The sequence below is a fragment of the Cupressus sempervirens genome, chromosome 7, assembly GCF_028749045.1.
Source record: "Cupressus sempervirens isolate cs-2001-9-10 chromosome 7, ASM2874904v1, whole genome shotgun sequence".
Lineage (NCBI taxonomy): Eukaryota > Viridiplantae > Streptophyta > Pinopsida > Cupressales > Cupressaceae > Cupressus > Cupressus sempervirens.
In genome coordinates, this window is record NC_143124.1 from 495,084,201 (window position 1) to 495,228,379 (window position 144,179).

Below are 144,179 nucleotides of genomic sequence, written 5' to 3' on the forward strand. Positions count from 1 at the left end.
AAACACTAATGACCTCCTAGATATGGACTTACAGGGCAATCCTTTTACTTGGTCCAACAATAAGAAGGGTCGGGACTTGATTTAGGTTAGGCTGGACTGGCTACTTATCTTGGGAGATTGGCCCCACATCATCCCCTCGTCCCCAGTGAATCTCTCAAGGACTATTTCAGACCACTCCCCGATCTTATTCAATTGGGTGAATAATATGGTGAGTGGACCTAAACCCTTTAGGTATGAAATTATGTGGAAATCTCACCTGGACTTCAAAAATAAAGTGGAATAATGGTGGAATATAAGAGTGGATGGGATGGCTATGTTTCGTCTGATGCAAAAATTAGATAATGTAAGAAAGAATGTCATGGAATGGGCTAAAAGATCCTTTGGAGATGTGTTTAAAATAAAGTGGGTTGTTGAGGAGGAGCTCAAAAGGTTGCAAACTGCAATGGCAGTAGGGGATGATATTGAAGCTACCATGCTGGAAGAGGAGATCTATAGGAGGAAGTGGAAGGAAACTAATCTCAAGGAGGATATTTTTTGGAAATAAAGGTCTTGAATTGCTTGGTTGACTAAAGGCAATAGAAAAACCTCTTTTTTCCATATATAAGCTTTGAAACATAAAAATACAACACTATCACCTCCCTAATAGAGGATGGTAGAAGGAATTTGTCTAAGCAGGAGGAAATGGGTAGGTATGCTATGGACTTCTTCACAAATGCTTATAAAAAAGAGGACAGAAGGTGCAACAATATAATAATGAGAAGTATGCTTAATAATATCCCAACAGTGTTCAAGATGGAGGAAAATGATAAGTTAAAGGAGAAAGCATTGGAAGAGGAAGTGAAGAATGTTGTTTTCTCTATGAAAGCCTTCAAGGCCCTAGGCCCAGATGGATTCTTGCCAGCCTTCTTCTAGCATTTTTGGAAGTGATAAAAAATGAGCAAATTTGGGCCACTAGAGACATCATTAGAACTAGGAAATTGCTAAGAAGGATCAATAAAACCTTCTTAGTTCTTGTGCCTAAAATTCAATCTCGCAAAACTTTAATTGATTTTAGGTTGATTAGCCTATGTAGCAACATTTATAAAGTTTTTTCAAAGGTGTTGGTCAATAGGATTAAACTGTTCCTAGATAAGGTTATTGGCAACCCCTAGAATGTGTTTGTTCTGGGTCAACAAAATATGGATGTTGTGATTTCCACCCATGAGATCATCCACTCCATAGAGAAAAGTAAAATGTTGGGCATGGCTCTAAAATTGGACATATCTAAAGCATATAACAAAGTCATTTGGACCTTCCTTTATGAAGTTCTGGAACAAGTTGGGTTCAGAAGGGATATTGTGAACCTAATAAAAACTATATTCGAAACCACTCAATTTGAGGTTCTTCTCATTGGGACCCCCTAGGGAAACTTTGAGGTGGGTAGAGGTTTAAGATAGGGGGACCCTCTTTCCCCCTACCTCTTAATCATGGTGGTTGAAGTGTTGAGGAGAGAGGTCTACATATTAGCTATATTGGGTGACTTTAAAGGTATTCAACATGCTACCACACTAATTCTTGAGGTTATCCAACAATTTGTGGATGATACCTTTCTCTTTGGTGAGTCCTCTGTATAGGAAGCTAAAGCATGGATGAACCTCCTCTCCAACTATGAGAATTGCTCAGGTCAACAAACTAATCTAGCTAAAAGAAATTATGTTTTTTTAACACCCCTGAGGTTTTATAGGTGAAGATAAAAAATATATGTGGTTGTCAATTAGAGAACCTCCCAAGCACATATCTCAGACTCCCTCTAACCATGAAAGAGGTCTCAACTAACTATTGGAAAAATGTCCTGGAGACAATGCAAAAGAAGCTTGTTGGGTGGAATGGCAAGTTGCTTAGCAATGTTGAAAAAATGCAACTTCTAAGTGCGACACTGCAAGGAATTCCCATCTACTTTCTCTCAATTTTCAAGATCATCCAACACATGGAGGACAAACTAGAAAGAGTGCAAAGGAACTTCCTTTGGTCTGGTATGGAGGAGAAGAATAAATGGAGTTTGGTGAATTAGGAGACGCTGTGCAAACCAAAGGATAAAGGGGGGTTGGGTATAAGAAGAATGGCTAATATGAATAAGACTCTACTCACAAAAGTGGGGTGGAGACTGGTGGAAAATAAAACTGGTTAAGGGAGAATTATGAAGGCAAAGTACCTTGTCAACACTCACTTTAGATATAACCTCCTTAATAACGATCTACCTAGTGGGTCTAAGATCTGGAATAGCATCCTCAAAAACAAGACCCTTTTGGGAAAAGGTGTAAGATGGTTGGTTGGGAATGGGAAAAGAATTAGATTTTGGGAGGATAATTGGATAGGGGGGAAACCTCTCAATTACAACAAATTCAGTGGCCTTCAAGAACCTTTAAAAATAATGTTGGGGACAAGGGTGGTGGACTATATTAATGATCATGGGAAATGGAAGGAACTATCCAATTTGGATATACCTAATAGTGAGGAATTCCTAATAAAAGAGTTGGAGGATCTAATCTACCACTATGCACTTCCTATGCATGAACAAAAGGATGAGGTGGTTTGGGACATGTAGATGAATGATCAGTTCTCTATCAAGTTTGCCTACCATCTCATCTTTGAAAATGATTAGACCATGATAAGTTGGAGAAAGATTTGGATAAGTCAGTTACTGGCAAAAGTTGAATTGAATGTTAGGGGAAGAATGCATGGTAAAATACTCACAATGGTAACCTTCAAAGGCAAGGCTTACCAATCACCAATAGATGTTACCTATACAAGAAGGTAGAGGAATGCATAACCCACCTCATTTTGGAATGCCCCTATACCCTTAAGATTTGGTCCTACATTTGGAAAAATTTCTTGATTGTTTGGGTAATGAATTAAGGAATGGAACAATTCATGGAGAACTAGAGCTGCCCATTCTACCATCGTCACCTCATAATCCTTTGGTTTCTCCTCCCCCCACATGTTTGCTGGGGCATTTGGAAGGAGAGAAACAACAAGGTCTTTCGGGAGGAGGAGAGGGGTGTGGAGATAGTGGGAGAGATTATGGGCAAGATCATAACAAAGAATGTTATGGTAGCTAAAGTCAAATTGCCACAAGAACCCCCAAGGAGGAAAGAGGAGGATATTGCTAAGAGATGGAATATTCTTCCCAATTTCCATAATTTTGACAACTCGAAGTTGCTTGCCAAAAGAAATATGTGTTGGAACCCCTCCACTAGTCCCATTGTCAAATTGGATTTCGATGGGGTAGCACATAAGGGGCTTCTGACAGCAGGAGATGTGTCACAAGACAAGAAATGCAATGTGCTAGTTGCCTGCTTGAGAAATTTGGGTCAAGGAACCAACAATGTGGCAAAAGCCACCACATTACTATGGGGCCCAGAAATTGTGGTGGAAATGAAAGTCAGAAGACTTTCTATTGAGGGGGACTCCAAACTCATAATTGATTCGATTTAGGGTCAGGCTCAACTTGGATGGACACTGAGGCACATCTTGGGGGATATATGGCATTATCTTACAAAATTTGATCATTGTGATTTACAACACACTTACAGGGAAGGTAATCTAGTGGTAGATGCCTTAGATGGGTGTGGTTTTGATTTCATGAACATTAAAAGCTGGAGGGGTACGGATTCGCTACCCAAGAATGTGCATTCCCTAGTTTGCAAGGAAAAGACCTCACTAAATCAGGTTGGATGACTCTCCAACTTTGGAGAATGGACAATTTTGGCAGGATTGCTACTATTATGATAACTAAGGTTGCCATAATGTTGACAAGATGGCTTGCAAAGGGAAATAATATCGATTGCATCATGAAAAGGCATGGAAAAGGTGAATTAATAAACAGTACGAGCTTTAAAATTAATGACATTATTGTGTGGTGTTATGGCACGATTAAAGGAAAATTTCACGTTAATACCAGGACTAGATCATTATGGTATTATGTGCAAAATCATCACACTCCCTATAATGATACCACTAACTGGCCTACACATTATTTTCACAAGCTCATGAAGAAAAATAAAATGAAAGCTTTTATCCACTGGTTGTTCTATTTTTAGGCCTGCCTTGGCGATTTTCTAGGTGCAAATGAGAATGACTAAGATTGTGGAAGGAGATTTAGTTGAGGAGAAAGATACCATGGGTGGCGACCTAAGCAGGTTGGAGCCCACAAAGTTGGAGGACTTCTCAAAGAGGTAGGGCACTTGGATTATGCTTAAGGAAGGAGGGTTTATCCCCTACATGCAGGCCATGGCAAGGTACAATGACAATTGTTTACAACATTTTATGGCTACCTAGAAGGGTAGGTAGGTGACCATTAATGGTATTTCATTTTAGGTGAACAAAGAATCTATTGCTATGGTGACAGGCTTAGAGATGAAGGAAAGGAAATGGCAGAAAATTATGAAGGTGTTGAATGAGGTGAACTTGTCTAGTTTGTTCAGAGAGAATGAGGTGCCTGACTAGTACTGAGGTGGGTTTAGGAGATACAAACTTCTGGAGCCGTAGGATGACATCTTTTTGATGATAATGAAGTATTTGACAGTGGAGGGTAGGTACGGTGTGTATTAATTTTATCATTTCCCCCCTCTTCACCATTTTTGCAATAGGGAATTTGTTAGTATTCCTTTCTTCCCATTGCATGCCCTTGAGGACACTATCATTGATGTTAGAGAAAAGAAGAAAAAAAGGGAAAATTTCACCATTCTCCACGAAGGGCTCATGTTCTGCCTCTTCCAATTTCACTGGCCCTCTACCCTACTCGTGTGATTGCCATCAATAACATCCTCCCCTCTAGGGGCCCCCTACATTTGGAATTTACTAATGGTAACCAAGGCCCCACTCCTCAGCCCTCGCCTAGTCAAACCTCTACTAAGGGAAGGAAAAACAAAATTCTGACCCTTGAGTTGGAGCCCAATAAAAGAATTAAAATGGACAAGAGGGTGGAGGTTGAAATTGGTGACTCTGATGAGGAAACTTGTGGGGGTAGAAGGTCTAGAAGAATTGCGAAGACTGAGGGTCGGTACAAACAAATGACTAATTGCTCTGAAGAAGAGGAGGATACCAACTCTGAGGAGAGTGACAAGAATTTGGGGGACGGTATGGATAAGGGGAAAGAGGAGATGGATAAAGATGTTGAGAAATGGGATGATATCCTTGATGGTACCTAGGACTTTGAGGTAGACAACACTACTAAGGACCCCTCCCTTGACCCCACACATGTCTCTGCCACCATCACCCTGCCTTTTGCTGACAACTAGGAGCACCCTAGTATTACCAATGCCTCCCTCAACACTATTTCCTCCCTAGTTGGTAAAGAGGGCCAGAAGAACCTTAAGGGTCATGCTAATATTTTTGATGTGTAGGTTAAGCGAAACCCCCTAGAGAATTGTAGCAGGACCCTAAAGCTGGAAACCAAGAAGAGTGAACCTGTCATCCATAAGGAACACAAGGAGCTAATGGACAGGTGCATGGTGGTGGAAGAGGGATTCAATATTTTCTCCAAGTTCACTCTCAAAGTGATGCACTTGGCTACTACCACTCTTCAACTGTTGGCTAATAACTTAGAGGAGGAGCACAAAGCTCCTTTACAGCTTCCTTGTTGATGATTGGGCCAAGGTCCTCATGGCTAGGAAGGGAAAGAAAAATGAGGCTAGTTAATGGCTTTTTGTTTTTTGTTTCTTTTGGTACTCTTCTAGTCTCTCCTCATCTATTGTTGATGGTTTTGTTTATTTACGTTGAACCTATTTATGGGTTGTAGGTGGTACGATGCAATGACCACCTACATGCGATTTGTTAACTTAAACTCTGCTAGTTCTAAAAGTAGGAATACTAGTAACTCTATTTTCTAGTATATTGTTATGATGTTTTTGATATGAACCATTAGGGGGACTATTTGGTTATGTGCTAGTTGCCAACTGGTTTTGTGCTAGTTGCCAGCAATTTTTTGATGTTTGTTCCACCACTATTGTAAAGGGCCAACCCTCTAGTTTTTTATTGCTTTTTTATCAAAAACAGGGACTAATAAGTTAACATTAGTTGATTTCATTTTTAGAAATGAGAGGTGTATTTTGTTAATGAATATATCTTATTTTTTTACAATGCACTATTTATAGTAAAAGATTAAACAAAATATAATATATAGCATGTTATTTAATCAACAAACAAATTATGAATATGTTGAAAGTTCATTAAAAATAAATTTGAAATAGTAATGTCTTATATATAATTTTGAAATGACAGAAAGTAAGTATTTTAAACCAACTAATAAAAAGGTACTTAACTATATATAGTAATAGATAAAATTAATTATCAACTAGCACTTGCGCCATAGGAGGTGCAAGGGAATAACCAATAGGAAATTTCAAACATGTTTTAACTTAACTACCTATATGTCCAACTATGTAAAATTGAACATATTATCTAGATAATTCCTACTGCATACATCATTTGCCTCAATCAAAGAGATTTCTTGGCTCCTACAGTCATGGCATGAAAACAAAGTTTCCCAATAGATAGGTTACTCTGCCACAAATTCTTGTCATGGAAGATACCCAGTTACTCAAGAAACAAGAAACAAGAAGGGTATCTCAACCTGCTTAACTAGTGAAAAATCCAGGGAAAACCACCATGCACTATATTGCTTCTCAAATTTATAGGGAGTATCAAGTCCATTCTCCTTCATTGTGACATTGAAGAATACCTTTAAGACAAAGCCTTCTTATCTCCCTTGCCCTTGGTCATGGTTGTATTGAGGCAAGGGTTATTTTCCTTTTAAAACTTCAACACTCCTTTGTTCATCAAAAACTTGATGATTGGAAGTGACAAACTATTGGATTAAAAAAATGATTTAAAGCATAACCTCAAGCATCCTTTCATGTTTTGTGGTTTTCCACTTGATGGTTTAATATTTTGAGAACGGTCGAGTGAACCCTTCCCACATGTTGCTATCTAATATTGGACATATAACTCCCCTTCATCCCAAAAGAGGTATGAAAAACATTTTGATGACCAAGTGTCATAATCTCTCAACATAATTGCAAACCTATAGATGTAATAAGAAGAGAAAATTAGAGTAACACTGCTTAAAGACTCTCATTTGTAGGAAAATAATTCTTATCAAAGTTAGCTCAAATAAACCAAGTGTCTATCACAATCTACTTGTGATATCAATCATAGAGATGCTAATCAAACGTTCTCCATACAAAGTCATTAAATCCTAATCAAAAGGTTTAAAAAGCATGGTAAGTAAAGGTTAGTGCACACAAAAAAACCAACCATCCATGTAATAATTTCTTACTAAAATTGAATTCAAACAATTGTAAGATTTTGCAGATGACTAATTTGAACCTAACATCATACCACAGAGTAAACCAACAAATTATTATAATCTAATACATGGGTAGATATTATCGATGACAAGTTGTATTTGAAAAAATATCTTGGGTCTATTCAAAGGGCCTTGAAAGACAAACTCACAAATCATGAATATCAGTGCTTGCAACAGTTGTTCCATTTTAGCAGTAATCAATATATTGAATGGACAATTGATACTCAACACTATACAAAATAGAAAACTACCAAAATATTGATAATTAGAAATTTAATTTGAATGTCATTTAAATGATTATGTCAAGTACCTAAGTTTTGTATGCGTGTTCTCAAATTTGTGGTTATTTGAAATACTTTGACCCTATATTTATAAGCAGAAGTTCAACACATGATAATATTAATGCATTAGTTTTAGGAAAATTTAAAATAATAAAAAATTAGATCATTTTTTGTTTTATTTGTCATTTTAGATATTTACGAGTCTTACATTATATATTATAAATTTTATATTTTTATTTAATAAAGTAGATAATTTATATTAATTATTTTAATTATTAAAAAAAATTATTTTTTTAGTTTTATTGACAAAATCAAAATTAATATTTTTTTCCAATTAATACAAATCTATTTTATGTAGTATTCTAGAGATTTAGATATCTTATTATTATTATTTTTTATTTTAATATTTTTATTTAATAAAAAAGATACTTTATTTTGATTTTTTTTTTTGGATTGGTAAATAGCTAAAGCCTAGATTAATTATTATTATTTGTTAGAATTAATTATTATTATATGTTAATCAAAGGTAAATTTGAACCCAAGACCTCCCACATGAGAGGCTCGCAAGTTACTGTTGCGTTGTAGGCTTTTGCCTCTTTATTTTGATTATTTTATTTATTTAATAAATAGAGAAAAAAAATTGTACATTAAGAAAATATTCATTCAAATTTTAATATAAAAAAATCTTAAATTTAAGTTTGTTTAAATTAATTAAATAGATAATAGTTTCTTTTTTATGAAAATAAAAAAATGAAATACTATTTATTTATTTTTTCTAAATATAATTATAAATTATATAAAGTTTTTCAAATATTATTATAATTTTTTTTTAAATGTGAAGATATTATCATTGTATTTAGAATTTTTCTATTTTATTCATTCAAGGATATTATTTTAATTAGAATGATTTATTTTTAACAATTATACTATTTTGCAATTTTAAAACTTTATTTGATTAATACATATCTTTTTAATCCAAAAAATAAAATAAAATAAAATAAGTTTTATACAATTAATTTTTATCTATTCTCTATTATTTCATACAATATTATTATTTATTTTAATTTTAAAAATGATTAATAAAAAAGATAAAGTTAAAAACAACAACATACATTTTCTATTAATGATTTTTTTGTGAAAGTTTTTTTAATTAATTAAATACATGACATTAATTTTTTATGATAATAAAAATATTGAAAAAATATTTATTTAATTTTTGATAAAAAAAGTAATCTTTATTTTACTTTTTTTTTAAAAAATTGATAAACGGTCGAAGCCTAGATTAATTATTATTATTATTTGTCAAAGGTAGATTTGAACCCATGACCTCCCACATGAGAGGCTCACAAGTTACCATTGCATTGTAGGTTTTTGCCTATGATCTTTACTTTACTATACTAAGTTTGTTTAAATTAATAAAATAGGTGATAGTTATTTTTTATGAGAATTAAAATTTAGAGAATGTATTTATTTAATTCTTAATATAAAAAGTAATCTTAAATTTACTATTTAAAGTTTTGAAGATATAAGTAGTAAAAAATATCTTACTCATTAAACAAGGCCCACAAAGCAGCAAACTTCCTATCTAAATTATGGTAAGGTTGCTTGAACTTTGAAAATGAATTTGAATTTTTTTAATAAAGCATTATAATACATTGTAGATTAAAGTTTTTTTTTTTCTATGTTTATTTGTTTAAATAGTACATGATACTCAATCATTGTAAGGTTGTATAAAAGATTGTTATGGATGGGGAAAAAACTAAAACAATGTATTACAAAGGTTCTATGTATATTACTACTAGTATATTAATTGATTTAGAATACAAGAATTATTTAAAAATACACATAGAAAAATCTAATATTAATTGATAAGACTAGTATATCAAGATTCCAACAACTTTTTACATAGGTATACAATGAATACTAGCCAATTCAAATAGATTTTTTTACAATATTGAATAGAATTCTTTTCTACTTTAATTATAATCAACTTTATTTATTCTAAATAATTTTAATTTTGATTTTAGAAAAATCTAAATTATTGTTATATTTAAAAAAATAATTATTTGATTCTTTTTTAAAATTATTCGTACACCAAACTTTTTCTCTTAAAAACATCCACATAAAACTTATAGAAAATAGTGCATAACATTTAACAAGGATGCATAGCATCTAGTTCTTGCCGATAGAAGAAAATAATATGAATAAAATGTATAAAGTCTCTAAAATAATTTGTTACATTTTGTGTACGAAGAATTAAAAACTCTACCGTAGCACAAAACAACCAGTCAAATTGTCAATAATTTTTTTTTATATGAATTATTCCAAATATCATATATATTAAAACTTTATAGTTGCACAAAGTAAGTGAATATACGAGTAAAATGTATAAAGTCTCTAAAATGATTTGTTGCATTTTGTGTAAAAAAATTAAAAGCCAAAGCACAAAACAACCAGTCAAATTGTCAGTAAATATATTTTTATAAATTATTTCAAATATAATATATATTAAAAGTTTAAAGTTGCAAAAAGTAATCGAATAATAAATTATTCTGATTAGACAAACAAATGAAAAAGTTGCACTCCCTATTGTAGCACAAAACAACTAATCAAATTGTCAATAAATATATTGTGTTGAATTATTTTAAATACAATAAATATGAAAATTTTATAGCTCAAAAAGTACTTGAATAATAAATTGTTCTAATTGGGCAAACAAATTAAAAAGTTGAAGTGCATTGAATGCTACAATTTACTAATAAATAAATAAATAAAGATAATATGACACAAGTTGAAATAAACACTCTTGCAAATAGATATAATTAACCAGTCAAAAATAAGATTAAAACTAGCAGTTGCACGCTTTTGTGCTTGCAATGATAAGTCGACAGGTACATGATAATAAAATTATTTTTAAAAATATAATCTTATGTAAACAAATTAGATTATTAATAATTTTTAATTTAAATAACATAATATTTACTAAAATCTTTTAAATACATTAATAAATATTATTTATTTAATTTCAATATATCAAATATGAACAAAAAATAATCATTTAAAAAAACAACATCAACAAATCTATTACGAAAAACAATAAGAGAAATACAAAAAAAAAAAGAAAAAAGAAAAAATAACAACCTCTATAACAATATTTTATTGCCTAAATACATCATAGAAACTTAAAAATAATATTTAAAGAAAAATTAAACAAATATAGAAAATAATTTAAAAATAAAACCTAAATCAATTTTAAAAATCAAAAGTTAAATAAATAGAGATCACAAGATGAGCTAATGTGGAGATCGCAAGTAATTATTTTTTAAATAAATAAGAAAAGAAAAATAATAGTTAAAAGTGGAGATATAAAATATTGAACAAATTGGATTATTAATAATTTTCAATTTAAATAACATAATATTTACACCTATGCTATATAACTTCATTGGGAAAACTCGGATGCCAAATTCTTGATGTTGCCATAACAACCCATGAAGTCTTGCACTATATGGAGAAGAGTGGTAATCTAGGTATGGCTTTGAAACTTGACATCTCTAAAGCCTATGATATGATTAATTAGATTTTCCTATATTAAGTTATGGGTAAAATTAGTTTTAGTCAAAAAATTATAAAGATGGTTAAGTCAATGGTTGAAACTGTCAATTACTTAGTGATGGTGAATGGTTCATCTTGGGGGAATTTTGGTGGGGAAAGGGGACTAAGATAGGGTGACCCTATCTTCCTCTATTTGTTTATCATGGTCTCTAAAGTTCTACGAAGGGCATTCTTGAGAAAAATGGAAGGGGGGGTGATTAAAGGTGTAAAGCCGACATCCACACTTCCACTCAAGGTGATCCAACAGTTTGTGGATGACACCTTCCTAAGTGGGGAATCCTTGGTGGGCGAAGCCAAAGCTTGGAAGTTTGTGTTGGATATATATGCAGCCAATGCGAGACAAAAAAATAATTTGGACAAAAGTAAAGTGTTCTTCTTCAACACCCCCACCGCAACATACATAAAAGGATTGTTAATATTTTGGGGTGTAATATTGTTGTGTTGCCAGACACGTATCTGGGCTCCCCTTAACAGTGAAAGAGGTAACAACTTTTGGAATAACATCTTAGAGAGGATGGAAAAGAAGTTGATTGGGTGGAAAGGCAAAACCTTGAGTAGTGAGGGTAAGCTTCAACTTCTTGTTTCCTCCCTCCAAGGATTACCTGTGTATTTCCTTTCATTGTTCAAAATTACTCAAAGTATGGCAGAGAAATTGGAAAAAATACAACGTAACTTCCTTTGGTCAGGAGGAAGTGAGAAGAATAGGTTGAACTTAGTAAATTGGGATATAGTCTATAAACCTAAAAGAAGAGGTGGCTTGGGGGTAAGGAAGATATTTGATTTGAATAATGTGTTGCTCACCAAGGTGGGGTGGAACTTGATGGAGGAAGCCAACTAGTGTAATATTCTAAAAGCCAAGTATTTGGGGGACTTGAAATTTGCTCATTACACCTAGAGAAATGATCTCCTTGTGAGATCTAAAATATGGGGAAATATTGTGAGAAACAAAAGCTTGTTGAAGGATGGTGTAAGGTGGCTAGTGGATAATGGTAATCAGATTAACTTCTGGGAGGACCTATGGCTAACTGACACACTATTGGCAAGAATGAAGTATGGGTCCCTTTAGAACCACATCCAAGAGGATGGAAGTATGGTTGTTGATTTTATTGGCCCAGGGAGGAAGTGGAGAAAGGTGGAGTTGCAACAAAATGCTCTGGTTGGAGGGTACTTAATAGAAGAGCTAAATGCTCTGCTAGAAGGGCATAGAATCTCACAGATGGATCAAAATGATGAGTTCATTTCAAAGGCCACTTTGTCAGAGGAGTTCTTTGTTAAATCAGCTTACAAACTAATGTTTGATAAAACTTTGGAACCTAATGACTAAGGGAATTTATGGTTCAATCATTTAATCCCAAAGATTAATATATTTTGGTGGATCACCATCCATGGGAAAATTCTCACTATTGATAACCTAATGAAACGAGGTTTCCAACTATCCAATAGATGCTACTTGTGTAAGAAGGTGGAGGAGAATATTAATCACTTGTTCCTTCATTGTAACTATGCTTCCATTGTTTGGGGGAAGCTTTTATAGAAGCTAGAGGTCAACTAGGTGTTTAACAAGGATCTGATGCAATTTGTGGAGAATTGGCAAGGCCCTTTTGCCCACCCCCTCCTTATTAGATTGTGGAAGGTTGTCCCCACCATGTCTGTTGGGGTATTTGGAAGGAGAGAAATAATAGAGTGTATAGGAATGAAGAAAGAAGTGAGGAGGTTGTGGTGGACAAGATCAACAAACTTATGGTTAAGAATATGAGTTGTAGCAAGTGGAGAAAATTTATGCTCCCCCCTAGTGTGTTGGATGTCAAAGTGGCCAAGGGCTAGAACTTGGAGGAGGGGATTATGGAAACTGATAATTCCAATATGTTGGCTAGGAAAAGGACACGATGGAAACCCCCACCTACGAATTGGGTTAAGCTCAATTTTGATGGTGCCGCCATAAAGGAGGGTTCAATGAGAGGTGGTATGGTCAAGGATAGTAAGAGAAGGATGTTATTGGCGTATTCCAGACAACTAGGGAAAGTGTCTAATAATAATACGGAAGTGAGGGCTCTTTATTGGGGTTTAAAATTGGTGATAAGTGTGGGATGGAGAAATGTGGAGATTGAAGGCGATTCAAAAAGCATAATTGAAACTGTTAAAGGGAACATGAGGGAAGGATGGGTCATTAAACGTGTTATAGAAGACATTAGACACTTATTAAATTTTTTTAAACATGATCGATTTGAATCATATCTTTCAGGAGGGAAACAGTGTGGTAGATGGGATGGCGACATTAGGCCTAAAGGTGATAGGGCTAAGATGTTGGAGGGAATAAAATGCCTTGCTAAATTGGGTAAGTGATTTAGTGACTCAAGAAATTAAGCATGACGAGTCTTAGTTGGAGAATTATTTTAAATTTGTGTGACCTGAGCTGCTAAATTGGCGGATAGGAGAAAGTTATGAAGCACAGATGGCAAGGAGTGATGGAAAGGGTGTGGGTAATAATAAATTCACATGGCCCAACAAAATAAAGATTTTTGAAGTTTGAGATGAAAGGCTTTTTAATGATTTTCTTATGTGTGTTCTCATATGCTAGGATGAGAAAATATTCAAATATTAAATGGTTAGTGTGTATTGGGAATGATGGAAATTATTGGGAGAAAGATAGTGGTAGTTGATGTGTGACTTTAATTTCTACAAGGGATGCTACTATAATTACTAACAATTATGGTCATTATGTTTGCTTAAGGGATATTATTTTTTGGCATAAGTGTGAAGTCATTCTTAGCAAGTGTTTTTGGGTTTGGAAGGAGACTGGAAACCTTATGGGAATTGAGTCGTCCATGATAGAGGAGAATTCTAGGAAGTTGTTGGCATGGTATATGCTGAAGGAAGGTGGTTTCATTCCATTTATGGAGGTGCTAAATGTGCATGATGAAAACTACTCTTTGCAATTTGTTAATTCCTGGGAGGACCGAAGAGTTACAATAAATGGAATCTCATTCCACATCTCTGAAGAAGTAATCTCCATGGTGACAGGTTTGGCAATGAAGGGAAGGAAATGGCAAAAGGTGACTAGGGTGGCCAACAAAGCGAGTCTACAATGCTTCTTTTTGCAGGGTAGAGGAGGGTTTATGCAGAGAAGCTCCTTGAGCCATGGAACAAGGTCTATTTGACGCTAATGAAGTACTTAACTTTGGAAGGGAGGTATGATGTTTGTTATTACTACCACTTTCATCTCCTAAACCATTTTCACCATCAGGGTATTATTTCCATTCTAGTTTTTTCTTTTCTTTTTTTGTTGCATGATTTAATAGATTCGGTGACTAATGTCAAGGAAAAAATGAGGAAGGGTGTTAATTTTACCATTTTGCACCAAGGGTTAATGTTTCATTTGTATTAATTTCATCTCACTCTCGTCCCCCCTAGGATTGTGAAAATTGATATTCCTACCCATCCTAATCCTCAGCCCTAACTTGTCCCCCTTAGAATCATGGGCCCCAATGCCCCTACCCCATAGCCTTCATCGAGCAGGTACGCTATTGAATTGAAGCCCACCCCTTCAAGTAAGAAAGGGAGATAGAATGTAGGGAAAGATAGGGAACCAGAGGAGTTAGAGGAGGAAGGGAGAGGGGGTAGGAGGAGGTTAGGGAGGTTAGCTAAGTCCACTGCTAAGAAGAAGCTAAAAGTGGGGGCCTCGCAAGAGGAGGATTAGGATTCATAGGACACTGGTTGTCCCAAACGAAGGATGAAGGAGAAGGCTACGAATTTTGGTGGGGGGGGGGGGGTGGTTGGAGAATGGAGGAGGAGGAAGAGGAGGTGTCAGAATCCTCTCAGTTTGGCTCAGGGGGGAGGGATGAAGGAGAAGAAAGAGGTGTCACATGTTTTGACCACCATTGGGTTGGGGTGTGTGGATTTAACTTGGGACCAATTGCCTAATACAATGGATAGTGCACCCTCTCCCATTACGATTTCCTCCCCTGTTAAGGTTCCTCCCAAGGATAATGCTAACCCCTTGAATGTGTAGGATGTCATTTTGGTGCTAGGAAGGTCAATGTGGACATCAAGAAGACAACCAACGATGAGGTGTGGCAAAGAATTCATGCGCTGGAAGAAAGGATGCATCTCTTGAAAAAATTCACTGTCAAAGTGACACATGCTGCTGCCACCACACTTCACCTGCTCAAAGATATGGAGGGAAATTTTCCAAAGGAGGACTCCAAACTATTGTTAACTTCCTCATGGAAGATTGGGAAAACATCCTCCTCGGGAGGAAAGAGGTTAAGAAGCCTTAATGACTTTCTCTTTCTAGTTTTTTATGTTGTTTATCAGTTGGTTGTCGAACTTGGCTAGGTTTAAGGCTATTATACCTTTGTTTATATGTTTATGTAGCTTTTATAGTTTTAATATAGGCAATTTGTATGTTGGGCATGCTGATACTATTTTAGTTATGCTTTTGAACTATATGTTTTTGTTTTCTAAGTGGTAGGGGGTAGTTCTGGTTGTTGGTATTCTACTGGTTGTTGACCAATTTGACTGTTTAAGGGTTGACCCCCTACTTTTGGTTGCTTTCAATTCAAAAACATAATATTTACAAAAATATTTTAAATAGATTAATAAATATTATTGATTTAAATATAATTTATCAAATAAAAAATAATAATCATTTAAAAACCTCATCAAAAAATCTACTATGAAAATTAATAAGAGAAATACAACAAAATAAGACGAAAAAATAAAGTCTCTAACCAATATTCTATTGACTAAATAAATTATAGAAACTAAAAACTAATATTTAAAGAAAAAAGTAAACTAATTAAAATAATAAATTAAAATAATTTAAAAACTAAAACTTAAATCAATTTAAAAAATCAAACGTTAAATAAATAGAGATCACAACACGAGCTAGTGTGGAGATCACAAGTTTATTTTTTAAATAAATAGGAAAATAAAAACAATATTTAAAAGGGGAGATTTAAGATATAATCGAATGTGAACAAATTAGATTATTAATAATTTTTAATTTAAATAACATAATATTTACTAAAATCTTTTGATTAGATTAATAAATATTATTTATTTAAATTCAATTTATCAAATATTAAAAAAAAGTATTTAAAAATTTCATAAAACAATTTATTATGAAAAATTAATAAGAAAAATACAAAAAAGTAATATGAAAAAATAGCAATGTTTGTAACAAATATACTATTGACTAAATAAATTATAGAAACTAAAAAACAATATTTAAAGAAAAATAAACTAATAATAAAAAAAAAAAATTTAAAAACTAAAATCTAAATCAATTTTAAAAATCAAAAGTTAAAATAGAGATTGAGCTAATGTGGAGATAACGAGTAATTATTATTTTTAAATAAATAGAAAAAGAAAAACAACAGTTAAAAGTGGAGATAACAACTAACAAATATCAAAACAAGAGTTAAATGTGGAGTGAGATAAAAATTGACTAGTAAATAATTAACATGAAGGATTTATAATTTGCTGGTGACAACTTTTCCGTCAAAAATTCAATTTCCAAGAACAAAGTTTCCACAAATAGCCTATCGACTTAAAAATGTTTACCACCATCAAGAATGATTTTGCAATCATTTGAGTTTATTAAAATGTTATTCTATTAAAAATGGAGAAATCTTAATTGAAGACTTTCTTGTTTTAGTTTTTTAGATGATCAAATAATGCACCTACGAAACAGGTTTTTTATAAGAATATATGTTAAAAAAATGACTATTTATGTATATATTTTTTTAAAATTAAATAATCGAGAGAACAAAAAGAGGTACAGTATCAAAAGAGGGGGGGAGGTGAGCCTCAACCACCAAGATCAAAGTCCAATAATCAGCCAGAATCAGCCAACTAACACATTAAGTAGCAATGGTAACAAGATTACAAAAAGAGGAGACAAATAAGCTATTCCAAAACATCATCATGATCATCAAACCAAGCTGTCCATCCTAGCTCTCCTTCCATCCACATGACTTTCTTCCGCTCGAGAAGTTGAGCAAAGGAGTCATGTCTATCAGAAAAGGAGCCTCTGTTCGCATGTATTTCCTTGAGCAACTCCTTAAGAGCTTTTCCAAAAGCAGTCTGGTTATCAAGAATGCTAGCCAATTCCAACCCATGCCTCATCTCATAAATGAACATAGTAGTGAGCCCATCATGGAGGAATCTTTTTAGCTTGTCCATCTCGAGCTTCATAATGCAGCAAATCTACGAGACAATCTTAAAACAGATGAATTTCAAATGAAACAAAGTAAGGGATCTACCAATATCTTGAAATTTTTCCTCATTTCTACATTTCCAAATAAACCAAAGAATGTGAGAGGATAGAATATTCCAGAAAAAATTAGCATCCTTTTTAAGACCAAATAAGTTGCCAAGAATGGTGCCTAAAACAGGAACATGATCAGCTATAGAAATTCCAAAAAACTTCCATATAATCCTAGCAAATTGACAAGTAAAAAATATATGCCTTAAATTTTCAGGAACCCTACAAATAGTACAAAGTTCAGCATCACCAACATGATTTTTAATAGGAAGTCTATCGAGAAGAAGCTGCCATTTAAAATGTAAGATTTTGGGGGGAATATGTGATTTCCAAAATTTGTCAAGAATTTTTTGCCATTCAAGAGAGTTCAAGTTCATATACCAAGTAGTATTAAGGTGAGAAATAACAGAGTTGCCATTATTGAGAACCTTATATATATCTTTAGCTTTAGTTTTATGTAGGAGAGATCCATCATCCCAACACAAATTTAGAAATCTATGAGAGTCCACATCACACCTGCAAGGAAGATTAAGAGTGCGGCAGGCATTGGCAACCATATTATATGTACGTTTATGGGAGATAGGAAGATCGAACTTGATTCTAATATCCTGCCAACTAACAAGGTTATCATTCTCCAAAATGTCAATAAAGCTCTGGATGCCAAGGTTGTTCCAAAATTTTGCAGAACAACCTTGAGTCATGGCAAGAGGCTTACCATTATGATGCAGATTCCACCATATAGAACGCTCACCATGAATAGAGTTATTACTAGCAAAGTTGGAATTATAGATGAAACCCCTCACAAGTTCCCAAGCTTTCCAGATAGACTTGAAAACCAAGGAACCTTGGACAGAGACAGGGAAGGACCCAGCAACCAGATCAGTAAAAGGAAGGTTTTTCCAATGTTTGGCCTGCTTAGGATAACCGGATTGAATGTTGTTTCTAAGAAGAATCTTCCAGGGTTCTTGACCATCAAGAGCCTGAAAAATCCACTTAGCAGCAAGGGATATTCCTTGTATCCTAAGGTCAATTAGGCCTAAGCCACCAGAGTTCTTGTCAACATGACACCAACTCCATTTAACAGCATGTTTCTTCTTGTGACCTTTGCCATCAGACCATAAGAATCTCCTTATGGCTTTCTGAATCTCAAACACTTGGTAGTTACTAAACATCCAGACAGATGAGTAGTATATACTATAGGATGACAAGATTTTCTGACACACCTGCACCCTACCAGCAAGTGACAACTCCCTATTATCCCACTTGTAGAGCTTCTTAACAATTTTATCCTTAATCCAAATCCACATGTCTTTGAGAGACAGGGAAATGGAAAAGGGGACCCCCAAATACCTGACAATTTATGTATATTGACTTAACTTGTTTAATTATTTAAAAAATTAAGATTGATTTAATGAAAATTCAATAAATATGTTTTTTAGATTATGTTAGAGAAAAAATTTAAAATATGATTTTATTATTAATTGTATATTATTAAAATAAATATTCAAATATTTAAAAGTTATTTAATCAAAATATTTTAATATCTTTAATAGCTTCAACCTAAATAAATAAATATATACTTAATTAAAAATATATTATTAAATATTTAAACTAAAACTTAAATAATAATGATTGACATTTACTTAAACTTACTATTTAGAATTTAAAAATATTAAAAATTAATCTTAAGATAACTATATTTTCACATATTATTATTTAAAATCTCCAAAGGTTAAAATTTAAAGGCAAGAAAAGATACTTCAAGCAATTTTTTTTTAGATTTTTAGGCTTATCTTTTTAATCTTGAAATTTTATTATTCATATTTTTTGCATAGCAATAGACTCGTAGTTGCAATGATGATAAGTGCTCGATAATAAAATTATTTTTTAAAATATAATCTTATGTGAACAAATTAGATTATTAATAATTTGCATTTTAAATAACATAATATTTACTAAAATCTTTTAAATAGATTAATAAATATTATTTATTTAAATTTAATTTATCAAATATGAAAAAATAAATCATTTAAAAAAATTTCAATGAAAAACCTATTATGAAAAATTAATAAGAGAAATACAAAAAAAAACATATTCTATTGACTAAATAAATTATAGAAACTAAAAAACAATATTTAAAGAATAAAATAAACTAAAATAAAAAATAATTTAAAAATTAAAACCTAAATCAATTTGAAAAATCAAAAGTTAAATTAATAGAGATCACTACATGCGCTATAGATCATAGGAAAAAAAAGAAGAAGAAGTTAAAAGTGGAGATTTAAAACATAATCATATGCGAACAAATTAGATTATTAATAATTTTCAATTTATATAAAATAATATTTACTAAAATCTTTTAAAACATTATTTATTTAAATTTAATTTATCAAATGTGAGAAAAATATTCATTTAAAAAATCTTATCAAAAAATCTATTATGAAAAAATAATAATAGAAATACAAAAAATGCAAAAATAACAACGTCTAAATTATAAAAACCAATTTAAAGAAAAAAATAATAATATAAAAATCAATAAAAATAATTTAAAAACTAACATCTAAATGAATTTTAAAAATAAAAAGTTAAATAAGTAAGATCACAACATGAGCTAATGTGGAGATCACAAGTAATTTTTTTAAAATAAATAAAAAAAGAAAAATAATAGTTAAAAGTGGAGATAACAACTAATAAATATTAAAATAGTTGTTTAAAGTGGAGTGAGATAAAAATTGGTCAAAAAATAATTAACAGGAATGATTTACAATTTTCTGGCCAAATTGACAACTTTTCTATCAAAAATTCAATTTTCAGGAACAAAGTTCCCACAAATAGCCTATCGGTTAAATTAATGTTAGATAATAGTTGAAATATTTGCATAATAGTTAACTCTTGAAAATCCACTCTTATCGCTCAATTTTTTTAAGCCAATATAATGGACGATAAATGATTTTACAAATTAAAAAAGTTAACTATTTTGCAACTTACCTTATGAACTACAAAAATATAATACATTCTCAAAATGATAGATTTTGATTGGTTGAAGTTGTTTAGTTTAATTAGCCGATAGACTTTTGATGTGAGATTGCTTTTTACTTTTCATCTGTAAAAATTGTCTCACATTGTGAAACTACTTTAAAAGCCACAAAACAACCTTTAGAAATATGTAAAACTCATAGTTACACCACCCTTGGAGACGAGGGTACGATGGGATGGGGGGACAAGTTTCTAAGATGGGGGGACAAAGGGGCCTTGATTTGGAGACGACAGGGGGATGGCGGTGGGGGTGATAGGGGAAGCAGGGGTGTATATATTATACATATGGTACTTAAAATCTAGTTATGAAAATATGTACTACAATTATACAATATAACTTGATATAATCATATAAAGATGTAAAAAATAGTAAACTTAAACAATAAAAAAATTAAAATTGAATATTGCATTGAAGTTTTGAACTGAAACATCATGACTCATGATCAAATGACAAACAAACAATGGACATTACATTGAACATCAACACATATTAGTCTATATATCAGTCTTCAGATCAATAGTATGAGTATCTAGATTCTACTATCTAAAAGTAATTAATGATCATATGAGTCATGACATAAAGATGATTACAATAAGTATCATGTCCCATGAATCATGATATCAAAATAAGTATATAATATTATCATGCAAACAAAAACTACAAGTCTCCTCGCACCCGCAATAAAGGAGACTTCATCACGTCTCCCCACAATAAAGGAGACTTCGTCGTGTCCCTCCACACCCACACAAAGGAGACGTCTCCCCATCTCGGAACGTCTCACCATCTTTGACAGTGGTGGCGATCTTAGTGGCGCCGACCTGAAACGCTGAGATGCCATCCCCCCATCTCGGGGACTTCCCCATCTTCGAGACGACCCATTTTTGGGGGGGGGGAAGCGTCCCCATGTTAGACTGGTAAAACCATTTTGCGACAGTCGAAAAATGTCCATGTTAAGAAAACATTAAATTAAAAAATATATAATGTTGGACATCATTTTCTTAACGTGGACATTTTCCATAGATAAGAATAATTTTTTCAAATAAAATAAAAATATATAATGTTGGACATCGATTTCTTAACGTGGACATTTTCTGACCGTCGCAAAATGGTTTTAAGATTTCTAAAGGTTGTTTTGTGGCTTTTAAAGTAATTTCACAACATGAGACAAATTTTACGGACATAAAGTACAAAGACAATCTCACATTAAAAGCCTATCTGCTAATTAGTTATGATGAGTGATATTTAAAGATTTTTTTTTAAATTTAAGGAAAAAATGAATATTTAAAAAGTTTAAAAAGTAATTGGTGTAAGAATCTTCTTAAGAGTTATACATATAAATATTAATAGTATAGATAATCAAATATTATTTTATATTTTATATTATTATAAATATATTATATTATTTTTTATATTATGAAAAAATTTGATGCATGTGAAGATTTGTAAAATGTAATATTAATTTAATATTATTAATTTTTTAAAATATCATAACTGCTAGTAATAATAGTGCAAAAATAGTACTCGAGGAAAGATCTTTGCTCCTGAAATGAAAACCTAAATTTGCAATTAAAAACTTCGACTTAACAATTCACGCTTGATCAGTTACACATTTGTTCGAGGATATTTTCATTTTAGTTTGGATTCGCTGCGATAAAGGCGAAGCACACGCGCTGTAAGTTTGTCGCTACGATACCATTTACCAATTGTAGTGTTTTTCAAAAGTGATTAGAGCTGTGAGTACAAGATCGAATAGCAGCTCAACAAAACAGGACTGCAAACTGAAAACATCCACAACAGTAGTTACATAGAAGGATAAGAAGACATTGTTTATTGAAGCAAAAAGGTTTTGTTTTGTGTTGCAGGAGCTTACAATGGCTAAGAAGAAAAAACAAAACAAAAAGAATGGTCCTGTTTCCATGGACATGGATGCCTCCGTACACAATTCACCGTCAAACGAAATCCTCGAAGGTATTTTAGCCCTTTATAGTTGAGATGCTATATATTTTCTGTGCATATGGTTTCATTGCAAAATTTAGCTTGCTTTCGATCCAAATAAGCCCGTACACTAGCTCAGACATATACACAAAATCTCAATTCAAGCGTAAAAGTTCAATCAGAGATTAAAAACACTACCTGGCACATATTCATTTAGTTTGTGGAACTCTGGCGTATATAGGCCCAATAAGAATTAATAGCAACGGGCCTATTTATAAATTGTAACAGTTTTGTAATGTGCTCTTTCAGTAAAGGTATCAGACAAGTTAGGGAGTAGGGAGTAATTGTGCTTATTTGGGAAGAATCCTTCATGCACCTTTCCTTCTTTTACCACTTGGAGATCATATACGCTGCATTCAAACTAACATGTATTGACCTGCTATTACAAGTGGTTAAATGTGGAGTTACCTGTGTTCCTGCGAGGGGTTTCACACACACGAGTAGTGCTGGCTAGGAAGTGACTCAAAAGTTTACCCTACCATGGGGGTTCCTATTTTGGGTGTGTGCGGGCGCACGTCTGTGGTTACACCCTTGAGTTTGAAGGGCAGAAACTGTGATAGTGTGAATGCAGAATTTACATACTGTTCTATTTAAATAAGGCGATTTCTGGAGATATAAAAGAGAGACGTTGCTTAGATTCATATGGGAGATGTTTTCACTTTATAAATTCCTTCATTCTACTATTCTCATGGGAAAGAGTCAGGCAGTAGTTCATTCACTCCATTGAGAACCCATGCGCAGGGTCTTATGATCACCGTCGGGAAGATGTAACTGTAACTTTTGAAGGGCAGAAACTGTGATAGAATAATTCAGAATTTACATGTATTGCCATTGAAACTAGGCGGCTTCTCGAGTTTAAAAAGAGAGAAAGAGTGCTATTATACTATAATAATAAAGCAGCAGCAGTTTTTCATTTACATGCATAGGGTAGTTTTAGAGCATCTTTGATATCTTATTTACAGTACAGACGAATGGGTGTTGCTTAGATTCATATGAGGGATGTTTTCATTTTATAAATTGCTTCATTCTTCTAGTCTCATGGGAAAGAATCAGGCACGAGTTCATCACTCCATTGAAAACCTGCGTGCAGCGTTTTATGATCACAATTGGGAAGGTTTAAGATGCCTTTCTGCTATGTTTTTTTATAGGTTTCACCAACTTGCAGCCATTGGCCAAGATTCTGAAATTGGTAATAAGGGAAAATAATAGGGTTCGTACAATAGACCTACTCTTTACCTGTTACATGAAGGAATGCATTGAAAAATTGACCTTCTGGGTCTAAAAAGCTCTTTATTCTTTTCATTAGGATTGATTTCAATTTTTTTTGTGATGGGGGTATTCGTGTTGTAATCTGTGGAAGTATCATCGCTGAAATTTAGGGATATAAGATGGTACATAGGCCACATATATCCAGAATAATCCACACAAAAGAAAGAACGAGACAAATACATACCTCCAATATGTAAGTTCCATCTCAAGCTAAGGGATACTAATCCCAAATCTAAAATTCTAGTCACTCTTGTTAGTAAAAAGCACTTAGTTTACAGGTTGTCAAGTCCTCCAAATCAACTCAAACCATTATTTTTCTAGTTTGCATGAAATCCTATGTTCCACAAGGACATCTACTCCATTCCTGTTCCTTTGTTCCTCTGCCCCTGTTTCTGTTCAAATGTTTTTTTTTTCTCTATTATTTTTCTTAGACTGTTGATTGTTTCTTGTGAAAATGGTACTAACAATGATGTGACCTTCTAAATAAATTTCTTGAGAAATGACTTTGGAACGAACCCAAGGCACATGCAAAATTAGAGATGGGTTTAACTGCTTTACAGACAGAGCTTTGATTGCAAGGAACATTAATACTCCTGTGTCATATTTGAATAAAAAACGCCAATCAACAGATGCAGGAGAACTTATGCTAACTTTTCATATTTGAACCAAAGACGCCAATAAACAGATGCTACCGTTATGTTGAAATTCAGCAGGAGAAAACAACAACGGCTTGCTGACAATATACACAGGAGATTTTAAAATGGGACACCTTTTCTAGAAAAAATCGTACAAAGCAACACTATTATTTTATTACCTTGACTGTTAAAGATACAATAAGGTATTGCACGGCAGTACATAAACAGTGATCCATGTTTTAGTATTTACAGGCACATTTGTACAGAAAACCAGTGTAACCCGGGCACTGGGGGATGTTAGGACAAGTTTCTGGGATTTGGTAAAAAGAGTTTTAATTTAGGGGCGGAGGGATGGTGGGGGGATGACAGCGTGGGGTGGGGGGTACATATAGGACCTTGAAATGCTAGTTATAAAATGATGAATAATAGTATAAGAACTGATAAATTATAACACCAAATACTTGAACATAGCAAAATTGCAACATGAATATCAAAAATATTATAAAGATGATTACAGTGAGTAGCATGATATCAAAACAAGTACGAGTCCCTGTGTTACACTACAGAAAACTACTAAGCAATATAATACTTTTGTAAGTATAAGTTTTAAACTGTGGGTTGAGAAACCACCCATAAAGAATCCTTTTCTGATTTCTTAGAGTTGCTTGCCTTCGAATGTTATGATCCCAATCAGGATCTGTCTTCTCTTGAAGTCTAGATAAGGCAGATATTTAGTTCGTGAAAGGCATCAAATGTGATAAGAGAATCAAATCATAAGAAGGCAGACATACTTGCAATACAAACTATATATTGTAGACATACTATGCTAATTATATATTGTGGTATGGGTTTTCATACATAACAGGGAGCAGTGATGGGGTCAACTTCTAGGCACACCACCTTGGTATATGACTAGGGAGTCCCATGGTTCCAAAGGGGTACAAAGGGGCCTTTGTGCTTAGGAAGGTAGGACTTTCTAGGCACCCTATTCTGAATACTCCCTATAACCTCTATAATTGTAAACAAATGCATTAAGAGTGTTCAATTATTGGACATAGGATAGAATTGGCAAGATTGAGGTGAACAGGTATAGAACACCTCACTAGTTACTCCAGTTACTCCACCTCGTATGGATCGGATGGACCATGAGACCAAGAGAGATGGTATATCTGCTCTTGGGCTTAGGGTAGAGGGTGTCTAGGGTACCCTATCTCTTCTATGGTTGGGTCTTCTTAAATTAATTTAAGCAATGTAGCAATTAGATATACACTTCTAATACATGCTTATTTAACTAAAAAGATCCATCTTATGAATTATGATTACAAATGTTTCTTAACTTGTTTGCTGTGTTTCAATCAAAGTGAAAGATCTCCTACTTTTCAATTGAAGAGCTTAAGGGGTGATGCAGAGTGCACCACAAAAGTGTGCATTATGGGCCTTCCACAAAATTTCAAAGTTATAGAACCAACTCTACTCAAGTACTCTTTAATCCTTACTATGTTCACAGATGTAATAGGCCAAATTAGGCTTGGATTACAAAGAAAGTACCAAGTAATGGGTACATAGAATCAATCCATAACTTAAAATATATTATTCCACTCTCTTAGGTAGGGATTTACATTTATAATCTTTTCCAACCATTCAAATGAATGCACAAGAATGTTGCCACTTTTAAGAACAAGTTCTCAAAAAAGAGGGCATAATTTAAAACCCTTAATTAGTCATTAATAACTTCCATAAATAAAAGAATTAAACCAATCCTTTTGTGAGATTCAATAACAGCGAGTTAACAACATTTTCTCCAAGTTATAGCCAAATCCAAGAAAGGAAATAAAAGTTATTGCAATTTCCTCAAAGTTGTTCATATTATGAAAGAATCTGAGTAGTCTTCACCAAAATGGCCATAACTTCTTCCAAACGTAATGAAAATAATCCAAACCAAAACCAAATGAAAGCTAATTCATATAACTTTTCGAAAATATAAGTTTCAGGTCTGTATTATTCAAAATGAGTTCGCATCAACTAAAATATCAGATAAATTGCAAGAAAAAAAAACCAGAAAACTGAAATATACAACATCAAAATGAATTTTCTTCCATTCCAAATCCTTCCTCCAACTTCTATTTCGTATTTTGGAGACCAAATATATATTATTTGGAATCACATTAAACTCTCCAACTAACCTACAACTACCCATTAATATCTTTAAACCAACTTTTAAAAAGTTGTCACCAAGTTGTAAAAGTTGTCATTACAATTTTGGCAACTTTTACAATTATTATCCAAATGACTTTAAACTTTCTATAAACCCTTAAAATATGATAGAGATGACATTAATACTCCAATTAAAATATTTCCACTCTATTTTGATATATTTGAGTGGTTTTATCACACTTGACATTTTTCAGTACCTTGTAAGTCACTATGCTTTTAATGGATTTTATAGCCTTACAAAATAATTTGAATGAACTCTAAATGCTATTTAGGTCCTTACATAACATTGAAACCATATTAGAAAAAAAGGTAAAATATGAATTTATCCATGAGACATCTAATGAATAAGTGCTCTTGCACCAAAGGGCTTTCTAATGAATGGTTCATAAGGCACAACACTTGCTAAAGGTTTTGCAAATGTGGTTGCACTTGGAATGGGCTTAACCATGGAGGAAACTTTGTAATTAAGCATGCTCGAGCTGGAGGAGTCTTGGGATGGGTGACCTAGGAAGCCTTGATATTTCACCTCTGTGAGCATTACCTAGATGCAATGAGTGCAACTGTTCTATTCTTTCTCATGAGAGATGGGTTCTTATGCCTATTACTAATGAAACATGGATGAATGAGTTTGACTCAAATAACTACATGATATAATTTTGATAGCAATTTCACAATTTGACTTACTATGGAAAATGTCTTCTACTTATCAATTGGTGAACTTAAGGAGCTTTCTAATGAATGGTTCATAAGATAGATTACTTGTTGAAGGTTTTGCAAATGGGGTTGCAAGTAGAGAGGGCTTAACAATGGAGGAAACTTTGTAGTTAAGCACGTTCAAGTTGGAGTAGCATTGGGATGCGTGACCTATTAATGTGTGTTTATGACTCAAACAATAGAACAAAATACCAAAGTATCTTATCCTCTCTTGATCAAAATTGTTTGTGTGCTAAGATTGCGAAAGATCACACAACAGACTCCGAGGTTCCTTTTGTGTCAGTTCTTGATTTTGGATAAGCTCAATGGTTGATGTGATTTGTTGATGATCACAAGAGACCTTACGTTTGTATCACTTGTGTTGATTTTAAATCATGCTGGATGCACAAGAGCTATCAAAAGATTTTGCAATAAAGTGCTTTTTTGGATTTTCATAGAATATGCAAAAATAAAAGGGGATTAGGGTTCAAAGATTCTAATCTACTCCTAAGGGTAATGCCAACAACAAATATTACTTTGGTGGACAATTTCCTCAATAAGTTCAACATCACCAAGTTATACTACAACTACACGTGGTGTAACCTCTAAGGGTTTGTGCAAATGATTTTTGTACCACCATGAACACCATCAAAATGAACAATGCTTGTGAATGACATAAGTCATACAATCAGTAAATTGTCAAAAGTATGAACCAAAGGAATTCATCAAAAACACCTTCATATTTTTTTATTATAGTAACAACACTTCATCTAACAATCTATTCCAAATGACGAAATTATGAAACTGAGGAAGCACCAAGACACATCAAATAATCACCAAATTTCAATGAAAATTCTATTGTCTCAATAGCTCTTAGCAACAATCTCTAAGTTTCATTGCTTTACAAATGAGAACTGAGGTCTTTATAGAGGTTCTTGATTACAACAATCGACCTAGATTAAAATAATAGCTAAATGCCTAGATTTTTCAACCTCAATCTATAATAAGGGTTAGCATAAGAGAAAAGAAATCTAAATTAATGCAAGGTTCCATATTGATTGGTCAAAAGGGATCCACCATTCTAGTAGATAATAAATGCCCACTACACATGCAACTTTAGGAAGAGAGTGGAACGAAATAAACATCCACTATGCATTAAGTGCATTGTTTGCCTTGAATTGATTTTTCTTGATTTTCTTCTTTAAATGCATTGATTTTGACTTGAAGATGGAGATGATTGGATGCCATGCTAGAATGCTAGGTGCCCGACAGTATCTTTGATTGCATCCTTTTGTAACTTGGTTCCAACTTTGATTACATCGTCTTAAATTATCTCCGTTTGATCATTTTTTGCCTTCCATGCACCTTCTTGAGACTTCATCTTCTAAAAATTGAATGAGGTCGCTTTTTCTCATGTTGTGAAGCATTTTTCATAGAAGGTTGTCCTCTTTCTCCTTGCGGATTAGCAGACTGTTGATACAAAGACGAGTCTATAAGGGGACTTGGAGTATTGCACACATTGGGATGTAGAGGAGTTGTAAAATTGTTAAAGGGAGTTGATGTTGTCAACAACTCATGATTCCTATAGTTCATTTGATATGTCTTTATCAGAGCATTACCAAATGTCTGATGAAAGGCTTGAACTTCGCTCATTCCCTCCACTAGGACACTGTTGTAGAGACGAGGGAAGAAAAACCCACCCCTTTGTAGTGATTCATTTGGGGAAATAGGTGGAGTTTGATTCTTCGGCAGAAGTTGATGTCGTAGTGTTTCCAGAGGACCATTCAATGAATCAAGAGGGAACTTTTGATTTGTTTTTATTGACATATAATCTTGAGAATCAGGATGAGGAAACTTAAAATCATCAAAAACCAACATTGGTCATATCTAGGTGCAGGTACTAGCTCATACCGTGTAGGCGGGGGGTTCTCAGGTGCGGTAGTGTTTCTCACTTCTTCCTTGAAAATATCAGCAGCTCTCTAAAATTTTTGTCATTGTAACTCAAAATTTTGATTCGTCTCATGTAAGTTACACCAATGATAGAATGCTGCTTTTACTGAGGAAACTTTATTAGCTGGTCGATTATCAAAAGCTGGTGGATAATCCAATGGCGAAGTTACACCAACATTATTCGGATTTTGTTCCATATATCCTTTGATGCCCTTGATTGTTGTTACGATATCCAAAAATATTCTCTTGATGACCTTGGTTGTTATTTCAATATCCAAGATTATTGTCTTGATATCCTTGAACATGACCTTGATGATTTTCATTATGCACTGGAGTTCCATGATAACCTCGGCTGTTACCTTGATTTGACTAATAACTCCTTTGTGAGTTCTATAACTGAATAATTTTATTCTTGAAGTAAGTAATCTTAGTGAACAACTTCTTCACTTGTTCTATCAAATCTTTTATCTCATTGCATTCTTCTTGAGTCCTTGTTGAAGTAGTGTTCAGAAGATAGATAGGCTATGTAGGCATCGACTGAGATATAGGAGCTCCTAGATGTGGTACCAATTGATGAGAAGCAACAAGAACGGGATTGAAAGCATGTTTGTAGTTCAACATTCCTTGATTCAATGTGCTAGCATTCCCAAAGTAACTGGGTGCTCAAGTAGTAGTCGCAGGTGATTGTAAACCAGTTTTATCTAGGGATGCGTCTGCAGTATATTTTCAGCCATCCCCGTCCCGAAAACATCTCGAAGACTTGGGGACACCTAGGGGACCTTGACTTTGACTCTCAAAGTAAAACAAATTTGGCATTTGAATTCAGTTGATTCTTATATTTTAAGGTTCTATTATGTATAAGTACATGCTTTATCCATGTTTTCATATAAATATTTTAAATTTCTCTATATATTTTAATTTTCCCTGTTGTTATATAGCCGTCTCCATTTGCTGTCTTCCCCATCCTAGGAATCGACAAATTTCTTTGCTGTCCCAAAACCCGTTTGTTGTCACAATCCTAGAAACTCAGGGAAACAAAATTGTGAACTAATTCTATCGGCTTCAGCATATGCTTGAATCAAGTTGGTAGGAGTTGGATGGGTTTTCTGAATGGTTGGGACTCAAATTTGAGTCTCCAATTTGAGTACCATTTAAAGTTTTTGAGCTCTATGAGCACATTTAAGGCATTTGTACCCGATTGTCCTTTTGAGGCCTAAGAGGTGTTTTATGTTTCTAACACCTTGCGTTTCGCTTGTCCATGCGTCCCATGAAGATAAATTGCCATTCCGAGTCATTCCGTGAAGTTTTATTTTGTGCAATATTCAAATCTTCATTTTTGCTCGAGTGTCAAACAGTAATAGGAAGCTTTGTTTGCAATTGAATATCTTGCACCTAGTAATGTTTCATGACTCGCCGCTTTGGGAGTGTTTAATAAGCATATTAGAGAACCTATGTTTCTGTTTTCAAATCGTTTCAATATGTTTTGAGTAGGTTTTGAATCCCTCAAAGTCGGTTGTTTACTGTTGTCATGTTGATGTAAATTGTGTAGAATTCTAGGAGGCCTTGTTTGACCAGTTGTAACTTTGACCCAGATGACTGAAATGAGAAAATTCCTTTTGCATTGCATTCTAGAGGTTAGAGACGTTACGTTTCAGATTTGAGCCTATGACGAATCCGTTTGTTCAGTAAATGTAGTTTGTAAAGTTTTGCTAGTGTCAAGAAATGTAGATTGATCAGTACCCTTGATTAGGATGTCATAACTCTGAATCCGTGATAGTTGAGATCAAATGGATTGTACCACTTTATTCTACTTAGAAAATTCTTTAAGCGCTAGTTTGCAATTCTTGATGAATCTGTTTGCACACTTTTCCAGGTCCATTCTGTTTGAGAAAATCACAGTTTTGCCATTGTTTCCAGTTTTGCAATTTTGAGTAGCCCACTTTGACTGCTCGCCAAATTCGCCCAGTTATTCGTCATGAGCCCGAATCACAGAATTATATTCCCCGCGTGACAGTGAACTAATGCCCTAGTTTCCATGCCCCCAAGTGTCAGTTTGACTTGTTTTCGAAGCCAAAATTGAATGCATTTTATGGTTTTTTGACATGTTTGCTTGCAGACAGTTCTGAGAAGGCAACTTTGACAGTCAATATCTTTTGAAACCGAAGTCGTCATGAGACGAAATTTGACAGGGTACAAGAATGTGGAACAAAGAAGCAGTATGTCAACTCTGAGGGCTCAGTCATATGTCTTGGTCAGTTTTTAAGGCCAGTCAGAGGACCTCTTGGCACGAAACTCATAGTTTGCAGAAAGTGTTAAAATGAGTGTTAAATGATTAATGGATGGTTGATTTTGATCCAGTTTGAATCTAGTTAGTTCAGGAGGGCAAATTAGTGGATTCCAGAAGTTAGGCATTTCAATTTGAATTTTTTTAGCCGGAACCGCCTTGGGGCCCGATTGACTTCAGGAAATCTTTTAAACTATGGGGATTCAAGATGTTATAAAATCTACATTGGGCAATTTGTTTTCATTTTGATCATTGAAGTATGAGGAGGGTGTTTTGAAAGAGGGATTATAATGGTATCACTCACTAAAGTGTTATAATACACATATATCATCCTTTTTCTTTTTCAAATGGATGAAGAGGGTTAGATGATAAAATGTGCACTTGCTGAAGACAATGAAGAAAAAATAATCAGTGTAGGAGAACAAGGAAACTTCCTTGAGTCTTAGTTCTAGCACCCATAAGAGAATTGGCAAAACATGTAGAGAAAGATTGCAAGGATTCCACACTTTTCCTCTCAACTATTTGCACATATGGTGGCATTTCATGTATTGCTCAATAAAATGCACTTCCCCTTGGCGTTGATTAACTGGGCAAAAGACGGTGACTAGCAATTGGCCCTCTCCGTGAAGCTTTGGCTTGATGAAATAACTAAATACGCCATTTTGACAAAGAGGAAGCAGACAAACCAAAGATCGATTTGCAACGCTTTGGAAAGGGATGCCGTGCAAGTTTCTCAGACCACGTGGATGAAGGATTTCTCACTTCTTTTCCTTCCCATATTTCAAGATGCAGTGCAGATGAAGGCAAAGGTTCCCACGCAAGAGAAGACTGAAATGCAACAAAATACCCCATGTTTTGGAGGTTCACGTGGCCCTACACTTCCCTGAGCAATTCTGTTAGAAATGTGGGAGGGGAATGCCCAAGCGGGTCCATACCAGACCTCATGCGTTTAAAGGAGAAGCTTGTGTGGAGGCCTTGCTGCCAGAAGTTTGTGATGGGAGAAGATTCGTATTTGATTTGCCTATGAACATGGTTCCTGCCAGTGCCTCACCTTTTCTTGAGCAGAAGGGAACGTATGGGGAGTAGCGTGATTTTGGAAGCTTTTTCTTGTTGCTCATATTGAATGACGAAATATGGGAAGCTTGTGTGCACAGAAATAACGGATAATATGCATGAATAGGCCTATGAGGTAGCTTTTTGAAGTTTTTCTTCCATTCCCATTATCCCACATGCATTGTGTGGAGGGCATTTCAAACGTTTTTATATCCAAGTGCTCTACTACTTAAATGTCTTAAGAGACGACTTTGTAAGCAACAAGCTTGTGTGGGGCCCACTTTGTCGGTTGGAGGAAAGGTAAGAAAGTTTGAACGTGTGCAATGACGTGGCAGTGACATGACATCGAGTTTGACCAACGAAATGATGAAACATGGCAGTTGGTGGGTGATTCATACAGCGACACGTGTTGGATGTGATCAAAGCTTGGCATGGTTATCAAGGTGATGACGTGGCAAAGAATGACACATGGCGCAATGTCGCTATGTTGCTAGTGATGTGGTGGGCCTCATGGTGTTAGTGACATAGTGACAAGCCGCTACGTGGCGAGGGACGGTGACTTGGATTTGATGATGTGGTGGTGGATGACAAGGCGGTGATGTGGACGGAGGTGCCACGTGTCGCGATGTCACTATGTTGCGATGACATGGCAACCATGTTGACGAGGATAGCAACATGGTGACACAATCAGGAAGCGACACCCAACGCTCGGGTGGAAGACTTGTCTAGAGGATGCTGACAAGGTGGTACGGACTAGTAGCAGCGTGTCATGTGGCAATCAAGGATGAGGTGGTAGTTGCAGGACATACGCGCTAGATTGTGCCACGTGGCACAGGATCAACGACTCTTGCTACGTCGCCAAGGAAAGATGCTCTCCAATTAAGCATAGCGACACAATTAGAGGGCGCCACGTGGCAGAGGGCCCAGTTAGACGTGGCAGAATGAGGACCAATCCAGTGGTGCCATGTGGCGTTCGGGTGGCAGAGGTATTGACAGATCAGATGATGGTGCAAGAACTGGCCAATCAGAGTGTGACACGTGTCACAGCTCGGTCAAACAATTTTGATTTGGATGCATAAATGGAGGGAAAATTCAAAGTGCAAAAAAATAAAATTAATATTTTATTATTGCTCCTTTTGAAAGCATTTTAAATCAGAAAAGTTATATGCTATAGTTTTGACTTTGGAAAATGATTAAATTTTTGCATAAAGTATTTGAAAACAAATGCAGTCTCGAGGGTCATGCCAGTTGTTGATTTTCAAATGAAGATTCTAGGCATCCCTGATAAGCAGATATGGGACTATCATATACTGTTGGAACCGGGAGAGAACGAACTTTCAGTATTTGAAGTTTGTTTTTGCACAGGAAGCCATTGTTTTGAGTTATTCAGGGTTTTGTACCAGGTGCTTATTTTCAGCCTCATTCAATTAAGGCAGTTCATATCTAATTTTTGCCACAGTGGTGAGCTGGGTGAATGATAGAGGCAATAAAGATTCAGTTAGGGACGAATTTTCTCACCTCCAAATCAATTTAATGAATGATTTATCAGCATTTCAAATGCATATTTGATATTTTAGTAGAACAAGTCTTTTTCATTATTAAGGAAGAGATATATCAAGTTTGTTACACTCAATGATGAGATTCTTTTCTGATTTCAGTTGTAGAAAGATGAGAGATGCTTTGCAACAATAGGGAATGGAGATTCAAGTGGACACATGTCATTTCCAAATTAGATCCAACTTCTTCTTCCTTTCCTATATCTCTCTTTCTCTCTCATTGTAAGGGTTCTAGTTTCTTAGACTTTTTCACTGTTGCGATACCACAAGGATGGTTCCAGTTAGGTTGAAGTTTCTGTTATGACTATGATCCAACCATTCTTCAACATTCTATCTTGTATGAACAATAGTGATAAAGTGAATATAGATAGTTCTGATCTATATAGTGGTTTTAGTAGTTATTTACATGCATCTTGAATGTATAGTTTCAAAGAAATAAATACAATGAGCAACAAACTTCTTAGTTTCATTTTGATTCTCTTCTCCTATCTCTATAATTTGCAATGTTTTGTTGGTTTAGGGACAAAGAATTTAAACCCTTTTGCATCCCCTTAAGGTTGTATGTCTTGTTTGTTTCGCTGTTGGAACAAAGAGCCAAGTAAATGCTTGATATATTTGACAGGGTTGCTGGTTATTTGGGAAGGATATTTCATGAGAATGAGGTCTTTATGAACACTGATATTTGATTCACAAAGTGATAGGATAGATCTGATATCTTGATGTATGGGATATGTCACTGGTATCATAGATGTATGTGTGTGATTAATGGAACTGCCCAATAGATAAGGCACTGATCAGCTACAGGATCAATTTGTTCTTAGTGTTGATATTTGGGGATTTGCTGAATTTAAATTCATAATCATCTATTTCCCTTTCAATTTAAGAGCTGAAAGGATGCCCTCACTCAGCTTGTGGATTTCATAGAATTGCAATTTGCTATTGCACATCTTTGTTATTGCATAGTATAGGAGAAATAAGAGTTTTATCTTCTTTGTTTAGATTCAGTTGTATGCTTTCAATACTGGTACCATATGAAGAATCTATAGGTACACCTGCCTAGGTTTTGCAGAGCTTGAAGTAGATGGGGGGTCTAGCCTTATAGTTGGCCCGGTGTTTGAAAGGGTATGTCGTAGATGGTAAGTAGCTGCCCCTAGATGTATTTTGTTCTCATCAGGATAATTTGAAGTGTAACGTTTTAAAACACCAACATGAACAAACATGGAAGTGAAACAGTCCAAGGCTTCATAGTAAATAGGCCTTGTAGCACCATCACCTATGCGGAAAGGATAACACAATCTTGAATGAGCCCTTTGGAATTTGCTGTTGAAGCGCTGATTGGACTCACGTTCTTGCCTCCTTATCTCAATGAATTGCGTATACAATTTAGTAGAGGTAATGGGCAATCTAAACATCCCAAGAAATGTATCCTTTAATTTTTGCCAAGTTTGTATTGAATATGCAAGGAAATTGATACAGTAGTAAAATGTGTTCTTTCCCATTGAATAGGGGAAATGTCCACAAGCAACATCATCTTCTTGAGCATTTTTTTTTTGAAGGGCGTCCTTGAAAATCTTAATGTGTTCATCTATAGTTTGGTTGACATCATTCACAAAGAACTTGGAACAATAGCGTTTTGGATTCTTTAACATTATGGTAAGCAACAAATGTTGCAAGGGGTGATGCATTCTACGAATGCCATTGTTGCTATTGGACCATTGCTGGAACTTGTTGTTGAATGGCTGCAGGTGCAACAACTTGCATAGGTATTTGCACTATTAGCTGTTGAATTTGCGTGGTTCCTTTTTGAAATCCTCCTTGGATTGATCCTTGTCGCGCATGAGCGGTTCCTTATGCCTGACATTGTGTAGGTTGAGATTGGAATAATCTCGTAAGATCAGCTACACTTGTTGAATTCTGACTTGTAGATACTTCTTTCTTGCCTCGCCTAGGCGTTGGATTGAAATTTAGCTCTTGTAATTCCTTGCTCCCAGGGTGGATCTCAAGATCCTTTAATGTAGCTCAAGAGAGAATGAATTAATATGCTCAAGTGTGTGAACTACTTCCAGATCTTAATTTCTTTTCACAGGTGCCGGAGGGTGTCAATTCCTCTAAGTGATCATGCTCTTTGAATAACAACTTCCTTTGAGTCATCTGTTCTTCTTCTTGTAACACAAAGCTCACTCACATATACTCAACTTCACTTCTCGACAACTCAATCCCGTGATGATGTCTTCTTGGCCGTCTTCAAATTCAAGATTGGGCTGTAGGAAACATCGCTATGCGGTAGCACCATCTTGATTAATGATGTAAAACATTTCTCAAATACTTGGGTGTTGAGACCCTCCTAGTGCCAATTTCTTTTGATGGCGCGATGATGGAGGGTTTAAATACCACCAATGATCTGATTTTCATAATTGCTCTATCATTGTAGTTTAGTTCAGCCCTCCTAGTGCTAGTTTTTGTTGATGTGTGTTTTATGACTTACCAAACAATAGAACAAAATATCAGAGTATCTTATCTTCTCGATCAAAATCGTTGTGTGCTAAGATTGCAAAAGATCACACAATAGACTCCAAGGTTCCTTTTTTGTTAGTTCTTGACCATGGATAAGCTCAATGCTTGATGTGATTTTATGATGATCACGAGGGGCCTTCCATTTGTATTGCCGGAGTTGATTTTAGATAATGCAGGATGTATGGGGGCTATCAATTTATTTTGCAAAAAAGTACTTTAATGGATTTTCACAGAATATGCAGAAATAAAAGGGGATTAGGGTTCAAAGATTCTAATCTACTCTTGAAAGTAATGACAACAACATATAGTATTTTGGTGGACACATTCCTCAATAATCGAGTTCCACTTTGCTAAGTTATACTGCAACTGTGCATGAACTGGTGCAATCTTCAAGGTTTTGTGCAAATGATTTTCATACCACCACGAACACCATTAGAATGAACAATGCTTGTGAATGACAAGCTAAACATACATAAATGCGGGGTTCAAGTTAACTTTGCACAATGACTTACAATTGCTGAACTGTCAGAAGTATGAAACAAAGGAATTCATCAAAACACCATCATATTTTTTATTGCAATCTCAACACTTCATCTAACAATCTAATCTAAATGAGGGAATTATGAAACCAAGTAAGCACCAAGAGACGTCAAATAATCACCAAACTTCAATGAAATTTCTATTGTCTCAATAGCTCTTAGTAACAATCTCTAAGTTTCATTGCTTTACAAATGAGAAGTGAGACTTTTATATAGGTCCTTGATTACAACAGGTGGCCTAGATCAACATGATAACCGATGGCCTTCATTTTTCCACCTCAACCCTAATGAGGGTTAGGGCAAGAGAAAAGAAATCCAAATTAATGCAAGCGTCCATATTGACTAGTTAAAAGGGATCCACCATTCTAGTAGGTAATAAATGCCCACTACACATGTAACTTTAGGAAGAGAGAGGAGTGAAATAAACATTCACTACGCATCTAATACTTTATTTGCCTTGAATGGATTATTCTTAATTCTCTTCTTCAAATGCATTGATTTTGACTTGAAGATGGAGATGATTGGATGCCATGCTAGAATGCTAGGTGCCGGACAATTTCTCTGATTGTATCCTTTTGTAAGCTTGTTCCAACTTTGATTACTTCTTTTCAAATTATCTCCCTTTGATTATTTTTTGCCCTCAATGCTCTTGCTTGAGACTTCATCTTTTGAAAATGAAATAACTCCCTCCTTGATGATTTGATCATTCTAGAGTATCTTCACTCAAAATTGCTTGATTATGGTCTTAAATTGCAGGAGAGAATTCAAGATGTTATATCCTTCCATCTATATATCAACGCTTGAACTTGACATTCAAAATTTGAACTCCTAGAACCTTGGACGTCTCTAACATTGGAATTGGAACTCTCAGACTTAAATTTCCTCAAACATTTCAAACTGAAATTCCTGATGCAAAATGAAATAACAAACATAAGAATCATGCAAGGGGTTGAAATAGAAGTAATTTCTACATCTTATTTTAGACTCAGGATAGAATCAAAGCTCTTGGAATCTAAAAACTACTACTTCTCTCCAACATCCCCTCTCTTTGAAATTTGCATGTCCTTTTCCTCTTATGCTTCAAATCCACTAACACATTTTTTCTTCAAAATTTCACACTTCTTGAATCCAAAATCTTTCATAATTAAGTTCTGTCTATTGGTGCTTTCTCAAATAGGTTGGAACAATTTATGTTCCATCGTGCCATTTTCCATGTTTTGGGATCAATTTTTTCTTTTTCAGAAAAAAAAAAAAAAACATATTAATTAAATATGAAATCAATTAAAAAATAAATGAATATTGCTTTAAATGCTAAAGTATTGTTATTTCACCTTTTCAAGCTTCACAAGTTTGTTAATTAAATATTTAACAAAAAAATCTAATATTTTATTAATCCAATTCAATTCCAAAATATTAGTTTTAATAATTTCCCCATCTCAATTTCCAGTCAAGCTTCGAAAACCAAAAATGAACTTCATCATTGTAATAAAAAATCTTTCCAATTCCACACTATGTTGTTTTTTTCTCAATTTTATAAAAAAATTGATTAATTTCTTTGCTTTCCGTTTTCTCAAATTGATTAAATAAATATATATATATATATATATATATATATATATATATATATATATATATATATATATATATTAAATTCAATAATTAATTAATTCACAATTTAATTGTCAAAACCAACTTTCTCATCTTTTTACTCAGATTTACCCTCTATAATTGATCTTTTAAAAACATCTATTAAAGGAGAAATTGACTTATAATATTTCTCCAAAATTTTGATACTTCACCAAAATTTTATTTCTTCTCCCTCTGTCACTATTTCTCACCAATTTGCCCTCATCAGGAGTGCATCCTTAAGTGCCTTGATGAAAACATTTCTAACGCCTCCAATATGTTTTGGTAAAACATTTCAATTTTCTCAACTTTATTAAATTTCTCCATTTTGTAAAGAAAAACTTCATTGATAATAATGTTGGGCATGCACTCAAGTGCATATAGGCTTCCATTTTGTAACTTTCCCTTACCATAGCTTAGGGCACATTTTTAAATTTGTTGTGGACATTTATTTATTTTTAGTTTCCCTAATTCATCCCAATATGTGCTTGGGTGCATTCTGGGTTCATTGTGCATTTTTTGCACATGCACTGTCCTTGTGATTCACTCTTTCGTGATACCTTTGACCCTAACCATATGCACTCGAGTGTGTTTTGCCTCCCATGGCAGATTTTTTCGTAGTTTTCAGATTTTCTTTGATTAGCACGAATATGCGTTTGAGTGCATTTCAGCCTCTCATGTGGACTTTTGTGTTTGCCCAATTTCCTTCACCTTAGAGAGATTGCACAAGCATGTTTGTGCATGCATTGCAGATATTTTGCTTCAAGATTCTCCTTAGTCGTTAACAAAACCATTATGAGCACATTTTATATCTCCACGACAATTCTTTGACTCGGCAATACTTTTGTTCATACTTGACCATTGATTCTTTTGCTTGCGAATGTGCCTTCAACACCAAAGTTTCATCTGCAATTTTCAACATTTAAACATCACAAATATGTGCCATTGGGATTCTTTGATGACGTAGCTCTTAGATTGTCATTAGAGTGATCAACCTCTTTCTTGCATCTTCTTTCAACCAGCCATGCCCTCCATTTTGAAATCTCATGGATTATTTCCTTTATACAGTCGTCCTTGCATCAATGCTCAAGTTGTATTCAAACATCGATGATAGATTTAATCTCTTTTCCTTACACGACAAGTTGGATAAGTGTTGGGCATGCTTTGAAGATGCATTGTAGGTGTATTCCTTATTTGCTGTTATGATCAATGTAATTATGCAGGCTTTGTTTTGTATTAGATGAGCTTTCATCTCTTCCCGACTTGGCTGCAGCGAAGATTGGAACATGCCTTTGAGTTTTAACATGGACTACTCGCTCGAAGACATTCCTCCATTAGATAAGAATTGAGGTCGAGGCACTTTTAGCAACATATGGTAGACATTTGAAAGACCTTTGTTTCACATTACTTTCTTAGTCAAGTGGGTTTTATTCTTATTAAAGGGGAATTGTTCTTTGTCGTTTGAAGATTCTTTGTTAGTCATGTACTTGTGCTGATGGCGAGCAAATTTATTTCTCAACAATCCATAAGTATGTGACATTGTTGTCAAAGTGTGTTTTGGCCTTCACAAGGGAACTCTCAATTTCACCATATTTCCTCAATTGCAATTGGCAACAGACCAGGATTATGATTCAACATGTTGTGTCAACTTTGATTTTCTCCAAACCTTCCTCCATTACATTGGCATTGTTTTGGGCATGTTCAAGTGCCTCCTGCCGACATCCCCTTTTCCCCATGTTGACCAATAGACATGAATATGTGCTAGGGTTGAGTGGAGTGTCTTGTTGATTATATAGTGAACTTCATTGTTTCCTTCATGAGGTCAGTTTGGTGCAAAACGAGCCTTCCAACAAATGCTTCAAACTAAACAATGTAATTTTGTGGATGATTTTGCGTGATTAGAACTTGATGGTGAAGACTTTATTTCATTCTATATGCCTTGCAGTTGAATAGGTCAGTAGGCGATTATCTGAGATTTCGTTTATTTTCAACATCTTTAGTTCCATAGAAAATGGGCCAAGTGCTTTTTGGTCCTTACCTATGTCCTGTAAGCACCATTCTATTCGCTTTGTAGGTTTTTCTCATGTTGAATGACATAGATTGAGTCAAGAGGATACGAGTTTGAAGTGTACTTTTCCCTTTGTAGAGGAAATGCACTTCGCCGTTGTCCAGTAGTATTGACAAACTTTTTCCTCATTTTGCACTTTACTTGACATGGTCCTCTATGTGCTTGGGTGTGATTTGGGCTCACTAGAGGATTTTGTCTTACTTCAACTTCCCTCCATGCTATTGGGTGTGAATTAGTGCTTTTTGAGGTTTAATCTTTTGAAAGAATCCCTCATTCATCTATTTTAGCATTTTTGGCATGAGGTGTTTCCATGGTTCATATACATCAGGCATTTGTTGAGGTCTTTGTCATGACTTTCCTTCATCTGTTAGAATTCCTTCAATGCATGCAAATGTCTAATGAGATTCTGTTTCTTTTATGTGGGTTTTACGTATTATATAGAAGTGGGGCATTAAAAGCTCATTTCAATCATAGTCATGAGGGTATTACTTCTCCAAGATATCACCATGGTTGTGTGTAAAAGGGAGTTCATTAGCAGGTTCCTTGTTAAAATCTTTGTTGACCATCTTTGACTCATATTGGGCTCATTAAGGCCTCCCTCATGGATTTTCTATTTGTCAAATTTCCTTGACCGAGTCCATTTCAATGGTTTCAAGCTATTTAAATCAATAGTTAGCTCCTTTGATGGATTCTCAAAATTTCTTTCCTCCTTTCTAGATGCTCTCCAAGCGTACAACACTTCAGGAAAAAAAGAAAAAGAAAAACAATAAGGGGCAGGCGAGGCCACTCTTCAACCAAAATTAAATCAAGACCACCACTTCTCTCAAAACAAGAGGGACTTCAAGGGACTAGAGCTAGAGCTACCGAGAATAGAAATGTAAAAGAGGCCAGGCATGATAAGAGATAGGGGTCCCATGTTTGATGGGAGATGTGTGAAAAGGTTACAACATGACCTTTTGGAAGTCTTGAAAATGAATTCTCAAAATATCTTGCCTCCTTTTTGGATATTCTCTAAGGGTGAAACACTTAAAAAAAAAAACAATTATGGGCAAGTGAGACCGCTCTTCACTCAAGATTTAATCAAGATCACCAGTTGTGACAAAACAAGAGGGACTTAGGGACAAGATCTAGAGCTATCAGGAACAAAACCCCAAAAGAGACCAAACAAGTGAAAAGATAGGGGTGCCATGTTCGATGGGTGATGTGTGAAAAGAAAAGTTGCATGGATACGGATACAGATATAAATACAGATACGGTATTGGGTACGCATACCACCATTTTTTAAGACCCCCAATTTGGATATGGCTGGACAGGACATTAATAAATAATACATATACATATATTTAACACAGTTTGCTAAGTTATTATAGGAGAATTTCATTACATAAAAAGCAATATTCACACGTAAATGCTAGATAAATATTTATAAGTTAATTTAACACTTTATAATTTGTGAACATAGTAGAGTTGCATTAGAAGATAACCCAAAAAACGGGTTACTGAAATAGAAAATCATTTTATGTGCCTTTATCATTTGGTGCAGGTTTTGTTTATACTACTTAAAAAAAAAATTGCTTTAATAAATTTTAAAAAAATTAAATTTGGGAAGATTTACGTCAAATCTTCAAATAAATCAAATCCTATGGTATTTGGCACGGTTGGAAAATCAAGTTTTTATAGGCAGACATGGGTACAATATTCGACATGTATCCAGGTAGTATTGGATACGAGGATACGTGTGCCCAAAGAGGGACATAGGAGTTTCCGGCAACTCTGGTGAAAAGGTGACAACATGATATTCTAGGAAGTCCCAATGCTTCACCTCTATGAGCATCATCTAGATGCAATGAGTGCGAAGTGTTCCAATCATTCACATGAGAGATGGGTTCTTGTGGAACACCACTCATGAAACATGGGTCAACTAGTTTGACTCAAAAAAGTTACGAAGTTGAATCTTATCATAGTAATACCACTATTTGACTTACTATGAAAAAGGTCTCCTACTAAACAATTGATGAGCTTAAGAAGCTTTTCAATGAATGGTTCTTAAAGGACAACACTTTTTGAAGGTTTTGCAAATGGGGTAGTCTAGGATGGGTGACCTCCCGAGAAGTCTCGGTGCTATACCTCTAAGAGCATCACCTAGAGGCAATGAGTGCTCAGTGTTCCATTCATTCACATGATAGCGAGGTTGTTGTGGACCACTACTAATAAAACATGGGTCATTGAGTTTGACTTAAAAAATTACATAGTCGGATGTTGTTAGCAATATCACAATTTGACTTACTATGGAAAATGTCTCCTAATTATCATTTGATGAGTTTAAGGTGATTTCTAATGAGTGGTTCATAAGGCAAAACACTTGCTGAAGGTTTTGCAAATGAGGTTGCAAGCATAGTGGGCTTAACCATGGAGGAAACTCTATAGTTAAGCGCTTTCAAGCTGGAGCAGTATTGGGATGGGTGACCTCTCTGGAAGTCCCAGTGCTTTCTCTCTATGAGCATCACCTAGATGCAATGAGTGCTAAGTGTTCCATTCATTCAAATGAGAGATGGGTTCTTGTGGACCACTACTCATGAAACATGGGCCAATGAGTTTGACTAAATAAAATACATATTGAAACTTGATAGCAATATAAAATTTTGACTTACCATGTAAAATGCCTCCTACTTATCAATTAATGAGCATAAGGAGCTTTCCTATGAATGATTGATAAGGCACAACACTTGCCAAAGGTTTTGCAAATGAGATTGCATGTAGAGTGGGCTTAACCATGGAGGAAACTCCATAGTTAAGCACTCTTAAGCTAGAATATACTAGGATGGGCGACCTCGCGGAAAGTCTCGATGCTTCATCTTTGTGAGCATCACTTGGATTCCATGAGTGCTTAGTGTTCCATTCGTTTTTATGAGAGATGGGTTCGTGTGGATCACTACTCATGAAACATGGGCCAAAGAGTTTGACTCAAAATATTACAAAGTTGAATCCTGATAGCAATTTCGCAATTTGACTTACTATGGAAAGTGTTTCCCACTTATCATTATGAGCTTAAGGAGCTTTCTGATGAATGGCTCATAAGGCACAACACTTGCTGAAGGTTTTGCAAATGGGGTTCCAAGTAGAGTAGGCTTAGCTATGGATGAAACTTTGTAGTTAAGTGCACTCAAGTTGGAGTAGTACTAGTATAGGTGACCTCCCAATGCTCCACCTTTGTGAGCATCTCCTAGATGCAATGAGTGCTAAGTGTTCCATTCATTCGCACGAGAGATCGGTTCATGTGGACCACTTCTCATGAAACTTGGGTTAGTGAGTTTGACTCTAAAAATTACATAGTTGAATCTTGATAGCAATATCACAATTTGACTTACTATGGAAAATGTCTTCTACTTATTTACTAATGTAATGTCCCCTTACCAATTTACCCCAAATGCAGAAGTGCATAAGACTAGGGTTAGGGTTTGCCATGTATAGGACCTGTTGTGACCTAATCACACATTGCCCATCCGGGATGGGACCCCTATCTTTTTTCTCATTTGGCCCTCTTTGTTTGGCATTGTCTCAGTAGCTTTCAGTTTTGTCTCCAGCAGTTCCTTGTGATTCATTCAAGAAATGATACATTTCACTAGGTCTTGAGTTGTCCTTCAAGATAATGAGTGCTGCTCTAATAATGTTGCTAGTCTTCTATAAAGACCCAGGTATGCCCAGGAGAGGAATGGTGAGATTGACCACGTTTTGGGTAAAATTTTGTTCCTTGCATTTTAGATCTCAATCTTTTGTGGATTTCCATTATTTTGGATGAAGTTTGAGTTAAAATACCTTCTAGGTTTATCTAATTGAAAGAGTTGCTACTGAATTAGTTGCAAGAAGAAAAAATAGACGAGGGAGTAGTGTGGTAAATATAAAGAACACCTCCAAAGTGCCAAAATCCACAATAATATAAAAAATCCACCTACACTTTCAAGGTGTTTTATGGAGTATGGTTTAATGATGCCACTTTGTTTGGGCCTAGGATGAAAAATCCATTATGGACCAATTATACTTTCTTTAGAAGATTTATAAAATTGTTTGGAAGCCAAAAAGATTTACCTCTAGTGCAATGCCCTGATCATGATATTCATAAAATTCTTCAACTAGTTGAGAATCCTCTCTCATTTCCCTTATGAAAGAGAAAAGAAAGAAAGTTTGGCACTCCCTTACATGCATGGTAATTATGTGACTAAATCCCTCAAAGAGATGTCATGCATCAAAAAAGAAGATATGTTTGCAGAACAAAGTACATAATGGATTTGAAGTGGCTTATTTTAGAAAGGTTACAGGCCCACATCAAAACATAGATCACACAAGGATCAATGGTAGATTTGATGCATTTGTGGTTTGATGTATGCAAAACTTGAGGCATCAACATCATATACAAATTGTTTGACGTAATGCCCAAATGGGGGAGTATAAACACAAAATGTGGAGTTTTCAAAGAAATATTGTTCTTTGGCTTTAAAACTTTCAATCTAAGAAAAATAGCACGTGTAGAACCCGACTCTCCTTGTTTGTGGCAAAATGGGATTTTAAGGGTAGGTAAGAGATGCATGGTAAATGTGTCATGACGACTTGTAGACAAAATAAAGAAGCATGGTTTCATACATATTGCATATGGGCTGTTAAATTAAATACCTCAAAGGAATGCCGTTTCGTGAAAGGCATAATTGTGAGACGTGTAAAATGGATTTTTTGAAAAAGCTTGGGAAACTTTCAAATCAACATTATTGGAATATACCCTGGGAGATATTCTGTTAAACATGCAAAGCACATGTGGAGGAATATGAGATGTCATTTGGCGAGAGGATTTAAAGAAATGTGATCTTATCACATGTAATGATTGTAGATTTCCAACATGAATTTGGCACAATATATGATGACAGATGCTACATTAATGATGCACACAAAATGTGGAGTAGAGGCATAGCAATGAACTATTTGCTAGAGTATCCCATAGATTAGTCATCAAATAGAATGCAATTTCAGGTTTAATCAAGCACTCTGATATATGTTCAAACTTTGCCAACTTTCCATTTACATGTGCAGTGAGTGTATCTGTGTATCTTCTTGTACATGGATATGCATAAAAAGCACAAATTGAAGGTCAATGTGAAATTTAAATATCTATGTCATGATCCTCAACACACTTGGAAGTGTCCTATCATAACATTAGAGTTTAAGAAGATCATGCTCGACACAAGACATACCCAAGCCCACAATGCTCAAATAAGGGATTAAAAAATGACACACAAAATACATCAAAGCCAAAACATGAAATCCCACTGGAAATCTTAGATTTCATTGACCATGATTTCTCGAGCATTTTGATGCTGAAGACGGAACAAACTTATCACTTAAATTGCATCCCCCTTGTGTTTGGGGAATGTAAAACAAGAACAAGTCAAGGAACACACATGATTCCATCCGCATAGAAATAATGTGCCTAAGTAGGATGAAGAAGCATGAAAGGTTGGAAAAAGGGTTTGAAATCCTCAAGGAAAGCTTCAAGAACATTAATTTTGTTTGCAATAGTGAAGATATAAATCAGTGTCATATACAAATACTACATATAACTTTCTCAAATCACGCTCACCCAATAAGATTTTGTGGAGAAATAATTCCCCTTTGCAAGCTGATATAGTGCAAGTTTGGCACAAAGAGCAATCTCAAGGCACAAAATCGAAGGGATGAAGGAAACTTTGAAGATAAGTGCTAAACTTGAAGTCTGTTCATCAATAATAATATCTTCTGTATTAGGAAGAGGCTCTTAGGAAATCAAACACAACAAAGGACTTTGCTTTGGGAATGTTTGATTACGGAGCTCCATGTCTCTTGAAATGTGAACATTATAGGAACGAGAAAGAGTCTATTTGCGATTTTTATGGCTTTGCATCCATTGGCATGATTGAGGGATGCATTTGATAAATAGTCTCTCCATGATGTAGGGAAAATGGATTGCATGTTGATAGAGAAGTGTCCATGAAGAAAACTTGACAAAAACACCTAGCACAAATCAAATGAATGAAAGAAAATCCACGAAGAAGCTCAAAATATTCAGTGTGTAATTCAATGTGAGTAGAGGAGAAGTCAATGAAAAGAAGTAATTTGAGGGGGGGCTAGAAATGCACTCTAGTGCGAAACAACAATAGTCACGAAAAATCCTAAAACAAGGAATACTCCTTCACCTGACCCAAACCACACTTGAGTGTGGGTCAACGAGGTCAAAGAAGAATTCAAAAAAATAAAAAAATGGATGAGTTCAAAGGTGCTTGAGTGTATTTTGACATGAATAAGAGAAACTTGAAACAAAGTAATCCTTATGCTCCCCAAAAATGCGTATTCCTTGATGTTAAGGAATGATGAAAAGGAATAATTCAGGATGAAAGGGAAGCGCGCCCAAGGTGCTCACTCAACATAGTTAAGTTATTTCTACTTGTAGTACAATTGTGCATTTAGTGAAGAAAAAATTAATTATTTCCCAAAATTGCATTTTTTTTCTTTTCTTTTAAAAGAGAGGGAATCCTCTTAGGAGAGCCCACGAGAGGTCTAACGTGCAAAGTATAAAAGGAAATGCCTTCCCAATATGAGTTTGCGAATTATTCATTAGGGTCGGGAAATTAATTTTTCGAATGGTGGAAATGATGATGTTAACTTTTATTTAATATTTAATTTTGAAAAAGCATCACAATTAGAAAAAATGACATTTTGGAAGTATATCAATCTTTTTGGAATTGGATGTTAAATAAATATTAAATTTTATGTTTAATATTTAATTAATAAACTTGTGAAGATTGAAAAAGGTGAAATAAAACGATTTTGATTTGAATACAAAAATTAATTAAATATTATTTTTTATTGATATTTAATTAATTAATTCTTGAAAAACCCGTAAAAAAAAAATTGATCGAATCAGTTTTTTGGCAAAAGAGTTGAAAATTCTTGAGGAATTATTTATGGAAATTCAGATTTGGGAAAAAATTAATTTTGGATTTAAATCTAAAAAATAATTAAATATTGATGTACATTGATATTTGAAAAACAAAAGAAATAAAAAGACGTGAAGAGTGGAATTTTTGTGTAAGAGAATCTTTGTCCAAATTAGAAGCCCAGAGAAAAAACAAAGCACTTTCCTAAAATTAGCCTGTAGGTATTATAGTAGTTTCATTCTCACACACAAATCGAGAAGAACAAAGTTGAGAAAGTTGAGGAATCAAGAGAGTTCTTGAGAAGGTTTTGCCTAGTATTTCTTGAGGAGAGAGATAAAGACTTTTAGAGAGAAGTGTGTCTTGAAAAGTGTGAAATTATTTTCCAGTTGGGAAAATTCGATAGTTACATCGGCTTGGGGGACGTAGGGAAGGGGTGACAAGTTTCCAGGATGGGGGGACAAAGGGACCTCAATTCGGGGACAGTTAGGGGACGGCGGCGGGGGGACGATGCAAAGGATGGGAGGGGGGTGCAAGGGGTATATAGTATATACTATACATATGATACTTAAAATGGTAATTATAAAAAGATGTATAATTGTATATGACATAAGGATGCAAAATACTAATTTACTAAAATTTAAATACTTGAGTATTGAACATTGAACATGAAAGTAGAAATTTGAACAATAAAAATCAAAATTTTAAATACTCTAATGAGCAAATGAAAGAGTTCTAACTTCTATTATATAAATATAACAAAATAAAAGTCATAGATATCATTTTTATGAGTATCTCATCATCAAGATGATTACATTGAGCAACATGATAAGATATTCAATACGTCCAATAGAATATTAAAACATGTTTACTTTTTTTTTTTTTGGTTGGGTAGGGCACACTCAACCATCCCCTCGTCCCCATAGGGGACCTGTTCCCATCCCTCCATCCCCACAGGGGACGTAGGGACGTTTCCCATGTCCCCAACGAGACGATAGCCAACCGCCAGGGACGCAGGAACATTGTCCCCCTATAGGTGCGTCCCCGTCTCGAGTGCATCAGGGAAACAAGGCGAGGATGTGTCCCTGTGTTACTATGAAAAATTCAAAAGTTGTAAATTAAGAGGAAATTGTGAAATTTAGGATGTTTCTTTCTGCAATAATTTGGAAAACTTGTGAAAATGCATAAATTCCTGGAGGAAAAAAGAAAGTTCTACTGTTTTTGATAAATTTCCAAATTTGGAGAAATTGTTTTCTTGTTTCTTTTTCTTCCACATTCTTATGTATGCTTATTTTATGTTTTGTAGGAAGCTGGGATGGCAGAGTCAAGGGGGGTGAGTGTGACTAGGAAACCCTCAATAAAAAATGAGCAAAGGGGATTTTATCTAGAATCTAAAATTATTTTAAAGTGGGGAGAAGTTGGAGACACCAATCTCGGCTACTTAGATATGAATGAATTCCACAGAAGAATGTTTGGGTACAAGGATCACCAATGCATTTGGTCACCTAGATTGTCAATAGTGGGATTGTAGCTGCAATTGGCTTCCCCCTAACTATTTAACATGTTGAGTTTATCATAGAATGTGCAAAGCATTACAATCCCAAAGACAAAACAATCAGGGATTCAGAGGGAAATATCATAGTGGATTTTTCCATCAACTATTTCAGAGGCATTTGGAATCCCTTCATCCTAGAAATTGGTATCACATACAAAAGAACAAGCACACTGAGTTTACACCATTGGGATTCAATATTGTGAGACCATCATAAACCATAAATGGTTAAAGAAGAATAGATCCCATTACACCAAATTGCCTAAGGAGTTAGTGTGGCTTGATTTTCATTGGGAATATAGCTGCTTAGAAATGAAGTTGAGCAGGATTTTTGGCATGCCACAATCCTATCTATTTGAGACATGGATGTGGTACTTCGTCAAATAGGTAGTTGAGGAGTACAACCATGTAGATTGGGGTGGACTAATTAGTGACAACCTGAAGGAGTAGTTGGTAAATCTGAAGCAATCAAGGAAATTTTATATGAGCTCTTGTGACATCTACATGCTGGCAGGAAGTACAAGGTATGATGGATTGAGGTGCTTTTAACCTTGAAATTGACATTCTAGGGAAATTTGCCATAGAATTTGATGGAGAAATGTTTTGTTGCAGCATTACTGTCTTGGGTAATTTGAATGCACATCCCATTGTAAGAGGGATGGTCACAATCGAAGAGATTTCCTTTTGCTTTAAAAGAAACATGGAAATGAATCTTTTAATATTGTATAAAATAATGTTTCTAACCCACCCCACCTAACAATAACATTGCTCAGAAGGTTAATTATGTGGCAACCATTGAAATTCTGAATCTAAATAACCATGGTAAAGATTCAAATTCGTATGAGGAGGATGTTATTAGTAATTGTAAAATTTATCTTGTCAACCCCCCTATTTGATGAAGATAATGATATGATTCCTAAGAGGGGTTCTCTAGCTAACCAAGTGATGGCTACTAAGGAGATCCCCAGTGGAGGTGATGCTCAATTAAGGTACAATGTAGAACAATTGGCATTGACCACTAATAATGAAGCAATTGAGCAGGCCCGAAATAATAATTTGAAACAAAGTTATTTTAATGGACCTACTAGTATGAATGTTAGCTCTTGTAAAGAGATTGTGGGAAATGAGCATACTGTGGAAGAGGTTACTACGGAGGGTGGCTCCCCACCTCATGTAAAAGTCAAAAAGAAAAACCTTAGATAGATCATCGCTCTCACAAAACAATTATGAAGATCAAATGGAAAAGTGGATGACAAGATGTCAAAAGTCTTTAGTAGACTTTATAAGAATCATAAAAATCCCCCTTACAAAACTAAATGATGATAAACATCGGAATGGAGCCCTAATTTTTTAGGGTCTCCATTTGCACATTGTCCTTAATTTTTTCACCCTATGATTGTATTGTTGTTCTATTTTACATAGTTTATGCAAAAACTTAGTGATCTCTACAAATTGCCAATTATGATTTGTCTTCTCTATATTTCTGAAAAATATTATTCTTACCAACACATTCCAGTATTTACCTCATGAAACCACATTTCATTTGAGGGAAATTTTGCAAAATAGTGCACATGCCTTACAAATATTTTATTGAAAAGCCTTAGGACCTTTTCCCCAAAATCCATCATGCAAATCCGAAGACTATGCCATGAGATCACAATTTGAGCTTCAAATTGCATCTACGAATTCCTTTGTGATTGAGTTGAGTGTTCATTTTGTGCTTAATTCTTCAACAAACAATTTTACCCTCCTGCGCGTGCCTTCTCAGCATGGAAACATATTAACCAAGCAATTAAAATTTGCAAACGCACCAATCCACATTCATTAGTTTGAAATTCCAATTTGGTGTGAGCTTTCAATGTGGTTGCTATGATAAGTTTGTGTTCTCCAATCTTGGTGAAGACAAAGACTGACATTGGAATTTGCTCTTTATATCGAACATACATTGTGCTTATCTTGGAGGTAGCAGAGGCGTATTGAAGGAGCCGTGGATTTTTGTTGAATCATAACAGAGCGCCTCAGTTGTTTGGCAATTTTCCTCAAGCCTTAAGGAAATGCCATTGATGGAATGTAATAATTGTAGAATGTGCTTGAATTGATATGCAAGGAAGCTATCAAAATATTGAATTCAATGGACAACCGTGTAGGAAGAAATCTTTATAGAACCAATGGGCCGTGGAAGAAAGTGAATATTTAGATGGAAGATTATTGAAATTGAACGTGGTTTGAAGAAAGAAAATTAATGGTGGCAAAGTGAACGGATTGAAGGGAAAATAAAATCAAATAGATATACGATTTGGCCTGTGAGCAAAATATCAAGCAAATGTAATTAGTGATGGAGAGGAATGCTACGAGTTAAGTAGAAACAAGGTAAAAAAGGCTTGGCAAATAGAATGCAGCATCAGTAGAATTTATAGAAGCAACACGGTCTGGGAAGAATTGGAATATTGGCTGGAGGAAGTTGTGTTGTAATTATCGAAGACATGGATCAATCAGTCATCTTGTGCATTCGCGACGCCAAGAGGTTTATGTGTGGGTTCGCCTATGTTAAGTTAATGAAGATATTATCATACTTGATGATAAAGCAAGCAATATAAAAGGCTAGAGTTTATATTTGCTCGAGGATGGATGAATGTCTCCTAATCATGCCAAAGCGCAACATTTAGAAAGCCATTAGTGGAATTTACTTCGTAAACGCCAGCTTAATTTTGTTTTAATAAGTCACATCGGTTGGAAACAATTGGGTGACTCTTTGGCATCATATAAATATAAGTATCTCAGTCAATAGAGACATCAAGTTTTTATAAACAAAGAATTATGAAGAAATATTCAGATTTTGAAAGGAGGACAGTGGATTAGAATGCACATCTTGTAACATGAACCAATATATTTTATTTTAATGATCAATAAAAGATTTCTGTTTATGTTCATTTGAGGCAAAGAAATAAATTGCAATTTGGATTTGTCCTTTGTGGTCAATCAATAAGACGATTATTGAATTATTCCTGGCAATGCTTATGTATTAGAGCCTTCATAGCATTCTTTGTTTGATAATTAGGGATAGTGTAAAATATATTTATGTGTTTCTTCATCCGTGTCTAATTGGACTTCCCTCCAAGGAAGTTAGAATCCTTTTAGATTAACATTGAATTGCATAGGTGATTTATCTTTTGCATTTAGAGCATAGGAACAAGTAATGATATTTTGATGTATGTTGTCCCATAAAGTTGTACACGATAATCCTTGTGGTATATTTTATTGCTCGAATAAACAAGGCATTGGTCTTTGTAATCATTAAAAGACAGTCATCTGATTCGTAGTTGAAGTTAGCAATTCTTTTTTGTATTGCCTTCTTGCAAGCATTAACTCAATTATTGGTAAAATCTTATATAAACATTTAATTATTTTAAGCATTCATATAACTTTATTTTGATCGAGTTTATGGATTTTGCCAACCTAAGAATTCACAAAGTTTAAATTTGCAATAGAAAAGCTTTGAACCAAATAATCAAGGTTTAAGGTAAACATTTACCCCCTAGGTTTAGCAAAGCCTAAAGTGCAAGGGAATTGAGGTTATTCCCGTTCATTGGCTAAAACTGATTAAGTAATCTTATTGGAAAATTGACAAAGCTCTTGGATTTCTAATCTGTGGTTTTGGGAGCCAACAAATTGGAGACTATACTAGTGAGAGTTGCTCACAATATATGTTAGGTTACCCATAACTTCAGATTTCGCAGATCAGAATCAAAAGCAGTTGTATCAATTTGTTTGGATTGTTCTTTGTTGGAAGCAAGAACCCAAAAGATCAACAAATCAATACTTTTCTCGAAAGAGGTGGCGACTGTGTTCAATAAGATTTTAGTTGGTAGCTTTATTGAGGGAGAAGACTCACAAGGAAATGGTGGATAGTTTTATTGCAAATGTATCAATCATTTCAAAGAAAACCTTTTTTTCTAGATGGCATCAGGTTGTTGGATCTCAAAAGATTTGATTGTAAACCTAACAAGTTGTTCCCAAAGCTTTCACAACTTATACCAGAGTTCCATCGAGAATGTGATGAATCAACACTTCAACATTTGGATACGTTTTATACATTTGTATAAGTTTATGAGATTTGTGCAGAAGATCAGGTGATGAAGCTATTTGCTAGGACATTAAAAGACAATGCGAGACAAGCATATTACCTATACAAAGTATCTCATCTTAGAATGAATTTGAACAACGGTTCTTATAGGAATTTCACGATGCAAGTGAGGAAGATAACACGTGTTATGAACAAGATGAAAATCAAAATTGCAGCATGGATCTACAACACATTTGTTCATGAGGATGGCAAGCATTTATCACAAGATACCATCAAACATCATGCCTCCATGCAAGGAATTTCTAATTTTTTTCTGAGGTAGGAATTTTGCCAGATGACCCTAATTTGAAGCTTCTTTTTTCAGATATTAGAAGAAGATGATGAAGATAGGGGAAAATATACTGAACTGAGACGAAAGCACAATGATGTCTCAGATTTGAATGGAGAAGAAATTTTTGGATAGTTTAAGGAGGAATCCAACCATGATGATACTCGTATGACAACAAACATCAGGTAATGTAAAAATGAAGAGGATTCTCTCGGCATGGAAGAAATCTCAGCTTTATTAGACATTGAGTATCAAAAACATGTTGAGAAAAACAATTCAATTTTTTTCTCAAATTACCACAATAAACAAAGTAATGGATCAGTGTATATTCAAGGGGTACTAGATGAAGGAGATGATAACTCCTAGGAGTCAAATAGTGGGGATGAAATAGAATTGCATATGATATATGAATAGGAGGAAATTTCAAGAGATAATGTGAATGAAGACATTAGTCTTGTTGATCAAGCAGACGGTGATTCTCAAAAGGATGAATTTAGTAAAGGTATACAATTTGCTGTTATCTTGTGTAATGGAACACCTGATGGTCTAGATGAAAGCTCTCAAGAAGATATGTCTTAATTCTCTATGTTCTTGAACCCATTGTTTGAAGAGGAAGCAGAAGAAGATATGTCCGAGTTCTCTATGTTCTTGAATCCATTATTTGAAAAGGATTTTCTATGCAATCAAGTCCATCAGCATAATGATAAATATAGCAGGCCTAATGATTAATTTTGAAGATGATGAAACTCAAGATATGAGTGGGGAAGTGTATTATGAAAGTGAGACATTCCTCAATTCATCCTATGAGTAAGAATTATATCAAACATGTGAAGATGAGATAAAACTAGACACACAATGAGGAGAATGTGTTGAAGAATATTTCTGAGATTTTTCCAAATATCCTATTTGATCATATTCTTGATAAAGGAGAAGTAATATTTCCTGAATATGAGCTATCTTCAGAACCTTTTTGTGAGGAGAAACAACATCTAGAGAATGGAGATGGAGTGAATTGTGTGCAAAAAGATATCCAAACCTCAAAGGCTAAACACAAAGACTGCATTGATGAAGCGAAACCAAGTATTGTCACACAAGGATGATGCACCTAATATAGATTTGAAATATGAGCAACAAATCGAGGGGATGAAGGAAAAGCACATGTTATGTAATGGTCGTTCTCTGAAATTTGCTAATTGTTTAAGGAACGACATAATACCATGACTAGAAGGAATGAGTTATTGCCTGATCAGAAAATCGGGTGTTCGATAGAGGAAAGGATTAAGGTTCACTTTTGGGGGGCCTAGGGTCACCCAATTTCACTTTGCATCAGGTCAAGTATGTTTTGCTCCTCCAAAGATAGCTGGAATCTTATTATGCCCACAAGAGGCATATGTCACCAACAAGAGCCACTGATGAGGCCCTAATTTTTGGGGTCTCCATTTACACATTGTCCTTAATCTTTTCACCCAATGATTGTGTTGTTCTAGTTGCATATCGTAGGGGAAAACTTTGTGATCTATACAAATTGCCAATCATGATTAGCCTTCTTCATATTCTACAAAATACTATTATTACCAACACATTCCAACATTTATCTCATGAAGCCGCATTTCATTTGAGGAATTTTTTGTAGAATGGTGCACGTACCTTACAAATATATTTACACAAAAGCCTTAAGAGCCTTTTCCCCAAATTGCATCATGTGCAAATCTGAAGATTATGCAATGAGATCACAATCTGAGCTTCCATTGCATCCACAAATTCCTCTGTGATTGAATCGAGTGTTGTGATTAAATTTTGTAGAATGGTGCAGGCGCCTTACAATTTTACCCTCCTGTTTGCACCTTCTCAGTATGGAAACATTTTAATTTGGCCATTAAAATTTGCAAAGGCACCAAACCACATTCATTTGTTTGAAACAACAATTTGGTGCAAGGTTTCAATGTCGTTGCTATGATAAATTTGTGTTCCCCAATCTGGGTGAAGATAAAGAGTGACATTGAAGTTTGCTCTTTATATCGAACATACATTGTGCTTATCTTAGGGGTAGTAGATGCATATTGAAGGAGCCGTGGACTTGTATGGAATCACAACAGCGTGCCTAGGCTGTTTGGCAATTTGCCTCAAGGGAATGTCATTTGACGGAAGATAATGATTGCATAATATGCTTTAATTGATAAGCAAGGAAGGTATCAAAATATTGAATTCATGGACAACTGCATAGGAAGAAATCTAGATAGAACAAACAGGTAGTGGAAGAAAGTGAATTATCAAATGGAAGACGGTTGCAATTGAACATGGTCTAAGGAAAGAAAATCAATGGTGGCAAAGTTAATTGATTGAAGGGAAAATAAAATCAGATAGAGCTCACTGACGATTTGGCCTGTAATCAAAATATCAAGCAAATGTAAATATGAGTAGAATTTATAGAAGCAACGTAGTTTGGGAAGAATCGAAATATTGGCAGGAGGAAGCTGTATCGTAATTATTGAAGACATGGATCAGTCAGTCATCCTGTGCATTCTCAATGCCAAGAGGTTTACGTGTTGGTTTTCTTATGTTAAGTAAATGAAGATATTATCATACTTGATGATCAAGCAAGCGATATAAAAGGCCAGGGCTTATGTTTGCTTGAGGATGGATTAACTTCTCCTAATCATGCCAAAGTGCAACATTAGAAATTAGTGAAATTTACTTTGTAAATGTTAGGTCATTTTTGTTTTAATAAGTCACATCGGTCAGAAACAACCGGGTGACTCTTTGGCATCATATAAATAAAGTACTTGAGTCAAAGAGACATCAATTTTTTTTTGAACAAAGAATTACGAAGAAAATTCAGAGTTTAAAAGGAGGGCAGTGGATTAGAAGGCACAACTTGTAACATGAACCAATATATTATATTTTAATGATCAATAAAATATTTTTGTTTGTGTGCATTTGACGCAAAGAAGTAAATTGCAATTTGTATTTGTCCTTTGTGGTCAATAAGGCGATTATCAAATAATTCCTGGCAATGCTTATGTATTAGATCCCTCATAGCATTCTTTGTTCGATAATCATGAATAGTGTGAAATATATACATGTTTCCTGATCGGTGTCTAATTGGACTTCCTTCTAAGGAAGTTAGAATCCTTTTGGATTAACATTGAATTGCATAGGTGATTTATCTTTTACATTTAGAGCATAGGAACAATTGATGGTCTTTTGATGTACGTTGTCGTATAAAGTTGTACATAATAATCCTTGTGGTAGACTTTATTGCCCGGATAAACAAGGCATTGGTCTTTGGAATCATTAAAAAACAATCTTTAGATTCATAGTTGAAGTTAGCAATTCTTTTCTATATTTCCTTCTTGCAAGCATCAACTCAATTATTGATAAAATCTTATATAAACATTTAATTATTTCAAGCATTCATATAACTTTGTTTTGATTAAGTTCAAGGATTTTGCCAACCTAAGAATTCACAGAGTTCAAAATCACTATAGAAAAGCTTTGAACCAAATAATCAAGATTTAAGGTAAAGGTTTACCCCCTTAGGTTTAGCAAAGCCTAAAGTGCAGGGGAATTGAAGTTATTCCCATTTGTTGGCCAAAACTGATTGAGTAATCCTATTGGAGAATTGACAAAGCTCTTGGATTTCCAATCTGTGGTTTTGGGAAAAAACAATTTCTAGTTGGAATCTACGAGGTCTTGAGGTAAGAAAATTGACAGCTAGGGAATGGTGCAACAAAATCAAGGAGAAGGATGTGATATCTCCAAGAGGTCATGGCTGTCATTTGCCAAGCTCACAATATGCTAAAGTTTATCTAGAATCAAGCTAGAGGGTTTTGTACCAATCATGAAAAAGGAAAAGGAGGGTCTACAATTTTGGTTGGTTCCAGATGGGCTGGCAAGATTTTTCAGAATGGTATTTCACCTAGTAATAGGTTGTTGAATTATCTTGAAGCATCAGGAGGTTAAGGTGGCTATATGCAATATTTATGCCCCCAATGATTATAAAGGCCGGGCAACATTGTGGGATTGGTTAGCTACATCGTTACCTAGTTGCTCATTGGATGTTTTTGGGGGACTTTAATATGGTTAAACATAGAAAAGACAAATGTGGACTGAAACATGAACGGAAAGGTAATTAGCAATACTTTGGGCCAAATGTAAGAGGAGACTCAATCTGACTGACCCCCTAGAAAGGAAAAAAAAAAAAAAGACTCTGAAGGGGTTTGGTTCACATGGTGCAACAATTAAGCTTCTAAGCAGCGAATATAGTGTAGATTGGACAGGATATATGTGGAATCTTCAACTTTCTCTTTTGTTTGTGGCAGAGCCGTTAATGCTTTCAAAATTACTCCTGCCACTATATCCTATCACTCTCCTATTACTACTGCTATTGAGATTGATGGATCCAAGGATACTTCAAGCCATAGAAAGTAGAATGTGTTTAACTTAATACTTCCTTGCTCAATGATGAAGATTCTAATGTAGCTATTAAAATGGCTCCTTGTTTGTCTAAATTTTGCAATAGTGGCTTGCAACCTATTGAGAGATGGGAGGTCCTTAGTTAATCTATGGAACAAATTGTTCCAATTTGTTGAAGAAGAGAAGGCTAAGGACAGATATAAACTAGAAGAACCATAGCAGAATAAAGTTAACACAATGGAAGAGTGTCTCCAACTCAAGGGGCATGCTGCTGTTTTAGAAGGGGAACTGATGAAAACCAAAATGGATTTGAGTAAAATTATGCATATGCATTAGAGCCAGATTTAAATAGCTGAAAGAACGTGATTGAGGGTCCAGTTACTTGTTTAACATCATTAGACAAAAATCGAAGAGATTATCCTAGATGGCGATTTTACAGATAACCCAAAAGCAATAGGTAAGGTCTTCTATGATTTGTGCAGAGTTCTTTTTTCTTCAGATTAGAAACAAGATAACATTGTTTACATTGGAACAAATTATAAAGTTGATTCCTAGGACAAATCTTTGAAGAAGATGTTTGTATGGTATCTAGGGACCTGTCTATTGAGGAAATTGAAATGAGTGATAAATCCATAGCTAATGCTAAGTCCCCGAGCCTGGATGGCTTACTTGCAGAATTTTACAAGGAAAATATAGACTGAATTGTCAGGAATTAATGAATGAATGCTCTTGGGCCATACATAAATCAGGGGGGTGATCAAACTCATTCTTAAAGTGGGAGACAAATATTTAGTAAAAAACTGGAGACCAATTACATTTCTTAACTTGTTCTACAAGATCATTGCTAAGACTCTTGCTAGGAGAATTGCACGAGTTTTGGGGAAAATTATCTTTGTTACCCAAGCTGGTTTTATTAAAGGAAGGTGCATTTTAGAAAACTTGATTATGAGTTGAGAAGCTATGCACCAGGCTATAAGGACAATGGGTAGGATGTTGCAATGACACTTTTAGATTTTGAAAAGGCTTATGATAGAATTGAGTGGCCCCTTGTGATCGGTATGCTGATCGCATTTGGCTTTCCCCTTTTGTAAATGGATTGAAATGTTGTTTCAGGATTCCTCTATTGTTGAACATTATTTGAACCCATTTAGCTTCAGAGTCTACTACACAGGGACGTCTTCTTGCTCCCTCATTATTATTGTGGAAGATGCATTATTTTATATTCTTAGAGCCTCTGAATTGGGTCAGCCAGCTAAAGGGATTAGATTACTTGATAGTAATACATTGCCCAATGCTCAATTAGCTGATGATAGTGCTCTTTTTCCTGTTCTTGGTGACGTCAATTTGAGCATATTAGAATTTTTTGGTCTTGCATTTGGTGCAACGGTGGCTCCTCAAATGTCTAATGTGATTGGGTGGTCAAAGAACCCTCCATCTTGGCTTGTTAAGAAAGGGCGGGGTTGGACTGGCCCTTCAAATGTTGTTAGGTACCTTGGGGTTCCCTTTGCTATTGACCTTTCTCTGAAAGATATGTGGGATTGGATCTTTGCTAAGTTTGAAAAGAAGCACCACAAATAATAGACTCATCTCCTTTCCTTAGCTAGGAGGGTCCAGGTCATACAAAAAGTCTCACCGTCTCATACCATCTACTATACCCCCACATGGCTTTTCTCTATTATCAGATGAATAAATTGGAACAGATACTTAGAGATATTTTATGGTCAGATGGGCAGGGGAATAAAAAGGGACATGATGTCTTGGGATTGTTATGATAAATCGATGTTGTTGTAGTTGTATTAAATAAAGGAGATGAAAGCTCCTTATATAGGTTTACAAAGACAATGTTTCTAAAAGAAACAATTGTGAACTAAAGACTAAAATAGAAACTACCTAATAATCTAAAGACTAAGATATGCATTGAAGAAACATTACAATATTCTAATACCCTCCCTTAGTGGTTATTGTCTAACTATTGTCTTTTGGTCTCAATTTCTTTAAAACATTTTGCTGCTGTTGAGATGCTCCCTGGATCTGCAGAATGCTAATGATCAAGAAGCCACAATCTGTCCAAAAAATAACAAAGAAGGGTGCCCTCTTCTTCAGAATGCTCTACAAAAAGAGACAAGAGCCTGCTACTGACTTTGCCACTGAGATGAGTCTACCACTAACCCTCCCAAAATCAGCAAAACATCTGACCAAAAATCATAAAAAAAAAATCCAACTTGATGTTAGATAACGAAGCTACTCTTCCTTGAAGACAAAGACAAACACTGAGAACATCTAGCATGATTTTGAGGAAAAAGTCGTTAAGTAGGAGATCATGATGCCCCAAACAGATAGCAAGAAGCCATGCTTTTTAAGGAGAAAAATCAGAAAAATTAAACATTGAGGTGAAAAATCGATCAAAACCAGCATGATTTTTGAGGTGAAAAGTCAATCAAAACCAAACAAAATCTGAGACAAAGATAATAGAATACAAAACTTCTTTTTTAATGAAAAACAATAAAACCCTCTAGATAATTTTTGAGCAAAAAATTATAAACCCAGAAAGGAACCCCACGCAACTTTGGGAATTACAGAATCAAAAAATTTAAAGGGAAAAATTAAAGAAACCCATAAGAAATTTATGAAAACCTAACAATTGTTTTTTATGGGATAAAACAATGAAAACCCATTAAAAAATTCTTCAAGCAGCTAAATACGAGACTTCACATGGTAAAACAACACATGCAAGCAACATGCAAGAACATGCAAATACATGCAACCTTTGAAAATCAAAGACTTTTGCCCGAATCAAGAAATCATGCAGTCAAAACCCTCAACTAGGCTTGCGCTTTTCAGCATAAATCTTCGAAGACAAACCAAAAATTTCTTAAAATACCTCTAACAATTTTTATTTAAACAAGTCAAAAAAACAAATTTCTGGAAAAAATTCCAGATCAAAAGAGTCTTAAATTCTTCTTAAAAGATTTACCAAATTTTATGAAATCCCATCGACCCACTCTAATACCATGTTATGGTAAATTGATGTTGTAGTTGTATTAAACAAAGAAGATGGAAGCTCCTATATAGGTTCACAAAGATGATGTTCTAAAAGAAACAATCGTGAATAGAAGAATAAAATAGAAACTACCTAATAAACTAAAGACTAACTAAGATGACCACTCAAGAAACATTACAATATTCTAATAGGGATTGGTGTTGTACACGTAAGGAATGTGGTGGTTTGGGTCTTCAGGACCTAAAAACTCATGGTATTTCTCTTGTTGCCAAGTGGATTTTTAAATCCATCCAAGGTAATGAGCCACTAAAGGTGTCGATCAGATTTAACATCTATCGATACAAATTCTGGTCTAAAGTGGGGTTCTGTGACATTTTATTGTGAGGGTTTGATGTTAAGCCTTTTGGTTCTGTTGTTTTCTCCTCATTATGGAAAACCTGGTCTCAGATGAGGGAATTTTTAATTGGTAGACGTGTGTGGGCAATCTCCTTATACAGTTATTGACAGATCAATATGGTGGGAGGTTGTACTCAAGCAAAGACCACTTCCTCTTACACAACGCTCTTCTGCTAAAATATGGCAATCACTGGGCTTCTCTTCAATTGGTGATCTCCTTATCAGTAGCCAGTTTTGTTCCTGGGAGGAACTCTGTTTTAAATTTCTCACAAGAAAACATATACTCTGATTTGTAAAGCTACTGGCATGTTCTTTCTTGACAAGATTATGACCCCTGAGCAGTTGAAGTGGGTTGATGAAAATTCTTTTCTTTATATTAAGGCTAAGCAGATTTATTTTATTCTCAAAGAAGGTTCTAAGACTATTCAGTTGATTAATGAGACCCAGTATTGCGGTTGGTCAGAGTCTAAGTGGTCCTTTGTTAATCATTTTTGGAAATGCCCCTGTGAACCTAAAAATAAGTGTCTTGTGTGGCAAATTGTGCTTAATAGGGGTGCAGTTGGTGATGCTTTCTCTTCATTGGGTATGTCTCCCCTTGTGTGTTTTGTATGGTCTGCTTCTGAGTCTGTTTCCCATGTTTTCTATGAATGTACTTTTGCCTCTCTGACGCAGTCTTTGTTTGTGGGGTCCACTATTAAATAGAACGCTAGACCTGGCCTTTCCTGGTTTGAAATCCTTGCTGGTTTTATAGATTGCTTTGATGATCAGCTCAATACATTCTGGTCTGTGTTCTGTTGTGAGGTTTTATGGTTTTATGTTTCAAGAAGAATGAGGATGTCTTTCACGTATCAAGGAGGGTCCTTACTAAGTTTAATTCTAAACTCATCTTCTTATACGTTACACTACATGTTTCTGCAGTTCAGGAGATCCTGAAGAGAAGGTTTATGACCCTGGTTTGCGAAGGTATTTTGCCTGTTATGTAAGGCAAAATATTATCTGCTCAAATTTTAGGCACTTATAAAGATATTCTAGATCAGGATGCAGTTGAACAATTAATGAGAGAAAACAACATTTATCAAAGAGGAGGTCAATGCAATCAATAAAGAACCTAATGTCTCAGACGAACCAAAATGGGATCACTTTGCTGTGCCTTAAATAGAATCCGCACTGGGGAGATTCAAGACTGACAGGGAAGATGTGAGCAACAAAATTGTTGGCTCATACTATGCACATTTAAATTTGTTGATAGTTTGATAGTTTACACAGAACTCTCTCGATCTGTTTATTATGTATTGTAATATGGGTCACACTTAGCAGTTGATACATGGTTGATGGTTCTCTCTGTAGACAATTGTTTTTTGAGATTAGGATACAATGATGTATATAAGATACAATGATGTATATCTTCGTGAACTATCTTCAATACAATAAAAACCCTCCCATAAGGGAGTTATACTTAGACCGGCTCTCACTCTGATAACATGAAATTAATAAAAATGGAATTAGTTGCATTAACAATACACTCTCATAAATAGAGTTTATAGATGCTATAAAAATTGTTAAGTAAAAAGCAAACTTGTCTAAATAAAAACATCTAAAATAGATCAGATTAAGAAAACTAATAGTAAATCCTAAATGACCGTTAACTAAGCTTCTAGACTAACGAGCTAGATATGATAAGAATCTAGGATACTAAAAATATTCTAACAAATATGATCACCATTCAGCAGAGAACTATGACAAGATTGTATTGGAACTGAAAAAGCATTGTTATCTTGTATCAGGAAAAGCTTAGATGTGAAATCAGAAGGTAGTTCGATAAAAAAGAAAATAACATCACAGATGCTGGCCTGAAGACTATACATGGACTTGGAAGGAACGAGTAGTGAGTAAATAAACACCTCAGCAAATGACAATTGTAAGTGAATGAGATATCTCAAACACACAAGATGAGTAAGATGAGTAAAAAAATAAACTGAAAGCAACAACATAAATGCTTGGAATGCTAACCTCATATCCAGGGTTGTGAAATTGTTGCATCGTCAGCTTCAAAGTTCCTTCTCTCATATTTGCAACTGTTGCAGGATCAAATGAAGACAAAGGAGACAATGATTGCACATACTGGACAAAGGTGATGTAGACATGCAATGAATGTGCTGTCTGAAATGGTTTTGATGGTCCACAGCCAGTAATGATGAATAGGACAAAACCTATTATCTTCCATTATTCAAGACTGATAGCAATAGACAGCTTTGAGATGGAAGGGAAGGCCTTTTTATTTCTGGGACCTTCCATTGAGGTTGGATATAGGGGAGACTTGGTGAAATGCAAGGAGTTGGGGTAGAGCTCTCTTTTTCCCTTAAATACAGACAACATTAAGGAGAAAAATAAAATATTTTCTGGAATCAAGATGTTAACATCATGTCATCAGGCAATGCCGCGAAACTCGAATATGTCAACAGTCATATTACTACCCTGCAATAGATGTAAACAAGGCAGGGGTGATGTATGAAAGTGATCATAGGAAGTTTGGCTGGGGGTAACAGTCGGTATGGCCAGACCAGCAGAGCTGATGGGCATAGAGGGCAGAACTAGCAGGCAATAAGTTATGGCTCCAAAGCAGCAGGAAGTAATGAAAACCTGTCATTGTTATGGCTTAAATACAATAATATTGAGAACTGAAGATAATACAGTACTTACTTGCTACAGCATTGGCATTAATTGTTATTGTGATGTTCTTCCATAGCTTTGGGTGTTAATGTTTTGCTCGGCAATAAAGATAAACAGCAATAAATAGAAACTAGGAAAAGAAAAGGCACATAAAGATGCAACAATTTATCCTGGGAAACCCTCCAACTTGAGGGGAAAAACCCAGCCACATCAGAAAAATATCTATTTTATTAAAATAATAAATGTCCAAGTACAATGCTTTTAACTGAAAAATACGATCCATATCACACAAAGCAATCGTGTGTGTGTGTGTGTGTGTGTGTGTGTGTATCATAGTAACCAAAATCGCCATGAAATCACCTAAATCGCCGGTTTGGCGATTTCATGGCATGAATCGCCAATTCATGCGATTAATGCAAAAATCCCATGAACCACCTGCAGGAATCATGAAAAATCAGCTGTGCGGGTAGGGAAAAAGTCAAGTCAAAGATTAATAAAAACACATTTCTTTAATATTTTTTTAGCCTTTGTTCTTTGTCTTTTTAGAGATACGTTTCATAGATCTTTATCATAGATTCTTACATACATTTATGATTTGATGACATATGGCTCTTCATCTTACATACATTCTATGATTTGAATCATTATGATCCTATGATTTCTATTTACTTCAGCTACAGCCAACAATTTACATTTTACATGTAACATAGTTACGTATGTGATGGATTTATCATTTATGTTCCATGTTTATGTATGTTAACTTCTATTTGATGACGTTATAATGTGTTTAAGTTCAATAAAGGGTGCACAAAATAAGTTTTAAATTGTTAAAATCTCTAAATTTCAAGGGTTTTTAAATTTGCCGATTCATGGCCGATTCGATTCCGATTCATGGCTGATCTGCGATTCAATTTGGCCTTGCTGATTCCAATCTGATTCTGATTCTCATTACTTTGATATATATATATATATATATATATATATATATATATATATATATATATATATATATATATATTGAATTGAGAGTCTCTTCATATCATAACTGAAGGTCTCTTCATACTTCCAAATGTGAGTCTCTTCATATTTCCAAATGAATGTCTCTTCACATAATAAAATGTTAGGTATCTAGGGTGAGACACTTAGCACATGTTGGATGACACATTGTGCTCACTTGATTATAAGAAAGATATAAATGTATATGACTGAAACATCATCACAAGTCTCTTCTCCAGTTGTTGACGCAATGCAAAGTCATTATCTCAATTTCGACATATAACAATATTAGAAGTAAAGATCTCTATCGCAGCTATAATCTAGCTCCTTATTAAGTGAGATTTGTTTTAGTATGGAAAACACACATACACATAGCTGTAACCAAAACCATTAGTAACAAATTCTTGTTACAGATTTTCTCAATAAGACATCATAACACTATTCAATGTTCCCCATAGTTACTTCTAGAGGGTGAACCATAAAAGCATAAAATTTAAGTCATGGAGTCATACACATGCCTTCTGCCATGCTTACTCGCAGAGGGTGGATCAACCATACCTACTTGCTGAGGGTGGAACAAGTGCTTTCACCTCAGACTTCTCCCAGATTAGAATGCATTTCCACCATGCCTACTCACAGAGGGTGGAAAGAGAGCTTTCACCTTCCCAGAGTAGAATGCATTTCCTCCATGCCTACTTGCAGAGGGTGTTTCGAGGGCTTTCACCTCAGACTTCTCCCAGAGAAGAATGCATTTCCAACATGTATAAGAAAACTTCAGATTCTCTCTTAACAGGGACTCCCTTTGAGCAAAAGCAACATTTAACACAAAAAAAACTGATTCCAAGTTGACCAAAACAGAGAGCTTTAGCGATCACACTGTCTCACAAGCTTGCAAAGAATTAACATTCTCTCTCTGTTATGCTGACTTCCTTTGAAGCTGAATGGTCTCCCTCTAAATATCATTTCTTCTTCTAATCATAATAACAACCTGTATGATCTTCCTCTCTAATATGGGTATGTATCATCAATTCAGTCCCATGACTGCAAGCAGCTTCCCCATGTTCATTTCTACACTCCGCATGATTTTGCAAATAATTCTCATCATCCCATTGCTTCTTGTTCTGTCCTGTAACCAAGAGAGATTAATAATAACTCATAAACTCAACCCATCATGAAGAGAAATATAGAGATCAATGCTAAAAGCATACTCTTTTCCAAGGCATTGATCTATACTTAATGGTATAATCATAGAATACTTTTCTAAATGCTACCAGTGTTTTAGAACAATGATTGAAGCTAGCAAATATTCATGGGGACTCCGAATTTGCAGATATTTTAACATCCATCACATAACTAGCAGCATGTGAATTGCTATATGGCTTTAGCTTCCTCCATTGGCACTAGAACTGAAACAAGATCAATCCCTCCAATTCCTTTGAAAAACTAGACGCCCAATCAATTTTTGAGAAGGGTTAAAGCTATGGGTTGTAATAAATCTGCAGAGATCCTAAAATTGACTGTGGTTCATGTGATAGATACTTTTAATGCTATCTGTAACTCCTGGAGGGTATGTGTAGCTTTTATAAGATGATGTCCTCAACATTTATCTGTGCTTTTTCCAATCTCTTGACAAAATCTGAGGTGTGCCTCCTCCTTTTCACCTAAATCCTCGTTTACAGAAGCTATCTCATTTGTCAATCGACAACGTTGAATATCAATTGGAAGCACAAGATCCTCGTAGCCACCCCAAAGTTTGTCAAAAAATTAGAGCAATCTTTGGGGAAAGGTTTGAACTTCATTAGATGCACAGCGAGTCTCAGATATGCTATTAAAGAAATTGATCATACAAAATGTTTATAAAATAAAATAGCTGCTCAAAAATGATAATATTTTTGGCTTCAATTGATGAAACTCATACACATTCGCTCTACTATAATTGTTACTTGCCTTCTATAAAACATACTGCCATTTGAAAATGGTTAAACACTGGAATACAAAAATTGTAAGACAATGGACCACGGAGAGGTACTTTGCTGTAACTGACTATGCCTTGAAAATTTTCACCGATGACTGCACAATAAAAACGGTAGAAAGATTGCCAGCATGGAGGAATCATGAGGATGCCAAGAGGATTAATTGCGAGCCGGTTGAGATGAAAAAAACACTAAACATAATGAGACAGTGGTAGATGACAATGAATACTACACATAAGATGAGTACCATAGAAAATGCAAACACACAGATGCATTTGAGTATTGCAGATAACTCAACCACCATAGATGATACTAACTCGGCAGAAGCATACAAATATCATAGAAATGTGATGGCACATTCTGAAAGTCTTTAAGCCTTTGAACACGATGCCATGACACATGAGGAATAATATATGATCATGAACGAGTCACAACAAAGGATATGAACATGATGCCATGGCTTTGAAGAAGAATAAAATCAGAATCCTCAGACTCTAGTAATAAGGAAGATTTAAGTGATATCAGAATTGCTGATAACTAGTCATGCTGGAGACATAATTTGCTGCTATAAAAACTTAACACTCATAGATAGTTTGCATAGAATATAGAGAAACTGCAGTATATAATATAACTATGCTACAATAAGACTCATCACTTCCAAATCCAAGACTCTATCATCTGCTGATAAAGAAAATGACTATCTTCAGGAGTAAAATCATCAAAGAGAGTTGAAGATGAAAAGATTAAGAACAACAAACCAAAGGTCTTTTACGAAACTGACATGTTCAAAACATCCACCACCAATAATATAAAATGACCATTTTAAAAAACTGTAATCAGCTTACTTAGATGTCAAGAAGGATGAAGACCACAAACCATAAAATAACTACATATAATAATGAACGATGACAAAAGAAAACCAAACATCCTAGATAAAATACCGACACACTAAGAAAGTTCTTGGCGGCAAAAGGAGAAAGTATTATGGTAAAATAATGAATGTGTTATCAAATAGAGATCATAAATGATCTATATATACAAGCATACAGAAGAATGTTTCTGTAATGAACAAAGAGAGAAATAGAAACATTCTGAAGAGAGATAGAGAAAGTTTACATATTGAATAGAGAGAGAATATGGAAACATAGAAGAGGAGTGACTGTTAGAAATAGAAGTAAATCTATGGATGAGAGAGAAACAACAATAGAGATTTAACTCTAATACCCTCCCTTAATGGTCAATCTAACTTCAAATGAAAAAAAATTTGCAAGGGAATCCACTTTGTATGTTCTACAATATTGGTTTGTGGTAGCATTAACTGTGGTAGGACAAGTATCAGTACCCAGAACAAGCGCCTCAAGGTGACGATACTCAATGATCGTCATCATTCTCTGCTTCCAGGTGTTGTAGTTTTTTCTATTGAATCGCTGACTGCCTTCTAAGATTGGTGAGAGATGCCATGACATGTTTTGATGCAAAAAAACATGAATATTTGAAAAGGCATGAACTTTGAGGTAGATTGAGGGAAGGCCAAAAAAATGAAAGGACACCTAGAAGAAAGCTCAAAAAGCTTAGAAATAATCTAAAATTAGATTCTGAATCTGCTGGCTCAAAAATTGAGGCACGGAAAACAATGCACTCAAAAAAAGGAGACGGACCCAATTGAGTTCTGCAATAATCCAGCAAGAATGTGTCAAATGTTTTTCAAAATGACAAATAAATTGAGAGTTTCACGAAACACACTAGCCATTTTTGAACAACCCAAAAAAAAAGTCAGATTTGGCTGTAAAAGAAAAGTGGGGGAAAACGAACTGCTGGATGAAAATTAGAGACAAGGTTTAAAACACCCTAGATGCCACCCTTTGCAAAAGATGTGCAAAAAAAGATAGGTCGAAAATGCCCAAAACGAAGGCCACAGAATTTGCAGAAAAACAGGTTCACAAAAAAAAGTCAAATGTAGGTCCCAAAACACCAAAAAGCCAGTCTTTCAGAGGAAGCTGGTTGCACGGGCAAGGGAAAGGCAAAGGACACGAGTTGTAGAAGAAAATCCGCCTAGAGGAAAAAAAAAATAGAGAAACCCTAGACGGATTTTAGAAAATATCCTTGCAAACAAAATTTTGAACACACCTAGGCAAATGATGTTGAAAATCTTGGGTCTAAAACTTCATGAAGAAATTAAAGATTATTAAAACCTATTTCAAAAAATTACTTAGAAAATTTCAATAATGAAATTATTATTTTTTGGAAAAAATTAGCTCTGATACCATATTATGGTAATATAATGAATGTGTTATTAAATAGAGATCATAAATGATCTATACCAGCTAGTACAAGTACACACAAGAGATCTCAATTGCTGCTACATCTTTAACACTTATATTGCCTTTAAAGATACTTAATGCAATCTGCAATAGATAATATCAAGAACAACCAAAACTTCCTTATATGCTGTTATTTAACCTAGCTTTGGTACCATGTTAATGTTTTGCTTAGACATAAAGATAAACAACAATAAACATAAAGAAGAACAAAAAAGGGCACATAAAAGCACCACAAATTTTCCTGGGAAATCCCTCCAACTTGAGGGGAAAAACCTAACCACACCAGAAAAATGTCTCTTTTATTAAAATAATAAATGTCCAAGTACAATGCTTTCCACTGAAAAATACAGTCTATATCACACAAAACAATCAAAATATATATTGAAATGAGAGACTCTTCATATCATAGCCGAAGGTCTCTTCAATTTCCAAATGTGAATCTCTTCATGTTTCCAAATGGATGCCTTTTTGCATGACACGTCTCTTCACATAATAAAATGTCAGATATTTAGGGTGAGACAATTAGCACACATTGGATGCCACATTGTGCTCGCTTGATTCTAAGAAAGATACAAATGTATATGATGGAAACATCATCATAAGTCTTTTCTCCAGTTGCTGATGCAATGGACAGTCATTATCTCAATTTCAACATAAGCAATACCAGAGGTAAAGATCTCTATTGCAGCTATAATCTTCAACACTGGGTAGATTCGAACAATAGCTGGTGTGCATTGGATGAAATATAGGTCAACATTGCCAAATGGGATATGAGGAATGCTGACTTCATCCAGCCCCAGGTTTATGATGAACTCAATGAAATTGTAAGTCTCAAATTGTAGTGAGTAGGAGCAATCCATGTGGTACAGATGTTGTGGATCATCTAATTTATCTTGATTGATTCTTTTCAGAAAGAGCAGATATTCGAAAGTTCTTACCTATGTTGGTGGCTGTACATATATTATAACACTGTACTCATGTATTACATACATTATTGAATACAGAGTTGAGAACACAGGTCATAATTGATGACCTACTGTTAATTTTAAGCTTATAAATGCTTAAGATAAACCAAAATTGTTTTATATCATACTAGCGTTATTCAGAACCAGATTGACTTGGTAAACCAGTAGTATAAAGTTATAAATAAAAGTCAATTATTTAGGACATAACCAGAAATAGCCAGGGAAAGGTGCTACTTTTCATCTGGCATAGCCAAAATCAATTTTTATTTCATGCTTTTAATAAAAAGCAGGGGTCTGGGTGACTTTGAGGTTACTGAGACCTCCAGTGTTAGATTTTGCAATAAGTAAAGAAAAACCTAGACCCGTTGCCTAAGAATTAGCCACAGACATAATCACTAAACCAAGATTCAAAAATGAAATAGGAAGAATAATGATATTCCATTAAGCAAGTGAAATACAAAGACAATGAGTGCATTTATAAGAAATGCGAGGTGAGGGGAGGCAAACACATCATGACACCTCTCATCCTATGACTCATACTTTGACTAGCCTAAGCAAATTAAACAAGCTGTAGGAAAAGTACATAATAAACTAATAAAATGAAATGAAGTCTACACTGACAAATGCCGTGTACTGTTTTTCATTATTTTACCTGGTCTAATTAAACTTCAAATCCTTAAAAAAGTGTGGTTAATTTATTTTTCTAGAATGTAATTTATTTAGTAACTTCACAGGTTCCTCGCAAATATGACCGTGGTGTGGTCCAGTTTTGGTCATTTAACTCATGTGTGTCCCATTAATGGGCGGGGATTGTACCCTGCCTGAACCCATGTCAAACCCATGCTGACATTAGAACTTGGCCTGGACTGTTTTAGGTTCATTGAAGGTTCCTGGCAACCCAGTAACAGAGATCTTTTTTTGTCCTGTTATGCTTGGGGTACCCCCTGACCCAGCCCAATGCCCAACCTCCCTTACCTTGATCTTACACACTAACAGAGATATTTAATAATAACTGCTTACCTGGTAACAGAGGGATCTAATGACAATCTTTACATGACTGCATGGGGAAGTTCGAAAGAAAATAGATTGAATTTTTGAAAAAATATATGATTGCAATTTTGATGGATGGGCAGGACTGGCAATCTCTCAAAGGCAGGAAAGGGTTAACTAAGAACAGTTCTCTTCAATGCAATGGATCATTTGTGAGTGGTCTACCAAAGAAATGCATTATAAATTTTGTAAAAGTCAAAAACTTGTAACTTCATAGATTTTCAATACTCTGGAAAAAATCATTTAGATATTAAGAAAAATATCGGTGTTGTTCTTGCCCCCAAGGTTCAAGCCCCTACAAGGATGCTGTTCTCGAGTGTTCATGTTGGGGATGAGGTTCCCATCTATGGCCTCACTAGTTCATAGCTCTAATCAAAAGGTTTATTCTTAATATTAATAACAAAGATGCCTCTAGCATAAGAAGTTTCCCCTCATTCATTATAGGGTGGGTTAGCTCAATAGTTGTCAATGGGGTACATTTAGTTTTCTCACTTGTGATTAATTTTCTGTTTGCTTCAGTTATAGCCTATGGGTGCGAGAATCTGGTTAGTGGATTCATGATTTTTTTTTTCTATTATGATTTGTATGGGTGCATGTATGTGTTTGTGTGTCTATATATATATGCATTATATTTATAAAAAGTAAGAGATTTACATAATTCTAAAACTAAATGATCTCATAGTATGAATCTATGATGGTTGATCATTGATCAATGCCAAATCTCAAAGATTTAAAGACTTGATCATAATAAGAAAAAATCAATAAAAAAACAATTTCAAATGACTTTGGCCTCACATTTTCTTAGTTTAGCCCGTGTGTCCCTAAGGGTCTGCATGGGACTCCCCCGGGTCCGCACGGGGTCCTCCTAGGTCTATGATGGATCTGTTTAGGGTCCATGTTTGACTTTGTGGGTCCATCGGGATTTGTGGATCCGGATGGTCCCATAGGGTAAAACATTGACCTTGCTTGGATCCATCACCGACCGATTTGCGTTTCCGAATTTGGTTTGCATCAGAGTCTAGTTTGAGGGTACAAGGTGCGAATCCGGTAACATAGGTTATAGCTCACTAGATCATATTTTATATATCAACTTAGTCCTCACTAAGAGTCCTCATTTACCCTAGTTACAGGATTTGTGCCCGAGACGCTAGATTCCGATCCGAATCCGGATTTGTGCCAGGATTCTTCTGGATCCGGGCAGAATCCTTGTTTTGGACTGTGGATCCATCCGTAGCTATGGACTGCGAATCCGGACGAATCCACAGGGTCAAATCCAGACCCTGCATGAATCCGTCATGAATCCACGCGGATCCTCATGAATCCAACACAAATCCACACGAATCCGTCATGAATCCCCTAGGACCCACAAGCCAAACATGGAATAGATATATATAATGCATATATATATTTATCTATTTATATACGTGTGCGTGTGTGTTTACTCACAAATCCTCACGAATCATAATGGGAATTATAAAAAATCATGAATCCACAAATCCGATTCACATGCTTGAATCAGATTGCTATCCCAAATTGGTAACTAAATTCACTTAGTTGTGCATATTTTCTTCTTTAGGAACCCTGCATACTATGTTTCATTCTTAGTATGATCTACATGGACATGCCTTTGGTTTTGCTATTGGTCCAACCCTGTGGATCTGACTGGCTTGACTACTTTTCAGATCATTTTTGTTCACTGCAAGTCCTTTCCTATACTTTTCTACATTTCTTCTCTTTTTATGGCTTTTCACATTCTTCTGAAATTTTGTTGAGACTTGATAGAGCAGTTTGTAACATGCAATACATTTTATGCAGCAATGGACACATCAGAAGTTGTTGCTTCAAATCACAAGTTAAGTGTGGTAAACAGGTTAGTCCTTTTGTCTATCTGAACACGATCCAGTTTGCAATCATAATTTTCTGTTGGATTAATGAATTTGAATGGGCTTCTAACTCCCACTACTATAAGTGAAAGTCTGTGCAAGTTGCTTTAGCAATATTTGTTGATTTTATGCAGAAATATTGGGAAGAAGTCAGCACCGAAAAGGAGAGGTCAAACAGTAAGAAAAGTCAAAGCTCTTGAGAAGGCTTTGTCAAATAATGAGAAAATACAGGAGAAAATTGTCAAGAATCAGAACAAGACACAGCGAACTAATACATTAAAGTCTCTTTACTAGTTTGCAATTGAAATAGAGGCTTCTGTGACCACATTCGGGTGCAATGCCATTTTTTTGGTTGTATCGTAACAGCATTGAAATTGGGATGTTAAAGGCCTTGTGGAAGACATCCTTGACGCTTTTTGAAGTTCATAGTCTCAAACTATTCTGGGTTTTCTCATCCAATTGAATGTTAATCTTACTGTAAAAGGAAATTTCATATCACAATTGAGCTTGCCTATAAAAGAAAAGGTCTTATTTGTCTTATTGAACAAGTTGCTAGTGTTACTTGTATCTATATTCAATTATTAGTGAAAATTGTAGGGTGTTGAGCTAGCCGTTTCTCCCAAAAGATGCATCTATTGAGGAAATCGCTACCATTCCAGTTAAGGATCCTACAGGAGGCTGTTAATCCATGTCACAAGTCATGGGGCTATATGCTAGACACTTATGAACAATATTGAACCCCGACCCTGCTCTAATACCAGATGCATCTATTTAGGAAACCACAACTAGGCTAGTGAAGTGTCTTACAGGAAAGCTGTTAGTGTTAAGCCATGCCATGAAACCCGAGGTGATATATTGACCATTTACCAACAAAAATCTGGTCTGAATTCTAGATCTTAACTTGCTCTGTAATGACCTCATGAATGCAATTTGAAGCTGGTCTTATATAAGAGGTTTATGAACTACTAAGGTAAATCAATCACTGGTATATAGGTTGGTTTCAATGCACAAAAATGGAAGCAGTTTAAAAGGGTTGAAACAAGTGCTATTAGTTAAGTTTATGACAAGTGAAAAAATTAGAGTTCTGATCATTGGAAGAAGAGGTGCCTTGGATTGGATGTGGCTGGTTTTGGTATTGTTTGTAGTTTTTCCTGTTAATGGGCTTAGATAAGAGTTTTGTTTCCATGGATTCTTTAGCCATGCTATTTTAGTTCAATCATGAAAGATTTGATATTTCTAATGATGGTTCCTGCGTTTTTGTTGGTGGTTGGGATGTGTTCAATGGCAAATACATGTTTAACTACAACAGATTTAGTGCAACTTAATTTAGGTCAAATTTGCTATGTGCATATCTGGTTATTCCCATCACAGATATTGTGCATTTGATGGCAGATATAATTTTCCATTGGTAAATTGAAGCATTCGTTTTGCTTGTAATACTTATTGTTGATTCTTAGCTAGTTACCTCTTTATCATTGATCCCAGAATCAATGTTTTTGGTGGTGAAATCAATATTTTAGTATTTGCTAATAGACCTCATGGGTTCAATGGCAAATGTCTGTTTCCTACAACAGATTTAGCGCATCTCAATGTTTCCCGTTGCATATTTGGTATTCCAACTGCCATATTTAGTGTTTTTTCGTTAGATATACTGGTATCAGCGGTATAGCTAATGCCTTTTGACTGTAGATCTGTTGTTTCCAGTGGTGGATTTGGATGTTGTGTTTCATACTGGCTGAATTTAATGTGTATTTTGTTAAATATGTTAGCCTTGTGAGAAATTGAAACTAAATAAATTGTGCCTATAGATCTATTATGTGGATCTATACATTATTAGAATATTATTGGCCCATTGATAGTATATATATATATATATATATATATATAATATTATACATATATATTTGTCAGGCATTCTATAATACTTTGTAATAACTCCTTATCGTTACCAATTTGCATCAGGCTCCATTCATATTATTGGTTAACAGAGCTATTGGTTCATTGACGGCATATTACTGTCGGCCCCACAGCATATTCACCCTTTGTCTATTGTCGTTACCGACATGACAGCGGTGCCTTTGTTGGGTTGTGTCTTTTCCTCATAACCCCTTCCAATAATATATAGATGCGATGGAAGACTATGATCAATAATTGTGGCAATCAAAAGTCTTTTTCTCATCGCATTTCAAGTACAAGACACTATCAATACTTAAAACAAGATATTATCATAAACCATTTTCTTATATTAAATTATTTGAATTTTAAATTCTATAATATTAAATTGTTATAGAATAATTATATCCATCCTAAGTATCTAAAGTCCTTCAGTTCAATATAAATAGAAATTGAGATTTACACCAAAGAAGAAGAGATATATATATAAAACTTTACATGGTATCCGAGCCAAATTGGTATAGAAATCTCGAATTTCATTTCAATTTACAAAAGGAAGACATAATGACAAACAATGTCAAAGTGGAAGATAGACTTGGAGGTGCATCAAACTTTTTTTTCTCTTGGAAAACTCTTATTATTACAATTCTTGAAGAACTGGAACTAGAAACATTCATTGAAAAAGATATTCCAATACCTCAAAGTGAGTCAGAAGGACTCACCTGGAAAAGGTGGAATAATAAAGAAAGCAAAATTATTGTCGATTTAGTAAAGGATCACATTCTTCCTTCTATATCAGATATCAGAAGTGCATATGAGGTATTTAAGACCATAAAAAATACATTTGAGATAAATAACTCAAGTAGACTGATCACCTTAAAAACTCAACTACTGAATACTAAAATGGAAAAATGAGATTCTGTTCAATCTTATTTCGAGAAAATTTCTGAAACCAAGAAACACTTAGTCTATTGGAAACAAAATAGAAGATGAAGAGCTTTCATTAATAGCTCTTAGAGGACTACTGATGTCTTGGAATACAATCATCCAAGTGGTAAGTAGACCTTCAATTCGTACTTTTGATTAGCTAAAAAATGAATGCATATCAGAAGGGTCAAGGTTAATCTCCAGAGAAATCACATCAAATCAAGAAGGAGAAAATTCAAGCTCTTCACACTATCTCAAATAAACGAAAGAGAAAATTCAATAATAAGAAAAAGAATTTTAGAAATAGTGATTACTCCAAATCTAAGTGTTACAAGTGTGAGAAGATGGGACACACCTTCAAAAACTGTTTAGAGAGAAAAAATACTAGCCTTCCTAGTTGAAACAAAGGAAGATGATAATCAACTATACTATTCTGCACTTTCAAGTGAAGTAAATTCAAATAAGGAAGCATTGATCATAGACAGTGGTGCATCTCGTTACATCTCTGGATTTAGAGATATGTTTGATACATTTGGAACTTATATTACTGAAGGAGCTCACAATTGGAGACAACTCCACCTATCCTGTCAAAGGCATTGCGACTTGTTCTATCAAATTAAAAGATGGAGCTACACTTAATCTCAAAGATGTCTTATTTGTACCAGGTATAAAGAGAAATCTAATTTCAATCTCGAGTCTAACTGATGATGGATATCAAGTCACCTTCAACAAAGACAAAGTACTATACTGGCCTAATAACTCAAATCTGAAAAGTGCTATTATCATAGGGTCTAGATTTGGAACATTATATAGATTAAGCAATATTCAAAAGCAAGCCCTTAGTCATGAAACATCAAATGTTAATGAATTATGCCATAGACGACTTGGGCACATTGGGTTTGGCTTACTTCCTAATTTAGAAAAGATCACTTCTGGAACACCTAAACTAGACTCAACCCATATAGGAACTTGCAGAGGGTATGCTCTAGGGAAAATCATAAAAAGACCATTTCCCTCTAGTGAACACAAGTCAAAATCAGTTTTTGAACTAGTCTACTTAGACCTATGTGGACCCATGCCTACACCATCTCTAGGGGGATTCCTTTATTATATATCTTTCATTGACGACTTCTCTAGGAAGACTTGGATTTATTTTTTGAAAGTCAAAGAATCTAATGAAGTACTATCAAAATTCAAAACTTGGAGAGCCTTAGTAGAAAATCAGACTGGTAAAAGGATTAAAACATTAAGATCATACAATGGAGGTGAATATACATTTGAAATCTTCAAAAGTTTTTGCAATTCTATTGGGATTAAGAGGGAGTGTACAGTAGCTTATAATCCTCAACAAAATGGAGTCACATAAAGAAAAAATAGAACCATCATTGAAGCCACAAAAGCTATGTTATATGATCAAAATATGCATGCTTCATTTTGGGCAGAAGCCTCTTAAGACTGTAGTATACATTCAAAACATATGTCCACATTCAATTCTAAAAAATACCACACCAGAAGTTAGTTTTCTCAGGGACTAAACTAGAATTAAGTCATCTCAGAATATTTAGATGTCCAATCTACATGCACATACCCAAAGAAAAAATGACTAAACTTGAACCTTCTAGACAGAGAGGTATATTTATAGGATATAGTGAAAATTCCAAGGGTTATAGAATTTACATTCCTAGACAAAGATCAGTTGAAATAAGTAGAGATGTAATTTTTGAAGAACACTTTGCTTCAAAACTTTCAACCGGCATAGAAGATGAACCAAACTCAAACAATGAAGAATCTAGACAAACTGAGACTCAAAGGGAGAACACATCTGAAGGAAGAGAATCAGATATAGCTAATGAGGAAATTACTAATAGGAAGAAAAGACCATTATGGGTGAGGAAGGTGATTGAAGAAAACAATGTAGAACTAGATGAGATCTCAAAAGAAAGCAAGAAAACTCGAAATCAATCATGTTACATTGCTTTGATAACTGAGCTAAATAAAATTGAACCATCAACAACTGAAGAAGCTCTAAATTCACAAGAGTGGAAAGATGTTATGGTGGAAGAATACAATTCCATACTCCAAAATGATGTCTGGGATATTGTGCCTAGACCTAAAGACAAATCAGTTGTATCTTCAAAATGGTTATATAAAATTAAATATGCCGCAGATGGAAGTATTGAAAAACACAAAGCTAGATTTGTTGCTCGAGGGTTTTCTTAGAAAGCTGGCATTGACTATGAAGAAACTTTTGCTCTAGTAGCCCGTTGCACTTCTGTAAGAACAATCATTGCAATTACAACATCCAAAGGATGGAAGATTCATCAGATGGATGTGAAAATTGCATTCCTAAATGGGATCATTAGTGAAGAAGTCTTCATAGAACAACTTGAAGGGTTCATTGTGAAAGATAAAAAGTTGTATGTATGTAAACTCAAGAAAGCACTCTATGGTCTCAAACAAGCCCCTCAGGCTTGGTATGAAAGGATAGACAACTATCTATCCAAATTTGATTACTCAAAGAATGAAGCCGACTCAAACATATACTTCAAAACCTCAAAGGATGAGTTGTTAATACTTGTTCTATATGTTGATGATTTACTAATAATAGGAGATGATAAATTGATTGAAAAATGCAAACAAGACCTCATAGCCGAATTTGAGATGAAAGATCTAGGGTTACTACACTACTTCTTGGGACTAGAAGTTAATAAGAAAAAGGACTACATCTTCTTACATCAAGGAAAGTATACTCAAGATATTCTGACCAATTTTAGAATGATGGATAGTAAGCCCTTATCTACTCCGATCGAAACAAACTTGCACAAGCTAAAAGAAGAAGCTATAAACTCCGAGGACATTGATCCTACTCTCTTTAGACATATAATTGGATCACTTATGTATCTTGTAAATACCAGACTAGACATATGCTATGTTACCAATGTCCTAAGCCATTTCATGTGCAAACCAAAGAAGATTCACTTAATGAATGCCAAACACATCTTGAGATACTTATGAGGAACTATTGGTTTTTGTTTAAAGTATAAAAATGTTGAGATAAATCTTGAAGGGTATATTGACTCATATTGGGTAGGTTGCTCCTCAAATCATAAAAGCACTACAGGTTGTTTCAATCTTGGGTCAGCAATGAAATCTTGGTTCAATAGAATACAACCTGTTGTTGCCTTAAGTTCTACTCAAGCTAAGTATATAGCTGCCTCCATGGGAGCACGTGAAGCAGTTTGGCTAAGGAAACTCTTATTTGGGTTACCTGGAAAACCTCTAAATCCTACAGTGATTCATTGCGATAATCAAAGTTGTATCAAACTTTCTGCAAATCCAGTTTCCATAATCAATCAAAGCATATTGAGACTTCTTATCACTATATAAGAGATATGGTTGGCAAAGATATTATTAAATTAAGTTATATCAGTACAAATGAGCAAAATGTTGATATTTTTACTAAGCCTCTTGCGAAGTTGAAAATTGTGTACTTCAGAGGTAAACTTGGTATGACATTGTCGTAAATGCATTTATTAAACTATCATATTCATGAATATATATATTCTCTTGCAAGCTTGTGTTGTGAAAGGTGACGACCTTTTCTTGTGTTCTAATCCTACTATAAAGTGACGACTTTATTTATAGTTGATCTATCTTCAAACATAAATGTTTGAAGTTAAGGTTATCCTTGTTCTTTGGGCCGGATCTTGTCGGACACATTGATAACCTTCATGGTTCTTCGGGCCAGATTTTGCCGGACACCATGAAAATCCATTTGTGTTTTGATTCTTGGGTTAAACCTTACCAAACACTATGATGATAACACTTTATTGTGTAAGTTGTTTTATTTTCTTTCAATTTCCCTCTTGCTAAAGAGGGAGTGTTAAATACGTTAGCCTTGTGAGAAATTGAAACTAAATAAATTGTGCCTATAGATCTATTATGTGGATCTATACATTATTAGAATATTATTTGCCCATTGATAGTATATATATATATTATACATATATATTTTACTAACTTAAGTCGGGCATTCTATAATACTTTGTAATAACTCCTTATCATTACCAGTTTGCATCAGGTTCCATTCATATTATTGGTTAATGGAGCTATTGGTTCGTTGACGACATATTATTGTTGGCCCCATAGCATATTCACCCTTTGTCTATTGTCGTTACTGACATGACAACGATCCCTTTGTTGGGTTGTGTCTTTTCCTCATAACCCCTTCCAATAATATATAGATGTGATGGAAGACTATGATCAATAACTGTGGCAATCAAAAGTCTTTTTCTCATCGCATTTCAGTGCAAAACACTTTCAATACTTACAAGATATTATCATAAACCATTTTCTTATATTAATTATTTGAATTTTAAATTCTATAATATTAAATTATTATAGAAGAGTTATATCCATTAAGTATCTAAAGTCCTTCAATTCAATATAAATAGAAATTGAGAAAGAAAAAGAAATATATAAAACTTTACATATTTGATATTTCCTATTGCTTGAGAGACTTTTGTCATTGAGAATGCGATTCAATTTCTGTTGACCTCGTGGAAGAGCTCATTCATTCTTCTACTCTTGTCTTTTTTATTTAGTTTCCTGCCATATGAGGTGTTTCTGATTCTCCTCTTCTTCAACTATTAAGGTTTTGAAAGGGGATACTTTTGGTCTTGTGATATTTTTCTAGTGGTCTTTTTTGTTTAAATGGATTAAGTGGAATGTCAGGTTCTTGTTTTGATGAAATGTTGTTTTCAATAAAAAATTAAATTGTTGCCTTATTTAAATGGAAAGATTTGCTAAAGAAATAAGAATTTTGTAATCTAGAAGTATTGCAGCCAAAAATTATAATGGTGGAATTTGCTCATGTATGTTATTCTCTATTTAGTTTATTACCCATTTTGAGGAAATGACTTGATGAATGTATTTAGTGACAAATTACAGTTTTGTATGGGCTCATTCACCTCCGCTTTATTGACATAAATTTCACATTTATCTTAGGCACACTTATGTACATCAGTTCTATTCATACACATCACATCCACTTCTTCACCTACCTCCATATAGGTGGTAGCAACTTCGTTCTAAGTATTTGTACATCTTGGAACATTCTTCTTGTAGATTTGTTTTTTTTTTGTTCCTTTTATCCAAAATTCAAATCTTTCCTTCAGGATTGACCCACATTCACCTCCTTGCCTTCAGCCAGTTAACACACATTTGACATAAATTGATATTATGTACTAGCATTTGAAAGTTTTCAATTCATTGGCTCTAAGATCATTGCCTAGCATTCGGTAGCAAAACAATAGGATTGGATACATACAAAAGAGTAATGCTTTTGCTTACATCGTTTTAGATGGCTTCCATAGAATTTGTGAATCTTTGTACACATTTAATGAGGTTGATCTAAATGAGCTTTGTCTCCTTGTGATGCATTTGTAGTTCTATTAGGATATTTCAAATACTTGGAGCCTCGCAAATATAAAAAGGCAGAGAACACAAAAGCATGCCTTTTGAAGAAAAATGTAGAGTTGTGCATGGAAATAAATATAGATTTCGAGGTTTTGTGTCTAACTTGTGAACTTTTCCTTTGATAGAGCACTTTAAGGAAACATGTTTTTCTTCCCATCATTTTACTTGATTTATCTACTCAATTTCCTTTCAAAATGTCTAAACATTTCTTAGATTGTATTTTTTGATATTTAATGTCTCTTCAATTATGAAACTCTTTAATACTTATTTTCTTTATTTCTTTTAAATCACATTATCCCTTTGATTAAGGTTTTGAGCTTTGTTGCGAAATTTCATTTATGTAACCTTGACTGATATGTTAGAGTTTTACTTTCAAATTTGATATGTTGGTGATGATTTTTATTTAGCAATATGGGAGAATACTTGTGATGTTATAATCTTCCATCAAGTAATGTCACCTAAACTATGTCATGGTACAAACCAACAAAACTAAGATTTATTTTGATGGTTATAATGAGACCAATGAAGAGAATGACTATGAACCTCATTTGGACAAACACGATTTTGCAATCAAACTTATTGGTTTGGCTATTGTAGATTAAAAACTAGTTGATATGATTAGCAATTTACTCATTAAGAAGCTCTAATTTAGATAACATCAAATTTCTTATTGCTAAAAATTGCTTCAACTATTGAGAAGAGTGTAGCTACTTCTACCCATGCCATTGTTGTAGACCCATCCCATTCTAGGGCTATCTTTACTACAATTAGTTTTCCATTTTTTAGTACTTATTCTTTCTTTATTTTACATTCTTAAAATGACTTACCCCTTGCTTACAACCCTCTTGACAACTCCATAATCCTAATGGTGTACTACATCTCCATGTTTTATGCCTCCACTAGAATTGAACCCACTATTATTCCACTTACCAAAGCCACTTTGAAACCCATCTCCATATCCCATAGCTTGAATTTTATTGAGAACTAGTAATTTTGTATGCCTTTATTTGAAGCAATTAACTTACCCAACCATCACCATCCATGCTTATACATGAGTGATTCTTGACCCTTATGCCACTCTTCTTTTATCCATGCAAGATGAATTAGTTCACACTTGATGTAACATCCACTTTTCTCGGGTCTAATTTAACAACCAACATATCCAAGAATTATAGATATTACTTTATTTTCATAGGAAGACAATTAAATAAGTTTTGTTCATATGAAAGAGATTGACTGTTAAAATTAGTTAAACAAAATTTCTTAACTCGGAACTTAAAACACCATCAAATAATTTACTATAGAAAATAAAATCCACATACCATGGACTTGAATCAAGAAATCATTTTAGGGATGCTTCTGCAATCACCCAGATTGGTCCACAAATACTACTATAACAATATCATATAATGACTTCCATCCAATACCGCTATATCAAAAATCAAATGACGATTACCATTAAATACAACTGTATAAAATTAGGCCATCACATACCACTGTATTAATTAGGGCATCGATTACCATTGGATCATTTAGGGTATCAGATACCACTGTATCACTTAGGGCTTCATATACTACTGAATCAATTAGGGCTTCAGATACCATTGTATCATTTAGGGCTCTATATACCACCGAATCAATTAGGGCTTTAGATACCACTGTATCATTTAGGGCTCCAGATACCACTGAATCAATAAGGGCTTCAGATACCACTATATCATTCCTTTCCTTTTGATTTCATAACTGTGGCAATAACTTAAGATTAGAAGATATGCTCATATTCAATATTCATATAAATGAAATATTGAAATAACAATCTATCAGATAAATATATCTCTCACAACTAAGTGTAAAATAACTACAATGATAATATAACTCAATTAATCTTACCTTCTTGCATATACTTCATAAAAGTAAAAATACCTGTTTCCGATAAATAATTGAATGCATAGCTTATCGTTGTCTATTGTACGTTCGACAACTTGGGGAGAGGTGAAACATTGTCAGGGGCTTAACCACCCAACCTTGGATCAAAACTTATCCCCACACAATCTCTAACAAGAAAGGCCCTCCCTACCTAGAATAGACAGGTAATATCTTGTCATCCACTGAGCATCCTAGAATTTAATCATACCGCTCAACTTGACAGCAGGGAAATACAATAAACAGGATCATGCATGAGCTATTAAATGTTTTCTTTTAAAAATGATAAACATTGTTATGTCATAACTGATACTGTTTCGTGTTACTGCAGATTCCTTACTCTCACTTCTTCACCCTTTTCCTTGGCTATATAGTCGGGTGAGTCCCAGGTGTTTGAAATTCTCAGAACAACTGATTCTTTTTGTTGATTCTCAACTGTTTCATAATTAACATATATTCCAACTTGTCACAATCTATGATTTGAGAGATTATATTCTTTAAAGATTGCAAAATTGATTGTTTAATTCTAATATCCATTGGCATAATGATTTATGGATCGATACTATGGTTACTTGGCTATCACTTGCCATGAACAAGGTTAAATTAAAAAAAGTTCAATCTGTAAATTCAAACAAGATATCATCATGATAAATGCTGAGAATTGCTGCTATGAAATTTGATGTTATCGTACCTTTTATTTTAGGTTTTATTGCATTTGGAAAACTCTCCCATAAGAGATACTATTCAACAAGATACAATGAAAGATAAAAAGAAAAGGTCATTATAATTCTTAGAGTACAATCATCAAATTGCATAATATAATCACAATCTTAAAGAAAGAGACTCCTAAGTGTAGCCAACTATAGGAGAATATGCATTCAAAAATATAGAAGGGTAACTCATGACTTGATATGTATCCTTTGGGGAACTTGTAATATGATTGGCTCCCTCTTGATTTCTTCAGTGCTTGACGTCAATATCCTAGCCGAAAATTACTTGAAGTTGAAGTCACACAATCTAAACAAGGTTTTTAACAATGGTAAATAGTAGATGTATCGATGGTAGATAGTAAGATGTATCAATGGCAATTGTAGACATTTCAACGACAGAATGTAAGACGTTTCAATGGCAGATTGTAAGATGTTTCAATGGTAGGTTTTAAGATGTTTCAATGGCAGATGCAGTTGTAACAATGCAGGGATGAGTTGGTAAATGAAACAAGGGAAATCTGGAATGTAGCAAGGTAGGAAGAAATTCGAGCACCAAGGTAAAAGGTGATCCCGTCTCTCCCTCACAACTTCCTTAAATGGAGAGCGAACATGACTCCTTGACTCCCACCAGTTACAAAAGATTATATTCAATTCAAATTCCAAATGTTTTAATTCGATTAAAACAAAGAAGAGGAAAAGAAAATTTAAATGGTTGGAAGATAAAGTTGGAAAGATTATTGTCAATTTATCATGCCAAGTGTTAATCGGTTAAAAGCAAAGAATATTAAAATGGAAGAATAGAGTTGGAAGATTATAATTTGAAAATGTTAATATATTTTGAACATTATCATTATAATATATACTTGCATACGTTCATGTAAGCATATCAATGGGGTGACATCATTTTATTGAGTTATTATAATATAATGGTGTCATTTTATTTTTATATTTATATATACGTATATAAATATTTATTATAATAATATGGTGAAAGATCATTAAAAATCCTTTTTAGTTACGTTTTATATTTTAACTCAATTATATGTGTTTATCAAATTATTTATTTAAATAGCTCATGGGGGTCCCACAAATGTATTTTTTTTCAAGTCACTAGATCCTCAACCCTTTTCTAACAATGCTTCCACCCCTTCGACATGCTTCCACCCCTTCGAAATTCTCCATAGTTAAATCATATTACCATAACAAGTTATTTAATCATAAATAATCATAACGGCTAACCGTCTATTCAATTCCATAAATTCGTGATAAATAATTATAACGACTAATCATCTTACCATTTCGCAGGATTATAACAAATTTAACCGTCAACTGACTTCATGTGAACCTCAACAACTATATTTTAAATTAGGTCAAAAATTGGGATGTAACATATCGTTCCCCTTGTGTTTCATTGTCCTTGATGAAATTGAAATTGTAACGAACATTATAAAGGAGCATTTAAAATTGGAACGTATTGTACCATTCCCCTTTGTGTGTCATCATCCTCAATGATCACTACAAATTAGACACAAAGAATATTCCAAATACAAGATGTATATATAGCATCGTGATATCTTTTCTTTTCAAATTGGATCAAAATCTAAATCATGATCAAAACTTAAGGTCCATTTTTACTTCAACGTTTCCAGAAAGATATTTGCATGATATCATAAAATTAAACACATACTCACTTGTGTTCACTTCACTGTACTTGTGGTCATCTTAGCATCAACTAAGTTGATTCTATTTCATATTCCTGTCATACTCATGTAGACACTCACCATATCATTAGTTTGATTCCATATTGATATCTTCATTTAAGAGAATTTTCAGGGTTCAATAACTGAGAGTAAGATAAGTATTCAAAATTGGAATTCTTCAACTAGCAAGTTCTAGATCTTGATCATAATTTAAATCATTTATACATTCCATTTGGCATAAGGCAGTTATTAATGGGTAGATCATCCTTGCAAACTTATAGATCACCTGAAAAAAGGTTAATAGATTCATGTTTTCAATTTATGTAACCTCGACCTTCATGCCCATCTTATCACAATAACATTTCATTAGAATAATCATCTTATGATAGAATATACACTTCATCTCCAAAACAATATACAACAGTTCAGTATGTAAAGTCAAATCGCATGTGTATTATACATGTATAGCAGTGTGTCAAAGGGTAAAAACATGATAGACTATGCAAGATAATCATACATCTAATCAAGATCATAAGCATTTGAAAAAATTCATTAAGATTCTTATCGAGTAGCTCATCATTCATCTATAAATATTTGGAAGTTTATCTTTTCCATTTGTATGACCTAAGCTTTCAGGCCCATCTCATTAGTGTAATGTTTCAAGGAAAAACTCAAGTCAAACAAATTTTTTACATCTATAAACAAGCATTGATAGTTTCAATTATGCGAGTGTGTTTACTCCATATTGGAGCACAAAATGATCTTGTCATTTAATCAACATAAAAAAGGATCATGGTTCACAATTTTGTTTTCCTTCAGTTAAAGTTCAAGAATAGATAACAAAATATTACTACCATTTCATATGAACATGAATATAATTGCATAAAGTAAATGCTAGGAACAGTTAACTGAAAAGAAATATTTAGCTATCATCAAGGTTTAGATAACATGTCATCAAGGTTATAGGAGCTATTTTTGGATTGCGCAAGCCTTAGCATTGGTGAGAGGAGAAGCATTAACACAGGCTTAACCTTCCAACCTTGGACCATACTTATCCCCACACATTCTATCAAATTAGAATGGCCCTTCCTACCTCGGGATTGGACTTGGGATGTTCTTTAGTCCATCCACCTAAGCATACTAGTGTTTAGAATGTCCGCTCCATGTCTTGCCTTACTAACTGATGCCACTAACAATCTTGTGATCAAAAGATGGCACATATGCCTATAGACTACCTTGGCCAAGGATTTTCTATAGGCTCAACGACCTGATCACCATCGCTTGACTTGCCAATCATGTCATTTTTTATTTTGATTCATCTTTATGATATTGAAATTTATACATTTGTCCATTTCATATCCTCTTAGCCTTTCCTGGCTATTTTGAATAATTTCTCGGTGTGATTTTCCAGTTTGATTGTAAAATATCCAGTTACATAAAATAAATCTTTTTCAACATTGCATTATTAGTTTTTCTCAAAAAAAGTGTTGGGCCCAAGGTTTCAGCGTTGAACCCAACGCTTTGATACCACATGTAACCTCCACTTTGCCCAGGTCTAATTTAACAATCAACATATCCAAGAATTACAAATATTACTTCATTTTCATAAGAAGATAGTTAAATTAGTTTCGTTCATATGAAAGAGACTGACAGTTAAAATGAGTTAAATATAATTTCTTAAATAAGGACTTAAAACACCATCAAGGAATTTACTATAGAAAATAAAATGCACATAATGGAATTTGAATTGAGAAATCCTTGTAGGAATGCTTTTGCAATCACCCAGATTAGTCCACAAATACTACTATAACAATGTCATATAATGACTTCCATCCAATACCGCTATATCATTAATCAAATGACAATTACCATTAAATACCACTATATAAAATTAGGCCATCACATACCACTGTATCAATCAGGGCATCGATTACTATTGGATCATTTAGGGCATCAAATACCACTGTATCAATTAGGGCTTCATATACCACTGAATCAATTAGGGCTTTAGATACCACTGTATCATGTAGGGCTCCAGATACCACTGAATAAATTAGGGCTTCAGATTCCATTGTATCATTAAGGGCTCCAGATACCACTGAATCAATTAGGGCTTTAGATACCACTGCACCATTCCTTTCCTTTTGATTTATTAACCGTGGCAATAACTTAAGATTAGAAGATATGCTCATATTCAATATTCATATAAATGAAAGCTTGAAGTAACAATCCATCAGATAGATATATCTTTCGCAACTAAGTGTAAAATAATTGCAAGAATAATATAACTCAACTAATCTTTACCTTTTTCTTGCATATTCTTCATAAAAGTAAAAACACCTGTTTCCAACAAATAATTGAATGCATAGCTTATCTTTGTCTGTTGTACGTTTGACAACTTGGGGAGAGGTGAAACATTGTCAGTGGCACCCAACCTTAGACCAAAACTTATCCCCACAAAATCTCTAACAAGAAAGGCCCTCCCTATCTGATATAGATAGGGAACATCTTGTCATCTACTGAACATCTTGGTTTCTAATCACACCACTCAAATTGACAATAGGAAAATGCAATAAATAGGATCATGCATGAGCTATTAAATGTTTCTTTTAAAAAATGATAAACATTGTTATGTCATAACTGATATTGTTTCATGTTATTGTAGATTCCTTACTTTCACCTCTTCACCCTTTTCCTTGGCTATACAGCCGGGTGAGTCCTAGGTGTTCGAAATTCTCAGAACAACCGGTTCTTTCTATTGATTCTCAACTGTTTCATAATTAACATATATTTTAGCTTGTCACAATCTGTGATTTGAGAGATTATATTCTTTAAAGATCGTAGAACTGATTGTTTAATTCTAATATCCATTGGCATAATGATTTATGGATCCATACTATGGTTACTTGGCTATCACTTGACATGAACAAGGTTAAATTTAATGAAGTTCAATCTGTAAATTCAAACAAGATATCATCATGATAAATGATGAGAATTGTTGCTATGAAATTCAATGTTATTGTACCTTTTATTTTAAGTTTTATTGCATTTGGAAAACTCTCCCATAAGAGATACTCTTCAACAGGATACAATGAAAGATAAAAAGAAAAGCTCATTATAATTCTTAGGGTATAGTTAGAAAATTGCATAATATAATTATAGTCTTAAAGAAAGAGACACCTAAGCTTAGCCAGTTGCAGGAGAATATGCATTCAAAAATATAGAAGAGTAACTCATGACTTGATAAAAGTTAATAGTTATTTTGGATTGGCCTACACCTGAAAATGTTGGAGAGATAAGATCATTTGATGGATTGTAAAGTTTTTATAGAAAATTCATAAGAAATTTTAGTTTTATTTGTAATGCTATCACTGAGACTATGAGAGGGGATACATTTTTTTTTAAAATGGACACATGGAGCATAAAAGAGTTTTGAAACATTGAAACAAAATATTGTAGAATTGCCTACACTTGCTTTGCTTGATTTTAGTAAAGTTTTTCAAGTTGAATGTGATGCTAGTGGAAGTTCTATTGGAGTTGGTTTAGGTCACAAAGGAAGACCTGTAGCTTTCTTTATTAAGTAAGGAAGAACATCTTGAACATGTTAGACAAGTATTATAGAGATTGAAAGAGGAGAAATTGTTGATTAACCTGAAGAAATATTCATTTAGGAAGCAAGAGATTGTGTATCTTTGTTTTGTTACTCATATGATGGTTTGAAGACGAGTCTTGAAAAGATGAAAGTTACTCTCGATTTTCCTACACCTAAGAATTTTGGAGAGGAAAGATCATTTGATGGATTGGCAAGTTCTTCTAGAAAGTTCATAGGAAAATTCAGTTCTATTTGTAATGCCATGATTGTGATTATGAGAGGAGATAAAAAGGATATCAAATGGACACATGGAGCACAAAATAGTTTTGAAACATTAAAACAAAAAATTGCAAAATTACCTACACTTGCTTTGCTTGATTTTAGTAAAGTTTTTCAAGTTGAATGTGATGCTAGTGAAAGTGCTATTGGAGCTATTTTAACTCACAAAGGAAAACTTGCAGCTTTCTTTAGTGAGAAATTGAATGATTCTATGAGAAAATATTTAGTTTATGGTCAAGAATTATATGTTATTATTCAAGCCTTGAAGCAATAAATACACTATTTAACACCTAAGGATTTTGTGTTGTATGCTGACCATAAATCTTTGCAATATTTGGGAAGTCAAAATAAGTTGAATCAAAGACAGATGAAGTGGGCTGAGTTTTTGTTCCTTTTCTTTGAAACATAAGAGTGGATAGTCAAACAAGATTCCTGATGCTTTTAGCCGAAGAAGGAATTTGCTACCAAAAATAAGAATTGAGGTACTTGGTTTTAATGATTTGAAGTATTTGTACAAAATTGATCATAGTTTTGTAGAACCTTGGAAAAATTATAAGGAACAAATGGCAAGGGACAAGTGGACCGATTATTTTATTCAAGAAGACATGTTTAAGGGAATTTGATTGTACATACCTAGAGGATCTATGCGAGGTAACATCATAAAAGTGAAATATAGTGGTGGATTTGCTAGACATTTTGGGATTGATAAAATAGTGAAATTAATTTTGGATAGGTATTTTTTGCCATAGATATACAAAGATGTGCATAAATTGGTAAGAAGTTGTAGAATTTGTCAAACAAAAAAAGGACTAGTTAGAATTTGGGATTATATTCACCACTTGCTATACCTAATAAGCCATGAGAAGATATTAGTACCTATTTTTTTCTTGATTTTCCTAGAATTCAGAGAGGTAATAATTCTATTCTGGTAGTAATTGATAGATTTTCAAAGATGACCCATTTCATACCTTGTAAGAAGAAATCTGATGCTACACATGTAGTTGAACTATTTTTTAAAGAAGTTGTGAGATTGCACCTAAAACTATTATTTCAAATAGAGATAATAAATTCATTGGTTATTTATGGAAGACACTTTGGAAGAAGCTAAATACAAAATTAAAGTTTAGTTCTACATTTCATCAGCAAATAGATGGAAAAATTGAAGTTGTGAATAGAAGTTTGGGTAACTTGTTGAGATGCTTGGTTGGAGACAATCCTACTAATTGGGACTTGATTTCGGCACAAGCAAAATTCACATACAATAATTATATGAGTAGTAGTACTAAGAAGACACCTTTTGAGATTGTTGCTATAATGAATCCTAAAGGAACTACATAATTTATAAATGTGAATCTTGAGACAAAGAGAAGTGCTGAGGCTGAAGAATTTTCAAATTTCATGAAATTTTTGAATGAGGAAGTTAAAGGGAACTTGGAGGATAGTAATCTAAAATAAAAACAGAGAGAATATAAAAGGAGACATAAATATTTTAAATTTGGTGATGAGTTAATGGTTCACTTGAAGAAAAACATATTTCCAATTGGTACCTATAGTAAGTTGAAGATGAAGAAGTGATGTAGGAGCATCTTGGGTCTTGGAGAAATATTTCATCAACTAAAAATATTTATTATTTTTTGTACCAATTTGTTGTTTGTGAGGTAGTCGCTACTTTTGGTTTCATGTTATGCATAATCGTCATCATGTTGATGACCTATCCTAGATCCCTATCCTAAGTGCGCAAATTCGTATGATAGATGATTCTCAAGTTAAGTATATTATTTTTACTTCTATTTTCCTTCTATTTTCACCTTGTATAATGTGTTGATATGGTTGGAATAGTTTTTATTACTTGCATGACATCTTGTGTTGTTAGGAGCCAACTCCTAACTCATGTTTGAACCTACCACTAAGTGCGTGATATTTCATATGACTATTGGCATGGGTTTTTATTTATTCCTCCAAGGTTGGACCTATAATTTAATCAAATTCTTGACTAGGCAACTTGTGGCTTAGGTGACTATATAATAAGCTTGGTTAGACGTGGAAAAGGGGAACAATTTGATAACAGAGGAATAGGAGAAGCTTGGAGAAAAGATAGAATGTGAGTTTTTACTCTAATTTCATAATTTCATTGTATATGACTGTAACCCAGAAGGTCTCATATCTGGGCACGTTTTCTGATCTTTAATAATTACACCAGTGTGGTTTCCAATGATCTAGCCGTGTCTACACTATATTTCTCAGATTTGAATGTTGCTTTCATGTGTAACTCTAAGTAGGGGATGTTTATAGATTTAAGTTGAGTTATTCTTCTTGAATCTCATAGCTCCATGTGTCAGGTGCTATCAAAGAAGAGTTGTTTCTTGTGGATTGGATTTTGGAGAACCTTAGTGGACTGGTTGTAGGGTGATAGATTTGGAGTCTGACCTATAACTTGTAGAAGGTCATGATCTTGCAGGAACTATTGTCAAGATGGTTAGTGGTAGAGGAAATGTTGACAATTCTATAATGGACATGTTGAGGTAGATTGAAACCAAGATTGAAGTTGTGGAGATAGCTTAGAGAAGAGGTGTACATCTTGAAGAGGTTAGTGATGGCGAAGAGGTAACACTCAATCCTAATCCTGAACATGAAGTTAAAGAAGATGAAGAAAAGCTTTTGAGAGTTTTTTCTAGGGTAAATGCTAGACCTATTGTTGAATTTTCTTTCTATGATGGAAGACTTGAAACTGATGTGGTATTGGATTGGATCTCTGAGATGGAAAAATACTTTGAGTATGATGGTACTTCGAATAAGAAAGTTAAGATAGTAGTCACAAAGTTGAAAGGTCATGCTTCTCTTTGGTGGGATCATTTAAAAAATGAAAGATAGAAAAGAGAAAAATAAAAGATTAAAATGTGGATGAAGATGCTTGGAAAGATGAAGAAAAAGTTCCTACAAATAGACTACCAAGTTAGTCTTTGAGGAAGATGCAAAATGTAAGGCAAAGATACATGAATGTGAAGGAATATACTGAGCAATATTAGATCTGGATGTATGGATGATGAAGTGGAGAAGGTGGCTAGATATCTAATTGGCATCAATTCAAGATGGGATTAGCTATGTTAAGAGGGATTTTGTGGAGGAAGCATATCAATTCTCTTTCAAGGCTAGAGAAAGAGTGGCAAAGAAACATGATCAAAGACAAAGAGGAAGAGGTGATAGATTTCAATGAAGTAGAGGTAGAACATATGGAGAAGGTAGAAGATCAAATAGTGCAATTCAAGATAAGGGAAAGTCAGGACGAACCTATTGGCAGAAGAGGTGACTACACTAGGGGTAGCTATACTAGTTACACTAAGAATAATAATGGTGGAAAAAGGGAAGAAAGATCTTGGTCTAAAGGCACATGTTATAAGTGTGGAGAAGAAGCACATAGAGATTTGAATGCACTAACTCTAGAAAGAAGATTGGAGGTAGTAGCAGAAATACTTTAGCTAGTGAAGAAGTTGATGTAACACCTAATGAACTAGAAAATGGTGAGAACCTAATGTTGAAAACAATCTTGTGGAGTGAGGAAATTGATGAAGAACCTATTTAAAGGAGAAGTATATTCAAAACCAGATGTAAGATAGCTAGAAAATGTTGCAAGGTAGTGGAAGTTTAGAAATTTGGAATATAAGGAATTGGTTAGCAAATTGCAGTTGTAGAGATTGATGCATCTTGAGCCTTATCATAATGCTTGGATCCAGAAGGAGCATAAATTACTTGTAAGTGAGCAATGCCTTGTTAAATTCAAAATTGGAAATTATCATGATAAAGTCTTGTTAGATATTATGCCTATTGATTTTTGTCATATTCTTTTGAGTAGACCTTGGTAGTATGATAGACAAGCTTTGCATGATGGTAGATTGAACCAATACACTATTTGGGTTAATGAGAAAAAAATATTGTTGCCTTTGGTGAAAAAGTTTGGTCAAAGTTACTGTACCATAGTTAGAGTGTGTGTGGTTGAGGGTAATAATTTTGCAAGGGAAATGAAAGAACAAAATATTTTTTATTCTTTGATTCCAAGAAAAACTAAGAAATAATATGAATTAGAACATGCAACTCAGATTGAACCTTTGTTGATTGAGTTTCATGTCATCATTTCTAATAATGTACTTGATGGTTTTCCCCATATGAGAAGTATAAGTCATTGTATGAATTTGATACTTGGAGCAAGTTTTCCTAATAAAGAACCATATAGATTAACACTTGATGAAAAGATTGATTTGAATAGACAAGTGCAAGCATTGCTTGGGAAAGACTTGATTAGAGAAAGTTTGAGCCCTTGCATGATGGTAGATTGAACCAATACACTATTTGGGTTAATGAGAAAAAAAACATTGTTGCCTTCGGTGGAAAAGTTTGATCAAAGTTACTTTACCATAGTTAGAGTGTGTGTGGTTGAGGGTAATAATTTTGTAAGGGAAATGAACGAAAAAAATTATTTTTTATTCTTTGATTCCAAGAAAAACTAAGAAATAATATGAATTAGAACATGCAACTGGGATTGAACATTTGTTGATTGAGTTTCATGTCATCATTTCTAATAATGTACTTGATGGTTTTCCCTATATGAGAAGTATAAGTCATTCTATGAATTTGATACCTGGAGCTAGTTTTCCTAATAAAGAACCATATAGATTAACACCCAATGAAAAGATTGAGTTGAATAGACAAGTGCAAGCACTTCTCGGAAAAGACTTGATTAGAGAAAGTTTGAGCCCTTGTGTAGTACCAACTGTGTTAGCACCTAAGAAGAATAGATAACGAAGAACACACATTGACTGTAGAACCATAAATGAGATAAATGTGAAGTACATATTTCCTTTTCATAGGATGGATGACATAATGGAAAATTTAAGTGGATCAATACATTTTACTAAGATTGATTTAAAGAGTGGTTATTATGAAATTAGAATCAGAGAAGAAGATGAATGTAAAACTTATTTTAAGACTAATGAAGATTTGTATGAGTGGTTAGTTATGCCCTTTGCTCTAACTAATGCACTTAGTACTTTCATGAGGTTGATGAATAAAGTTTTGAAGGAATTCTTAGGTAGATTTGTGATTGTATATCTTGATGAAATTTTGATATTTAGTTAGAGTAAGAAAGAGCATCTTGAACACATCATACAAGTATTGCATAAGTTGAAAGAAGAAAAGTTTCTAATTAATTTGAAGAAATGCTCATTCATGAAAGAAGAGATTGGGTATCTTGGTTTTGTTATTTTAGCTAATGGTTTGAAGATGGATCCTAAAATGTGGAGAGTCATTCTTTATTGGCCTACACTAGAGAATGTGGGAGAGGTAAGATCATTTCATGGATTGGCAAGTTTTTATAGGAAGTTTATCATTAATTTTAGTTTAATTTGTAATTCTATTAATTAAACTATGAGAGGAGATAAAAAGGATTTCAAATGGACACATGGAGCACGAAAGAGTTTTGAAACATTAAAAAAAAAAGATTGCAGAATTGACCTCTTTTTTTTGCCTAATTTCAGTAAACATTTTGAAGTTGAATGTGATGCTAGGATAAGTGAAATAGGATATATTTTTAGTCAAGAAGACCTCTAGCTTCCTTTAGTGATAATTTTAATGATGCTAAGATAAAATATTTAGTTTATGATCAAGAATTTTATGCTATTGTTCAAGCTTTGAAGAAATGGAGACATTATGTGATGCCTAAAGATTTTGTGTTGTGTACTCACCATGAAGCTTTGTAGTATTTGGGAGGTTAGAATAAATTGAATTAGAGACATATGAAGTGGGTTGAGTTCTTGCATACTCTTTCATTTACCTTGAAACATAAAAGTTGATAGTTGAACAAAGTTGTTGATGCCTTGAGCTGACGAAGAAATTTTCTAACATAGATGAGAGTTGAGGTACTTGGTTTTGATGAAGTGAAATTTTTTTATGAGACTAATCTTGATTTTATAGAGCCTTGGAGAACTTGTAAGAAAGAAATAATGACTGATAAGTGAACTAATTATTTCATTCAAGAAGATATGTTGTTCAAGGGAATTCAATTGTGCATACCTTTATGATCTATGAGAGAGAATATAATGAAGGAGAAGCATAGTGGTGCACTTTTTGGAAATTTTGGAATGGATAAGACCATGAAATTGATTTTAGATAGAAACTTTTGGCCACAAATTTGTAAGAATATTTAGAGAATGGTTAAAGGTTGTAGAATTTGTCAAACAACAAAGGAACTAGTTAGAATTTGGGATTATAGTCACCTTTTCTTGTATCTACTAAGCCTTGGGAAGATATTAGTATGGATTTTGTTCTTGGATTACCTAGAATTTAGAGAAGTAATGATTTTATTATGGTTGTAGTTGATAGATTTTTAAAAATGGCTCATTTCATACCTTGTAAGAAGACATATGATGCCTTACATATAGCTGAGTTATTTTTCAAGGAATTGGTATTATTGCATGGCTTGCCTAAGAATAATATAAATCAGATGGGGATACTAAGTTTACTAGTTATTTTTGGAAGACAATTTGGAAGAATGTGAATATAGAATTTAAGTTTAGTTCTACATTTCACCCTTACACATATGAAGAAATTAAAGTTGTGAATATAAGCTTGTGAAACTTGCTAAGATGTTTGATTGGAGATAAGCTTGCTAATTGGGATTTAGTGTTGGCACAAGAAGAGTTAGCATACAAAAAATTCCATGGATATAAGCACAAAGAAGATACCATTTGAGATTGTTACTAAATTTCACCTTAAGGGAAGCACAAAGTTGTGAGATTTTCTTACAGAGACATGGAGAAGTGTTGAAGCTGGGGATTTTGGGATTCTCATGAGAACTTTATAGGATGAAGTTAAAAGGAAATTAGAGGATAGGAATATGAAATATAAACAAAGAGATGATAAGAGAAAGAAAAATAAATATTTTGAAGTTGGAGATGAGGTTATGATTTATTTGAAGAGGAATATATTTCCAATTGGTACCCACAACAAGATAAAAATGAAGAAGTTTGGTCCTCATAAGATCCTGAAGAAATTTGATAGTGGAAATGCTTATGAAGTGGAGTTACTAGAAGACATGGATATTTCACCCATATTCAATATTGAAGAATTCTTTGAGTACTTTGAATTAGACGATGAATTCGTAGGTAATTAATATTATCCCAAGAAATAGAAGGACAACATTGAGAGAATACTAAATAATAGAATAAGAAAGAGTACAAGAGGAAAATACCACATGGAATACCTAGCTCAATGGAAAGACAAACCAATTGAAAATAGTTCATTGATTACAAAAGTTGCATTGGATCTCTATGATTTAGGTCAAAATATGACGAGTGCCTCATGTGGATACCATTTCATTACTAACCCTAGGTGTCTGATGTAGGAGTATCTTGGGTCTTGGAGAAATTTTGCATCAACCAGAGATATTTCTTGTTTTCAGTAATAATTTATTATTCATGAAGTAGCCATTGCTACTTTTGGTTTCATATTATGTGCAATTGTTCTCATGTTGAGGACCTATCCTAGATTCTTTTCCTAAGTGCAAAAATTTATATGATAGAGGGTTCTCAAGTTTTGTGCCATTTTCTGCAGTTATATTTTTATGCTATTTTTACCTTGTGTAATGTGTTGATCTAGTTGGCATAATTTTGATTGCTTACGTGGTATCTTGAAATGTTAGGAGCTAACTCCTAACTCACCTATGAAGCTACCATTAAGTGCATGATTTTTCATATGACTATGGGTATGGGTTGTTCTTTATTCCTCCAAGGTTAGACCTATAATGTAATTAAATGATTGAATAGCCAACTTGTGTCTTAGTTGGCTATATAAAAAGCTTGGTTAGATGTGGAAAAGGGAATAATTTGATAAAAAAAAGAATAGGAGAAGCTTGGTGAAAAGATAGAATACGATTTTGGACTCTAATTTCATAATTTCAACTTATATAGGTGTATCCTAGAAGGCCTTACAACCAAGCATATTTTCTAATCTTTAATAATTACACCAGTGTGGTTGCTAGTGATATAGCCTCATGTACATCACGTTTTCTTTGATTTGAATGTTTCTTCCATGTAACTCTGATCAAGGGATGTTTGTAGGTTTAAGTTGAGTTATTCTACTTGAATCTCTTAGCTCTTTATGTCAAGAAGTTTGGTCCTTGTAAGATTCTTAGAAAGTTTAATAGTGGAAATTCTTTTGAAGTTGAATTATCAAAAGACATGGATATTTTTCCTATATTCAATATGCAGATATATTTGAATATTTTGAATCAAATGACAATATTAAAGGTAACTTAGATTAGTCTAAAAATAAAACATATAGCATTGAGAAGATCTTAAGTAGTCGAGTAAGCAAAAGCACTGGAGGAAAATATTGCATGGAATACCTAGTTCAATGGAAAGTTAAACTAATTGAAGACAATTTATGAATTACATAAGTTGGGTTGGATCTCTATGATTTAGGTCAAAATATCAATCATACTTGATGTGAACATTAGTTCTTTATTAACCCCAGGTGTTTGATGTAGGAGCATCTTGGGTCTTTGAGTAATCTTGCATCAACCAAACACATTTCCAATTTTTGGCACTAGTTTGTTATCCACAAAGAGACCATTGTTGCTTTTGTTTTCATGCTATGCAAAGTTGCCATCATGTCGATGACCTATCCTTCATCCTTTCCTAAGCTCACCAATTTTAATGTTCTATATTTCTTGAGTTCTATGCTATTGTTCTCCATCCTATTTTCTTGCTATTTCCACCATGCATAGCATGTTGTTCCAATCGACATAGTTTAGATTCATTATGTAGTATCTTGCATCATTAGGAGCTGACTCCTAACACGTGTAGACCTACTGTTCGGTACACATCAATTTATATGACTGTTTGTGTGGGTTATTGTTTACTCTTCCAAGTATGGACCTAAATTGTAAATGAATTGTTGACTAGATGATTTGTAGCTTAGTTGGCTATAGAAGAAGCTTGGTTAGATGTAGGTGTTAATCTCATGTCAAGATATATTGTAAATTAGTATCAAAACACTTAGTCATAATGAAAGTTAGTAGTAACCAAGTTACTAGTCTACAGTGTTAACTGAAATCATGATGGAACCAAGCTATCAATGTTAACCTTGCAGAAAGTAATTAGTGTCAACCAAGTTACAAGTTCCCATCGAGCTACAATGTCAACTAAGTTGATAGTATCTGTTGAGCTCTAGTGAGAATCGAGTTGAGAAGAGTATTCTTATTCCAATATAATGATCAAGCTAGTAGAGTAGTGTGAACTGAGTTAGAAATGTCTACCAAGTGATCAACATGAATTGAGCATCTAGTATCAACCAAGTGCCAAAGTTAGCCAAGGTGATAGTATTGCCCAAGTTTTTTTAGCATCACCTAAGTAAGCCATTGGACCCGAGTTACAACACTGAGCTAACTTGGTAATTGTTTTTAGAAAATTTTAAGTTGTAGCTGACATACAAAGGAATTATTTGGATGGATATAAGTATGAAGTATTTTGTTTGTGCAAAGATAATATGTAAGAAATATAATAGAAGAACATTAGAAAATATGAAGAGCAAATTATCTAGAAGGCTACAATTAATTCAAGGAAAGGAAGAGATTCATCTATCACAGTTAGGTGATTAGTTTACTTCAAAGAATCTTCATCAGCAATCACAGTTGCATATTAGAGATCAATCTAATGATTCATCCTAATAGATGCATCAGTCCAAATCCTTTAACAAGGTGGACCTAATAGTCCTTTGCAGAAACTTCTAATTGAGTACATAATTGTATTGTATAAATCCTTTCACAAGGTGGACCTAGTAGTCCTTATTACTCTTAACCAATTAAGATCACCAGAAGTGATCATTTGTAAGCCTTAACAGACCAACTTTATTACTCCAATAATGAAGCATTGAGGGTGTCATCCCCACCCCAATTTTACCTTCTACTTGGAGGGTTTATGGGTTACCAATTACTATGTTATGGTGTTGTTACTTTACCATTTTATGATTCTTGCATGCAAGTAGATTAGACAACATAACCAAGTGGATTAAGTTAATGAAGTTTTAAGTGGTTCCTAATTCACCTCCCTCTTAGTCACCTAGATTGTATTACATTTCCAACAATTAGTATCAAAGCAGGTTCTTAGTAGCTTGAGAGTAAAGATTAGAGACAATGAAAGTATACAAACTAGAGAAAGCCATTGAAAATGAAAAGTTGTATCTACATGCGGCCATGGAACAAATCAAGAGAATAAAGGATCAACTATCTCAATCCCTGAAAAGAAGAAAATAATTGGCAGAACAGATGAATGAAAATGTATACATGGAAGAAAGAATTGAACATATTTGCAGAAAGAGAAGTTCAAATGAAGCAGATGCAACTATAGAAGATCTACTTGGAAGGAACCTTATTCTACAAGAAGAAATCAAAAAATTGAAAAGGGAACAAGAAATTCATTCAGTCAAGATATATGAAGTCATGGAACAAAAGAATGAAGCTAAATATGAAAAAGACATAAGACTACCTAACACCAAGTTAGAAGAAAAGGACAATGAAATCCACCAACTTTCATTACATTAGGTAGATATGGAAAATAAATTAAATATTGCAAATCAAGAAGTCATCAATCTAAGGATAGAAAATGAAAGACTCATGAGTGATCTTAGAGCAGAAACATAAACTAATGAAAGAATGATGAGATCACATCAAAACATGGATCAATTAACTATCTCAAAATAGACATAAAGGAAAGACAGTATTGGGCTACATTGAACCAAGAAATTCATCACAACAAGGATCTAAAAAGAATAAAAGACCTACATACAATAATTGTGGAAAGAAATGGCATACATCAAACAAATGTTGGAGCAATAAAAAATCAAAGTTCAATTGAAAATGTTATAGTTGTAACAAAAATGGACATAGAGAAAGTGAATGCACAAAGAAAACTAAGTTTGAAGGAAAATGTTTCACCTGCAACAAGCAAGTCATATATCTTCAAAGTGCAGAATGAAGAAATGGAATCCCACTGAACAACTAGCTAAAGAAATATTTGGTTGGGATTACAACACTTGGTGCAAGTGTTATCTATGTGGAGAATTTGGATACATTGGTGCTAATTGCATGAAGACTCACTTTAGAAAGAGGAATCCTACCAAAAGATTCTATGTATGCAAAGAACTTGGTCATCTAAAAAAGAACAAGATGAATATAGGTAAAGTTGAAGATGAAAATAAATTAAAGGTTGATAAAATCAGGACCCAAATGAAGCATCAATGGGTGAGGAAATCTTTAGAGAATTCAAGTGAAAATAATGAAATTATTGAAACCCAAGGAAATGAATTGGGTGATTCAATCATCTCTGCATAAGCATCCAAGGAGACCACTGGAGTTGTGATCAAACTCATATCCTACACTAGTTTCAGTCATCCAAGCAAGAAAGTCCAGATCAACATATCAGATGCACTTGGACAAAAGAAAGTCTTAGACCAAACTGAGTTGTTAGCTCTAATCGAGTCACTTCTTAGGCCTAACTGAGCTATTAGACCTAACCAAGTTACCTCTTAGACTTAACCAAGCATAGATAGAATTGATTGAGTCATTGACTCAACCAAGCATGGTAAGTTAGTATTTGCCAAGCTCCAAGGGTTGAACCAAGCATGTTTTACCTACCTAGGTATGGAGCATTAAATTAGGCCCTAAAATTTAAAATTTTGATAATAGGAAGAAATTGACACTTTGTTTTCATCATGATTTTAGAGTTATCTCAAGAGCACAACATTATTCGAGCTCCCAAATCGATTTAGAGAAAATTGTTGAAGGAGAATCTTAGGCAAAGTCACTGTCTTCAAATTCTTCATCAACCAAGTAGTATGACAGTGTCTTTCAGCTCAAAGGTCAAAAAGGGTTTAGAAATGTTAGTGAGAAGTTTAGATTGCATTCCTCCAAAATTCAAGCTTTGTCCAACAATTTTCGAGGATAAGGATCCACAAGGAGCTTATTGGTCTATTCCTCCTAAGGTACTTCTTATTCATGATGTCAGATCATTTTATCATTGTTCCATCCAAGAATTAGGGAATTTTGAGCTAGATAAGGCCTATGCAGCATAATGTGAAAATAATGTGTTGAAGCAAGAACACAAACATTTGAGGGTCAAGGGTTTGACCCATGTCATCCACATGCCAAGAAACTTTTGGATCAAACTGACTAGGCTTATACTAAGTCGTGTTCATGAGATGTATTTTTGGCTGGAGTAGACCTATCCAATCACTAAGAAGATGATTCATATGATAACAGGGTATCCAATTTTAGAGAAGACCAAGACTACCAAAGCCCTAGGATAGAAAGAATTGGCAAAGCTAACCATAGGTGAATGGGATTATAGAGGTATGAAATTAAACAATGTACCTGACATGGAGATCAAGTTTGAAATCCATTTCATTACACACAAAATTATAGTTCGAGCCATCCAAACAGTATACCATGCGAAGTTGTAGACCTGGTATACAAGGTCATGATAAGAAACTATCCTTCAACCTTTCTGAGCTTCAACACACCTAGTTGAGCAAGAACATGAAGAGTATTTGAGCTTCCAAGAATAATTCATGGAAGTTTGGTTCACTCCTAGTTTGTTTTTTCTTTTATGTTAAAAAATTCTTTCCTTAAAAGGGAAATGTTGTTTGGAAAAAGGACATCCTAGTATTTTATCAAATTAATGAATTCATAAATGAGATGGGTGAGAACTTTGAAGCCATCATGTATGCATACTTTGATAACTTCAAGGATGATGGGGAGCTTCTTCACTTTATAGATTTCTTGCTCTACCGAGGCTAATCCTATCCTACTTAGGGTTCCTATTCTAAACCTCAACCTAGAGGAGTCCTTTCCAATCCCCTTTCACCAAGAAACTCTCTTAAAAATTCAAGTTTCCATCCTCTTCCTCTAGTTCACCAACATGGCACTTTTTGACCTAGTGTGCTAAAAATTCACCAAATGCACCTAAAGGGCCAAAATCAAGTTTAGATTATCCTTCCATGGTTTTTACCATATTTCATTTTATTCTGCATTATTTTAATAAGTTTACCATACCCACAACTTCAAATTACCCCATTTTCCCTTGTAGCCCTCAGAGCCCCTATTAGCCCTCCTAAAAACAAGGAAAAATCTATAACTCTCAAAAATTCTTAACAAGGCCACTTGGTGTCTTCAATAATTTGATTCCTAATGACCTAAACTTGCATATTTTTCCAAGTCTTAGGCTCTTGTGATGATTGTACAGTACAACTTTAGAAAACCCTTATTTCAAGGGTTTTAAAGGCGATGGCAATGACTCTTTCATCAATGGTTTCAAAATCCACTTCCAACCTCCTCCTATAAGTTATGAACCCTTAAAAATCTAACCCTTCATTTCCTAAACAATATTTGCATGTCCCAATCCACTGTTATCACCAAAACCTCAATTTAAGCTTTCATTGCACCTTGCCAAGCCTACACTGCTTGCCTAGGGATCGCTTGAAAAATTAACTTCTTGACTTGCACAAACCCCAAAATAATTATATGAATTATTTATAGGGGCTATTGCTTGATTTCCATGAGCCATGGTGTTTTGACCAAGGAAGTTCAAGCCATATCCATTTTAGTACTTGTAACTCAGAATCGAACAACAGGAATACAAAATCTAACTAATTTTCTAAACCTTGTAAAATGAATGCACTTAAGAAAAAAAATATGCATAGATCCTACATATGATCCAAAGACACTACTCCATCAAAAATAGTAAGCTAATCAATCCAAAAATCTCAATCAATTTTTCAAACCACGTTTTCTATCACACAAAACTTTCCTTCAGAATGTGATGTTTGTACAACTTAGCATCCAACCCCTGAAAATGAGTTGGAAGGTCTTCTTATAGACTCCCCTAACCACCTTACCCTATGGATTGATCCATAACTAACCCTATTTCCTTTTTGCCAAAACTGTGCAAAAAGTTGCTATGCAATTTTGCAAAAATTGCAAAGTTGTCAATGAGCAACTTTTTGACAACTTTTGCAATTTTGCAAATGGAGCCTCTAAACTTGACTAGTTTGTTTCCAAACCTTAGGAAATAAACTAAAAACACAAGTATAAGGGCCACTTTTTAACACATCTAGCCCATTTCTAAGCCTTTTTCCATATTTTGTCTTATTGAGCAATTTCTAAGCAATTCTTGCCTATTAGGACCTAATTGACAAAACTTGATTCACATTCCAAATCCTACCTATTGAAACCTCCTAAACTCACCTTGGAACTTTATTCATAGTCCTTATTTACTCAATGGTTGGTTAGACCATTTAAAAAACAAAAATGAATTAGGATTTCAGCTTTACCCCTAGGTGCTCTTGCACCAAAGTAGAGGATGCAGAGTAGACTTCGGATCCCTAAGCAGATGGTAGATGATTATGAGCAGGAGATAAGCTTCCTTGTTGATTATGAAAAATTTCATATTAAAGTAGTTAGAACTAGGATTGCATGGGTAAAACCTCTGGAATTTGAGATAAATATTGATGAAACAAAAGATATTATTGAGGCTCTCATCAATGAGCATGTGGACCCCAAGGCCACCTATTTTGGAACATATGAGGAGGAAAAGAAAAGAATCTCAATTGATATTCAGATTCATCAAATTCTAAAGAGAGGAAAGAAGAGGTTGGAAAGCATTGGAAAGAAACTTGCAAAATCAAACTCACCTCTCATGATCACTGAAGGAAAGGGTGATGATATAGAAGAGGAAGATGAAGAGAAAAATGAAGATGAGGAAGAAGATGAAGTATAATAACCTCCAAAGAAGGTGAAGACCCAATCAAAGCCTTCACCAAAAAAATAGTGAGGTCAACTCCTGTGATCACTACTACCAAACCAAGAAAGCCAAAAAATAAATTAAAACTTGAGGATGAGGATGAAGACAAAACCTGAATCATATCTCTCAAGAAACCACCTACCTACCTTTGAACAAAGAATGGAAATATTAAAATAAGGCAATGATATGACAAATTTCAGATTCCTAAAGTATGAAACAAGAAGCAAAGAGGAGCATAAGTAGATTGAAGAGGCAATTGTTGAGAAGATGGAAAAGTGGAAATATGACCCCTTAGAACTTAAAGGGTAAGCTCTTGAGGCCCTAATGCTGCCTAAGACATCAGAGAGAAAACCTTAAGAAAAATGATGCCTAATCTCTCCAACAAAGGAATCAAGGAGGCAATGTCTAATTATGAAAATAGACATACTCCTAGATTTAAAGCTTTTCAATTTTTTTATAAAAATATAGAAGATTTTGTGTAGTCTATAATAATTTTTTTGAAAATAATTATTGATATCAAGGAAGAAGGAGATCTTCTAGAGATTCAAACAATTGAGGATTCTAATGATGAGAAGATTATTGTAGAGGTCATGACATCACTTCCTACCACTCCACCTAAGGCATCACCTAAGAAAAAAATCATTGAGTTGAACATAGTTCAAACAAGAAGTGAAGTGAAGACTATCACACCTTCAATGACGTCTCTCCTAGAGGTAATCGACCAACAAGATCCCACAATCTAAACTAAGCTATACTAGGAGAAGGACTCAGTTAACAAAGGTAAAGAAATCATTCATTCTTCAGCATCCAAGAGCAAAGGAAAAGAGAAGACTATTGATGATATAGATCTAGATGAGGAGATTGTGATCCCAAACTAGGACCAATCAAATCTATTTTTTGAACAAATGGATATTTTGGGAGAATTATGGAAGAAAAGAGCAAAGTAGCAGATGCTAAGGGCTGAAAGAGATAGAAGAAATTTTTTGGAGGACATCAAAGAAATATTTGTAGATGCTCTATCCATAGAGGTAAATGATAAATCCCCTATCATTGATCAATTAATTGACATTGTACATAAGCTCAATGAGGACACTAATGGGAAGGAAAAAATTCTTATGAAAGCTAAAAGGAAGTTTGAGAACAAAGTGCTAGAAAATGTAGCACAAAAGATAGTAATTGATCAAGTAGAACTATATTGTACTTTAATTTCTATATTAAAAATTGTTGTAAAAAATGTTGTATGTTTATTTGTAAAGTTGAGTGATTCCACTAAATTTACCAAGGAAATAAAAGAGAAATTGACCAAGATTGACATCAACTTGAAGGATAGTGCAAACTAGTTGGCACTGAATCCAAGCTCTAGTTCCATTCGTTTTGCAAAAGCCAGATTTTTGACAGATCTTTTAGATAGAATTGCTAAGGGAAGAGGCTAGAATAAGGGCAACGTTGATTTCCATTCAAAGTATGATACTTGGCCACATCAATATTATGTAGAAGAGAATGGATCATGCAAGGACACTAGTCAAAGATACAAATATGTCAATTGCAAATCACCTACTTGAGTTATTAACATAGTTTTAGATTGATCTACACATCTTGAAGGTGCTACAAGATAACTGGGGCAAGAATTTATTTATAATTTTGAAGGTACACCATTATTTTCTTTCTCATTTTGGCATAACCTTGTAAATTTTTGTTTTGTTTTGGCATTTGTAACAAAAACAATCGGGAAAGTATGTAAAGGGAAAAGTATATGCATATAAAGAAGGAAAATATGTATAGAATAAAGGAAATATTTAAAGCAGGAATATATGTAAAAAGCAGATAAACAAAATAAATTAAAAAAAATAAAAATAGATTTTTTCAATTCAAATTGAGTTGCAGAGTCTTCAGTGCAAACCGAGCTACATAACAAAGCATACTCAAAGGGAGGGTTTGACTGAAGAATTTTTTTCAGATCTTCTGCATGATAAGTGTTTTTGTCACTAATGCCAAAGGGGGAGATTGTTAATGTCATGTCAAGATATATTGTCAATTAGTGTCAAAATAGTTAGTCGTAATGAAAGTTAGTAGTAACTAAGTTACTAGTTTGTAGTGTTAGCCAAGCTCATGAAGGAACCAAGCTATTAATGTTAACCTTGCAGAAAGTAAGTAGTGTCAAATGAATTGCAAGTTCCCATTGAGCTGTATTGTCAACCAAGTTAACAATATTTGTCGAGCTCAAGTGAGAACTGAGTTGAGCAAAGTATTCTTATTCTAATATAATGATCAAGCTGGTAGAGTAGTGTGAACTAAGTTAGTAGTGTCTACCGAGTGATTAGTATGAACTGAGCATCTAGTATCAGTTGGGTACCAGAGTTAGCCAAGTTGATAGTGTTGCCCAAGTATCTTTAGCATCACTTGAGTAAGCCATTGAACCTGAGTTATAACATCGAGCCAACTTGGTAGTTATTTTTGGAATCTTTTATGTTGTAACTGACCTATGAAGGAATTATTTGGATGGATATATGTATGAAATATTTTGTTTATCCAAAGATAGTGTAAGAAATATAATGGAAGAACATTAGCGAATATGGAAGAGCAGATTATCTAGAAGGCTACAAATAATTCAAGGAAAGGAAGAGACTCATCTATCACAGTTAGGACCTCTGATTCTTCCTAACAGATGCATCAGTCCAAATCCTTTAACAAGGTGGACCTAATAGTCCTTTGTAGAAACTCCTAACAGAGTGCATACTTAATTGTATTGTATAAATCCTTTCACAAGGTAGACTTAGAATTCCTTATTACTATTAACTGAATAATATAAGTAGAAGTGATCATTTGTAAGCCTTAATAGGCCAACTTTATTACTACAATAGTGAAGCATTGTGGATTTCATCCTCACCCTAGTTTTACCTTCTACTACGAGGGTTTTTGGGTTACTAATTATTGTGTTATGGTGTTGTTACTTTACTACTTTACATTTCTTACATGCAAGTAGATTAGACAACATAACAAACTGGATTAAGTGAATGAATTTTTAAGTGGTTCCTGATTCACCACCCCTCTCAGTCACCTATATTGTATTACATTTCCAACAATAGGAAAGTAGCAATTTTAGATAGTAGAAGATAGAAGATGTGAGCTAAGGCTATGAGTTTGAATAATTCTTATTATGTATAAGGCCACAAATTGAAAGGCCTCATAATTAGGCATGTTGTGGTTGTTCTATATGTAAAGTTAAATTATTAAACCTACAAATATGTTGCACGAAGCATTGTGTTCTTTGAGGTTTCTTTAATCAATGTGTAGCTTGTATGTGTAACTTTGTGCAGTGAGTGCTAAAAGTTCAAGTTGTGTTTATTCCACATACTGTTTTAGAGTATTCACTATATCTCTTTACATCATCTAAAATTGTCTCCTCTCTTATTCATATGCCTTTTCTTTGTGCATTTAAGACACATCGTGATGTAGATCAACCTGAGATTTTCCCACAAGTTTCCTTACTTAGAATAACACCAATAACATCATCAAATTTAGAGGTATTAGAACTAGAAACAAAGTTACAACAATTACCAAGCCATTTTAGCTTTTAGGAAAATAACATAGAATCAAGAGATCCCTAATTTCTTCATCAAAATCAACATTTACAAAAGATAAGTAAATGGTAACCATGTGAAACTCATTTAAATGTTTAGCAACAAACCCACCTTCTACCATCTTCATATTGAATAAATGCTTCATGAGAAATACCCTATTCAAAGTATAAGACTTTTCATACAATTTTGCTAGGGTTTCCATTAACTTTTCAATAATATTCACTTTTGTAATATTAAATGTCATTGATTGTGCCAGGAATAAAAAAAATACTTATAAATGCCTTTCTATCCAAAATATTTCAGTCCTCATCTGACACATTTGCTTCTTTCTTGAAATTTTCTTCGAATGGCCACCGTAAATCCTTTTGATAAAGATAGTCCACCATTTATATTTCCCATAACTAAAAGTTTTTCCCATTAAAATTCTCAACCTTTATCTTACCCTTTTCTTCCATTCCTCACACTTAATAATGAGACTACCACTCAACTATAAGACTTTCCTCTAGGGGATAACTAAAATAAAATAATTCTAATACCACATTTTAGGATAAGAGAGACAAAAATAACAACCACACGCCAATATAACCAATATTAAAAAGGAATAAAGAACACATAACATAACAAAAGAAACAAATATTTAATGTGGTTCACCCAATCCCTAAGCTATGTCCACCAAATAGAAAGTCTGATATTATTATCTAGTGATTTCAACTAAATTACAATTTGCAATCCCTTGTAACTTAATATTGCCACAAGAGGCTACTAAAGAATCATACAATCATAAATCCTTAACCCTAGACCATTTTATACAAGACTTATTATGGTTACAAAATTAGGGATAGAATATGTCATTTAATAGAAAAGTTAACTCCTATCACCTTTTACAATAGTAAATTCATTTTTTGCCTTAGGGGCACTACCCCTTGACTCTTCCTTGGGTGTCACCCCTTGACCAACTAGTAAGGGGTGCTACTTGTAAATCCCCATAGAATAAATCTAGGGGAAACCATGTCGAAGCAAGTGGAAAAATTTAACCTCAAAGTTTGATTAGGCTCCACATAACACCAAATACCTATGTTGTAATAGTAGTATAGGGTTCAACATGTTGAAAACTACAATTGAAAAAATTGTTATGTTGTCACTGACATCAAATCTACTGATGAGACATATTGCTACTTGATCTAAATATCATATCTATTTGATTGATGAAGAGGGTTTGAGAAATTGCTCATAACAAAAGCACCTAGAAGAAAGGCTGAGTTATGAAAAGAAGCTACAATGGAAGTTTGATTAGTTAGATTATTATAAGATAATTTGATTGTTTACATTATGAAGACATGTGAAGAGACTGATAGATTGAATAAACTTAACCAAGGAATACAATAGAAGATTAAGGAACTTGAAGTTCATGCTGAGGGATGCTAGTGTTGACCGAGCTCTAGAATAGAGCAAGCTGAGTGCCAATAAAAGCCAAGTGAAACTTAGTGTTGACCAAGCTTTAGTATTGATCAATTAAAACGTGTAAGTGCTAAGAAAGTGATCCATTGATGATCAAGTGTCAAAACCTAGTAATGATTGAGCGAAAATATTTTGAGTGCATGTGAGAAATCATGAATTCTAGGTGGCTCAATTGATTTCTTGGGATATGGAAAGTGTGTTGAAGACAAGGATTGATGAGTTGGAACATTTGATTCTAGGAGAGGATTAGGTAAGATAGCTAATGGATAGATTCCATGGGAAGTTTCTAGAGGAGGTGGAGATGAAGATATACAATGAATCTATTAGATTAGATCACAAACCCTAAAATCTACAATGATTGTGAAAAATGGCAAAGGACCAAAATTATCTATTTAAGGAGGCATAGAGGATAATTTTTAAAATAGAGAGATGTGAAGAAGAGATTAGAGAAGTTGTGTGTATTCAAAAAAATTCTTGTGAGATGGAACAAAAATATTGAGGTTGATAAGAAAATATAAGTAGAAGGGTTTAGTTTATTGTGAAGAGAAGGGTGAATGCTTGAATGTTTTCCAAGAAAATCAAGGACATAAATGACAAGGAAGGCTTAATAGGAATTCAACACATGAACTTAACAAGAGATCTGAAAATGCTATGTGAGTTGTAATCATTCGGATCAAACCCTACTATTTTATGTCTAACCATTGTAAATAATTTGTATTGAAATCATTTTAAATAAAGTTTGACCTAATAGTCATTAAGGACTTAATAGTCTATGTAAATCCTTCAACTGGGTGACATTCTAATGGGATATTCTAAATTCCTTTGACAAGGCCACTCTTTATAGGGTGATTAAATCCTTTAACTGGGTCACATTTAATAGTGTGTATTGTAACCTTTTACAAAGTTGGCTCCTAATAAGGCTCATTTCATAAGAGTAAAAAAAGTGGTGACATGTTGCTAGTGGTTTTTCCAAATTGGCTTTCCAAGTTAAATCCTAGTGTCAAACTTGTGTTGAATATTTTATGTTTTACATTTTAAATGTTTACATTCAACAAGTCTATTATATTAGGACAGTAAACTACTAGTTAATATTTTTATTAAAACTATAGTAGAGACTGAGCTATAAGATAAGAAGAACAAAAAATGTTTAAGTGTTTGATTGTTCAATTGATACTAATGGACCTTGAGTAATTGATTCACCCCCTCTAAGTTATTCTAAACATTCTACCAATTGGTATTAGAGCATTGATGCTTACAAAGAGAAGCTTGAATGTACTCAAAACCAAAGATCATGATTCACAAAAGGGAGCTGCCAAAGCTAAACAAGGAGAGCTTTCCTGCATGGAAAATGCTAATGAGGTCACATATAACCAATATTGCTAAAATAAACTTTGTGGACAATTAATATGTGAAGATAATAATTTTTCCTTTGACTGCTCAACAATTGAAAGAAAATAAAGTACATAATCATTCAATGTTGGAGATTTCTTCAGCTGTAAGCTATGCTGACTTTGATGACATAAAATATTATGATAGTGCAAAATAAATGTGGAACAAAATGAAGACCATATATGGAGGAGATGACAATGTTGTAAGAGCCAAATTAGAGAGCCTGAGGGGAAAATTGATGAAATGAGAATGATAGAAGGTGAGAACATAGCACAGTATCGTACATGAATCAAGGAAGTTGTAAATGCTATTTGAGGTGCAAATATAATGATTTCAGATGAAATAGTGATAAGAAAGGTATTGAGAACTCTACTTCTTGTATATGCCATTACAGTTTCTACAATACAAGAGTTGAGATGCACTCTAGGTAACAATTTGACTTTGGAAGGTGTAATTTGCAAACTTACTACTTTCGAGATGTCTAATTTGGATAACCACACACCTGCTACCATTGAATATGATTTTAAGTCGCAATTGGTTCTTAGCAAAAGAAAATGAAAACATGTGAAGAGTGATAGTGAAACTTTTGATGATGAACTTGAAGCACTTATTGCAAAAAAGATTGGAAGAGGCAGAGGTAAAAACAAAGGTTAATTACCTATAATTTGTTTTTCATGCAACAAGGTTGGTTATATTTCTTCAAGATGTTTAAACAAGCAAGATAGGGATGAAAGAAAGGAAAGCAAGCAAAAAGGAAGGAAATATGACCAAGACTACTAGAAGAAAAAAGATGAAAAAGGTGAGAAATCTTGTCACATTGCTGAAGAAGAAACTAACACTGAATCTGAAAGTAATGATGATGAATTTGTTTATGTTGCAATGAAAGAAGGTTTTGATGAAGATGAGAAAATTTCTTTAATTTCATATCTGAACGAAAGTAACTGATTGATAATTGATAGCGGTTACTCTAATCATATAACTGGTGATAGAAATAAATTTGAGGACATTGGACCATACAAGGGTGGATGTGCTAAATTTGGTAATGATACTCCATGCATTGTGAAAAGTAAAGGAACTATTCAATTGATTGACAAAATCAAGTGCGAAAATGTTTACTGGGTGGAATGACTTAATTATAATCTGTTGAGTGTTTTACAATTAATCAAATTAGGGTATAGAGTTGAATTCCATCATAGAAAAGCCAAGATATATGATGTTGATGGCATGCTGATTGGAAGTAAAGATCATACAAGAGCTATGTTTGTTTACACAACAAGAAGATGTTTAGTTATGATACAAAAGATTATGCCATGTAAATTTTAACAATTTGGTGAGCATTAGTAAAATGAAGAAAGTAAGAGGGTTTCCAAAACTAAAGAATTCTGACAATGCTATGTGTAAATAATGTCAATTGGAAAAAATGACAAAGTCTAGTTTCAAGAGCAAAACATACACATCTAGTGATATTTTGGAATTGGTTCATACTAACCTCTATGGACTTATTGATGTTCAAAGCTATTACGGAGACAATATTTCATTCTATTTGTTGATTATTTCTCTAGGATGATGATTGTGATGTTTCTCAAAGCTAAATCTAGTGCTTTTCCATTATTTAAGTTGGTAATTGGCTAGAGCTAAAAGAGAAATAGGAAAGAGTCTAAAGTGTCAAAGGTGTAATAGAGGTGGTGAATTCATTTCCAATTAGTTCAATATATTCTACAATAACATAGGAATCAAGAGATAGATGTTAGCACCAAGGACCCCTCCTTGGAATGGGATAACTGAAAGGAGAAATATATCAATCATGGACTGTGGTAGAAAATTGATGATGGAGAAGAATGCATCACAAAAATAATGGAGAGAATATGTTAGTAGTAATGTCTATACCTTTAATAGAGTGCAAGTCAAGAAAGGTACAAATGCTACACCTTTTTAACTATGGTATGGATATGCTCCTAATGTGAAATATTTAAAAAAGTTTAGAAGTAAATGCTACATATTTAAATATAATAGGAGTGGAAAAATTATGTTAAGAGTGATGAAGTTATATTCCTAGGATAATCCACCAAGAGTAAATCTTACAAGTATTTAAACTCTAACACTAAGAAAGTTGTAGAAAGTGCAAATGTGAAAGTTGATGAATTTGTAGAAAGAAATGATGTTGAATATAAGAAAGAACCTAAAGATTATAGTACATTCATGTGAAATGAAGAAGATTGTTGAAGTATAGAAATCATGGAACAATCATTATTTTGTCACTGATGTCAAACCTACTACTTGTTGGTGAGAAAATTGCTAATTTGGTCTAAATGCTATCATTTGATTGATTGATGAAGAGGATTTGACAAGAAAGGATAAGAAGAGTACCTAGAGAAAGGTTGAGTTATATGGTATATAAAAGAAGCACTAAGACCAAGTAAGACTTTGATGATATAGTGTATTTTTTATCTACTTAAGGCTACAGTAAAATGATACTTGAGCAAAGACAAGAAGAAGTTTGAACAAAGAAATGTGTTTGCCAAGCTTAACTAAGAAAATAGTGGAAGCCGAGAAAGTCAATGTAAGCTGAGTAAAAAATCTAGTAGGTGCCAAGTGAAGGAAGTTTAGTGTGTGCCAAGCACTAGTTAAACTTAGTATATGTCAAGAAACCTAGTGTTGACTAAGTATCAAAAGATAGTGGCTGCTAAGAAAACAACATGTTATTACCAAGTGCCAGTAAAATGAGTTTGATTGAAGATTTGATGAATTTGAGCCAAGGAAACAAAGTTGATTTCTTGAATTGTGTGAAGTCTATCGAAGATAAGTATGATGAGTTGATGGTACAAAATTCAAGATAAAGCATTTTAAGAAAAAATTGAAGAGGATTGTAAGAGAAGTTTCTAGAGGGAACACAATGGAAAAGAGGGTAGATTCATTGAATCTGAACTAAACCTAAGATGGATGATTGTGGTTAAGCAACAAAAGATCTAAATTCTTTATATAAGGAGACAATAGACCTGAAGAAAAGTGTCATAGTGCTAACCAAAGAGAGACAAGGATTCTGGAGGTGTTACTTCATTTGGTGGCTGAAGGGACAAACCTACTAACCAGAGAGAGACAAGGATTGTTGAGGTGTTACTTCATTTGGTGGCTGAAGGGATTGGCATACAAAGCAAGAAGTATTAAGGAGATGAAGGCTTAAAGGGTGAATAAGTGGTCAGAGATGAAGGAGACTAAATGCCAATAAAAATGGAGGATTGAATAAGAGATCTATAATCTGCAAGTGAGTTGTTTTGTTATCAGATCAAGTCCTACTGCTACTTTCTAATAATTGTATCAGTATGGATGAATCCTTTAGATTGAGTTTGACCTAACAGTCATGAGTAAATCCTTTAATAGGGTGACATTCTAATGGAATGTTCTGAAGTCCTCTAACAAGACTCACTCTTAATAGGGTGATTGAAATCCTTTAATCAAGGTCACATTTAATAGTGTGTATTGTAACCTTTAACAGGGTTGGCTCTTCACAAAGCTCACTTCAGAAGAGTGTTCAAATTGGTAGCATATTACTAGTGGTTTTTTCTAAATTGGATTTTCACATAAAATCCTTGTGTCAAATTGTGTGAATGATTTTGTGGTGTATCATGTTTACATTTCTTCAAAGTTCATTTGACCTAGGACAATAATATACTATGGTTTGAGATATTGGATGATCAATGCATGCACATGTATTATTAAGTACTAAATTTTTTTATCTGTACATTTGGACCTTACCCCCCTCTCAGTTATTCCAAATCATTCCAACAATTTGTATCAAAGCATTTGGTGCTTTTGAAGGAATTTTTTTGAAGGTACTTAGAGTTAATGATCAAGATGTATAGAAAGGAGGTGCCCAAGTTAAACAAGGAAAACTTTCCTACATGGAAAAGTTTGATTAAGCTGCATCTAGGAGGACTTGGAGAATATGCACAAACAACTATCACCACTAAACATGTTATAGTAGTTGGAGCCCTAACTACTAAACAAATGAAACAAAAGAAAGAACACAATCAGGAAATGTAGGAGATTGTATCTGCCCTAAGCTATTTTAGAGTTTGAAGACATCAAAACATTTACCACTTCTAAAGGAATGTGGGATGCCCTATAGAAGATCTATAGAGGAGACAAGAATGTGTTGGGAGCTAAAGTAGAAAGTCTAAGAGGAAAATTTGAAGAAATGAGAATGTAAGAAGGTGAGATTATAGTCCAGTATTGTACAAGAATCAAATATGTTGTAAATGCAATCAGTAGAGAAAATGGAGTTATTGAAGATGAGACTGTGATCAAAAAAGTGTTAAGAACCTTACTGCCTAGATATGCTATTAGAGTCTCCGCTATACAAGAACTGAAGTGTACTCCTGGTAGTGATCTAACCCTTGAAGGACTAGTTGGTAGACTCACTTCTTTTGAACTTTTAAGTTTTGATAATTTCAAAGCTAAGCTAACATTGAAGGAACCTAAAGGAAAGAAAAAGGTCAAGCATGTTTCAAGTGATAGTAACATAGATGAAGAAGATCTAGAGGAACTAGAAGCACTGTTGACATGAATATTTTATGGAGGCAAAGGAAAATACAAAGGTAAGTTATCCATCATATGTTTTAATTGTAATGAAGTTGGTCATATTGCATGAAGGTGTCCTGCGAAGAAAAACAACATAAATGAAAATAAATTCAGAGATAGAAAGATGAGAGTAACAAAGGCTATAAAGATAAGGGAAAGAAAGCTTGTTACATTGTTAAAGAAGAATCTAATGATGAATCAGATGATCAAGATGATGAAGTTGTGTATGTTTCTATTAAAAATGATTTAGACAAAGATGAGGAAACTACATTAGTATCTTTTGTAACCAAGTTGAAAGATGGATAATTGATAATGGATGTTATCATCACATGACTAGTGACAAAACTAAGTTCATTACCCTTGAGCATTACAATGGAAATAGTGTGAGATTTGGTAATGATGCATCCTATCCAGTGAAAGGTAAAGGATCAATAAGATTGAAAAACAAGATCATGTGTGATAATGCTCACTATATGGAAGGAATTAACTATAATATGTTAAATGTCATAATTTAATAGTTCATGATATAAAGTTGAATTTGTACACAAGAAAGCTAAGATCTATGATGTTAATGGAGAACTCATTGGAAGTGGAGATCAAACAAGAGGTAATATGTTTTATCCTAACATGAATGTAGCTACTTGTCTTGTTGTACACTTTGATGATGTGTCACTATGACACAAAATATTATGTCATGTAAATTTTGACAAATTTGTTAGTATTAGTAAGATGAAAAGAGTTAGAGGTTTTCCAAAACTGAAGAAACATAATAATGTGATTTGGAAACAATGTTGGGCAAGATGACAAAGTCTAGTTTTAAGAGTAAGACTCATACTTCAAAAGAAATTTTAGAATTAGTTCATATTGATCTATGTGAACCAATTGATGTGCAATGCTACAAAGGTGACACGTATTTTATTCTATTTGTTGATAATTACTCAAGAATGATGACAATCATGTTTTTGAGAGAAAAATATGATGCTTTTCAAATGTTTAAGTTGAAAAGGAAACTAGTAAAATCTTGAAATGTTTGAGATCTAATAGAGGTGGAGAGTTTACATCAAATGAATTCAATAACTTTTGCAATGACAGACGTGAGTCAAAAGACAAAATTTTTCACCTAGGATCCCTCTACAAAATTGGGTAGCTGAAAGTAGGAATAGATCTATGATGGATTGTGCCAAAACATTGATGATGGAGAAGAATGTTGGTTTAAAATATTGGAGTTGTAGGGAAAGTATCAATCTACCCAATAATCCGTGTTGTTCTATGAATGACATAAAATGGAGAAGTTGTTTGTACAAATGTATATACCTTGAGTCGAGTATAAGTCATGAAAGGCACAAATTTCACACCTTATGAATTATGGTATGGATACTCACCCAATGTCAAATATTTTAAGGTATTTTGGAAGAAGTGTTAGATTATTAAAGATAAGAGAAATGGTAAACTTGATGCTAAAAGTGAAGAAGGTCTATTCCTAGGTTATTCCACAAGAAGAAAAGCTTATAAGTGTTTAAATACTAATGCTAACAAAGTTGTGGACAATGAACATGTAAACTTTGATAAATATATAGAAATGTATGAAGATAAACAAAAGAAGGAACCTAAGAATTACAAAACCTTTATGTACTACCATGAAGGCATGTCTACTAATGTTGATGATAGTATATCTACTAATCAATAATAATAAGTGATTATTGAGTCACATACAATGGATGTCGAGTTGTATTCAGAAGTTGAGTTACAAGTAGAAGTCGAGGTACATTCTGATTCTGAGATCTCTTTACAAGAAAGAAATGCCAAGTTACCTGATAGAGAAGTACACAATGAACCTGAGGTTGAACTTCATGAACAACCTATTGTTGAAAGGAGAATTGAGCCAAGATTATCAAAATTAGTCAGAAGACATCATCCCACTGAACAAATCATTGGAGAAAAAGAGGTTGGATTAATGACAAGGAATAGATTAAAGAATGAGACATGTTTTTTATGCATACATGAACCTAAATCAGCAAAGGATTAATTAGAGAGAAGACTAGAGTTAAGACATGAAAGAAGAAATTGATCAGATTGAGAAGAACAAAACATGGACACTAGTACCAATACCAGAGGACAAGAATGTTATTGGAACCAAGTGGGTGTACAGAAACAAATTAGATGAGAATGGTGAAGTAACAAGGAATAAGACAAGGTTATTCTACAAAGGATATGCACAAGAAGAAGGAATTGACTATGGAGAGACATTTTCCTCAGTTGCAAGATTGGAAAGAGTAACAAATCTACTTGCTTATTTTTATTATAAAGGATTCAAAGTTTATCAAATGGATGTTAAGTCAACATTTCTAAATGATATATTGGAAAAGGAGGTTTACATTGAAAAACCTATAAATTTTTTTGATTCAAACAATAAAAACATGGCGTGTAGATTACACAAAGTTTTATATGGTTCGAAGCAAGCTCCCAGAGCATGGTATGAAAGACTGCACAACTATCTTGTGAAGATTGGTTTTGAGAAGACTGATGACAACAAAAATCTGTACTTGAAGATGAAAGGAGGTAAAGGAATTTTACTAGGTGAAATATTTATTGATGATATCATATTTGGAGGAAAAAATGCAATGTGTAAGACATTTGCAAGTGAAATGATGAAAGAATTTGAGATCTCTATGTTTGGAGAAATAAAATTCTTTGTTGCATTACAAGTTTATTAGATGAAATATGGTATTTATATCACTTAGTCCAAGTATGTAAATGAATTCTTGAAATTTTTTGGTATGGAAGATTCAAGACTAGTTAGTACTCCTATGGTGATAGGACATAAACTATGCAAAACTGATAATTCTGCTAAGGTAAATCAAACATTGTATAGGTCTATGATTGGAAAATTGCAATATTGTAGTTCATAACAGACCTAATATTGCACTAGCTATTGGGATTGTTGCAAGATTTTTTGTAAATCCTAAGGAGAATCACTTAATGGCTATTAAAAGGATAATGAGATACTTAAAAGGTATAGAAGACTATGGTCCATACTACAAGAAAAATAACAAGTTTGAATTGAGAGCTTATACAGATGTTGATTGGGTTGGAAACATTGGTGACAGAAAAAGTACAAGCAGAGGAGCATTTTCTTAGGCAAAAGATTGGTTACCTGGACTAGCAAGAAACAAAATTGTATTTCACAATCTATAATTGAAGCTGAATATGTGGTTGTTGTTGTAGAACTCACAAATGTGGTGTGGATCAAATAGTTATTCAAAGGAATGAAGGAAGAAATCACTAAACTTATGGTAATTTACTATGACAATACAAGTTTTATAAACATATGTAAGGACCCTATGATGCATACAAAGGTAAAGCACATTGTAACCAAGTATCATTACTTGATAAAGTTAGTTCAAGACAAAGAAGTGAGAATGGAATATGTGAATACAAAGGAATAGATAGTTGATATATTCAAAAGGCTTTACTTAAGGATGCACATGAATATCTTAGAGCTAAGCTAGGCGTGATACGCCTATCCAAAACTTCTTAAGAAGAAAGAGTAGTGCCCTGCATCAACTGAGTTGAATGGCATATTTTACAACTTGATGCAGTGGATCTTACTTTAGAAATTTCCTAAAGTAAGAAAGGAGTTAAAACAAAAGATTTACAATCACATGCAAGGTGATAGAGGGAGAACTTGAATTGTTGCCATCTACATGAGAAGATGTCAAATTTTTGGCATTGTTGTCAAAGAGGGAGAATATATTAAGGGAGAATATACATAGAGAAATTAGGGAGAGTTACTACAAGTATGAGAAAAGAGAGAGATTAGAAAGAGGAAAAGTAGCACTAAATATCTAAAGAAGAAGAGATATTGTAGCCTATACAGAAGAAGGAAAGACATTGATAGAGGGAGAGATTTCAATACAAGGTATTAAGTTTCTTTTTGGTATTGGTTTTCCATCAATGCCAAAGAGGGAGACTGTTGAAATGAAGAAGATTGTTGAAGTATAGAAATTATGGAACAATCATTATTTTGTCACTGATGTCAAACTTGCTACTTGCTAGTGAGACAATTTCTAATTTGGTCTAAATGCTATCATTTGATTGATTGATGAAGAGGATTTGACAAGAAAGGATAATGAGAGTACCTAGAGAAAGGTTGAGTTATATGATTTATAAAAGAAGCACCAAGACCAAGTAAGACCTTGATGATATAGTGTATTATTTATCTACTTAAGGGTACAATGAAAGGATACTTGAGAAAAGATAAGAAGAAGGCAAAACAAAGAAATGTATCTGCCAAGCTTGACTGAGAAAATAGTGGAAGCTGAGCAAGTAAGCGTAGGTTGAGCAAAAAATCTAGTAGGTGCCGAGTGAAGGAAGTTTAGCGTGTGTGGAGCACCAGTTAAACTTAGTATATGTTGAGTAACCTAGTGTTGATAGAGCATCAGAAGATAGTGATTTCTGAGCAAACAACCTATTATTTTCAAGTGCTAGTAAAATGAGTTTGATCAAATATTTGACGAATCTAAGTTGACAAAGTTGATTTCTTGAATTTTGTAAAGCATGTCAAAGATAAGTATGATGATTTGGTGGTATAGAATTTAAGATAAACCATTTCAAGACAAATTTGAAGAGGATTGTAAGAGAAGTTTCTATAGGGAACAAAATGGAAAAGTGGGTAGATTCAAAGAATCTAACCTAACCCTAACATGAACAACTGTGGTTAAGTGACAAAAGATCTAAATCCTTTATAGAAGGAGATAACATGCTAGAAGAAAAGTGTCATAGTACAAACTAGAGAGAGACAAGGATTCTTGAGGTGTTGCTTCATTTGGTCGCCAAAGTGATGAAGCTATAGTTGGCATACTAAGCAAGAAGGCTTAAGTAGGTGAAGGTTTGAAGGGTGAACAAGCTATTAGAGATTAAGGAGTTTGAACGACAATCAGAATGGAGGATTGAATAAGAGATCTGTAATCTAAAAGTGAGTTTTTTTGTTATCAGATCAAGTCCTACTATTACTTTCTAACAACTATATCAATCTAGATAAATCCTTTGTATTAAGGTTGACCTAGTAGTCATGAATAAATCCTTTAATAAGGTGACATTCTAATGGAATGTTCTAAAGTCCTCTAACAAGGATCACTCCTAACAGGGTGATTGAAATCCCTTAATCAAGGTCACACTTAATAGTGTGCATTATAACCTTTTACAGGGTTGGCTCCTCACAGAGCTCACTTCAGAAGAGTAAAAATCAGCAGCATGTTATTAGTGGTTTTTCCCAAATTGGGTTTCTATGTAAAATCCTTGTGTCAAGTTGTGTGAATAATTTTGTGGTCTTTCATGTGTATATTTCTACAAAGTTCTTTTGATCGAGGACAACAATATACTATGGTTTGAGATATTGGATGATCAATGCATGCACATGTATTTGTTAAGTACTAAAAGGTTTTATCTATACAGTTGGACCTTGGATAACTGATTCACCCCCTCTTAGTTTTTCTAAAGTATTCCATTAATTCATATATGTGGATTATGGTGCTCAAATAACTCCTAAAAAACAAGAAAACAAAGTTGTAGTTTCCCAATAGAAAGGGAATGTCGAGGTGCAAAAGTTACAAGCTATAGATAGTGGGTGTCAAGAAACATGTAGAAGATGTCAAGTCATAGACAAATAATTATATTGACCATCTGATAAACAATATCAAGCATGTAGAACCTCAACCTAAACCTGAACAAGAAAGAGATAATAAGCCTAATATTATTTTTCAAGATGAACCTATTGAAGAATAGAGAAGGAGAGCACTTGTGCTAGCTAAGTATGTAAGTAGACATCATAAACCTAAAAAATTATTGGAGATGCAAAATCTAGTGTTATGAAAAGGAAGAGACTCAAAAGTGATATATGCTTACTTTGTGAATTTGAGCCCAAATTAGTTAAATATGCCCTAAATAATAAAGACTAGATTTAAAAAATGAATGAAGAAATTGAAGAAATTGAAAAGTAAAACACTTGGACCCTAGTACCTAGACTAAAGGACAAAAAAGTTATTGGAACAAAGTGGGTTTTTAGGAATAAGATAAATAAAAAAGGTGAAGTTATAAGGAATAGGCAATATTGGTATGCAAAGGATATGATCAAGAAGAAGGATTTGACTATGGAGAAAATTTTTCTCCCATAGAAAGACTGGAAGGAGTTAGAACTTTGTTTGCATATTTAGCCTAGAAAAACTAGTGGAAGCACATTCTTTCTAGGAAAAAGATTGGTGTCATGGACAAGCAAGAAATAAAACTATATTTTCCAATCAACGGTTGAAGCCCAGTATGTGACAGTTGTAGTGAATTGTTTAAATATCACATGGATGAAGAAATTATTTAAATGAATGAAAGAAGAAATTAGAAATCTAGTAGTTATCTATTGTGATAACACAAGTGCTATTAACATATCAAAGAATCATGTGGTGCACAAAAAAATAAAGCATGTTTCTATCAAGTATCACTACTTGAGAGAACTAGTTCAAGAAAAAGAGGTGAAGTTAGAATATGTACACACCAAAGAACAATTTGTTGACATATTCACTAAAGCCTTGCTTAAAGATGCTCATGAATATCTTAGAGGTAAACATGGGGTAATTCCCCTAAGCAAAGTAAATTAAGGAAAGATGGTACTATGCATCAAATGTGCTAATCATAATACCATACACATGGATGCAAATAGTTCTACTTTAGGAGGTGCCTAAGGTAGTCAAGTAAAGTAAAGAAGAAGAAGAACATAACAGATCAAAAATTATCCAAACTCAACTAATGCACCAATAATTCCCCTTTTAATTAAATAATTAATTAATTTAATTAAACTCCTCCACCACCCTTTTTCTAAAAAATCTACCCACTAGCCACATCATCCAACAAATTAATTTACCTCACCCAACTTAACTAAGACACATCACCTCTTGATCCATGTATAAAATCCTTCTCTAGAACACTTGCAAAAATCAAGCCACAATTTATCCTTCCTTATTCAAGTCCAAGTTCACTCTCCTACCTTATTTCCCTCTTTCACCTCTAAACATAGAAGTCCATCTCCTAAACTTATTCCAATGAAATGAAGCCTATCTCACACCTCACTTAGCTAACTATCCATCAATAATTATTATCTCCTCCTCACCCAATTGCCTATAAATTGAACTCTCAATCCTTAAAAAATTATCCACCTTTTGAGTAGAATTACTATACTATTTTGAGAGCCAATTACTATCAAAGCACTATTATTATACTCATAATTCTATTCATTCATCCATTTTTGCTCATGATTGAAGCATTGAGCACACATCCATGATCACAACCACATCTATACATCAAGGAAGATAAAGAGGTATCTGTTGGAAATAATATATTGCTAGAAATATTCTTAAAAGCTAAGTTACTGAGAAGGGAGAGGTGAATCAGTAACTTCTAAATTTTTTAAAACTTCAATCCAATTGACAATTAATCTAACACATGAGAAACTGAAAACAAGAAAGCATTCATGACATTTTGACACAAAGATTTGGTGACCCAGAAACCTTCCAAATAGAAAGTAAAATTGAGGTGGGGATAATACCCACAAGCTTTAGTACTACAATATAAAGTTGGCATGTTAAGGCTTACATTGATCACTTCTGATGATCTGCCCTATTAGGAGCAATGAGGACTGTTAGGTCCACCTTGCTAGAGGATTTACAAACATACAATGAAGTATGCACTCAATAAAGAGATTTTCTTAAGACTGTTAGGTCTACCTTGTAAAAGGATTTGACTGATCCACTTGTTAGGATGAAGCAATAGTTGATCTCTGATCTGCAACTTGGTTTGCTTAATGAGATTCCTTTAAGTGTATAAATCACCTTGCTATGATAGATGAATCTTTGTTGCTCCTTATTTTGTTGTAGCCTTTGTAATTCACACTTTCTGTTCTTCTCTAATTATCACATTGATTCTTACATTCATTCACTCACATTGGATGTGTTACAATACATTACATATATCAATCCAATTATATAATTACAAAGTCATCCACAATACAAGTTTACACAAATATTAAAAAGTAGGCTCAAATGTAGACACTTAGGTTCTAAATATTGACTTAGTGAGGTTCTGATACATGGCATCCACTATCAGCTCTCGACATCATCATGCACTTGATAGACGTAGAAGCTTAGTCCATACTAATCACTTCCAAGTAGTCTTGAACTCGATCTACACTGGTGACTCGATAAATACTGTAAAACTTGGCATATAAACTGAATCACTTGTTTACCATTGCATAGCTTGGTAAACACTATCACCTCAAGCTTAGTATAAACTGAGTCACTTGGTTAACACTAAGTAGCTCAGTTAACACTAGACTCACATCACATCAACTGCGAACTTGGTAAGCACTGCATAGCTCGATCTGCACTGGTAAACTTGACATACACTGAGATGCTAGGTTTACACTACTGATCTTCACAATAAATGTAATTACTTGATAAATAATGAAATTTTTCCAAAGGACTTGATAGCAACTATAGAACTTGGTAATAACTAAAATACTTAGCAAACACCGTTAACTATACAATAAGCTTGATAGATACTTACAAATTGAATAAGTGTATGTCACTAATAACAAATGTGATTGATATATCAACAATCTCCTCCTTTGGCATTGGTGACAAAAACACTTATTAGCCAAAACTGAATTCAAAAAGTTCCTAAATATCTTTATCCATCATCTTGTGATTTTAGCTTTGTAGAGTATACTGTTTTTGAGATTTTTAAAAATTGGTTTCGTAAGATATATTTTTGTACAAGGTAATGCTTCTATAACAGTATACTATACATCTGAATACATCTATCTCACATCTATCTTCCCCATAACTCATCATTCCCATATATCTTCTATGTCTTCTCCCCCTATATCTTATATGTCTTCTCCCCCTTTTGATAATAATGCCAAAGATTTATTCTATATATTTACATGTTAATGCAAAAATGAGACAAAAATTTTGAATCTACCTTGAGTATTATAGCCTACATTTTGTCCCAATTATCTTGTAAGACCTTAGATGTGTGTAGTGCAATTTGCACTTCTACTGATAATTCAATCGGTAAATGAAGTGGAGGCTACTTCAGTCAATGATGTGCTGAGCTGAATTGGTGCAAAGATTAATTGAATGTTTGTGTTATTAGTGGTAGTCACAATCAATCCTATTGAGGCTATCTCTGTGCTAGATAGTGGCAGCTATCTTAATTAGGTCAGTTTCCTCATCATTATGTGTTTCTTCCTCGGTAGCCTCTTTCTCCTATTCCTCTTCATTATCAAAACGTATTGTTCCTTCAACATTTTCCTCTTCATCTTTTTCTTTTTTATCATCATCATCATCATCTTTTACTTCAACAACAAAATCACTCAGTTTATAAAGAAGATATATATTATTCCATGAATTAGTTGCATTTCTTACAACATGTTTAATATCTTTTATCAAAATCAGACAAGTATTAAATTTCAAAGTTAATTTCTCTTTATTTTCTTCAGAGATTCCTTAATCTCCTTGTCTATTAAGCTCATAATAAGTTACCTCAGGTTTGTCCATAGATGTCTTTTATAGTTTGCATGGAAAATTCCCATCTTGGCTTAATCTTATCCAACAAAATATTAGGAAGCTGAGAAGTAAGCTGGTCCGGTGAGTATTTCCACTTACCCATTTTGTCCATCACCAGGTCTTCAATCTATTTTTCTTCTTCCTCAGTCCTAGTTTCATATTTTAATGCTTTAAATTTTTTATGCCTACTCCTTCCTATAGTTCTTTTAGTCTATCTTGGAAGGTAGGTGGAGGTTTTTTGAATATTATATCTCCTCCTTCCTTATTAGCCTTCTTCTTTGAGGCCCTTCTGGTAAATACAGTAGTGGATGGTTTGGCAGGCTTGGTAATGATTACCTTGCCCTTCTTCTTCAATGGTTTCTCTTCCTTTGATTCTTCCTCATCCTCTAATTCTTCATCCTCTTCTTTTCTCTTAGTTAACAAAAGAGTGGAACTAGTTTTCAATTTAGCAATTCTTTTCTTGTCTTTTTTTACCACTTGAGTGAGCTTGATCTCCAGTTCTATCCTAGCTTTGGCTTCATCATATGTACCAAAATATGCAGCCTTAGGATCAATTGGTTTATTTACAAGTACCTTAATAATATCCTTAGTTTCATCTATATTAACCTCATAACCAAGAGGTTTTACCCATGTAATCCTAGGCCTAACTACCTAAATGTATACCTTATCACTATCTACCATGAAATATACATCATCCTTGTAGTCTTCAACTAATTTTCTTGGAATCTTGAATCTATTATTCATTTTCTCTCTAAATGCATCAAAATAGTTATTCATGATATTATTATAGTTCTCTCCCATTTCAGCAATGTATTCATTAATTTGGTAGAGGACTAACACATCTTTTCTCCATACAACTAATCCTTTTGAAGGGAAGAATTTCTTAAGAAAAAAGAATAAACAAGTAGCTTGGCAAGGTCAAGAGAGAGATTATTCTTCACTACCTTGTATGCAAGGTCAACTGCTTCACATGGCACACTATTCAATCACCTAGAGCTATATATATCTTGTGTGCTATGATATGAATGTTGAACTTTAGTTTCATATCAGTGACACTGCTTACCTTCATGCCTCTACCATCCCATTCTACTAGTGTTTTCTTCTCTAGTTCAACCTGACCTAGGGTTTTGGTCATTTTTGCCATAGCCAACATTGGGAGACTAGTGATCCTATGAATCATCTTCTTTGTGATTAAAATTGGCTATTCCAACCATAACTATCCATTATGCACCCAAATGAGAATATACCTAATCCATTTCACTTGAAATTCATGGGGCATATTAGGAATATGTGTCAACCCTTTTGTCTCTAGGTGTTGATGCTCGGGTTTCAAGATGGCATTAACACAACTATTCTAGGGATTCATCCATTTCCAAAGTACCAATATCTCGTGCATTTAAAGTGAGAATAAATATCATTTATCAACAGTACCTTTGGAGGGATTTGCAACTGTGCTCCACTCAGATCTAAGGTTTTAGCAATGGTAGGAGTGAACTTGAAATCTAGAGCTTTCCATTCACCATGAACTAGCATGTCTGAACCTCACTTTGCCTTGCTATTGTTGGATGCCATCTTTGCTTGGTAGGGTTTGAGAGAATTCAAAATCATTTAGTAATAATTCACTCAAATTGCTTGGAAGCACTAAAGATCACACTGCACAATAGCTCTTAAAAATTCACAATAAAAATGACTTCAATTTCATTCCTTTTATTAAATTTTTCCACAAATTCTTGGTATTGATGGTAGATCAAATTGATAGACTACCATCCACCTCCTTGCATTGATTACTCAGTGGAGTCTTCCATAATTCGGTGACCATATGGAACTTTAGTTACTCCTGACCTTGCTTCATAGAGTCTGTGACCCGACCTCACTCGATAACAAAAGTAACTTAGTAGTAACTGATACCCTTTCACTCAGTGATCCCTTTGTATCATGAATACAAATATGGATCTTTTTTCCTTTCAACTATAACTGATTTGGATGTCTTCTTTGGTAGCCTAGTCCTAGTTCTCCTTCGAGAACTCAAGTAGAAATTGTGGAGTCACCAAATTTTTGAGTGACTTGTTCATCATTGTTTGGATTTGCATTCTTAGTAGACTTTGGAACCCATTGCTGTCTCATTATTTTTTAGATGTTATTAGCCTTTGTCTTCTTTTCATATTTAATTCTGCCAATATTCATGTAGTTCTTTGCAAGATGACCAAGTTCAGTACAAATGAAACATCTTTTAGTAGTATCTCTTTTTCTCATATGATATTTTATACAATTCATTCCAATGTATCCAAATTCTCCACAGTAATGACATCTGCACCAAGTGTTGTAGTCCCAACCAAATATAGCTTTCACAATATTCTGCTAGATTCAATAAATTGGTTTTGCATTCTACTGATTTGTGCCCATGCTTCTTGCATTTGTGACATTTGCCTTCAAATCTTGGTTTCTCTTTGCATTCATTAGCCTTATGACCATGGTGATTGCAATTGTAACATTTTACATTGAATTTTGCTTTTCCATTGCTCGAACATTTGTTTGAAGTATGACCCATCTTAGCACAGTGATTGCAAGTATGTCTTTAATTCTTTTGAGCTCCTTGCTTGGATAATTCCCCTTCTTCTGTATATCCAATTCCTGTTTTTCTTTTTTATCTATAGAGATTTTTCTCATTCAACTAATTTATGTCTACTTGGGATTTCATCATTCTTTCATTGATTTGTCTTTTAGAGTTTAGGTCATTCCACAATTTTTCATTTTTAGATCTTAGACTCATGATTTCTTCATTTGCATTGGAGAGCTAATTAATGAAGTCTACTTGCTAAAGGGATTGGTGCTAGATTTCATTGTTCTTTTCTTCTATCTCTTCTCTTATCTTATTTTTCTCTTCCATTACTTCACATAATCTTACTAACCAAATTTCTTGCTCTCTTCTTACTTTTCTTACTTCTTGCAATGAACCATTCTTTTCTAGGAGTTCTTTGATTGCTTCATTTGCTTCATCTAAGTTTCTTGCTGAATGAAGGTCTTCAATTCCTTCTTCAATGTAGAGATGATCATTCATTTGAATTGCAAGATCTTTTCTTCTTTTCAGGGATTGAGAGAGTTGCTCCTTTTCTTTTTTGAGTTGGGATATAGCCATTTCCAAATCTAGCTTCTCATTGCCAATAGCCTTGTCAAGTCTAAATATTTCCATGGCCTTTGATCTTTGCTCAAGCTGTTAAAATTTTTCCTAAGAACCACAATGCTCTGATACCAATTGTTGGAAATAATATATTGTTGGAAATATTCGTAAAGGCTAAGTTACTAAGAGGGGAGGGGTGAATCAGTAACTTCTAAAACTTTTAAAACTTCAATCCAATTAATAATTAATCCAATGCATGAGAAACTGAAAATATGAAAGCATTCATAACATTTTGACATAAAGATTTGGTGACCGATAAACCTTCCAAATAGAAAGTAAAATTGGGTGGGGATGATACCCACAAGCTTTAGTATTGTAGTATAAAGTTGACCTATTAAGGCTTACATTGATCACTTTTGATGATCTACCTTGTTAGGAGCAATAAAGACTACTAGGTCCACCTTGTTAGAGGATTTACAAACATACAATGAAGTATGTACTCGGCAAAGAGATTTGCATAAGACTGTTATGTCTACCTTGTAAAAGGATTTGACTAATCCACTTGTTAGGATGAAGCAGTAGTTGATCTCTAATCTGCAACTTGGTTTGTTGAATGAGATTCCTTTTAAGTATATAAATCACCTTGTTGTGGTAGATGAATCTTTGCTGCTCCTTATACTATTTTAGCCTTTGTAATTCACATTTTCTACTCTTCTCTGATTATCACAGTGATTCTTACATTCATTCACTCACATTGGATGTGTTACAATACATTACATATATACCAATCGAATTATACAATTACAAAGTCGACCATAATACAAGTTTACACAAATATTACAAAGTTAGCTCAAATGTAGACACTTGGGTTCTGAAGACTGACTTGGTGAGATTTTGATACTCGACATCCATTGTCAATGCTCAACATCATCATGCACTCATTAGACATAGAAGCTTGGTCCATACTAATCACTTCCAAGTAGTCTTGAACTCGGTTTGCATTGGTGAATCGATAAATACTATGAAACTCAACATATAAACTGAATCACTTGTTTACCACTGCATAGCTCAATAAATACTATCACCTCAAGCTTGGTATAAACTGAGTCACTTGGTTAACACTAAGTAGCTTGGTTAACACTAGACTTGCATCACATCAACTATGAACTTGGTAAGCACTGCATAGCTTGGTTTGTACTGGCAAACTCAACATACACTAAGATGCTCAATTTACATTGCTGATCTTCACAATGACTGTAACTGCTCGGTAAACACTAGAATTTATTCAAAGGACTCAATAGCAACTATAGAACTTGGTAAAAACTAAAATTCTTGGCAAACACTATTATTTGTACAATAAACTCGGTAGATACTTACAAACTGAATAAGTCTATGTCACTAATAACAAACTTGACTAATATGTCAATAGTATCAAGGTTTTATGTTCCTTTGTTTTGGTTTCCTTTTGTTTAATCTATTTGTTCTCTTTGTTATTAGTGTATAAATGCTTAGTTTATTCTTCGTATTTGTTGCATGCTAGTTTCTATCCCATATAGTCACATCATACCAATCCTATATCTTTAAAGGTTTTGAAATGGAGCATTCTCAATTTTAGACCAAGGCTGCAAACACATATAATCTTTCATGAATCAAATTGCTAGGTTATTACTCTCAATAATTAGTACTGCAACCTATAATCATGTTTTTATCTTGCTATGACTTTGCCTTATCTCCCTTATTTTGATATATCTATCATGAGGATATATACACTACATTCTCCTTTATGATTGCTCGATTCTCAACATTTTTATCTTAGTATTGATTATTTCCCAATTTATCTAGAACTTTCTTAATCATTATTCTTAAAATTTTCCAAATCAATTCTTGTTCCATAGCAATTTTTTGTCCTCCTATCTCTAGGTATTGTTCATTCTCCTCTATTCTAATATGCATACTACTATTGTCCATTTTCATTCACACAAAAATAGGTCCATGGTCTTTCTTAGTTTTGTCAAACATGAGAGATGGAGTAGAATTCTCAAAAGCGTAGATGATATGGTTTAGATGGAAATTAAAAATAGTATTGGGTGAGAAGTACTTCAACTATGGTTATTCATGGCAAAAAAATAATGAAGTCATAGCTTTCTTCATAACCTGCCTCTTACGAGCTAGTATCAACCAATGGGATAGAGTAAGATTGTGTGAAACTAGTTTTGGTAATACATGGATGAAAGGGCTCTATAATGTAGTATTCAACATTAATAGAAGATTGAAGTTTTTGTATACTAACACATAAATGTAATGGCCTATTGGGATTTTAAAGCATGCCAAAGTTCTAAAATGAATAACCACATCCATTAGAGATCTGGATTTGTTTGAATAGGTATGGCTAGAAAAGGTATCCAATATTCATTTTCTTCTTAGGTGGCACAATGTCATCAAAAGAAGATAAAAATGAATGGCTTGAACCTCTTTTCAAGAAAGACAATCTAAATATCTCACATACTACAGACCTTAGCAACCACAAGAAATATAAGTTCATTATTCCCAAGTGTAAGAAGTTGAGTAAACCTAAGAAAACTAATCGAGACTCAACAACATTAAGTTCTAGTGACTTCAAGGAGGACAAAGATATAGATGAGGATCTTATCATTTTTTTGGTGACTTGAAGTAGAATAGGATTTATTTTTGATCAAATCTTCCTACTCCCTATGTAGATAGTCACTAGTATCATGGTATCTTTAGAGTTTTGAGCTCTATAATCATGTCCATTTAGCTCAAAGATGATATTTTTGTTAGTTTTACATATACTATAAATAGTACAAAACTGGTATCTATATAAGAATACCATAGTAGTATGATACTAGTTTCTCTATAATCATCTCCATATATTATAAATATATGATACTTGATAATGCTCTTAAGACAATCACACTTGTGGTTTTAAAATGCGTTTGACACTGAATGTCTCATTGGTATTATAATTTATCTATGCTAATATCAAAAGAAAAGAATATTAGATATAATTAATAAATTTCTCTTCTATCTATATCAAACAACTCTTATCTTCATATCAATTCAGATCAGATCATATGAGATGTTATCATTGATATTGCAAAGGATTGTGTTTTGTAGTTCATTTTTAAGATGCTCATCTTTTCTTATAGATTGTATAAACTAGATATTAGCTAAAATTTAAATATAAGTTTTCTTCTTAGTTATTAAATATAGAAGTTATATGAATATAAAGGAAAACTAATAGATATTTGAGGAACTTGATATAAAATTGAATATGAGAACTCAATATAGTTGAAATTTTAGAAACTCATTACAAAATCAAAATTTTTAAATAGTGATGGAAATGTCATGTAGGCTAGGTGACTGAGAGGGAGGGGGGTGAATAAGGAAGCACTTAAAACTTCATTCACTTAATCCACTTTTTTATTTTTGTCTAATCTACTTTCATTCATGGAACATAAAGAAATAAAGTAACTACACCATAACACAATATTTGGTAACTTAGAAATCTTCCAAGTAGAAGGTAAAACTGGGGTGGGGATGACACCTGCAATGCTTTACTATTGCAGTAATGAAGTTGGCCTGTTAAGGCTTACAATTGATCACTTCTAGTGATCTACTCGATTAAGAGTAAGAAGGACTGTTAGGTCCACCCTGTGAAAGGATTTATAAAATACAATCAAGTATGTACTCTGTTAGGAGTTTCTGCAAGGGACTATTAGGTCCACCCTGTTAAGGGATTTGGGATTGATGCACTTGTTAGGATGAATCAGTGGATGAATCTTTGATATGAAACTTTTTTTGCTAAAGAAGATCCTTTCAAGTAAATTGATCACCTAACTGTGATAGACAAGTCCCTGTCTTTCCTTATGCTACTTGTAGCCTTCTAAATACTCTGCTCTTTCATATTCAGTTATATGCAATGTTCTTCAACTCATGGTACTTTATTTGGACAATCAAAATACCTTATACTTATATCTATCCAAATAATTTCATTATAGGTTGGGTACAACATAAATAGTTCCAAAAATAATTACCAAGTTGGCTCAGTGCTATAACACTGTTCCCATGGCTTACTCGGGTGATACTACAAACACTTGGGCAACACTGTCACCTTGGCTAACTCTGGCACTTGGTTGATACTGGATGCTCAGTTGATACTGATCACTCAACAAACACTATGTTGGTGTTTGAAAACTACCCAGCAACAAAATACCTAATACCAAGTTTCAAAAGATAAAAATAGTCTAAGCGTTAGCTATGTCCTATATTCAACTGGAAAATCTTTAGGTCTAGACCAACTTCAATAGAATCACATTGTTTCTCTACACTTTTGATTTTGCAATACCAAGGTGGGTGCACCCTAGGGAATGATAATGACTAGATATTTGATACTTTCTTCACATCTATCACCTATAGCAGATAATGGTCACTTTTCTTCTTAGATTTGCAAGTAATTCTTGATCACAACAACTAAGTATAACATATAGAGAACTATTGCAAACAAGTACTGACCAACAGTTTGTTTCTTCATTATAGAAAAGTAAAAATTGATTTGATTTTAGTTTGTGCTTTATGAAATCACATCATTTCTTCAACAGTTTGCATTTGAATTAATGACCAGTGCTCTATCCATTGGTATGCAAATTCCACCCAACAAATCTTTGACCTAATTAGTTTCCTTACAATTAATTCTATCAACAATAACCCTTGAATTTCATTCTTATGAATATCCCTCCCATTCACCTAAAAACCCTTATCAATTCAATGAAATTATTTACTTAACTCCTTGAATTAAAAGAAATCAATGAAAACACGTACAACCCATCCAAGCTGCATTAAATGAAAGAACCTTATTCATTCATTCCAAAAATTTCAGACATATGAAATTGGAGACAAAATTTTGAGACACAGATATGGAAGAACTTTTCTTTGTATTAATATTCCTTGAAGACTAATACATTACTGGTATAAAATCAAGAATACTTCAAGACATGACAACTTATCATTTAGGATTCAATTGTATTTTTCTGTATGCAAAATTGAAACAATACATAGAATTTAACATAAAGACTAATTGGACTGATGCAAAATAGCATAACACTAAAAATTACTTAGGTTTTGGACCCTCCTCTAGCCTTGGAAACTCACTTATATAATGTGAGATACAACAAGCTACATGCATAGAGGCAAAAGGATAGTTGTCCTTGTTAGAAACAATAGTCCACCAAGATAACTTGGGGGGGCTGGGGGTTGAATTAGTTATCTGATAATTAAAACTTTTATCTTCTTTAAATAAACTTAACCATTAAACCAAAGTAAACAATAACCATAATAAGATGCACATAGACAACTACATCATATATGTTGACTAGGGAATCCCTTGATCAAAGGGAAAACCCTAGTGAGAATGATGCCCACAAGAAAATGTAATAATATAAATATTCCTTATTAGAGGATGGACCATGTTAGGAGTCTATTACAATATTTAGTACATAGAGTCCCTGTTAGGATACCTTGAATCCCTATTAGGAGATTCCAACCCTATTAGGAGTTATGGTAAAATGTATGCAAGATGAGCCCACTGCCCAAACATGCAATTTCAACTACAAGAAGAGCTCACTCTTCAAACATATAATTTATTGTTATGTTCTTCTTTCCTTTGTTCTATCAACCAAACCAATCACTTTTAGACCTTGTAGACCAGGTCACGAACCTTGGATCCAAATATCAAACCTTGAATCACTCAACAAAACCTTGGCAATGAAGTTTCCTTCACTTTTGCAATGCTCTGCTCAACTTCACATTCTACTCTATCTCTACTTACAATCTCTTCACATTAATAAAATTCATGTCATACTTGATAAAGGAAAATGTCCTTCCTTTATACCGAGTCCTCAAAATAATTCCCTCAGTCAGTTGTTAGACCTTCTTAATTAATTATAATAGGACCACATAAAAAACATGTTACACAACATTAATCTTCTGCCTTGTAACTTGAATAACTTTTCGTACACACAATATTATGATGAACAAACTTGGCCACATCATCATCAACATGTCTTCTTCATTTCCTTAACCTTGATCCTTAAAATATGAGCTTTGCTAAGAGATATAACAAGTTTACTAGAACATGCCTCTATAAACTCTATCTCAGAACAAACATCACAAAAACTTGCTAAACTTCTTCTAGACTTATTATTTCTTCTTCCAACATTAACTACATATACTGGATATGCAAAAGTATCTCTCATAACCTTAGATAGTTAGAATACCCAACTAGTCATCTGTACCAACTTGATCTTTCTGTTGTTCTTCTGTCAGATAGCACAAAAACTTACTATGTTGACATCAATGAAAAATTCAATCATGAACATAACATATCATCATAGTAACATATCTACAATACTCCCCCATGGGAATATCATTAGTATTCTTTCTTCCAACAGTCCTAAGGACAAAAAGTTTTACAAAAGGAGACAAGCTGTCACTATCACAAAAAGACAAAACTTTGGCATTTCCTTGCACCTTTTCAACATAATGTCTTTATCATTCATCTCCTCATGGTTGGACCAATTTAGTTGCAATAGTTTCTTCCTAATCCTCTATATCTATTGATTGGATTAGTTTCATTTTTTGTTCTTCCAACTGTGGGGCTGCTTGGTTTGCAGTTGATGTGCCAAGCTCTTTGATCTGGATGTTTATCACAATTTGTTGATCTTCTGCCATGACATCAGTTTGAACTACCATATCCATGGTTGCAATTGGTTATTCTTCATTTATTCCTTCTATTTGAACTGACACATCAACCAATTTCACCTTTTTTGTAGCCAGTGCTTTATTTCCACTTTTTGCTTCAATTGTTTCTTACAATAGTTGTATTGTTGGTGAGTAATTAGTTACCCATTTGTCAAAAAGAATATCATCAGGCCAATTGAAACTCAATATTTCCTGCTCTCTTCTTAAGACATTTCTCCCAGTCTTTCTTATTTCTTGAAAATCTTGTTTAAAAAAAACCAAAAACTAACTATACTTGAACCACCTCCTTTGTAATTCTGGAAAACCAAATATATTTTTCATCGTTCACAGCTATGTTAAGCCTGATGCTCATCAATTCATTTAATTCTTTAACCCATTCCTCTTTTTCCCTTATTTGGCCTATAGTTTTAATCACATGTGGAAAAAGATCAAAATTATTGCCCAAACATTTAATGAAGCAATTATTTATCTTTCTCTGTGATGAATTTCTCTTGATCAAATTCTAAAAGGTCATTAACTTGATCAAAATTTCTTTCAACTCGTTCATTAGAAAAATCTTCCCTGCTAGTCAACTTATCCAAAGTTGGCCTTAAACCTACCTCATTATTCATTATCTCATTCCAAATCTCCTCCAATTTTGAGAATTCTAAGTAAAAGGAGGGCCAACCAACTTTGTCCACAAGATACAAGGTTATCTCTGATTCTATCTTCATGTTTAATACACAATTCTACATGCATAGCATATAGTTTTACCTTTTCATCTTTTAACTCCTTAATTGTGCAGAGTTGGGGTTCATGTGGAGTATCAAGAAATCTTGTAATTGTGATGGTATTGAAAGGTGGTACTGGAGGATGAGGAGGATAAGCAATCTTGAGCTTACTAGTTTGTGTGCCCACCTTACCTTTTCCAAATTGTTTCTCCATTTGAGTAATTGTATCTTCTAGTTGCTGTATCTTCCTCCCTCTTACCTTGTATGCATCCAAAACCCTCTCAAATTTTTCATTTAAATCCAAGAAATTATTTTTTTCCTTGGCAGCAACCACAAATCCAAAATCAACCATTTCTTTAATCATTCTAGCCACTTTATCACTATCCACCTCATCTACCCTATAGACTGTGAGACTGCCTATGTTCTCAGACTATAAAACCTCTTGAATTATGGTTTTTTCTCTTTTCTAAATAGACCATATTTCTATGGCTTGATGATCATTAATATACTTAAACCCTTTATGGGCCTACAAGACTTCCTCCTTAGTCTTAAACTAGGTGTCCTTTGCCTTTCTCACTATATAAAAACTCTTTACATTAGCAATGTCCCATTCGAATAGGTATCATAACCCTAGAGTCTTTTAATAGCTTCCTTCCGCCTTTAGGGGTAATTTGTGCAAATTCTTCTACGAGGTTAGCTTTGACCTGTTCTTCAATTTCAAAGTCTTGCCTATTAGGTTGCTCTATTTTAATCCTTTTGCATCTTGCCTCAAAATTGTTAATAGTTCTCCTCCACAAAAATTGGGTAAATTCTTTAGACTTTATAAAGCTTTCATCATCTAAAAACTTCTGAGATGCATGTTCTATTATAGGGTTCATTTCTCTAACTTGATAATCTCCCACAATGAGGGCTAATGATGGCATAGGAGGCTCTTCAGGCACTCCTTCTTCTACTTTTGCAGTAGTTATGACTATATTTATTTTACCTTCCATCTGTTTCAATTGCTCCTTTAAAGAGTCCTCATCATCTATTCAGATAGGGCTCTAAGAGGGAGAATACTCTTTCACCGTAGAATAAGAACCATGTTCTAGTTTTTGCTTCTTCGCAATAGGTTTAGCAGGTGGGCTTTCTAAAAATTTTCTTTTATAAAGGGGCAGAGGATTTACACTCTTTGCTACCACATACCCAAGTCTCTTTTGCAATGTATATTGGCTTGGGTTTATAATTGCTCTGCTAGCCAACCTATTCTCTACCTCAATGGCCTTATCTGGATAAGCTTGAGTCAAAATTACTTTCTTTGCATTTAAAGTTTGCATAAACCTAGAACAATTGTTCATTAGCATATCTATTTTAGTACCCCAATATTTCCTATCAGCAAGGGGATTATAATTTGGTTCAAAAGCATGGAAAAATTCAAGTACCTTACTGTACACTTTCCATTTTTATTTTCTAACCTCTTGCTCTTGTAGTGAAAAATGATTTCTAATTATACCTTCAAGGAAATAAACAATATGTTCGTAAGATTTAGCTCTTGTTCTCTCTTTGAACAAATCATGGAAGCCCCTAGGATATATAAAACAAGAATGAGATAGGCTATTTGATATCTTTCTATAAATTTTTCCAATTGCCTCCAACCCTTTTTGACAAAACAAAATTGTGAAAAATGGTAATCTGAGGGAAAAAGGTACATTTAGATCTACCCATCAGCTCTTTTTCGTCTAATCCTCCTATTTTCAATAAGAGTTTTGCAATCCTCACCTTCAAAGGAACTTGATATGGCAGCACATGTGGTTTTCCAAGGAAACCATATACTCTGAACAAAGTAGAGACTGAATATGGCATAATGTCTCCCCAATTATGGCTCACCTTTAGTACTTCAATGTGATTCTTTGGTCTAATTAATTCCAACAAGGACTGAATTATCCTAGGGTTATCTCCAGTTAATAGAATTATGAGTTTGGAAGCAAAATACTTGTCAAATTGACAAAGCTAGCATCAGTGATTTCCCATGTCATGTCTACACTCCACAATTGAATAGGGATCTTATCTCCATCTTTCTCTAGCTCTAACTTTATTTCCTTGGAGGAAAAGGTGACACCCTTCCATAGACATATGTACATCAACATAGAGTACCAGCCAAATGGTTTTTCTACTTTTCCCTTACTAATACCTATCAATCCATTATGAACTTCCTCTGCCAAATATGTGGCAAAATCAAAAATTAAGATCATGTCACACTGTAATGTCTAAGTAATGATAAAAATAATAGATCCTTGAATGTGATCATGCTCAACCATTCCAAATATTTTGTAGAGGAAAAATAGAGTGCTTGAGCCCTAGGATTAAAATACTTCCTTAACAATGGCTGTGGGGTACTCCCAGTTACTAATGGAAACTAACCTATCTTAACAAAATGTTCTTGCAGTGCTGCACCTCTTAAGTACACTTTCTGAGTATCATACCTACTTTTCAAATCCTCCAAGTCAATTTTCTCATGTACTGCATGATTACGGTTCAATATGAAGACTTCCCTAATTAGCTTTGGTGAAACCTTGAAAAGGTTATCCCCAACATGATTTTTAACTATCCTTGAGATAGGGTCATACCCCTTTGCTATCATGGCTAATAGATCATAGTCAAAGAAAACACTTGGGACAACCAACTTGCCAATGTTAAACTCCCACACGTTGCTTAGAGGAGTGTCATGCTTTCTTTCAGAAAACCATTTGTGAAAAAGCTCTAAACCCTTGCTAGATGTCTCAACATCCTTTAACAAATTTTTCTTGTCATAGAAATCCTTGCTAACCAATAACCTAGGGTTTTTTTGGAATCAATTATTTTCCTTTGGAAAACTTATTAGTAGATTATGACAACTATTCTAAGAAATCATCATGCACGGCCCTTAACTGGTAATCTATCTTTCCTAAAAAGTCCCTTTGTGGAGGCATCATATCTATATTATCTCAACACAACTACAATTGATCAATTAACTAGAGGTTTTTAGTACTTACCTAGATGAATTTGTTTATTTTATTGAGAATTATGTCTTCAATAACTTGCTATTTTGAGAAAATGTAGTTTGAGCTTTGAAAAAATTATGCACTCTAAGAATTCTATAACTTGGTACTCAATAATGAGAAAAATCACAAATTTTATGGCAATTGGCTCTACATGAATTAACAATGATTAGAGTTCATGTTCTAAAAGTCATATTTCAAACTGCACCACAAAATTTGAACCCTAGCTATCAATTTATGCAAAATTAGATGATCAAGATTTAAAATATAAGAGCTATATTACCTTTCTAAAAAGTCAAACATGTGGCAAATTCATGCTTCCCCACTTTAGTTAAACTTTGCACATCTTTAGGATTTGGGGAAGCAACGATTATTTATCATCTTTTGATCAATGATCCTGAGTAATCCTTTTTATTACCATGTTCATTTTGAAAATATGGGCCCACTGATCCAGCTCAACATCCACCTTTGCTTACACGCTATACCCCTGGAAAATCAGGATAAAGCATTTGGCACATTATCCAATTCAACATTACCTGGCAACCCACAAAGTGGCTAACCCCACCATGTCCACATGTCACAACCTTAGTTCCCCACTTTTGTTAAACCTCAAACACTTTGAGAATGTGGGGATGCGAGAAGTGTCGATCTTAATCTAATCAACAACTTAGTAAATTTGGCCTTTGCCTGTCCTTGTCATCATTTTAAACCAATCAGAGAACATGAACCTACCACTTGCTCTAACAACTCCTTTTACAGCCCACCAACTAAAAATTGGTCCCACTTTATCCACGTGTCATAATGTCACTTCCCCGCTTTGGTTAAAACCCAAGAACCTTTAGAATGCGGGGAAGCAAAAATCGTTGATCTTTACTTAATAAATGGTTTTGCAAGATTGACATCTCTTCGGCCTAGTCATCAATTTGATCCAATGAGGTAATGCCAACCTGTCAACTATTCTAACATCTTTCTTTTTGCAGCCCATAGATAGGAAATAGACCCACCAACTCCACATAGCATTACTACACTTCCCTGATTTGGTTAAAATTCTAACATTTTCATAATGTGGGGATACACCCATCATTGATCTTCTTTTGATAAACGATTGGGAACTAAATTCATCAAAGGTTAATATTTCAAAAAAATGCTTGCGCAAATTGATTCAAGGTAAACCCATGGTTAAGAAGGAAATACATGATAGGGAAAAAATATTTTTCATGAAAAAAATCAAAATATTGCATGAAAACCATATAATAAAGGGCTTATTTCAAAAGTATTTTAAGGCTTATAAAAGATTTCCCATGTGCATTTGAAAATACGAACAAATGCAACCCCACTTTTGAGACATAGGGCAAAATCAACACTAGAACACAAATTAAGGATTTTTATCTAGGGGAAACATTAATTTGAAAACACATAACCCCTAATTTTGATAAGTAACTGGATTTTCACTGTGATTTTGCAAAATTTCTAAAAAATGAAAAATTAGGCTAACACACTATTGGTTTGGTTCACACTTATTTGTGTGCTTGGTTATCATTCTGAAATAAGAATACTCTGCTAACTTAGTTTACACTAGAGCTCGATACATACTATTGACTCGGTTGACACTCCAACTCAGTGGGAACTCTCAATTTGGTTGACACTGAAACTCAGTTGACATAGCTTCTTGCATGCTAGGTTAACACTGTTAACTAAGTTCATCTATGAGATCAATTAACACTTTTGTCTGGTATCTTAGTCACTACTAACTTCTCATAATGACTAAGTGTTTTGGTACTAATTGACAACATGTCTTTCCATAAGGTTAACAATCTCGCCTTTGGCATTAGTGACAAAAAGACTTATCATGCACAAAATTTAAAATCAAGTGAGTGTTCTCTATTATGTAGCTTGGTTTGCATTGAAGACTCTACAACTCATTTTGAACTAAAAACTCTATTTTTTATTTTTCAAAAATTATTTTTGTTTATCTGCTTTTTACATATCCTTCTGCTTTACATATTTTCTTCTTCCTATACATATCTCCCTTTGCATGTATATATATGTACTTTCTCCTATATACCTTCCCCCTTATTTTTGTTACAAATGCCAACAATTTACAAGATTATGCCAAAATGAGAGAGGGAATCATGAAGTACCTTCAAAATTAAAGACAAAGTCTTATCCTAGTTATCTTGTAGCACCTTTAGAATGTGTAGATCAATCTAAAGCTCTATTGATAACTCTAACATGTGATCTACAACTAATAGGTTTGTATCCTTGACTAGTGGCCTTGCATGATCCTCTCTCTTTTGCATAATGTCCATGTAGAGAAGTATCATACTTTGTATATCTACTAATTTTTCCCTTATTCTCATCTCTTCTCTTAGTAGCTTTGTCTAAAGATCTATAAAAAATATGACTATTGCAAAAATGATTTGAGCTGGAATTTGGATTAAGTGCCAACTGATTTACACTATCCTTCAACTCCATGTCAATCTTAGCCAGTTTATCTTTTATTTCCTTGGTAAAGGTAGTTGTATCACTCAACTTTACATATAGAGACAAAAAATTATTGACAACATTTTCTAAAGAAGAAATTAGAGTAGATAATTCTACTCGATGAATTTCTATTTTATGTGCTACATTTTCTAGCACTTTATTCTCAAACTTCCTTTCATCTTTCTCAAGGATTTTGTCCTAGCCATCAGTATCATCTTTGAGCTTATGTAAAATATTAATCATTTTTTCAATCATAGGGGCTTTCCCATTTACCTATATAGATAGAGCATTGACAATTGATAAATATTTCTTTGATGTCCTCCAAAACTTTGTTTCTATCTTTTTCAACCCTTAGCATTTGTTGCTTGGCCCTTTTCTTCATAATGCTTCCAGTCTTTGTTCAAAGGTAGGTGGTGGCTTCTTTAAAGAGATGGTTGGTTTTTTGTCTTCTTCTTCATCATCATCCTCATCCTCATTCTCAAGCCCTAATTTATTTCTTAGCCTCTTAGGCTTGGTGGCAGTGATCATAGGGGAAGAGGACCTAGCTAGTTTCTTTGGTGGTGCCTTTAATAGAGTCTTCACCTTTTTCTTAGGAGGTTCCTCTACCTCTTCTTCTTGTTGATCACCTCCCTCTTCATCTTCCTCTTCTAGATCATCACCTTTCCCTTCAATGAACATGAGAGTTAATATGTTTTAGCAAGTTTCTTCTCAATGTTTTCTAGCCTTTTCTTTCCTCTCTTCAGGATTTGAGGAATCTGAATCTCAAGTGAGCTTCTAGTCTTGGCTTCCTCATATGTTCCAAAGTATGTAGTCTTGGGATCTAAAAACTTATTGATGAGAGCCTCAATAATATCTTTGGTTTCATCAAGATTTTCCTCATATACTAGAGGTTTCACCCATGTAATCCTAAGTCTAACTACCTAGATATGAACTTTGTCACAATCAACTAGGAAGCATATGTCCTACTCATATTCATCTACCAACTGGGATCCTAAACCTACTCTACATCCTCTCCTTGAAGTTTTAAAAGTATGCATCCATGATGCCTTTAAAATTCTCACCCATTTCATTATTCTTTCATTGGTTTCTTTTTATTCTCTAAAATCATTCATGAGTCTTTCATTTTTTGACCTTAGATTGATGACTTCTTGATTTGTAAGATTGATGACTTCTTGATTTGTACTATTCAGCCAATTTACCATATCTACCTGATGTAGTAATAACTGGTGGATTAAATTGTCCTTTCCTTCTAGCCTAGTCATGAGTAATAATTTGTCTTCTTCTACCATATTTTTATCATTTTCAACTTTGTTCTTCTATTCCATAACTTCACATATACAAACTAAATTAATCTTTTATTCTCTTTTCAATTTTTTGACTTCTTCTTGTAGAATAAGGTTCCTTCCAAATAGATCTTCTATAGTTGCATCTAATTCATCTAAACTTCTCTCTCTACAAATATCTTCAATTCTTTCTTTTATGTATAGATTGTCATTCATCTATACTGCCAATTCTTTTCTTCTTTTTCGGGATTGAGATAGTTGATTCTTCACTTTCTTGATTTGTTTCATGGCTACATGTAGATCCAAATTTTCATTCTCAATGGTTTTCTCGAGCTTGTATACTTCCATTGTCTTTGATCTTTACTCTTAAGCTATTAAAATTCTGATAAGAGAACCAAACTTTGATACCAATTGTTGTAAATGTAATGCAAGCTAGGTGACTAAGAGAGGGGGGGTGAATTAGGAACCACTTAAAAGCTTCATTCACTTAATCCAATTTTTCATTGTTGTCTAATCTATTTTCATGCATGGAATATAAAGTAATAAAGTGACAACACTATAACACAATATTTGGTAATCCATAAACCCTCCAATTAGAAGGCAAAAATGGAGTAGGGATGACACCCATAATGCTTCACTATTGTAGTAATAAAGTTGGTGTATCAAGGCTTACAATTGATCACTTCTAGTGATCTACTTGGTTAAGAGTAATAAGGACTATTAGGTCCACCTTGTGAAAGGTTTTATACAATATAATCAATTATGTACTTTGTTAGGAGTTTGTGCAAGGGACTATTAGGTACACCTTATTAAGGGATTTGGGACAAATACACCTATTAGGATGAATCAATGGATTGATCTCTAATATACAAATTTTTTTCCTAAAGAAGATCCTTTGAAGTAAACTGATCACCTAACAGTGATAGATGAGTCTCTGTCTTTCCTTATGCTGCTTGTATCCTTTTAAATACTCTTCTCTTTCATATTCACTTATATATAATGTTCTTCAACTCATGGTACTGTATTTGGACAATCAAAATACCTTATACCTATATCCATCCAAATAATTGCATTACAAGTTGGATACAACATAAATAGTTCCAAAAACAATTACCAAGTTGGCTCAGTTTTATAACATAGGTACAATGGTTTACTTGGGTGATACTACAAACACTTGGGAAACACTGTCACCTTGGCTAACTCTAGCACTTAGTTGATATTGGATGCTCAATTCATATTGATCACTCGGAAAACACTACTGGCTCAATTCACACTACTCTGCCTTCTTG

The 144,179-nt window shown here is 34.0% G+C and overlaps 2 protein-coding genes and 1 long non-coding RNA gene across 3 annotated transcripts; all 3 read left to right on the forward strand.

Annotated features, from left to right (window-relative positions):
- The first annotated feature begins 13,086 nt into the window (after positions 1–13,086).
- Positions 13,087–13,587, forward strand: LOC149547711 (uncharacterized). The gene has a single exon (XM_089794175.1). The coding sequence runs from the start codon at positions 13,087–13,089 to the stop codon at positions 13,585–13,587; it is 501 nt and encodes a 166-aa protein (XP_089650301.1).
- Positions 13,588–22,067: 8,480 nt separating this feature from the next.
- LOC149547712 (uncharacterized) lies at positions 22,068–74,076 on the forward strand. The gene is made up of 4 exons (XM_089791788.1): positions 22,068–22,221; positions 22,412–22,517; positions 73,469–73,523; positions 73,671–74,076. Exons 2-4 carry the CDS (start codon positions 22,421–22,423, stop codon positions 73,828–73,830), a joined length of 312 nt encoding a protein of 103 aa, XP_089647914.1. The 5' UTR covers positions 22,068–22,221; positions 22,412–22,420; the 3' UTR covers positions 73,831–74,076.
- Positions 61,324–64,386, forward strand: LOC149547713 (uncharacterized). The gene is made up of 2 exons (XR_016353912.1): positions 61,324–63,596; positions 63,763–64,386. It is a non-coding gene; the product is annotated as an uncharacterized LOC149547713 (long non-coding RNA).
- Positions 74,077–144,179: the final 70,103 nt, after the last annotated feature.

Bases quoted from the DNA above. Each gene is read 5' to 3' on its own strand.
- LOC149547711 (XM_089794175.1), top strand. From the start codon at position 13,087: ATGGAAACTGATAATTCCAATATGTTGGCTAGGAAAAGGACACGATGG.
- LOC149547712 (XM_089791788.1), top strand. From the start codon at position 22,421: ATGGCTAAGAAGAAAAAACAAAACAAAAAGAATGGTCCTGTTTCCATG. The intron at 22,518-73,468 runs GTATTTTAGCCC...CATTTTATGCAG, and splicing joins GTCAAACGAAATCCTCGAAG to CAATGGACACATCAGAAGTT. The intron at 73,524-73,670 runs GTTAGTCCTTTT...GATTTTATGCAG, and splicing joins AAGTTAAGTGTGGTAAACAG to AAATATTGGGAAGAAGTCAG.